The sequence below is a fragment of the Bombina bombina genome, chromosome 2 (assembly GCF_027579735.1).
Source record: "Bombina bombina isolate aBomBom1 chromosome 2, aBomBom1.pri, whole genome shotgun sequence".
Classification (NCBI taxonomy): Eukaryota; Metazoa; Chordata; class Amphibia; order Anura; family Bombinatoridae; genus Bombina; species Bombina bombina.
In genome coordinates, this window is record NC_069500.1 from 1,315,245,979 (window position 1) to 1,315,390,157 (window position 144,179).

A 144,179-nucleotide genomic window follows, 5' to 3' on the forward strand; every position below is an offset into this window, starting at 1 on the left:
TTAGTTACAGCTTGCTTGTAGTTAACCTTCTGAGGATAGAACCCTGGTCCCCAAATTATAAACCTATAGTCTTACTGCTGTGCTACAACAGGAAATTTGTATCCAGTAGTTGCAGCTTGCTTGCGGTTAACCTCAAAGAGAGAGAGACAACCTATAGTGCAACACAGTTTCAAGTGGCCTGGAACTAGGTCAAAGAATTGCGCTCTCTTTATAAATCAATCTGGTAAAACAGGAACTGGCGACCAAATTTACATTTATTCTGCATTTTTTTAAAAGAATAAAAGTCACTCAGGGCGCAAACATTGACACCAAAAGCAACATTTAATACCACAACAGAAATAGGGTTCAAAAGTTTAATAGCTCACAAGAACCGAGTGTAAAGCAGTGAGAGTTTCTCAGAATGTTGCGTGGTCATATGATGTCCCTTCCTGGTGACGTATGCTGAGGTACGTTTCACCTTAATGGCATTTTCAAAGGATACCATGTGTTGTAATTCACTTAACTATATAGGTCCAGTCCCAATCTGATTGGATATTTGAAATATCTGTTATATTAACTATTCAAATACTAGAACATTTAAAACAAACAATTAATTAATTAAACAATATAATACACTTATCTAATAAATTACAGATAAAAGTTAAATGAGCAGATCAAAATGATAAAAAGTAACATTTGCATATATACAATTTTGTAGAAAATTATCCATTTCATATGACAATAAAACCACAATACCAGCCCAAATAACATGATTATGATTCATATTGAAACAAGTGGATTTTTGTACAATTAAAAATGAATGAAAATAAAAAGTTAAATACAAATACATGCAATATGTTGGCATCACAACATGCCCACTGAAAGAGAATACCTTTGTTGAACAAATACATGTTTAACTTCTAATGAAAATTATAAAGTCAAAATTGTCAAAATATTCTTTACCCAAACCTGGTTTTAACAGGTTCCAACTTATGAATTTACAATTGTGCTAAGTCCCTGTTCATTGATCTGAATATGTGTGGTATTTTCTTATAATAATTCAATCTAAATTTAAAGGGATAGTCCAATCAAAATTAAACTTTCATGACTCAGAGCATGCAATTTTAAGCAACTTTCTAATTTACTCCTATTATCATTTTTTCTTCGTTCTATTGGTATTTTTATTTGGAAAGGCTGGAATGTAAGCTTAGCAGCCGGCCCATTTTTGGTTCAGTACCCTGGGTAGCGCTTGCTGATATTGATAGCGAGACTGGATCCACATGTTTCTGTTTACATCACATGACTCAGACACATTTGGGACAGGTGATTGATTTGGACCAATAGGATTTAATTCTTATCTTTAAATAGAGGCTATTTGCAGTAAAACAGTATCCTTGAAAAAGATGTACTAATACAGAAAAACGTACCTTGGATTGTTTCATAGGACTTCACGGCCAGTTTATCATTTGTTGGAGTGGACTTTATGCATTACTGCTATTGTGGCCTTCATTGTGCATAATACAGAGTGTGATTATGTTCAGCCGAAGCGGTCACAGTTGGCTATTATCTATATGTCCATATGATTAGTAGTATGTGCATTTGTCCTTTGTGCTTTTATTAATAAATATTTTAACTCTTATCCAGAGTTCATGCTTCTGTATAGAGTAGCCATGGGGCTTTAAAATCTGCCTGCCTTTTCATTAAGAACTTAGTTATAGCTCTGAGAAGTGTTAGTACCCTTTTAAATTGGAGTGCCATTTTCTGTACCTTAGTCTTTAATATTTTCCTCTCTTTTTTTTTTGGAGGTTTACTACAAGAAACAGAACTTCCTCAACAAGATCAATTGCTTATCTATGGACTATATATCCTTATTGATTGTTTGCACTAACACAATTTTGTTTACTCCAGTGTAATTTTTACAGTTCATATTCCAGAGGTGAGCAATTGAGAAGCAGACTTTCTTTGTCAACCAACCCCTAATGGTCTATTAATCTGGAAGTATTCAGTCAGATTGTAGATCTGTGGGGTCTTCCTGAAGTAAATATGATGGCTTCTCATTTGAACAACACGCTCCACAGATACTTTGCAAAGTACAGGGATACTCAGGTGGAATTTGTATATTCTCTAGTAGCTCCTTGGTTGTTTCAACAGGCTAACATTTGTACACCTATTGTTCTGTTAGGGTAATAGCCAGGTTTAAGCAGGAGTAATTAGTACTCCTGATTGATTTAGCTTGGCCTAGCAGGACTTTGTTTGCATTTCTGGTGCAGATGTCCAGTTGTCATCTGGGGCCTCTTCCTCTGCGTAGCAACCTCCTGTCTCAAGGTCTATTTTTTAATCAGGATCTAAAATCTCTAAACTCGATGGCTTTGAGATTGAACACTTAGTTTTAAGGCAGAGGAGTTTTTCTGATTCTGTCATTGAAACTTTGGTTTAGGGCCATAAACCTGTGACAAGGAGAATTCATCACAAGGTTTGGAAGGCTTTTATTTCCTGGTGTGTGGAACAGGGGTTCAGTTGGCACTCTCTTAGAATTCCTAGAATTATTACATTTTATTAGGATGGTTTAAATAAGGGTTTATCCGCTAGTTCTTTAACGGGCCAGATCTCTGCTCTTTCTGTCTTATTTCACAAGATGATTGCTACATTTCTGGATATTCAGATTGTCTGCTATTGTTGTGAGCCTCCTTATCTTGTTTTTCATCAAGCTAAGGCAATTTTGAGAACTAAGTTTGATTTTTTTGCCTAGGGTAATTTCTTCTGACAATATCAATCTTGAGATTGTTATTCCATCTTTTTGTCCCAATCCAAATAAATCTTAGCGGCTTCTCCATAATTTTGATGCGGTCAGAACTTAGAAGTTATATTTGCAGCCTACTAAGTATTTTACACAATCTTCTAGCTTGTTTGATATTTTTTCTGGTTCCAGAAAGGGTCAGAAAGCTACTGCAGGCGGGTCAGTCTACTTCTAAATGGATTACTGCCCATTCTACTAGATCAGTTGCTACGTCATGGGCTTTTAAGAATGTGGCCTCTGTTGATCAAATTTGCTAGGCAGCTTCTTTGTCATTTTTACATATTTTTTCTAAATTATATAATTTTGATGATTTTTGCTTCTTCTGAAGAAGCTTTTGGTAGGAAAGTCCTTCAGACAGATATTTCTAGGCATTGAATACTATTGTTTACATATTTTTAAGCATAAAAAAACAACTAATCATCCAATCTATTTGGAATAGTATAAGTCTGGTCTAGCCCAAATTATTCATAGACTCCATAGCTTTCACGGTGGTGAAAGTCCAAAAGCCCCCGCATATTATTTTCTATTTTGCTTGTTTTTTTTTCTGCCTGCTGTTTAAGTATTCACCTATTTTTCCCTGCTCCTTTTGTATTATTCTTATTTATTTTTCTACCTTCTTTTTCTGACTTGGCTATACGTCAGACTAGTTGAAGGTGGGAGGGGTTTTAATGGTACTTGAAGTTTTTGGGATCCTAGTGGTCAGGAGTATAATTTCCAGGAGTAATGTACCATAAAATAATTTATCAGGTAAGCATAAATGATATATATTTTTCTTTTCAAGCATTCTTTTATGGATTTGGATCTTTGTTGACTGAAGATTTTTTATCCATAGCACATTTCACTTTAAAATGCCTTGGTATCAAGGGCTCCAGTACAAGAGGCAGGCAATCAGACCCACATCATTATGGATACCTCCCCATATTAAAGGGACACTAAACCCACATTTTTTCTTTCATGATTCAGGTAGAGAATACAATTTTAAACAACATTCCAATATACTTCTATTATCTAATTTGCTTCATTCGTTAGATATCCTTGGTTAAAGAAATAGCAATGCACATGGGTGAGCCAATCACACGAAGCATCTATGTGCAGCCACCAATCAGCAGCTACTGAGCCTATCTAGATATGCTTTTTTTAGCAAAGTATATCAAGAGAATGAAGCAAATTAAATAATAGAAGTAAATTAGAAAGCTGTTTAAAAATGCATCGTCTTTCTAAATCATGAAAGAAAAATTTTGGGTTTCCTGTACCTTTAATTGTACAGGTAGGGTGTTCTTTTTCTTATAACCTTCATTTCAGCTCCGATAAACAAATCACTGCATTGCCAAAGAGCTGTACTTTGTTTAATCTGTCCATAGAACATTTCACCAGAGTGGTTTCACTAGGTAGAGCTTGGCAAGGATCAGTAATGCCTTTTTATGTTTAGCTTTCAACAGTGGTGTCCTCCTTGGTTTAATGTGTGGTGTATGGTTTGAAACCATCACTCCACACTGCACCAGGTCAGCTGTATGGTTATCTTATGTGTTGTTTCTTTTTCAACAGTTTGCTTCACCCTTAAAGACTGATTCATTTTACTCTTTCAACAATGTTCCGGGAAGTTCTTGACAGTTGAAACAGTAATGACAATATCTTTGGAGATTGCCTTGTTCGGGTGACAATAGTGTCTCTGGTGCTCTTTCATCATTGTAAAACAGGAATAGGAAATACAATTGGCCCAATAAGCATTAAAGGGACATGAAACCTATTTTTTTTTCTTTCATGATTCAGATAGAGCATGCAAGTTTAAATAACTTTCCAATCTTTCACTATTATCTAATTTCTTTCACTCTATTTGTATCCTTTTTTGAAAAGTATACCTAGGTAAGATCAGGATCTGCTGTTTAGTGGCTGCACATATATGCCTCTTGTAATTGGCTTTCAGCTAGCTCCCAGTGGTGCATTGCTGCTCCTTGAGTAAAGGATACCAAGAGAATGAAACATATTAGATAATAGATTGTAAATTGGAAAGTTGTTTAAATTATATGAATATCTGAATCATGAACGAGAAAATGTTTGGGTTTCATGTACCTTTAAAGCGATCAGTAATTGGTTCATTCAAGCCATTTGAGCACTGACAACTTATCACAGGTGTGTGTAATATTACAGCAATCATATTCTAGTTCTTTACAAACTGACTTGAATTCTTAAAGAGGGTGCCATTTATGACATGGCAACGTTTCCATGTCATAAATGGCACCCTTTATTTTTTAGTATGGTGCCAGAAGAATCAGAAGTATACCTCAAGTTACAAAAGGCAGATGAGACAAAACTGGAAGAGGACCAGACTGGTGATCGTGACGACAAGAGGAGCAGTTACACTTTAGTTTAATACAACGCTAAAAAACAGAATCTCCTAGTGTGTGTATACTTATGGGGTCGGGCAATTAAAGTCTTTGTTCTGCACATGTGGGGCCTCTTGTCTTTTATTCCTTAGGTCTCGCTGTTTCCAGAAAACATTTAGACAACCAAGTTGGAGAGCCGCACTCGGTTTCCTCTGAGGGACTCGCACCTACTTTTACCTTGCATAGATATCTGATTTTACCTTTTTTTTTTTTTGTGGCTGTAGATTAGGGACCCAAAGAGGAAGAGACCTTGACGTGGTCCTGGGCCTATCACCATTTGGCTAAATGTTGTAACTAACATTTCCATTTTAATGTTAATCTAGCTGTGTGTTTACAGAAGAGAGCTCCAGACTGTCTATGTGTTGAGTGTATATATATATATATATATATACACATACATACAGGTGGCCCTCGGTTTACAACGGTTCAATTTGCACCGTTTCAGAATAACCTTTTTTTTCAGTCATGTGACTGCTATTGAAAAGCATTGAGAAGCAGTGCATTGATTAAAATAGCCAGTAGGTGGAGCTGTCCTCTTGTGTTGCAGCAAAGATATGCAAGCCAAGCAAGCTGAAATTAATCAGCTTAACCAGACCTGAGCTATCGAGCAGCTTGCAAAGGAACAAGATCTTCCTGTCTATAAATCAGTCCAGATTGGAATGCATAGAAAGAGCTGTTTGCAGAAAAATGCAAGTAAAGTCTGTGTTGTGTGATTATTTTATTCGGTTTATAATGCTGTTTAGCAAATGTTTTTGTTCATTTAACTTAGTTTAATTATATATTCTGTGTTGTGTGATTATTTTATTAGGTTTATAATGCTGTTTAGCAACTGTTTTTGTTCATTTAACTTAGTTTAATTATATATTCTGTGTTGTGTGATTATTTTATTAGGTTTATAATGCTGTTTAGCATTTAAAGTCTTCATTTCAAAGCTTTAAAAATAATGTATTAGGTGTTACTTATGTCAATTTTGAGAGGGGCCTGGAACCTAACTCCCTCACTTCCCACTAACTTACATTATTAACTGGGTTTCAATTTACAACGGTTTCAATTTACAACCATTCCTTCTGGAACCTAACCCCGGCGTAAACTGAGCGCTACCTTATATATATATATATATATATATATATATATATATATACACATAAAGGGGTTGAAAAACCTAGCCTTTAATTTCCTTTGGACGACTTTGACACACCATTTTATACATATTAAACTTTATTTCTTTCATGTAATTAGCAAGAGTCCATGAGCTAGTGACGTATGGGATATACATTCCTACCAGGAGGGGCAAAGTTTCCCAAACCTCAAAATGCCTATAAATACACCCCTCACCACACCCACAATTCAGTTTTACAAACTTTGCCTCCCATGGAGGTGGTGAAGTAAGTTTGTGCTAGATTCTACGTTGATATGCGCTTCGCAGCAGGCTGGAGCCCGGTTTTCCTCTCAGAGTGCAGTGAATGTCAGAGGGATGTGAAGAGAGTATTGCCTATTTGAATACAATGGTCTTCCTCTAGGGGATCTATTTCATAGGTTCTCTGTTATCGGTCGTAGAGATTTCTTCTCCTACCTCCCTTTTCAGATCAACGATATACTCTTATATACCATTACCTCTACTGATTCTCGTTTCAGTACTGGTTTGGCTATCTACTATATGTAGATGAGTGTCTTAGGGTAAGTAAGTCTTATTTTATTTATGACACTCTAAGCTATGGTTGGGCACTTTATATGTAAAGTTCTAAATATATGTGTTTAAACTTATATTTGCCATGATTCAGGATAATCAGTATTCCTTCATTCAGACTGTCAGTTTCATTATTTGGGATAATGCATATGAATAAATAATTTTTTCTTACCTTAAAATATTTTCAATTGACTTTTTTCCCTGCGGGCTGTTAGGCTCGCGGGGGCAGAAAATGCTTCAATTTATTGCATCATTCTTGGCGCGAAATTTTTTGCCGCAAAATTTTGTCATTTCTGGCGCTATAGTTGACACCGGAAGTTTGTTCGTGGTTGCGTCATTTTTTGACGTATGTGTGTTACAGACGTTTTTTTGTTCCAAAAAATGTGGGCGTCGTTTTTGACGTCAGAGGATGTTGCGTCATTATTGGCGCCAAAAAATATGGGCGTTGTACTTGGCGCCAATAATGTGAGCGTCATACTTGGCGCCAAAAAATGTGGGCGTCATACTGGTCTCCACCTTTTTTCACATTATTTAAGTCTCACTTTTTTATTGCTTCTGGTTGCTAGAGGCTTGTTTATTTTGCATCTTTTCCCATTCCTGAAACTGTCATTTAAGGAATTTGATAATTTTGCTTTATATGTTGTTTTTTCTATTACATATTGCAAGATGTCACAACCTGACCCTGGATCAGAATCTACTTCTGGAAAGACGCTGCCTGATGCTGGTTCTACTAAATTTAAGTGCATCTGTTGTAAACTTTTGGTAACTGTTCCTCCGGCTGTAGTTTGTGTTAGTTGTCATGATAAGCTTTCTAACGCAGATAGTGTCTCCATTAGTAATAATCCTTTACCTGTTGTTTTTCCTTCAACATCTAATGTTCAGGATGTCCCTGTTAATGTAAAAGAATTTGTTTCTAATTCTATTAGGAAGGCTCTGTCTGTTATTCCTCCTTCCAGTAAACGTAAAAGGTCTTTTAAAACTTCTCATATTTCAGATGAATTTTTAAGTGTCCGCCATCATTCTGACTTATCTGTTTCTGATGAGGATCTATCTGGTTCAGAAGATTCTGCTTCAGATATTGACACTGATAAATCTTCATATTTATTTAAGATGGAGTTTATTCATTCTTTACTTAAAGAAGTGTTGATTGCATTAGATATGGAGGAGTCTAGTCCTCTTGATACTAAATCTACTAAGCGTTTAAATTTGTTTTTTAAACCTCATGTAGTTATTCCAGAAGTTTTTCCAGTTCCTGATGCTATTTCAGAAGTAATTTCTAGGGAATGGAATAGTCTGGGTACTTCATTTACTCCTTCTCCAAGGTTTAAGAAATTGTACCCTGTGCCCTCTGATAGATTAGAATTTTGGGACAAAATCCCTAAAGTTGATGGGGCTATCTCTACTCTTGCTAAACGTACTACTATTCCTACGGCGGATAGTACTTCCTTTAAGGATCCTTTAGATAGGAAGCTTGAGCTTATTTATGTTCAGGTAATCTTCTTAGACCTGCTATTTCTTTGGTTGATGTTGCTGTAGCTTCCACTTTCTGGTTGGAGGCCTTAGCGCAACAAGTGTCAGACCATAATGCTTATAGCATTGTTAAACTTCTTCAACATGCTAATAACTTTATTTGTGATGCCATTTTTGATATCATTAGAATTGATGTCAGGTATATGTCTTTAGCTAGAAGAGCTTTATGGCTTAAATCTTGGAATGCAGATATGACTTCTAAGTCAACTTTGCTTTCTCTTTCTTCCAAGGTAATAAATTATTTGGTTCACAGTTGGATTCTATAATTTCAACTGTTACTGGGGGGAAAGGAACCTTTTTGCCTCAGGACAAAAAATCTAAAGGTAAATATAGGGCTGCTAATCGTTTTCGTTCCTTTCGTCAGAATAAGGAACAAAAGCCTGACCCTTCCCCTAAAGGAACGGTTTCTGTTTGGAAAGCTTCTCCAGTCTGGAATAAATCCAAGCCTTTTAGAAAGTCAAAACCAGCTCCCAAATCCGCATGAAGGTGCGGCCCTCATTCCAGCACAGCTGGTAGGGGGCAGGTTGCGATTTTTCAAAGATATTTGGATCAATTCGATTCACAGTCTTTGGATTCAGAACATTGTTTCACAAGGGTACAGAATAGGTTTCAAGGTAAGGCCGCCTGTGAGAAGATTTTTTCTCTCACGCATTCCAGTAAACCCAGTGAAGGCTCAGGCGTTTCTGAAATGTGTTTCAGACCTAGAGTTGGCTGGGGTAATTGTGCCAGTTCCAGAACGGGGTATGGGGTTTTACTCAAATCTATTCATTGTACCAAAGAAGGAGAATTCCTTCAGACCAGTTCTGGATCTAAAAATATTGAATCGTTATGTAAGGATACCAACATTCAAAATGGTGACTATAAGGACTATTCTGCCTTTTGTTCAGCAAGGGCATTAAATGTCTACAATAGACTTACAGGATGCATATTTTCATATTCCAATTCATCCAGATCACTATCAGTTCCTGAGATTCTCTTTTCTAGACAAGCATTACCAGTTTGTTGCCCTTCCGTTTGGCCTAGCAACAGCTCCAAGGATCTTTTCAAAGGTTCTCGGTGCCCTTCTCTCTGTAATCAGAGAACAGGGTATTGCGGTATTTCCTTATTTGGACGATATCTTGGTACTTGCTCAGTCTTTACATTCTGCAGAATGTCATACAAATCAACTTGTGTTGTTTCTTCAAAGACATGGTTAGAGGATCAATTTACCAAAGAGTTCATTGATTCCTCAGACAAAGGTAACCTTTTTGGGCTTTCAAATAGATTCAGTGTCCATGACTTTGTCTCTAACAGAAAAGAGACGTCTGAAGTTAGTTTCAGCTTGTCGAAACCTTCAGTCTCAATCATTCCCTTCGGTAGCTTTGTGCATGGAAATTCTAGGTCTCATGACTGTTGCATCGGACGCGATCCCCTTTGCTCGCTTTCACATGAGACCTCTCCAGCTTTGTATGCTGAACCAATGGTGCAGGGATTATACAAAAATATCACAATTAATATCCTTAAATCCCAATGTTCGATCTTCTCTGACTTGGTGGTTGAATCACCATTGTCTAATTCAAGGGGCCTCTTTTGTTCGTCCAACCTGGACTGTAATCTCAACAGATGCGAGTCTTTCAGGTTGGGGAGCTGTATGGGGATCTCTGACAGCGCAGGGGGTTAGGGAATTTCAGGAGGCGAAATTACCAATCAACATTTTGGAACTCCGTGCGATTTTCAGAGCTCTTCAGTTCTGGCCTCTTCTGAAGAGAGAATCGTTTATTTGTTTTCAGACAGACAATGTCACAACCGTGGCGTATGTCAATCATCAAGGTGGGACTCACAGTCCTCTGGCTATGAAAGAAGTATCTCGGATACTTGTATGGGCGGAATCCAGCTCCTGTCTAATCTCTGCGGTTAATATCCCAGGTGTAGACAATTGGGAAGCGGATTATCTCAGTCGCCAGACGTTACATCCGGACGAATGGTCTCTTCACCCAGAGGTATTTCTTCAGATTGTTCAAATCTGGGGACTTCCAGAAATAGATCTGATGGCCTCTCATCTAAACAAGAAACTCCCCAGGTATCTGTCCAGATCCAGGGATCTATGCAAAAGTGTAATCTGTTCGACGGCGCTAACTACCAAGACCAAAGCTCCTATAACAATTGGGTCTCTAGATACCCAAAAAAGAGCAGAGAGATGGGGTGTGTTAGGAGCGCCTAATAAAAGGCTAGGTCTAAATGTAGGGTGTGGAATAAAAGTGTCAGTATTGTACACTATGAGGATCCTACAGTGGTATAATAATGGGATCTTTAAATTATACAATTTAACAAGTTTAATATCACATATAATAACAGCAGAAAATCACAGGTTAAAAAAGCATAAAAGTATATGGATCCATGATACTTAATAAAAACAATTACAATAAAAATAATCCAACAATGGCATTAATATTGATGCAAGGACAAATAAAAAAGTAAAAACAGTAAAGCAATACAAATAAAATACAATAATAGGTGGCTGTGTGCGATGTCTAGTAAAAATCAATGAGATATACAGTGGAAATTATGTATAAAAAACATGTATAGAAACATATAGAAAAAAATACAATAGATTGAAAGTCCTGTGGAAAATACAATAAGATATAAAGTCGTGATTCCGGTGAAAAAAGTATATGTGGGAATATCAATAAAAAATATGTGTCAAGCCCGAGAGACAGGCTTATTCCATAAAGAATTTTTACAAGCTGTGATCTTGCCCATCCCTAAACCAGACAAGGACCCCTCGCTATGTACAAGTTACAGACCAATTTCACTAATAAATGGCGATGTAAAGCTATATGCAAAACTATGGGCTAACCGCCTTAATAGCTTACTCCCAAAGGTGATTCACACGGATCAGGTCGGGTTCACGTTTGGTAGGGAAGGCCCGGACAACTCCCGGAAAATGCTGAACATACTTACGGAGGCATCCCGGCTGAGGTTACCCATGCTGGCCCTGTCACTAGACGCAGAGAAAGTGTTTGACAGGGTCAGATGGGAATACTTGTGGCACACGCTCGCCCACTTTGGCATTCCAGATGTAGTAATTACGGCAATACAAGCCCTTTACTCTTGTCCCTCTGCAGTAGTTAAGGGTCTAGGATTCGCTTCTTCGACCATACATATCACTAATGGCACAAGGCAAGGGTGTCCCTTGTCGCCTTTGATTTTCTCTATGGCCATTGAACCTCTAGCTCAGGCTATTAGACAAACACGTACTATACAAGGTGTCCAATTTGGTAGAGAGGCCGTGAAGATAGCTTTATATGCGGATGACGTGACACTATTTCTAACGAACCCAATAGGCTCACTGCCAGCTCTTTTTGATCTTATTGCTGAGTTTGGGGCTCACAGCTACTACAAAGTTAATGTCTCCAAAACGGAGGCTTTACCAGTATGCATTCCAACATTTGAATTGGATGTCTTACACACATCGTACTCATTCCGATGGTCACAAACCACTATTCGGCATTTGGGAGTACAACTTGGTCCAGATCCGAAAATAGTGATCACTGCTAACTATACAGCTCTTATCAGAGAAGTCACTGACCTCACCTCCTCTTGGAGCCTTAAAGAGATCTCCTGGCTGGGCCGCATTGCTGCTTTCAAAATGACGATCCTGCCTAAAATCCTGTACTACTTTCGATGTATCCCGCTCAATGTCCCCAAAGCTTTAATTGACAAACTCCAATCTCTGGGACAACACTATCTGGGGCAAATCTAAGCCTCGGATTGCGGCGAAGATACTCCAAAAAAAATATGAACAAGGAGGGGTTGCAATGCCTAGCGTACGTGGTTACTATGAAGCAGCCAGACTTTCCCACATCACGGCATGGGCAAACAAAGGAGAGCCGCAGGGATGGAAAAGCATAGAGGCACTAGCCCTCCCTCCGGGCTTAAAGCTAGCAGACCTACCCTGGATTCCCGGCCACTACCTTGATAATTTGGGACTAAAAAACGTCATCATCAGAGATAATCTGAAAGTTTGGCATAGCCTTAGAAATCTACGTGATATCGCCCCGCATCCATCCCCCATTCATTCCCTACCAGCCTTATTGGCGGCCCTACCTGACACACATGTCCTGCACTGGAGTGAGTGGGACCTGAATTTGGTTTCCCACCTATACTCCTCAGGCACTCTACTCACTCCCCATAAGATTGGAACAATTATCCCAGAACTCCCCCCTTGGGTCTCCTTTGAATATTCGAGACTTTATGCTTTTATGACATCCTGGGGATTCACCAAGACCCTAAATAGACCCCTGACTAATTGGGAAAAATTGTGGCAGCTCCCTATCAAGACTCCTAGACTCATATCGTTTCACTACGACCTCCTACAGATGTCTACTAACAAAGAGAGACCCTGGCAGCTAAGAGCATGGGAGGGAGACCTCTCCAGACCACTTACAGATAGGGACCTCCGTACCGCTATGACGTTGACCAAAAAGACGGTTCATTGTGCAAATACCTTAGAAGCCTACATGAAACTATTTCTGAAATGGTACTACACCCCCTCGAGACTGTCACAGATGTTTCCTACAACGTCTCCTTTATGCTGGAGAGACTGCATGCAGAGAGGTTCTGATATACATAAATGGTGGGACTGCCCAAAACTTGCACCCATCTGGAGTCAGATAGCGGGCCTCTGTGCCAGTCTCGGGCTCTCTATTCCACTTACTCCTACAATAGCTCTCCTGCACATCTTCCCGAGAAATGTCCCAACCCATGTTTCTAAACTGATCATTTTTGTTCTAGCAGCAACGAAACTGGCAATAGCAAGGGCCTGGAAACAGGTCCTACCCCCAGATATTGCAGCGGTTATATCTATAATGCAGGTATACGCCAAAATGGAACAAAACTTCTTTTTTAACATGGAAAAAGAAGACCTATACTGGCAAATTTGGGAGCCTTGGTTCAATTACCAGGGAAATCATAGCTAAGCAAGGAGTCATAGTTCCTGACCACCCCCGGTAACGTACCTAATTCCTAACTATGTCCATTCTTCCCCTCTCGCTAACCCTTTCCCCCCCCTTTTTCTCTCCCCCCCCCCTCCCCTCCTATAATATGTGACCTACTCTTTGCCCTAGCCTGTATCTCTCCCTATTCTCTAACCCCTTAGAGGAGACCTCCCCCGCCTGGGAATGCACATTACGATTACTAGTAGAAGTGTATTGACAAACATTTCTGAGCTGACTTGTTATAGTCACTAAAAAGTTGAGTCTATGCATGGGACTGGAGTATTACCCTAGTCCCTATACTTAGGTTTGTTCATAATAACAGAAAATGAGGTTTATGTACCTGATATTTTATTTATTTCTGATATGCTCATCTCAGATGCCTTGTGTTACCACTAATGTATATCTTTACTATACAGATGTAACAAAATACTGTTTATATGCAAGTGAAAATACTGAGCATTTGTGATGTAATCTTTGTTATGATGCATAACCCTCAATAAAAATATTTAAATTAAAAAAAAAAAAAAAAATGTGTCAAAAGTCCAAAAAAAACAATATAAACAATCTATATAAGTTGATTAGAATATCCTCGTGATCCAAATGTCAATCCAAAAGCATGTATGTAAATCCAATATTGTGATAATAATAAAAAGTGTTCCAACAGTGAAAAATCCAATAAAAACAAAGCAAAGATGTCGTATATCAGAAAGTCAAAAACAGTGAACGCTGGTTAATAAAAATATATGCAAACAAACTTCATAAAAAATAGGCTTCATAAAAATATATAAAAAACAAAAAAAAACAAAAAACAAATCCTGTGAAAAAATATATAGAAAATCCAATCCCTGTGAAAAAAGAAAAAATACAACATAGAGCAGTATTGTTTAAAATATGCTTGCAATTATAGGAATAAAACTCACCATATATGCCAACGCGTTTCGGCCCACCAATAGGGCCTTTATCAAGACTGATATATGGTTGGTGAGAAAGCTTGTTATATACCTGTTTGAATTAAAAATTGCGCCAAAATTGCCCTAATTGCCCCAAAAAATGACCTTTTGAACCGGAAGTAGAATTCAACCGGATGTGGGGATATTTGGTGTTAATGGGATTAGGTATACCCCTTTACGATATTAAAATAATTTGTTTGGCCCATCTTGCCATATTATAGTAGTGGTCAACTTATAGTGCCATCATATATGAGTATTTCTGTAAGGCTGAATATGTATCTTAATGCCTGTAACATTGCTAGTTACCTTGTTGCGCTGAAAACCGGATATCCGGTTCCGCCGCTAAACCGGAAGTTGATGGAAACCGGATGTTGACGAAACCGGAAGTTGACGAAAACCGGAAGTCGGTATATTTCGTCAAAACAGGAACAGACCTATGAGGGGGTAAACATGTGTCTGGTATAGTAATCAGTGCACATCTGTTATATTGGGAACAAAACGGAATAGGTATATTGTGGCTCTTGCTGCTATTGATTAATTAGTATACTTCATTGGATATTAGTAATTGTGGTACTGAATAAAAACGTTATAAAATAGATATTTAATCCTTCTTATAAAATATGTAACTGTAATCCTCCACCTGGTATTGTAGATAAATCTCTTCCCGTGAGCCTATGATGTAGTATCTGTGTCTTGTGTATAGACCTATTAGAAAATAATAGGACCTAGATATCAATTTTATATAAGGGTTCTATAGGTATAAATCTTATACATAATTTGAAGTGTGGAGAGGTCATACTAATTATGACCTGTCTTGTTAATGTATAACTATTATCTGTTCGTTCGGTATTCACGATAAAGATTTTAGTAAATCCAGACTGCTAGACAGTAATAAAGAGATCAATATAATATAGTTATGAAAACATTAACTCCAAAAATGACAAGAATAGGGGGATTATGCCTCCTGACCATTCATCAGATGGAAATAATTATTCTAAAGGGAGGTCTGTATATACTATAGTATTATATACTAGGAAAATTATTAAGACCTTGGACTGGACTTCTGGTTAGTTTATGAGGATAGGGGGAGTACCCTCTTCATATGGATGTCCGTGCCTATTAAAAAGTGTTTACAGGTGTAGAGTATATAAAGTCATTTATTTCAGATGTAATAGATGGGATAAGTCCTCCTTATTGTTGAGGCCCTTTGGGTAAAGACAGTCAAGTTCGTAGATCCATCTACAAGAAGTCTCCTTTCATAATCACCACCTCTCCAATTCGGTTTTACTCGTTGGATTCCATAATAGCTGAAATCTTTGAGACTGCATTTATGGTGAATGGTGAAATGTTTATACATGGCAGTTTCAGTGTTGCCGTGTTCGACTTGTAAGATGTGTTCTCGAATCCTGTCTTTTAGTAAAATCTTTATCGTGAATACCGAACGAACAGATAATAGTTATACATTAACAAGACAGGTCATAATTAGAATGACCTATCCACACTTCAAATTATGTATAAGATTTATACCTATAGAACCCTTATATAAAATTGATATCTAGGTCCTATTATTTTCTAATAGGACTATACACAAGACACAGATATGAAAGGAGACTTCTTGTAGATGGATCTACGAACTTGACTGTCTTTACCCAAAGGGCCTCAACAATAAGGAGGACTTATCCCATCTATTACATCTGAAATAAATGACTTTATATACTCTACACCTGTAAACACTTTTTAATAGGCACGGACATCCATATGAAGAGGGTACTCCCCCTAGCCTCATAAACTAACCAGAAGTCCAGTCCAAGGTCTTAATAATTTTCCTAGTATATAATACTATAGTATATACAGACCTCCCTTTAGAATAATTATTTCCATCTGATGAATGGTCAGGAGGCATAATCCCCTATTCTTGTCATTTTTGGAGTTAATGTTTTCATAACTATATTATATTGATCTCTTTATTACTGTCTAGCAGTCTGGATTTACTAAAATCTTTATCGTGAATACCGAACGAACAGATAATAGTTATACATTAACAAGACAGGTCATGATTAGAATGACCTATCCACACTTCAAATTATGTATAAGATTTATACCTATAGAACCCTTATATAAAATTGATATCTAGGTCCTATTATTTTCTAATAGGACTATACACAAGACACAGATACTACATCATAGGCTCACGGGAAGAGATTTATCTACAATACCAGGTGGAGGATTACAGTTACATATTTTATAAGAAGGATTAAATATCAATTTTATAACGTTTTTATTCAGTACCACAATTACTAATATCCAATGAAGTATACTAATTAATCAATAGCAGCAAGAGCCATAATATACCTATTCCGTTTTGTTCCCAATATAACAGATGTGCACTGATTACTATACCAGACACATGTTTACCCCCTCATAGGTCTGTTCCGGTTTTGACGAAATATACCGACTTCCGGTTTTCGTCAACTTCCGGTTTCGTCAGCATCCGGTTTCCATCAACTTCCGGGTTTAGCGGCGGAACCGGATATCCGGTTTTCAGCGCAACAAGGTAACTAGCAATGTTACAGGCATTAAGATACATATTCAGCCTTACAGAAATACTCATATATGATGGCACTATAAGTTGACCACTACTATAATATGGCAAGATGGGCCAAACAAATTATTTTAATATCGTAAAGGGGTATACCTAATCCCATTAACACCAAATATCCCCACATCCGGTTGAATTCTACTTCCGGTTCAAAAGGTCATTTTTTGGCGCAATTAGGGCAATTTTGGCGCAATTTTTAATTCAAACAGGTATATAACAAGCTTTCTCACCAACCATATATCAGTCTTGATAAAGGCCCTATTGGTGGGCCGAAACGCGTTGGCATATATGGTGAGTTTTATTCCTATAATTGCAAGCATATTTTAAACAATACTGCTCTATGTTGTATTTTTTCTTTTTTCACAGGGATTGGATTTTCTATATATTTTTTCACAGGATTTGTTTTTTGTTTTTTTATATATTTTTATGAAGCCTATTTTTTATGAAGTTTGTTTGCATATATTTTTATTAACCAGCGTTCACTGTTTTTGACTTTCTGATATACGACATCTTTGCTTTGTTTTTATTGGATTTTTCACTGTTGGAACACTTTTTATTATTATCACAATATTGGATTTACATACATGCTTTTGGATTGACATTTGGATCACGAGGATATTCTAATCAACTTATATAGATTGTTTATATTGTTTTTTTTTGGACTTTTGACACATATTTTTTATTGATATTCCCACATATACTTTTTTCACCGGAATCACGACTTTATATCTTATTGTATTTTCCACAGGACTTTCAATCTATTGTATTTTTTCTATATGTTTCTATACATGTTTTTTATACATAATTTCCACTGTATATCTCATTGATTTTTACTAGACATCGCACACAGCCACCTATTATTGTATTTTATTTGTATTGCTTTACTGTTTTTACTTTTTTATTTGTCCTTGCATCAATATTAATGCCATTGTTGGATTATTTTTATTGTAATTGTTTTTATTAAGTATCATGGATCCATATACTTTTATGCTTTTTTAACCTGTGATTTTCTGCTGTTATTATATGCGATATTAAACTTGTTAAATTGTATAATTTAAAGATCCCATTATTATACCACTGTAGGATCCTCATAGTGTACAATACTGACACTTTTAGTCCACACCCTACATTTAGACCTAGCCTTTTATTAGGCGCTCCTAACACACCCCATCTCCCAGATCCAGGGATCCTCAGGCGGAAGCAGTGGACGCGTTGTCGCTTCCTTGGAATTATCAACCTGCTTATATCTTTCCGCCTCTAGTTCTTCTTCCAAAAGTGATTTCCAAAATTCTAATGGAACGTTCGTTTGTATTGCTGGTGGCTCCAGCATGGCCTCACAGGTTTTGGCATGCGGATCTCGTTCGGATGGCAAGTTGCCAACCTTGGACACTTCCGTTAAGGCCAGACCTTCTATCTCAAGGCCCATTTTTCAATCAGGATCTCAAATCATTAAATTTGAAAGTATGGAGATTGAACGCTTGATTCTTCGTCATAGAGGTTTCTCTGACTCAGTGATTAATACTATGATACAGGCTCGTAAACCTGTGTCTAGAAAGATCTATTACCGAGTCTGGAAGACTTACATTTCTTGGTGTTCTTCTCATAAATTCTCTTGGCATTCTTTTAGAATTCCTAGAATTTTACAGTTTCTTCAGGATGGTTTGGATAAGGGTTTGTCTGCAAGCTCTTTGAAAGGTCAAATTTCTGCTCTTTCTGTTCTTTTTCACAGAAAGATTGCTAATCATCCTGATATTCATTGTTTTGTACAGGCTTTGGTTCGTATCAAGCCTGTCATTATGTCAATCTCTCCTCCTTGGAGTCTTAATTTGGTTCTGAGGGCTTTACAGGCTCCTCCGTTTGAACCTATGCATTCTCTGGATATTAAATTACTTTCTTGGAAAGTGTTATTCCTTTTAGCCATCTCTTCTGCTAGAAGAGTTTCTGAGTTATCTGCTCTTTCTTGTGAATCTCCTTTTCTGATTTTTCATCAGGATAAGGCGGTGTTGCAGACTTCATTTAAATTTTTACCTAAGGTTGTGAATTCTAACAACATTAGTAGAGAAATTGTTGTCCCTTCATTGTGTCCTAATCCTAAGAATTCTCTGGAGAGATCTTTACATTCTTTGGATGTAGTAAGAGCTTTGAAATATTATGTTGAAGCTACTAAAGGTTTTAGAAAGACTTCTAGTCTATTTGTTATCTTTTCTGGTTCCAGGAAAGGTCAGAAGGCTTCTGCCTTTTCTTTGGCATCTTGGTTAAAATCTTTGATTCATTATGCTTATGTAGAGTCGAGTAAGTCCCCGCCTCAAAGGATTACAGCTCATTCTACTAGGTCAGTTTCTACTTCCTGGGCTTTTAAGAATGAAGCTTCTGTTGATCAGATTTGCAAAGCAGCAACTTGGTCTTCTTTGCATACTTTTACTAAATTCTACCATTTTGATGTTTTCTCTTCTTCAGAAGCAGTTTTTGGTAGAAAAGTACTTCAGGCAGCTGTTTCAATTTGATTCTGCTGCTTATTATTTCATTTTTTTGATTTGGGTTGTGGATTATTTTTTCAGCGCAATTGGCTGTCTTTATTTTATCCCTCCCTCTCTAGTGACTTTTGCGTGGAAGTTCCACATCTTAGGTATCTGCTATCCCATACATCACTAGCTCATGGACTCTTGCTAATTACATGAAAGAAAACATAATTTATGTAAGAACTTACCTGATAAATTCATTTCTTTCATATTAGCAAGAGTCCATGAGGCCCACCCTTTTTGTGGTGGTTATGATTTTTTTGTATAAAGCACAATTATTCCAATTCCTTATTTTTTGATGCTTTCGCTCCTTTCTTATCACCACACTTCTTGGCTATTCGTTAAACTGAATTGTGGGTGTGGTGAGGGGTGTATTTATAGGCATTTTGAGGTTTGGGAAACTTTGCCCCTCCTAGTAGGAATGTATATCCCATACGTCACTAGCTCATGGACTCTTGCTAATATGAAAGAAATGAATTTATCAGGTAAGTTCTTACATAAATTATGTTTTTTTACAAGCCTCTTTAACATTTTCCTGCACCCTAGAAGGGTGAAGTCAGAGAGGCCTATTGTGTCGTCATCAGCAGTGACCGGCTGGTGTGAAATAAAAGGTTTAGAGTGCTAAGCGCCGGAGCTGAACGGCTGTGATCCAGTCATGTGAGGGCTTCACCAAACCAGTAAGGATGTCAGAATCTAAATCCTCTGCCTAATCAAGCAGCAACTACCATTCTGGTAATTGACTGCTAACTCCTGTTATACATCTGCAGCTCATTTTACTATCTGTTTTATTTTGATGTTTGTTCTGTTGCGCACATTTGTGCTCTGTGAGGATCTACCTTTTCATCTGCAGCAATGTTAAGATGCTCTCTTGTATAGATTTTAACCTTCTTCACAAACACCTGCATAAAAGTACTGGTTTTGTTTGTGTTATTCATTTGCAAGGGCACTAGATGGCAACACTGTATCCTGCAAGTAGTGTGGGAACTAGCAAATCATCGAGTTAAGATTTTTGTCATGTATAAAAAATGAATTTGTATATTCACTTAAAGGGACACTACTCATTTAAATACGTAAACATTTTGTTGCCTTAATAATATGAAATAAAAATTAATTTAATTGTATATACCAGTATCAGCTGTGCACTTCCTGCTAATGCTCAATGATGTACAGGTACCTCCTACTAAAACGCGTACTAAGCTCAACCAATAAGCAGTAACTAGAGGTACCTGTCAGCCAATGCCAATTAAGTTAAAGAATATAATTGGTACAGCTGTATTATATGCAGTTTAGTCTAAAAAAAAAGATTTTTACTTTCCAATTTTTAATGAAAAAGAAACTGCCTATAAGTATTGCTGATGACTGTTATATGCATAATGTCTTAACCTGTATATTGTGCGGAGTACCTGTACCATACTACCCTGCCTTCTTAGCTTGACCTCTACTGGACTCTGACTTCATTTACCCCTTGCCACTGCTCTATCCATGGGCATTAAACCCTACTTTTGACCTGTCAACTAATTAATATGCTACTTGTCAACAACTTCCAGAAACCCTCTTGCAATACAGCTACATTTATTTTAACTCATTCATGTGACAATAAGAATAGTAATACATTTAATTTATTCCCATTATATATTGTATCCATATGTGCAGTCTTATAGCATAGTATCAAGTTTATACCAAATAATTAAATGGCTAAAATATCAAACTTAAAACAGAAGGAAACTAAACTATAAAAGACTGTAGAAAATAAAATTATTTTTGCATAGCAGATTTAGTCTCCTCTATTTTTTTAATCAACCCTTTAGTGGACAGAGTGAGCTCAGCATGATGCCGCTTTAGATTTTCCAATTTCTGGCTTAGCTCTTCAGTGCTGTCGACTTTCTCCTCATAGTCCCGAAGAAGCAGCTCGGAGCCTAGCAGTCCACATTTTTGTTTGAGTTTTAGATTATCCATCCTTAAGCTATCCCTAGCCTTTTTGGTTTTAGTAAGTATGTCCCTTTTATGGGCCACCTGTGCTTCTACATCCAGTAGCATTTCCCTCAAGCATTGGTTTTCTCCTTGTACGTATTGCAGCTTTTCTTTTAAGTGGGTAAGCAGTTCTACCGTGTTGGTGATCTTCTTTCTGAGTTTAAGAAGCTCCTCATTCCTTTCCTCAATTTTCTCATTATAAGTCTGATTTTCAATCTTAAGCTGCTCAAAGTCAATTAAGTGTAAGCCTTCAGCCAACTCCTCTTTGGCCTTTAAAGTGGACTCAAAATAATGGATTTGATTCTTTAATTTGATGTTCTCCAAGCGTACCTGAATTACCTCCTTCTCTTTGCGTTCTTCTCTAGTCTGAAGCTGCTCCACTGTATTAACCACAGAAGGCAATGCATGCTTACCAGCACCTTGATGACCAACTCCAAACAAAGTAATTTTCTTTTTGTACTCCTGAAAAGTTTTCCAGTCATGATCCACCCGGTTTACTACTTCTTCACAATATGTCTTTAGCTCTTCTGTCTGCTTCTGATGGCAGGCAGCCTCTATTGTACACTGCTTTTTAAGTTCTGTAAGAGTGCACAAATACTTAAGATAACGCTGCTCTAGTTCTGAGACATGCTTCTGAATTTCTGGTCGTGCATCTTCACTCTTCTTACGACGAAAGTACTCAAACAGCTTGTTCTGAAGTTGAAAATTTTGTTGTTGAATTTTGTCTCTTTCTGCAATCAAGATTTGATAATCCTGAATAAGTGCATCCTGAGCTTGTTCATCTTCATTCTCTTCTGTATTACCCCCCTGCTTGATTTCCTCATCATTTTCTTCCCCTGGTTGCTCTTCCTCCTGGGACTCCACGTGCTCATTCTCTTGAGATTCTGTGATAACTTCTTTTACCTTGTGCTCATTTATGCTGGTCTCTAAGTTTTCCTCTATCTGCTCTTTTTTACCAGTATATTGGTCAGAATTGATTGGTTCGGTCAATGTGTCAGCAAGCTGATTATTGTCAATTAACTCAGCATTCTCGTCTGCTTCCAACATCTTTTCACCTTGACCTTCTAGACCAAGCACCTTTTCACCTTGTTCTCCTGATTCCTGCTCTTGGACACTTTGTTCTCCTGGCTCGTGTTTGTTGTCATCGTCTTCTCCCTGTTTCTGCTCTATACCACCTTGCCTCCCTTGATCTTGTTCGTTTTCATCATGTTCAGTGAGTTTACGTTCCACATCAACTTGCTCCTTAGGTTTCACATCAACTTGCTCCTTAGGTTCCAATTCCACATCAGTTTGTTCCCGGAGTTCACTATCTTTGTCACCTTGTTCCTCAAGTTCACGTTCCGTTTTGCCATGCTCCTCAAAATCTACCTCCTGGTTTTCTTCCTCCATAGTTTCCAGGTGAGTTGTGTCTTTTTGCCTTAGAAAAATAAGATTTGTCAGTAAATGAGAACCACTTGGGTAACCTAGTCTATCCTGATATAAATGTCTCAAAATACATTTTCATTAAGCATGTTTTAGTCTTTTAATATTGTAATCGTTACAAGCATTCTGAATTATTTTACTTGTCACTACTAATTTGATTCATGTGCTTGATCTACTCCTAAATATGCTATTATAAGAGAACTAGCATTTAAAAGACTACTAAATACAGTATAACCAAATAATTGATAAATATAAAATGCAATAGCACTTACTTTGAATTTGAAATGAGCAGTAGAATATTTTCTGTTAATTTTCCGAGTTAATCTATTTTTCCCTCTTCCTGTATCATGTGACAGCCAACTTCCTATCACAAAATGCATTATCGTATATACAGTGCACTTTTCCATATGCTCAGCAGGAGCTAAAGCCTCAAAAAGTGTACATATAAAAAGAATGTGCACATTTTGATAAGAGAAGTATATTGGAAAGTTTGTTTTAAATTGCACACTTTATCTGAATCATGAAACTTAATTTTTTACTTTAGTGGCCCTTTAAGCTATTAATTAAAAGGGGCAGTCTATTCAAAAATATAATTTATACTTACCTGATAAATGAATTTCTTTCATGGTGGTGAGAGTTCACAATCCATTACTCATGAGAATTACCCTTCTCTACCATTAGGAGGAGGCAAAGAGTCCCAACCCCCAAAGAGCTCTATAAAACCTCTTCTACCTCACACATACCTTAGTCTAAACATATAGCCAAGCAAGTGAGGTAAGAAAAAGAAATAAGATCAAAAAAGGAACAGGGGAAAAAATGTGTTGAAGAAAAAAACTAACCGCAAAAAAACACAAGGGTGGGGTCTCGTGGACTCTCACCATTATGAGATAAAAAATTTTATCAGGTAAGTATAAAACAGAATTTATGCTTACCTGATAAATTACTTTCTCCAACGGTGTGTCCGGTCCACGGCGTCATCCTTACTTGTGGGATATCTCTTCCCCAACAGGAAATGGAAAAGAGTCCCAGCAAAGCTGGCCATATAGTCCCTCCTAGGCTCCACCCACCCCAGTCATTCGGCCGACGGACAGGAGGAAATATATATAGGAGAAACCATATGGTACCGTGGTGACTGTAGTTAGAGAAAATAATTCATCAGACCTGATTAAAAAACCAGGGCGGGCCGTGGACCGGACACACCGTTGGAGAAAGTAATTTATCAGGTAAGCATAAATTCTGTTTTCTCCAGCATTGGTGTGTCCGGTCCACGGCGTCATCCTTACTTGTGGGAACCAATACCAAAGCTTTAGGACACGGATGAAGGGAGGGAGCAAATCATGTTACCTAAACGGAAGGCACCACAGCTTGCAAAACCTTTCTCCCAAAAATAGCCTCCGAAGAAGCAAAAGTATCAAATTTGTAAAATTTGGCAAAAGTGTGCAGTGAAGACCAAGTCGCTGCCTTACATATCTGGTCAACAGAAGCCTCGTTCTTGAAGGCCCATGTGGAAGCCACAGCCCTAGTGGAGTGAGCTGTGATTCTTTCAGGAGGCTGCCGTCCGGCAGTCTCATAAGCCAATCGGATGATGCTTTTAAGGCAAAAGGAAAGAGAGGTAGAAGTCGCTTTTTGACCTCTCCTTTTACCAGAATAAACAACAAACAAGGAAGAAGTTTGTCTGAAATCTTTTGTAGCCTCTAAATAGAATTTTAGAGCATGGACTACGTCCAAATTGTGTAACAAACGTTCCTTCTTTGAAACTGGATTCGGACATAAAGAAGGAACAACTATCTCCTGGTTAATATTTTTGTTAGAAACAACCTTAGGAAGAAAACCAGGCTTAGTACGCAAAACCACCTTATCTGCATGGAACACCAGATAGGGCAGAGAACACTGCAGAGCAGATAACTCTGAAACTCTTCTAGCAGAAGAAATTGCAACCAAAAACAAAACTTTCCAAGATAGTAACTTAATATCTATGGAATGTAAAGGTTCAAACGGAACCCCTTGAAGAACTGAAAGAACTAGATTTAGACTCCAGGGAGGAGTCAAAGGTCTGTAAACAGGCTTGATCCTAACCAGAGCCTGAACAAATGCTTGAACATCTGGCACAGTTGCCAGTCTTTTGTGTAGTAAGACAGATAAAGCAGATATCTGTCCCTTTAGAGAACTTGCAGATAATCCTTTCTCCAAACCTTCTTGTAGAAAGGAGAGAATCTTAGGAATTTTTATCTTATTCTATGGGAATCCTTTGGATTCACACCAACAGATATATCTTTTCCATATTTTATGGTAAATCTTTCTAGTTACCGGTTTTCTGGCCTGAACCAGAGTATCTATCACAGAATCTGAAAACCCACGCTTCGATAGAATCAAGCGTTCAATCTCCAAGCCGTCAGCTGGAGGGAGACCAGATTTGGATGTTCGAATGGACCCTGAACAAGAAGGTCCTGTCTCAAAGGTAGCTTCCATGGTGGAACCGATGACATATTCACCAGGTCTGCATACCAAGTCCTGCGTGGCCACGCAGGAGCTATCAAGATCACCGAGGCCCTCTCCTGATTGATCTTGGCTACCAGCCTGGGAATGAGAGGAAACGGTGGAAATACATAAGCTAGGTTGAAGGTCCAAGGTGCTACTAGTGCATCTACTAGAGTCGCCTTGGGATCCCTGGATCTGGACCCGTAGCAAGGAACCTTGAAGTTCTGACGAGACGCCATCAGATCCATGTCTGGAATGCCCCATAATTGGGTTATTTGGGCAAAGATCTCCGGGTGGAGTTCCCACTCCCCCGGATGGAATGTCTGACGACTCAGAAAATCCGCCTCCCAGTTTTCCACACCTGGGATGTGGATCGCAGACAGGTGGCAGGAGTGATCCTCCGCCCATTGAATTATTTTGGTCACTTCTTTCATCGCCAGGGAACTCCTTGTTCCCCCCTGATGATTGATATACGCAACGGTCGTCATGTTGTCTGATTGGAACCTTATGAATCTGGCCTTTGCTAGTTGAGGCCAAGCCCTGAGAGCATTGAATATCGCTCTCAGTTCCAGAATGTTTATCGGGAGAAGAGACTCTTCCCGAGACCATAGACCCTGAGCTTTCAGGGATTCCCAGACCGCGCCCCAGCCCACTAGACTGGCGTCGGTCGTGACAATGACCCACTCTGGTCTGCGGAAGCTCATTCCCTGGGACAGATGGTCCAGGGTCAGCCACCAACGGAGTGAATCTCTGGTCTTCTGATCTACTGAATCATTGGAGACAAGTCTGTATAATCCCCATTCCACTGTTTGAGCATGCACAGTTGTAATGGTCTTAGATGAATTCGTGCAAAAGGAACTATGTCCATTGCTGCAACCATCAACCCTACTACTTCCATGCACTGCGCTATGGAAGGACGAGGAACAGAATGAAGAGCTTGACAAGAGCTTAGAAGTTTTGATTTTCTGACCTCTGTCAGAAAAATCCTCATTTCTAAGGAATCTATTATTGTTCCCAAGAAGGGAACTCTTGTCGACGGAGACAGAGAACTTTTTTCTATGTTCACCTTCCATCAGTGTGATCTGAGAAAGGCCAGAACGATGTCTGTATGAGCCTTTGCTTTTGACAGGGACGACGCTTGTATTAGAATGTCGTCCAAGTAAGGTACTACTGCAATGCCCCTCGGTCTTAGAACCGCTAGAAGGGACCCTAGCACCTTTGTGAAAATCCTTGGAGCAGTGGCTAACCCGAATGGGAGGGCCACAAACTGGTAATGCTTGTCCAGAAAAGCGAACCTTAGGAACTGATGATGTTCTTTGTGGATAGGAATATGTAGGTACGCAACCTTTAGATCCACGGTAGTCATAAATTGACTTTCCTGGATAGTGGGTAGAATCGTTCGAATGGTTTCCATCTTGAACGATGGTACCCTGAGAAATTTGTTTAGGATCTTCAAATCCAAAATTGGTCTGAAAGTTCCCTCTTTTTTGGGAACTACGAACAGATTGGAATAAAATCCCATTCCTTGTTCCTTTATTGGAACTGGGTGTATCACTCCCATCTTTAACAGGTCTTCTACACAATGTAAGAATGCCTGTCTCTTTATTTGGTTTGAGGATAAGTGAGACATGTGGAACCTTCCCCTTTGGGGTAGTTCCTTGAATTCCAGGAGATAACCTTGAGAAACTATTTCTAGCGCCCAGGGATCCTGAACATCTCTTGCCCAAGCCTGAGCAAAGAGAGAGAGTCTGCCCCCCACTAGATCCGGTCCCGGATCGGGGGCTACTCCTTCATGCTGCTTTGTTAGCAGCGGCAGGCTTCTTGGCCTGCTTACCCTTGTTCCAGCCTTGCATCGGTTTCCAGGCTGGTTTGGGTTGTGAGGCATTACCCTCTTGCTTAGAGGATGCAGAATTAGAGGCCGGTCCGTTCCTGAAATTGCAAAAGGAACGAAAATTAGACTTATTTTTAGCCTTGAAAGACCTATCTTGTGGAAGAGCGTGGCCCTTTCCCCCAGTGATGTCTGAAATAATCTCTTTCAATTCTGGTCCAAATAGAGTTTTACCTTTGAAAGGGATGTTAAGCAATTTTGTCTTGGATGACACATCCGCTGACCAAGACTTTAGCCAAAGCGCTCTGCGCGCCACGATAGCAAACCCTGAATTTTTTGCCGCTAATCTAGCTAATTGCAAAGCGGCATCTAAAATAAAAGAGTTAGCCAATTTAAGTGCGTGAACTCTGTCCATAACCTCCTCATATGGAGTCTCTCTACTGAGCGACTTTTCTAGTTCCTCGAACCAGAACCACGCTGCTGTAGTGACAGGAACAATGCACGAAATGGGTTGTAGGAGGTAACCTTGCTGTACAAAAATCTTTTTAAGCAAACCTTCCAATTTTTTATCCATAGGATCTTTGAAAGCACAACTATCTTCGATAGGAATAGTAGTGCGTTTGTTTAGAGTAGAAACTGCCCCCTCGACCTTAGGGACTGTCTGCCATAAGTCCTTTCTGGGGTCGACCATAGGAAATAATTTCTTAAATATAGGGGGGGGAACAAAAGGTATGCCGGGCTTTTCCCACTCCTTATTTACTATGTCCGCCACCCGCTTGGGTATAGGAAAAGCGTCGGGGTGCACCGGAACCTCTAGGAACTTGTCCATTTTACATAATTTCTCTGGAATGACCAAGTTGTCACAATCATCCAGAGTAGATAACACCTCCTTAAGCAGTGCGCGGAGATGTTCTAATTTAAATTTAAATGTCACAACATCAGGTTCAGCTTGTTGAGAAATTTTTCCTGAATCTGAAATTTCTCCATCTGACAAAACCTCCCTCATGGCCCCTTCAGATTGGTGTGAGGGTATGACAGAACAATTATCATCAGCGCCCTCCTGCTCTTCAGTGTTTAAAACAGAGCAATCGCGCTTTCTCTGATAAGTAGGCATTTTGGATAAAATATTTGCTATGGAGTTATCCATTACAGCCGTTAATTGTTGCATGGTAATAAGTATTGGCGCACTAGATGTACTAGGGGCCTCCTGCGTGGGCAAAACTGGTGTAGACACAGTAGGAGATGATGTAGTATCATGTTTAGTCCCCTCATCTGAGGAATCATCTTGGGCAATTTCATTATCTGTGGCAGTACTGTCCTTACTTTGTTTGGACGATATGGCACAATTATCACATAAATTTAAATGGGGAGACACATTGGCTTTCATACATATAGAACATAGCTTATCTGAAGGTACAGACATGTTAAACAGGCTTAAACTTGTCAACAAAGCACAAAAAACGTTTAAAACAAAACCATTACTGTCTCTTTAAATTTTAAACAGAAAACACTTTATTACTGAATATGTGAAAAAGTATGAAGGAATTGTTCAAAAATTACCAAAATGTCACCATAGTGTCTTAAAGCATTAATAGTATTGCACACCAAAGCTTTAACCCTTAAAATAACGGAACCGGAGCCGTTTATAAATTTAACCCCTATACAGTCCCAGCTATAGTCTTTGCTGAGACCCAACCAAGCCCAGAGGGGAATACGATACCAATTGACGCCTTCTAGAAGCTTTTCCAGCAATTTTTAGATCCTCACACATGCATCTGCATGCCCTGCTCTCAAAACAACAACAACTGCGCAGTAATGGCGCGAAAATGAGGCTCAGTCTACAACTAGGAAGGCCCCCTGACTGGAAAAGGTGTCTAACATAGTGCCTGCCGTTTAATAAACGTTCCCAAAGTTTATAAATGCAAATTGTCAGCATAAATATGAATAAAATGCCCAAATAAAGCAATCGATTTAGCCCATAAAAATGTCTACCAGTTTTTTTAGCCCATAATAAGCCCTTTATTCTGTTTGTTTGACTAAGAAAATGGCTTACCGGTCCCCATGAGGGGAAATGACAGCCTTCCAGCATTACATCGTCTTGTTAGAAATATGGCTAGTCATACCTTAAGCAGAAAAGTCTGCTAACTGCTTCCCCCAACTGAAGTTACTTCATCTCAACAGTCCTATGTGGAAACAGCAATCAATTTTAGTTACTGTCTGCTAAAATCATCTTCCTCTCACAAACAGAAATCTTCATCCTTTTCTGTTTCAGAGTAAATAGTACATACCAGAACTATTTTAAAATAACAAACACTTGATAGAAGAATAAAAACTACATTTAAACACCAAAAAACTCTTAACCATCTCCGTGGAGATGTTGCCTGTGCAACGGCAAAGAGAATGACTGGGGTGGGCGGAGCCTAGGAGGGACTATATGGCCAGCTTTGCTGGGACTCTTTGCCATTTCCTGTTGGGGAAGAGATATCCCACAAGTAAGGATGACGCCGTGGACCGGACACACCAATGTTGGAGAAATTATGTTTTCTTTCATACAGGTAATGAGAGTCCATGATCCATTACTTATTGGAACTAATACCCAAGATGTGAAGTCAACAAGTAATAACAGAAAGGGAGAGATTTAAAAAGACATATTTTTCACTGAGAAATTAAATACACAACATCAAATAAATATATTCTCTTTCTTATAGGAATATACATACACACACACATATATACACCTAAAAAAATCAAACTGAGACCAAATAGCTGCCTAGCAATTTTTTTCAGCTGAAGCCTCATTTTTGAAAGTCCAAGAAGTTGCAACTGACCTAGTAGAATGAGCAGACATCCTCTGCAGTGGGGCAGACCTACCTCCAAATAAGCTTTGAAAAACAAATGTTTTAACAAAAAGGCTAAAGAAACAGCAGAAGTCTCACCGACCCGTCCTAGAAACAGAGAGAAGAACAAACAAAAGTTTGTCTAAAATCCTTAGTAGCAACAATGAAAAATGATAGCGTCCAAACAATATCCAAGTAATGCAAAGATCTCTCAGAAGCATGCTTAGAATTAGTACACAAAGAAGGAACAACAATCTCTCAGCTAACGTTATCTGAAGAAACCACGTTAGCCAAGAAATCAAAATGAAGTCTGAAAAAACAGCCTTATCCTGATGAAACATCAGATAAGAAGGATCCCAAAAAAGAACAGATAAATGTCCAGTCTATGCATAGGTCCAGAAAGAGGAGTTTGCAATACCCTTAAAGGGACAGTCTACTCCAAAATTGTTATTGTTTAAAAAGATAGATAATCCCTTTATTACCCATTCCCCAGTTTTGCATAACCAACACTGTTATATTAAAGGGATATTAAACCCAACATTTTTCTTTCATAATTCAGACAGAGAATACAATTTTAAACAACATTCCAATTTACTTCTATTATCTAATTTGCTTTATTCTTTAGATATCCTTAGTTAAAGAAATAGCAATACACACAGGTGAGCCAATCACACGAGGCATCTATGTGCAGCCACCAATCAGAAGCTACTGAGCCTATCTAGATATGCTTTTCGGGAAAGAATATCAAGAGAATTAAGCAAGTTAGATAATAGAAGTAAATTAGAAAGTTGTTTAAAATGGTATTCTCTATCTGAATCATGAAAGAAAAAAATTGGGTTTAATGTCCCTTTAATATACATATTACCTCTGTGATTACCTTGTATCTATGACTCTGCAGACTGCCCCCTTATTTCAGTGCTTTTGACAGACAGGCAGTTTAGCCAATCAGTGCAGACTCCTAAATAACTCCACGGGAGTGAGCACAGTGTTATCTATAAGACACACGTGAACTAGTACTGTCTAACTGTGAAAACTTTCAAAATGCTCTGAGCTGAGAGGTGGTTTTCAACGGTTTTAGAAATCAGTTTGAGCCTAGCTAGGTTTAGGTTTTTAAAAATACCACCAAGGGAACAAAGCAAATTTGATGATAAAAGTAAATTGGAAAGTTGTTTTAACCCCTTAACGACTGAGGACGTGCAGGGTACGTCCTCAGAAAAAAGGCAGTTAATGCCTGAGAACGTACCCTGCACGTCCTCAGTGTGGAAAGCAGCTGGAAGCGATCCTGCTCGCTTCCAGCTGCTTTCCGGTTATTGCAGTGATGCCTCGATATGGAGGCATCCTGCAATAACCTTTTTAAGTAATCCGGTGCAGAGAGAGCCACTCTGTGGCCCTCTCTGCACCGGAGATCGGTGGCTACCTGCGTTGGTGGGTGGGAGCCGGACCGGGAGGCGGCCATCGATGGCCATGTGGATGTGAAGGGGGGCGGGATCGTGGGCGGGGGTGGCTGGGGGCGCGCACAGGCGCGCGCGTGCGTGCACGGGAGGGTGGGGGCGGGAGCGCGTGCACGGGGAGGGAGCGGGTGGGAACCGCTACACTGCAGAAAATTTGAAAATAAAAAGATAAAAAATATCGAAAATTTAAATAATCAGCAAGGTGGTGGGGGTTTGTCTGTGGGGGGTGGGGGGGGGGAAGCTACACTACAGAAAAAAAAAACCAAAGACAAAAAAAGCACTTTTTATTGTAAACTGGGTACTGGCAGACAGCTGCCAGTACCCAAGATGGCCCCCAATAAGGCAGAGGGGAGGGTTAGAGAGCGGTTTTGGGGGGGATCAGGGAGGTTGGGGGCTAAGGGGGGGATCCTACACAGTAGCATATGTAAATATGCTAAAAAAAAATTCATTTTTTTTTTTAAACCCTTTTATTTTAGTACTGGCAGACTTTCTGCCAGTACTTAAGATGGCGGGGACAATTGTGGGGTGGGGGAGGGAAGGGAGCTGTTTGGGAGGGATCAGGGGGTGGGATGTGTCAGATGGGAGGCTGATCTCTACACTAAAGCTAAAATTAACCCTGCAAGCTCACTACAAACTCCCTAATTAACCCTTTCACTGCTAGCCATAATACACGTGTGAGGCGCAACAGGATTTAGTGGCCTTCTAATTACCAGAAAGCAACACCAAAGTCATATATGTCTGCTATTTCTGAACAAAGGGGATCCCAGACAAGCATTTACAACCATTTGTGCCATAATTGCACAAGCTGTTTGTAAATGATTTCAGTGAGAAACCTAAAATTGTGAAAAATTTTACGTTTTTTTTAATTTGATCGCATTTGGCGGTGAAATGGTGGCATGAAATATACCAAAATGTGCCTAGATCAATACTTGGGGTTGTCTACTACACTACACTAAAGCTAAAATTAACCCTACAAGCTCCCTAAAAGCTCCCTAATTAACCCCTTAACTGCTGGGCATGATACACTTGTGGTGCGCAGTGGCATTTAGCGGCCTTCTAATTACCAAAAAGCAACGCCAAAGCCATATATGTGTGCTATTTCTGAACAAAGGGGATCCCAGAGAAGAATTTACAACCATTTATGCCATAATTGCACAAGCTGTTTGTAAATGATTTCAGTGAGAAACCTAAAGTTTGTGAAAAAATTTGTGAAAAAGTGAACAATTTTTTGTATTTGATCGCATTTGGCGGTGAAATGGTGGTATGAAATATACCAAAATTGGTCTAGATCAATACTTTGGGATGTCTACTAAAAAAAAAATATATACATGTCAAGGGATATTCAGGGATTCCTGAAAGATATCAGTGTTCTAATGTAACTAGCGCTAATTTTGGAAAAAAATGGTTTGGAAATAGCAAAGTGCTACTTGTATTTATGGCCCTATAACTTGCAAAAAAAGCAAAGAACATGTAAACATTGGGTATTTCTAAACTCAGGACAAAATTTAGAAACTATTTAGCATGGGTGTTTTTTGGTGGTTTTAGATATGTAACAGATTTTGGGGGTCAAAGTTAGAAAAAGTGTGTTTTTTTCAATTTTTCCTCATATTTTATCATTTTTTTTATAGTAAATTATAAGATATGATGAAAATAATGGTATCTTTAGAAAGTCCATTTAATGGCGAGAAAAACGTTATATAATATGTGTGGGTACAGTAAATGAGTAAGAGGAAAATTACAGATAAACACAAACACTGCAGAAATGTAAAAATAGCCTTGGTCCCAAACGGACAGAAAATGGAAAAGTGCTCTGGTCACTAAGGGGTTAAATTGCATGCCCTATCTGAATCATGAAAATTTAATTTTGACTAGACTGTCCCTTTAACACCAGAAAAGGATTCTATGGAGAAGAAATAGGATTGATAACAGATTAATATGAACCAGAGCCTGAACAAAACTATGAACATCAGAAGATTAGCAATCTTTCTGTGGAACAAAACTGAAAAGCTGAACTGGCAGATAGGCCCTCATCTAGACCATCCTGCAAAAAAATAAAACAGCAGAATCATAGGAATTCTGAAAGAATGCCAGGAAAAATCATGATTAAAACACCATGAAATAAAAAGGCCTTCCAGATTTTCTTAAAGGGACACTGAACCCAAATGTTTTCTTTTGTGATTCAGATAGAGCTTAAATTTTAAGCAACTTTTTAATTTACTCCTATTATCACATTTTCTTCATTCTCTTGGTATCTTTATTTGAAATTCAAGAATGTAAGTTTAGATGCCGGTCCATTTTTGGTGAACAACCTGGGTTGTTCTTGCTGATTGGTGGATGAATTCATCCACCAATACAAAAGTGCTGTCCAGAGTTCTGAACCAATAAAAAAAGCTTAGATGCCTTTTTTTCAAATAAAGATAGCAAGAGAATGAAGAAAAATTGATAATAGGAGAAAATTAGAAAGTTGCTTAAAATTGCATGCTCTATCTGAATCTCGAAAGAAAATATTTGGGTTCAGAGTCCCTTTAATTACAGGTTTACAAGCCTGAATCAGGGTTTCAGTCACAGAATCAGAAAAACCCCTATGTCTAAGGACTAAGCAATCAATTTCCATGCCATCAAGATCAGACACAGATCCAGATAGAAAAAACAGACCTTAAGATAAGACGTCTAACTGCAGATGAAGAGGCCAATAAGCCTACAAAAATACAAAGATAAAAAAAAAATGTTCTCCTTTCAAGAGGGACAGTGATTAAAAAGCTTAAAGAACCAATACAAAGTTCTAACAATAATACTGGTAACCTAACCTCAAGAGGACACCAGACTCTACAAGACAAAAAAACGGACACATAAAAAGTAATCTGCTAAACCAATTGCAGATACCCTTTAACCACTGATAGCCCCTAAACAGAAAAAAGGATTGCAAATACAGTGAGCTACTGATGGCAAAGAAGAACGATTCCAGGACAGATACAACTTCTGAAGTTTATTCTGCATTATTCCACCAGCAATAAACACATTAGGATAGAATCTTAATGTCTACTAGAAAAGACACCCTCTATGCTGGGTATGGACACAGTTAAAAGACCATAAGTAAAAAAGCCTTCATAAAAAATAACAACCTGATAAGGGACAATTAAGATCCCCTAAACACTTATTGGCATCAACAATGCTCCTAGAACCTTATCAATAAAAGAAGGATTAAACAGGAAGACGACAACAAACAGTGAGCGTCTAAGAATGCCAACCAGAGCAGACAAAGGTCATCCTAGTGGATAAGGATGTGCAGGTATAGGTCCTAATACAAATTGCTTTCAATTTGAGACCAAGAACACTTATAATACAGTCTAGAAATCTTAAGCCTGAAATAAACAGGAAAAAAACACTTTATTCCTTGGCATAAAGATCTAGTTCAGCCCTGAGACAAAAACAGGGACAACCAATACCATGTCCTTCAGCCCTGGACACAAAAGATAAAAGCAGCTACTTTAACAGGAGTCTCCTTAAAACAAAACAAGGAGCCATAGCGGGATTAAAACTTACAACCTTCATCTTCCACGATTACTTAGATGATTCCTGCATCACAGGACTCTTCCCAAAGAGGTTCAGGTTAGCTGATCAATTAGGACTCAGTATACACAATACACCTGCATATACTATACAAATTCAGTATGAAATTTTGCCTGACTGTTAGACAAGCATTATATAATCGGATATACCACAGATACTGATAAAAACCTGCTCTGAAAAGCAGAGACTGCATTTACTAAAACATTTACAAAGAGAAAACACTTAGTATATTGCTATTTAAAATATACATGGTAAAAAAATCTAGCATCTACAAAGAGATCTCCTCTAAATGATCTCCTTGCTAAACTTATAACTGTAAAAGTCCTGTAAGACTGTGTTAGGAATTGAAACATGCAGCGTAAAATGTATATACCTACATAGACATGGAAAATATTGTGTACACTAAATAATAGTATAGGATAGGGCTGCACGATTAATCGCGGATGCAGAGAGTATGCAATTTAAATTAAAAAAAAAATCCTCAGATGTGGCTGTACTGCATTGATTTGTATGTGATTTCTTGCAAACCAGCTCCATCTAGTGGTTGCTTTTAGCACACATTTGTAAAAACAAAATTTATGCTTACCTGATAAATTTATTTCTCTTGTGGTGTATCCAGTCCACGGGTTCATCCATTACTTGTGGGATATTCTCCTTCCCAACAGGAAGTTGCAAGAGGACACCCACAGCAGAGCTGTCTATATAGCTCCTCCCCTCACTGCCACCCCCAGTCATTCGACCGAAGACAAGCAAGAAAAAAGGAGAAACTATAGGGTGCAGTGGTGACTGTAGTTTAAAAATAAAAAACACCTGCCTTAAAATGACAGGGCAGGCCGTGGACTGGATACACCACAAGAGAAATAAATTTATCAGGTAAGCATAAATTTTGTTTTCTCTTGTAAAGGTGTATCCAGTCCACGGGTTCATCCATTACTTGTGGGATACCAATACCAAAGCTTTAGGACACGGATGAAGGGAGGGACAAGGCAGGAACTTAAACGGAAGGCACCACACTGCCTGTAAGACCTTTCTCCCAAAAATAGCCTCAGAGGAAGCAAAAGTATCGTATTTGTAGAATTTAGAAAAGGTATTAAGCGAAGACCAAGTCGCCGCCTTACAAATCTGTTCAACAGAGGCCTCATGTTTAAAAGCCCATGTGGAAGCTACTGCTCTAGTAGAATGAGCTGTAATTCTTTCAGGAGGCTGCTGGCCAGCAGTCTCATAAGCTAAGCGGATTAAGCTTCTTAGCCAAAAAGAAAGAGAAGTTGCCGAAGCCTTTTGGCCTCTCCTCTGTCCAGAGTAGACAACAAACATACAGATGTTTGACGAAAATCCTTCGTAGCTTGTAAATAAAACTTTAAAGCACGAACCACATCAAGATTGTGTAATAGACGTTCCTTCTTTGAAGAAGGATTAGGACATAATGAAGGAACAACAATCTCCTGATTGATATTCTTAGTAGATACCACCTTAGGAAGAAACCCAGGTTTGGTACGTAAAACTACCTTATCTGCATGGAAAATCAGATAAGGGGAATCACACTGTAAAGCAGATAACTCCGAAACTCTTCGAGCCGAGGAGATAGCTACTAAAAACAGAACTTTCCAAGATAAAAGTTTAATATCTATGGAATGCAAAGGTTCAAAAGGAACCCCTTGAAGAACTTTAAGAACTAAATTTAAACTCCATGGCGGAGCGACAGATTTAAACACAGGCTTGATTCTAACCAAAGCCTGACAAAACGCCTGAACGTCTGGAACCTCAGCCAGACGTTTGTGCAAAAGAATAGACAGAGCAGAAATCTGTCCCTTTAAGGAACTAGCTGACAAACCCTTCTCCAATACTTCTTGGAGAAAGGATAATATCCTAGGAATCCTGACCTTACTCCATGAGTAACCCTTGGATTCACACCAATGAAGATATTTACACCATATCTTATGATAGATTTTCCTGGTGACAGGCTTTCGGGCCTGAATTAAGGTATCAATGACCGACTCGGAAAAACCACGCTTTGATAAAATCAAGTGTTCAATCTCCAAGCAGTCAAACGCAGAGAAATTAGATTTGGATGTTTGAAGGGACCTTGAAGTAGAAGGTCCTGCCTCAGCGGCAGAGTCCATGGTGGAAAGGATGACATGTCCACCAGATCTGCATACCAAGTCCTGCGTGGCCACGCAGGAGCTATCAAAATCACTGAAGCTCTCTCCTGCTTGATCTTGGCAATCAGACGAGGGAGCAGAGGAAATGGCAGAAACACATAAGCCAGGCTGAAGGACCAGGGCGCTGCTAGAGCATCTATCAGCGCTGCCTAGGGATCCCTTGACCTGGACCCGTAACAAGGAAGCTTGGCGTTCTGACGAGACGCCATGAGATCCAGTTCTGGTTTACCCCATAGTTGAATCAGCTGGGCAAATACCTCCGGATGGAGCTCCCAATCCCCCGGATGAAAAGACTGCCGACTTAGAAAATCCGCCTCCCCGTTCTCTACTCCTGGGATATGGATAGCTAAGAGATGGCAAGAGTGAACCTCTGCCCATAGAATTATCTTTGAAACCTCCAAAATTGCCAGGGGGCTCCTTGTTCCCCCCTGATGGTTGATATAAGCTACAGTCGTGATGTTGTCCGACTGAAATCTGATGAACCTGCCCGCAGCTAGCTGAGGCCAAGCCTGAAGAGCATTTGTAGCAGAGAGGCAGTATGATCTGTAATATATTTTGGGTAGGCAGACACAAGCAAGTAACCACCCTTGGTAATTGTAGCAGAGAGGCAGTAGGATCTGTAATATCTTTTTGGTAAGCAGAGACAAGCAAATAACTACTCTTGGTAATTGTAGCAGAGAGGTAGTAGGTTCTGTAATATCTTTTGGGTAAGCAGAGACAAGCAAGTAACTACTCTTGGTAATTGTAATAATAACCCCTTTCCACCAAGAACTAGACGACACATAGCTTGGGAGTCAACAACAACTTTTTCTTCAACTGAAAAAACAAACACTTTTTAAAAACAGTCTCCCCTACAAGGGGTTTCCCAACTGAAACAGCAGGGAGTTTAAACAGTAACATACAGTTTAACATACATTTTAACCATTAGCCAAAATAACAATTCCTGCATAGTTCATAAGTGGCGAGGTTTGCCACAATGCTCCCCCAGAACCAAACCGGCTTACCCAGTCTGATCCCAACGAATTGGCTTGGGGAGGTCTGGAGGAGTGTTCACAGATCAAGGTTCAAGTTCAGTTTGTCTGGACAACCCGTCGGCGTTGCCGTTTTGCTTCCCAGGTCGGTAATGGATTGTTAAGTCAAACGGCTGCAGCGCCAAACTCCAGCGCAACAGCCGGGCATTGTCTCCGGATACCCTGTTCAGCCACACCAACGGGTTGTGATCTGTGAGCAGGGAAAATTGTTGTCCATATAGATATGGCTGAAGTTTCTTGAGGGCCCACACCACGGCCAGGCATTCCTTTTCGATGGCGGCATAGCTAACTTCTCGGGGTAAGTTTCCTGCTTAGATAGGCCATAGGATGCTCGCTGCCATCAGCCCCGACTTGGCTCAGCACGGCTCCCAATCCAAACATAGAAGCGTCTGTATGGACGAGAAAGCGTTTAGTTGGATCCGGGGCAGCAAGGATAGGGGCATTTACGAGAGCGTTTTTCAGTTCTTGGAATGCTTGTTCACACTCTGGGCTCCAGGTAACAATCTTAGGAAGGTTTTTACGGGTGAGGTTGGTGAGGGGTTTGGCTAAGGTACTAAAATTAGGTACAAACTTCCTATAATAGCCTGCGGTACCTAGAAAGGCTAGCACTTGGGTCTTGGTACGGGGAGTGGGACACTTGGCTACGGCCTCTACCTTGGCCGGTTCGGGCTTCTGCTGCCCGCTACCTACTCGGTGCCCTAGGTACTGGACCTATATGACATTTGCTAGGCTTAAGGGTTAATCCTGCCTCCCTAATGCGATCTAGGATCGCCCCTATATGGTTCAAATGCTCGTCCCAGGAGCTGCTAAATATAGCTATGTCGTCTAAATAGACGCATGCGTACTCTTGGGACCCATCCAGTAGCCGATCTACCATTCGCTGGAAAGTAGCCGGAGCGTTCTTCATCCCGAATGGCATGACCTTGAATTGGTACAGGCCAAATGGGGTGACGAACGCTGATTTGGGGATGGCATCCTCGGCTAGTGGGATCTGCCAGTACCCCTTACACAGATCTATGGTGGTGAGGTACTGGCTTCGAGCCATTTTATCTAGGAGCTCATCTATCCGGGGCATAGGGTAGGCATCAGAGACGGTTTTATCATTAAGTTTCCGGTAGTCTACGCAGAAGTGGGTCGTGCCGTCCCGCTTCGGCAGTAGAACTACCGGCGAGGCCCAGGGGCTGTCGGAGTGCTCAATCACTCCTAACTGTAGCATCTCGTCAATCTCCTTCCGCATATGTTCTCTCACCGATTCTGGTATGCGGTAAGTAGGTTGCCGCATGGGGAGGTGACCTGGGGTTTCTACCCTATGGGTGGCCAGTCGGGTATATCCAGGCACGTTGGAGAACGTGTCTCTCTTTTCCTGCAGTAGCTCTGCTATTTGAGCTTGTTCCCGAGGACTTAACCGCTCACCCAATTGTACCTCTCCCAGACCTTCGTTCCGGTTCTTCATTCCTAGGAGGTCGGGAAGAGGTAAACTGTCTGCGTCGTCCGCGGCAGGGGTGCAAATAGCATTCACCTCCTCTGCGCGTTCATGGTACGGCTTCAACATATTTACATGGAGCATGCGTCTACCGCCTGCTCCAGTACATGTGCCGATCACATAGGTGGTGTCACAGATTTGTTCCACTACCTTGTATGGGCCCTGCCAGGAGGCCTGCAGTTTATCATTTTTAACCGGTTTTAAGATTAGCACCTTCTGCCCAATCTGAAAACTGCGGTCCCTGGCGCCCCTATCATACCAACGGCGCTGACGGGTTTGAGCCGCCTGAAGGTTGGAGCGGACGGTCCGAGTAAGGGCCTCCAGGCGCTCCCTAAACTCCAGCATGTATGGTAAGATAGGAGTACCGCCACTAGTGACTTCCCCCTCCCAATGCTCTCGGATTAAGTCTAGGGGACCCCGTACCCTCCTTCCGAATAATAATTCAAAGGGAGAGAACCCCGTGGACTCCTGAGGTACCTCCCGGTAGGGGAAAAGCAAATGGGGTAGAAACCGCTCCCAGTTCTTCTGGGTATCCATGAACGTGCGGAGCATCTGTTTCAGTGTTCCATTAAACCGTTCACAGAGCCCATTAGACTGGGGGTGATAAGCGGAATTTACAATGGGTTTCACCCCACATGCTCTCCACAACTGGTGGGTAATCTCGGCCGTAAACTGGCTGCCCCGGTCCGAAATAATCTCCCGGGGAAATCCCATGCGGGAGAAGATTCTGATGAGGGCATCCGCCACGGTCTCGGCATGAATATTAGCCAGAGCCACTGCCTCGGGATATCGGGTGGCATAATCCACGACCGTGAGTATATACCTCTTCCCCGAGGGGCTAGGCTTGGCTAGGGGGCCAATGAGGTCCACCGCCACTCTACTAAAAGGCTCCTCTATTATGGGGAGGGAGTGTAGCTTCGCCTTATATCGGTCTCCTCTTTTCCCTACTCGTTGGCAGGTGTCACACGTCTGGCAATACTGCCTAATATCTTTGGTGATCCCTGGCCAAAAGAAATTCTGAGTTAGGCGGTGCTTCGTCCGACTAACTCCTAGGTGGCCTGACAGCGGAATATCGTGGGCAACCCGTAGCAGTTCTCGTCTATATCTCTGAGGTACTATTAACTGCTGAACAGACAGGGGAATAGATCCAGCCACTATCTTCTCTGCATACCTGTACAGTAACCCCTTGTCCCAACCGTACCTCTCTCCTTCCAACCCCGCCTGATTCTGGTCTACCTTATCCCTATATACTTGCAACGAGGGGTCAGTGGCCACTTCGCTACCAAACTCTAGTGGAGGGGCCCAAGAGACATTAGGGGGGTGATTGCTTACCTGAGCCTCAGAGTGATCAGCCAGTGCGTTGGTGCAGGCCTGTTGTCGGGTAACCACGGGCAGTGCTGCTTGTGGGGAGGTTCAGGGTGCAAACGCTGAAGTCAGCTCCCCTAAGTCGTTGCCCAAAATAACGTCTGCGGGCAAATTTTGCATAAGGCCCACTTCTACGTTCCCCGACCCTGCTCCCCAATCCAAGTGTACTTTGGCCGTGGGAATCTTGTAAATGGTTCCCCCGGCCACCCGGACAGCTACACAGTCTCCGGTGAGTTGATTGGTGGAAACTAAATGTTGCCGGAGCAAGGTTATGGTGGCCCCAGAGTCACGCAGCCCTTGGACACGTCGGCCCTCTATATAGACCACCTGGCGGTGGCTTTGTAGGTTGTCCAAAGCGGCCTGTACTGGGTTTACCTCGTGTAAGATGCCCAAGGGTTCCTCGTGGTAGACTGCGGGTTGGGTCTGTAGTCGGGGCTCGTTCTGGTAGCAGTGTACAGCTGCCCGGTTGTTTGACAAAAAAGTTGTTCTGGTTGTTCCAGGTGGATCGGTTCTTGTTCCTGGGACAGTCTCTCTGAATGTGCCCTTGTTGGCTACAAAGATGGCAACGGATAGCTGATTGAGTCTGGTATCGGGGAGGAGGTGAGTAGATTCCCCCTCCAGGATGGGGTAGCAGAGGTGTGGGATCTGCAGTGGGAGTTGGGGTGACCCCAATACTGGAGCGTTGCTGTGTTCGTTGAGCTCTCTGAGCGTCTTGGTATTCATCGGCCAAGGTTGCTGCGGTATGTACCGTGCGTTTCGATCTCTCAGCCAGTTTTGCAATTCAGTGGGCACCCCTTGGAAGAATTGCTCCATCAACAGGAGTTGTAAAAGGTCTTCCAACTGGGTGACTTGGGCTGCCTGCAACCAGCCTTTAGCGGCCCTGGTTAGCCGATGCGCCCACTCAGTGTGGGTATCTTTCTCCAACTTCTTCAGGTCTTGGAACCGCTGTCGGTATGCCTCCGGGGTAATAGCATACCTAGTCAGGATGGCCTGTTTTACCTTCTGGTAGTCCCTGCTGTCCTCATCTGGTATGGTGCGGTAGGCTTCAGCGGCCCGCCCGGATAACTTGCCAGCCAGTAGGGGAACTTGGTCAGCGGTACTAATATTATGCAGTTGGCATAATCGCTCAAAGTCCTGTAGGTACCCATCGATATCCTCTGTGTCGGTATGATCCTTGAATGCGTGGTAGGGAATCTTAGCTTTCCCTGTACCAGCACTGGAGTGTACTGGTAGCCCTTCTCCGGGTCTCATGGTGGTTTGTCGGGTCACCATCAAGTACTCCTGTACGTCTGCTGATGTCCATGTCAGGAGCTCCTCCGAATGGGGTAGCGGAAAAAAGCCAACCGGGTCCGCATCTCTTTTTGGAATTCAGTTTCGTTGTTCGCCATGGGTACGGCCGTACCTGCTACCCGGTCTCCCTCCATGAGCTCTGCAATCAGCCTTGCTTTGGTTTTATTGCTGGCAATAATTCCTCTCGCCTCCAGTAATTCCTTCAATGCAGTTCTCTTTAGTCTGGTATAATCTGTCCCCATTCCCTGTCTGTTCATATACATCACATGTCCTATGACTTGCTGTGCGGTTTGAATCCCGTCGCTTGCCACCAATTGTAGCAGAGAGGCAGTAGGATCTGTAATATATTTTGGGTAGGCAGAGACAAGCAAGTAACCACTCTTGGTAATTGTAGCAGAGAGGCAGTAGGATCTGTAATATCTTTTTGGTAAGCAGAGACAAGCAAATAACTACTCTTGGTAATTGTAGCAGAGAGGTAGTAGGTTCTGTAATATCTTTTGGGTAAGCAGAGACAAGCAAGTAACTACTCTTGGTAATTGTAATAATAACCCCTTTCCACCAAGAACTAGACGACACATAGCTTGGGAGTCAACAACAACTTTTTCTTCAACTGAAAAAACAAACACTTTTTAAAAACAGTCTCCCCTACAAGGGGTTTCCCAACTGAAACAGCAGGGAGTTTAAACCGTAACATACAGTTTAACATACATTTTAACCATTAGCCTAAATAACAATTCCTGCATAGTTCATAAGTGGCAAGGTTTGCCACAGCATTGAATATCGCTCTTAGTTCCGGAAGGAGGGCTTCCTCCTGAGTCCACGAACCCTGAGCCTTCAGGGACTTCCAGACTGCACCCCAGCCCAGAAGGCTGGCATCTGTCGTCACTATAGTCCATTCTGGCCTGCGGAAACTCAATCCCCTGGACAGATGGACCCGAGATAGCCACCAGAGAATCCCTGGTCTCTTGATCCAGATTTATCCGAGGAGACAAATCTGTGTAGTCCCCATTCCACTGATTGAGCATGCAAAGTTGCAATGGTCTGAGATGTAGGCGGGCAAACTGGACTATGTCCATTGCCGCTACAATTAGGCCGATTACTTCCATACACTGAGCCACTGACGGCCGAGAAGTGGAATGAAGAGCACGGCAGGAAGTTAGAAGTTTTGACAACCTGACCTCTGTCAGAAAAATTTTCATTTCTACTGAATCTATCAGAGTTCCTAGGAAGGAAACTCTTGTGAGAGGGGAGAGAGAACTCTTTTCTTCGTTCACCTTCCACCCGTGAGACCTCAGGAATGCCAGAACAATGTCCGTATGGGACTTGGCGATTTGAAAAGTCGACGCCTGTATCAGAATGTCGTCTAGGTAAGGAGCCACCGCTATGCCTTGTGGCCTTAGAACCGCCAGTAGGGACCCTAGAACCTTCGTAAAGATTATTGGTGCCGTGGCTAACCCAAAGGGAAGAGCCACAAACTGGTAACGCCTGTCTAGGAAGGCGAATCTGAGGAACTGATGATGATCTCTGTGTATCGGAATGTGGAGATAAGCATCCTTTAAATCCACGGTAGTCATATATTGACCCTCCTGGATCATAGGTAGGATGGTTCGAATAGTCTCCATCTTGAAGGATGGGACCCTGAGAAATTTGTTTAGGATCTTGAGATCCAAGATTGGTCTGAAAGTTCCCTCTTTTTGGGAACTATAAACAGATTTGAATAGAAGCCCTGCCCCTGTTCCTCCCTTGGAACTGGGTGGATCACTCCCATAACCAGTAGGTCTTGAACGCAATGTAAGAATGCCTCTCTCTTTATCTGGTTTGCAGATAATTGTGAGAGATGAAATCTCCCCTTGGGAGATGAAGCTTTGAAGTCCAGAAGATATCCCTGGGAAACAATCTCCAGAGCCCAGGGATCCTGGACGTCTCTTGCCCAAGCCTGGGCAAAGAGAGAAAGTCTGCCCCCAACTAGATCCGGTCCCGGATCGGGGGCTACTCCTTCATGCTGTCTTAGAGGCAGCAGCAGGTTTTTTGGCCTGCTTCCCCTTGTTCCAAGCCTGGTTAAGTCTGCAGACTGGTTTGGACTGGGCAAAATTTCCCTCTTGTTTTGCATTAGAGGAAGTTGAAGCTGCGCCACTCTTGAAGTTTCGAAAGGAACGAAAATTAGTCTGTTTGGTCCTTAATTTGTTGGACCTATCCTGAGGAAGGGCGTGACCTTTTCCTCCAGTTATATCAGAAATGATCTCCTTCAATCCAGGCCCGAATAGGGTCTGCCCTTTGAAGGGGATGTTGAGAAGCTTAGACTTTCAAGTAACGTCAGCTGACCAGGATTTAAGCAATAGCGCCCTACGCGCCTGAATGGCAAAACCTGAATTCTTAGCCATTAGCTTGGTTAAATGAAAAACGGCATCAGAAATAAAGGAATTAGCTAATTTAAGAGCTTTAATCCTGTCTAGAATATCATCTAACGGGGTCTTCACCTGTAGAGCCTCCTCAAGAGACTTGAACCAGAAAGCCGCTGCAGCAGTGACTGGGGCAATGCATGCAAGAGGCTGGAGAATAAAACCTTGTTGTATAAAGATTTTCTTAAGGAAACCCTCTAATTTTTTTCCCATTGGATCTAGGAAAGCACAACTGTCCTCGACAGGGATAGTTGTACACTTAGCTAGGGTAGAGACTGCTCCCTCCACCTTAGGGACCGTCTGCCACGAGTCCCGTGTTGCGGCATCTATGGGAAACATCTTTTTAAAAGCAGGAGGGGGAGAGAACGGCACACCTGGTCTATCCCATTCCTTAGTAATAATTTCTGAAAACCTCTTAGGGACTGGAAAAATGTCAGTGTAAACAGGCACTGCAAAGTATTTGTCCATTTTACACAATTTCTCTGGGACTACAATGGGGTCACAGTCATCCAGAGTCGCTAAAACCTCCCTGAGCAACAAGCGGAGGTGTTCAAGCTTAAATTTAAACGCTGTCATTTCAGAGTCAGACTGAAGTAACGCCTTCCCTGAATCAGAAATGTCACCCACAGATAGAAGCTCTCCTGCTTCGGCTTCTGCATATTGTGAGGGTATATCGGACATAGCTACTAAAGCGTCAGAAAGCTCTGTATTTGTTCTAGACCCAGAGCTGTCTCGCTTTCCTTGTAACCCTGGCAGTTTGGACAATACCTCTGTGAGGGTATGATTCATAACTGCCGCCATGTCTTGTAAGGTAAACGCATTGGACGCGCCAGATGTACTTGGCGTAACTTGAGCGGGAGATATAGGTTCTGACACATGGGGAGAGCTAGGTGGCTTAACCTTCCTTTTGTCAGTCTGAGAAACCTCTGGTGATAAATCTTTAAAAGCCATAATATGGTCTTTATAACTTATAGAAATATCAGTATATTTGGTACACATTCTAAGAGGAGGTTCCACAATGGCTTCTAAACATAATGAACAAGGAGTTTCCTCTATGTCAGACATGTTTAACAGACTAGTAATGAGACTAGCAAGCTTGGAAAACACTTTAATAAATGTGAAAGAGCAATTAAACAAAAACGGTACTGTGCCTTTAAGAGAAAAAAACTACCACATAAACTGCAAAACAGTGTTAAAAAGTAGTAAACTCTACGAAATGTTTACAGTGTGTATAAGGGACTAAAGCAGCATTGCACCCACTTGCAAATGGATGATTAACCCCTTAGGCCCCAAACCGGATTTGAAAAACGTTAAAACCGTTAATAAACAGTCAAACACACTGCCACAGCTCTGCTGTGGCTCCTACCTGCCCTTTTTGGGGGAAAAAACCCCTCTATAGTGGTCCTAGATGCCAGAGGGAAGCTGGATGTCTCATTCTGAATATCAACTGCGCATTTAGAGTGCGAAAATAGGCCCCTCCCACATGCACTCGATGTCAGAGGGCCTTAAAAAAGTACTCCTAGGAGTAATCTGACTAGTCATGTGGAAAACTAGGCCCCAAATAAAGATTTATCACCCTCAGAGAAAAAACATTTTTTCTATAAGCCATGCAAACATTTTGACACTAAGTAATATGAGTATTAACATGAATATTACCCTTTTATGTAAGCATGATCCCAGTCATTGTTAAATCACTGCATCAGGCTTACCTCAAATATACAAGGCTCTGTCAGCATTTTCTAGACCTTATCATCTCTCTAGAAATAAATATACTGAACATACCTCAAAGCAGGTAATCTGCAGACCGTCCCCCCAACTGAAGTTTCCTTTCCATACTCTTCAGTTATGTGTGAGAACAGCAATGGACCTTAGTTACAAACCGCTAAGATCATCAACCTCCAGGCAGAATTCTTCTTCTAATTTCTGCCTGAGAGTAAAACAGTACAACGCCGGTACCATTTAAAAATAACAAACTCTTGATTGAAGGTAAAACTACACTAAGTCACCACATATCTCTTGATACTTCCTTTCTTGTCGAGAGTTGCAAGAGAATGACTGGGGGTGGCAGTTAGGGGAGGAGCTATATAGACAGCTCTGCTGTGGGTGTCCTCTTGCAACTTCCTGTTGGGAAGGAGAATATCCCACAAGTAATGGATGAACCCGTGGACTGGATACACCTTTACAAGAGAAATGTCTGTTTTACTTTCACATTCTGTTTGTGATCTCAGTAGCAGCCGATCAATCTATAGAAGTCTAAAAGCAGAGCCCATGCAGGAGACTGAAGAGGAGGGAAAGCCACTTACTTATATTTCCACCTAGGGACATCTGCAGTCTGAAACTTAGGGTATGTAATCATTATGGAACCTCCCACACAATCTCCTGCTCTCTGAGAAACGGCTCAAATACATAGCAGATGCAGTTAACCCCACGGCTGTAACTGCATCTACAATGTATTTGATATCAGCAAGGCACAGCATTTCTGAAAGGAGCAGTCCCCCACCCCTACTGCTATATGCCTGTATTGGATCCCTGGACAGGAGCGGGGCTCATTTTCAGTCAAGATAAAATGTTTAACAAAAGAATAAAATATATATATATATATATATATATATATATATATATATACACACACATACATATACATACACACACATATATATGTGTGTATAACTGTGTATCTGATTGTATGTTTATGTATGTATGTATATATATATATATATAAACACATATGTGGTTTGTATTTTTAGGTTCCCAGAGTGTATTGGACATTGAGAAACATGTACATTAAGATTCTGTAGTGTTAAATAAACTTTTTATAAAATTTAAGGTGTTATAGTAATTTTTAAGAAAATTGTGATTAAATCGCAATAAAATCGCAATGTTTTATTTTCCCCTTATCGCCCAGCCCTAGTATAGGACATAAAATATCTACAATGTTACCAAGAAATAAAGGTTTACATATAAAGAAACGATATGTGAACTTATATACATGCAGTAGACATATAGAACCTAATAAAAATTGTATATAAGACTATATTTTCCTGTACACACATATAAACAGATATCCAATGAGAAATTATTTGTAGGAAGACATATATATATACACACACACACACATATATTTATATACACACATAAGTATATATCATAAAACATTATGGCTCGATTACAAGCTGTGTGGTATGAGGCTGTAATGCTATTTCCATAGCGACGCCATTACAAGTCACCATAAAACTTTATTTTCTCATGCGGTACGGTGCGGTAAACCTCATACCGCACAAAATCCAAGCTTCGACTAGAGATCAATGGAGAAAAAATATAGGAAAAAAAAACTAACACCTGCGATTGGGAAATCGCTACTGCATTTTCACATTCCCCCTATTGGCTAAAAAATTTAAATCAGCCAATGGGATGAGAGCTGCTTACATCCTATATGCCTTTTCGGGCATTGGGTAGATTCAGGGTTTTTTTTAGTTCGGTTTTTTTTTATTTTGGGGGGTGGGGGGTTGTAATGTTAGGGGGTAATTGGTTTATTTTATTTGCAAAAGAGCTGTTAACTTTAGGGGAATGCCCTTTTAAGGGCTATTAGTAGTTTATTTAGAGATTAGGGGGAGGGGTTTTACAGGGAGTATTAGAAAAAAAATTACTTTGGATAATTTTGTTTGTTATTTTCTGTAATGTTAGCTTTTTTATTTTGTGTAATTTTAGATTTATTTTTTTGTAATGTTAGATTGTATTATTTTTTGTAATGTTAGGTTTTTTACTTTGGTATTTTTTACTGAGTAATGATAGTTTTTTTGTAGTTTAAGCTTAGGTTTTATTTTTTTTGACAGGTAAGTTTTTATTTATTTTTAGGTAGTTAGTATATTCTAAGCTTAATTTAAATTTAGGGGGGTTTAGGTGTTAATAGTTTAATTTAGGTAGTCGCAATGTTGGGTGGTGGTGGTTTATGGGTTAATAGTTTTATTTAGAGTTGGCGATGTGGGGGGATGGCGGTTTAGGGGTTAATAGGTTTATTTAGTAGTTACGATGTGGGGGTGGCGGTTTAGGGACTAATAGTATAGTTTATGGGTGTTAGTATACTTTGTAACATATTTTTTATGTTTTGTGAAATTTTTCTGTTTCGCAAAAAACATAACTACAGGTCTTTGAGTGTGTAATGGATCGTCGAGGCATAGGCCATACTGCACAACTTGTAATCCGGCCCTATGTGCACGAAGCACAAATAAGAAACATATATTGTTCTTTTATATTATATATATATATATATATATATATATATATATATATATATATATATATATATATATATATATATAATAAAACATACATGAATGCACATGAAAAAATATATGTATTTGTTTTCTATAAAAAACATATACAGATTCTCATTTTAGTAAATACCAAAAATGAGTATATGACTAAACATTATTGCAAATGCATAATATGAACTGCAAAATATAATAATTTCTCTGCATATCCATACTGTAAGTGAAAACAATATAATGCTATAACTCTATAGTTAATAATCATTTCCTTAATGACTTAAAAATAAACAGTATATTAAATAATTATATATAATCTTCTTAATTGCAGATAGGTATAAATGTAATAAATACATATAGATTGTAACATAAGGCAATCATCAGAGAACCTACAACAGGAAAAAAGCAAGCACCAGACTGGCTCAATCCACGCTATTTTATTAGTTAAAAGGGCTTACACTTACGTGGGCCAAGTATACCCAAAAAAGAAGTTTAAAAACAAAGAAAAGACTAAACAATGCACATTCAACACATATGACGCGTTTCGGGTTAGCCCTGTATTCACAACTGAATGGGGATTTGTGCATACAAGCTTTTTATGCAAATCACAAGGCTCCTCCTCACAGTTTAACAAGTTACACCTGCATTTCTCAATATTTTAGAACCATACTACAGAAATTAGCCAGTACCTCTTCTTAAGCCTAGATTAGAAAGCTATACCTATACATACTATTTACAATATACAGATAATTCATAAATATGTACTGCTTTTAAATATAAGATGGAAATTAATGAATGATGGTATAATATATGTAGAATATCATATAAGGAATATATGGAGTATATATGTGCTCAACTTCAGGCAGACCAAAGAGTAAATTATGCATGCAGACAAACAGTGCCACATAGTTGACCTAAAATTTTTAATTTTAATTTAAATAATGTGATGTAATCATAAACACCTATGTTGAGAGTGAAGAACATATTATACCAAAGCATAGCATAAAAAGCTCAATCTAAGCTTAGAGCTAAAGCTGGGAGTATCTTTTTACAAGACCAATTTTAAATCAATTTTAGATCTAAAGGTTTAAATTTAAATCATATTCTGATACATAGCTTGAATATCCAGAAGGTTTCTCTTCTATTTAGTTCTTTTAATCTATCACCTCCCCTCTTGGGACATCTCACCAATTCAATGGCTTGCCTTTTAAATGTATCAACTGATGTGTGATGTACATGTATGAAATGTTTGGCTAAAGCTGAGCATTCTTTTTTACAGTTGATATTGCTAAGATGTTCTTGTATCCTTGACCTTACTTATCTGGTGGTGAGCCCAACGTACTGAAGTCTACATGTTACACTGGAGATAAGATAAACCACATAGCACATGCTACAGTTGATACATTAGGAGGTTTCATACCTCTTGCCCGTAACATAGGACTCAAAATGGGTATTCACTTGAAAGTAGTCACAAGCTTTACACCTTGTGCTCCCACATCTAAAGGTTCCCTTGTGAGTTAGAAAAAAGAAAATACCCAGGAGCGCTAACACAAAGCTAAAGTGTAACTGTATTGGATAATATATAAAAAACAAGACCACATAAGACTCTAAAATATAATAAAATTTATTACAAAGAGAATGGAAGCTGACAACTACCGTGCAGCAATAGAATATAAGTTTTTTAAATAAAATATTATTTATTAATATCAGGTGGAGAAAACTGAAAAAAATGTAATTGCGGACAAACGCAGAAGATTAACCACAGATGTCTATTATAACAGTACAAATTTAATCAATAACCTCAACAATAAAAAGCTACCAAACTATTAAAATAAATGTAAGATCACAAAAAAGAAACACAATTAAGGTCGACCTTAAGAAAAATCAAAAAGAACACAATTCATAAAAATCGATTCAAACAAAATATTTCATTAAAAGCAATTCCATAGAAGACACCGCTTCATAAGCTTAGCGGTGCAAACAGAATGACAAAAGGTTGACAAATTAATAGCAAGCAAATTAATATGTATAGAAAAAAACAAACAAACAAATAATGGATAATAATGCTGATAACAGATACGCAGGGACAAGCGTTCCAAAGTCAGTTTGAGTCCAGTGTTCGTAAACAGAAGCGTAATCCTCAGCACTGTGTGTGAATAGTAGTATTCGTTGAAATTTCTAAGTTGTATGTAGGTTCCTCCTAGTAGAAGAGAGAATCCTCTTAGTGCAATATACAAGCCGTATGAAATAACGAACAATCTGTACTCACAGTATTAGACTGCTTCGGTCTGCATAGCGGTTCTGCACATTAGAAAACAGCTGATGTTCCCTATATGTCCGTCCGTGAATGCAAGATTTAGACTGAATGTCCAAATAAACGAGGTGCAAGAAACACCTTGCTAACAAGTCTTTAAGAGTGCAGAAAAGTACCACAAATTAAAAGAAGCAAGTGTCTCTATTACGCTAGCTAACTGAATACACAATGCTCAATCCGGCTGATATACAACCAGCCAAAAAAAGTCAGAGGTGCCGTAGCTAAATCCAGTAGCAGCCAAACTTTGAGAATACTATGCTTAGTACTAAAACAGGTGTGCTCCGTTAAGGAGACCACATGAGCAACGCGTTTCAAAAATAATATTTTTCAAGCTCTTACCGGCGCACTCTATTCCATGGACATTTAAACCTATACCACAGCCCTAATTGGTTGGTATAAAAATCCAACAGACCAATGGTAGCTGTGTGGGTGCAGCCGCAAATCCATTCTCAGAGTAATAAACATTTGTTTTGTTAACCCTTAAAGCCCATCTCGTCAGATTATCTGACATGCGATCCGGACCTTCCTTTTTAGCGTAGGGCTCCAAGTTACAGGCTACATTGACTACAAACACGGAAATTATACACTTTCTTTAGCCACGGGTATAAAGTGAAAATGTCCGCAAAAAACACTAAATAATGTTTATATCCAAAATGTCATAATCCTTGCTTTCAAGCTATAATATCAATGTCAGTGTCCACAGTAGTGAACGCTGGACTCTAATATAATATGCCTTTCAACATGTATATTTTATAAAGACCAAAAAATGCCCTCAAATAAATAACATTTAAACTTCATATCTTATACCATATATTTCTACAGAAAATGCCGTAAAAAATGTCATAAAAAAATATACCATAAAAATGCCATAGAAGACATTTCAGTAACAGATGCATAACCAATAAACAATGAAAAATCGAAAGGAATCCATTAAAGTATATTAAAACATTTTAAATATAATTTAATTATCTTAAAACTAATCACATATTAAAATCATATTAACATTTAAAAAGAAGTTTCTTTTTATATATATTTGTATCTATTTCCTTAAAAATTTTTTAAAATATTCCAAAAACTTTAAAGGTACCATAAAAAGTGGAATGAGTTCCTTCCATACTCCTACAATTTAATGATATATAAAATATTATTATTAGTCCATGTTATTTCATGATCATTTCATATGTAGGTATTTCATATCAAATTCAACTGTGAAAGAATAGTAATTATGCTGAAAACTTTTACTTATAGAAAAAACTTTTTAAAATTCCCTTAAAGTCACAGGAAACAACCTAAATCGAACTCAAGGTTAAGACCACTTGGAGTTAGTGTTTTGAGTTCAAAAATCCACTTAGCTTCTAATTTTAGGAGTTCATTTTGTACATTACTTCCTCTCCAATTTGGTTTCACTTGATCTATTACAGTATATGTTAGATTTTTTGTGTTCTTATTATTACATTTTTTTAAATGTCTAGGGACAGGAAGATCTTTATTTCTCTCGAGGTTCATATTCTCTATTGAATTGATATGTTCTCTAATCAATATATTAATATGTTAATCTAACCAATATACTGAATACCACAAGAACACTCCAAGAGGTAAACAATATTAGAATCAGTGCACCTATATAGATTTTTAATCTTATACACCTTTTTTGTAGCTGTTGATTTAAACTCTCTGGTTTTTTTCGAATGCTTACAAGCCTTGCAGCTGAGGCAAGGAAAAAAACCCGTAATGTTGTTAACCATTAAATTTCTATCTTTAGGAGTATTCTTTCTCTTAAGGTCAGTTGGCACTAGATAGTTTCTCAAATTCTTACACTTCCTATATACCACATTCGGATTAGATGGCAGAAGGGGACCTAAAATTTCATTGGATTTCAAGACACACCAATGTTTTTTTTAAATTTTTTCAAGTTTCTTATTATCATCATTATATTGGGTAACAAATGGTAATTTTAATTCACCATCCGAATATGTATCGACACCATTCTTACGTCCCCTATTTTGCTTAGCAACTAGTAAAGATTCACTATTTATTCTAGATACTTCATCCCTCACATTATTAATTATGTCTGTTTTATATCCTTTATTAATAAATTTGTTAACTAAAATCTCTGATTGTTGGTTATAGTTTGAATCGTCCATACAGTTTTTTCTGATTCGCATAAATTGCAGTGTGTTGTATCTTATCAAATGCCCATGTGGCCAAATTTATATTGGCGAGACCTGTAGAGAGGTAAGGGAGAGGATAACTGAACACAAGTCTAATATAAGATGTAAAAATAAAGAAGCTCCAGTTTCCTCTTACTTCCTCTCTATGGGTCATAACATCAGCCAGCTTAGGTTTCAAATTTTAGAACAGGTAGATAGGCCCAGAAGAGGTGGAGATAGGGAACGATTATTAAAAACCAGGGAAATGTTTTGGATATATAAATTGGAAGCAATGAGGCCAAAAGGGATGAATAAGGATTTTGATTGGAGTCTTTTTTTCTAAAAAAATCTTTTCATATAAATTTCTTCTTTAGTATATTAGATTTCTAAGATAATATGGAAAACATTACAGAGTTGATCAAATTGTTTTTGTAAAGGTTGTGCACAATACCTCTTTTTAATATATATGTACATGGGTTTTATGGGGTTTTTTTAAATAATATGTTCTGTATACACATTTATTCTCTTCCTGTGATAACTTTGTGATACATTGATCTTTGTATCCACAAGATGGCACTGCTGTGCAATTAGTTTAACACAGGATGATGAATAACAGGTGAGGGTATATAAAGGCATTTACCTGTGTATGTCCAATTATACATGACTAAGAGCCTGTTTAGGCTTGAAACGTTGTATGTTTGTTGCTGAGGACCCTATGTGGAAATAAAGTTTCTTTTAAAGAATTTTGGAGGCTGGAATATACTTTGTCCTTAGTTCAGTATGCTACCTACTGAGATGAAAAGAAAGAAACAAGAACTACATAGTCCCTTGGTGAACTCAATCCAAATGTTTAATGGATCTGACCCTTGAAATACAGAGAGGTGCTCCCTGCTATCTGACGCGTTTCGCACAAGCGCTTTATCAGAGATAGGTTCCTAAGCTACAATGGGACCTTAAGTACAGTGCAAGAGCCAATGGTTATGGTGTATACCCTAATTGGAAAATTACTTTCATAGCTTATTATTGTAAGATTTTTCTATTATTGCCTTGATATAGTGAATCAAACATGGTAAGTGCTTGCAATATATTTATGGTCCATAATACTAATCTACTATATAGTCAGTCTTCTACTGACTACAATAGTATTTATTAAAGGAACTACAGATGGGAAGAAAATAAATAAATAAAACACTGAAATATACATGAAAATGAAATAAATCAGAATAAACTTACATAAGTGTGTGTTAGTATATGAAAGAAAAGATTGTAGAGTAAAATGAAACATTGAACTTAAAAGTTAAGAAATAAGATGCATAATCAACTTTAAAATAAGCTAACGTGAAAAAATATTCATAATTAAAAAAACAATATTATACATAATACTCTAACAACTGCTTATACATTTTCTTCCTAGCAGAGAGGTGGATAATTTAGTAATTTGTACTTTAATAATTAGTCTCTCCTAACTCTGGTTGATGTTATTCTTTTAGTAAGCACTAGTTACTTGTTTTTTATATCTGTATATATTTATTATTTATTTATTTTGTATATATACTTATGTTTGTTTGTTTGTATTAATTTATATATACTCTGATTCTCATTATGTGTTTAGTTCTAGTGCCTGGGGACCTTAGCTCTCTAGTAATCACACAAATCTATATTATTTAAGACATAGTTTAACTGCACTTCTTTGACTATGTCATCTAGCTTTCTAAACGTTAGTCTATAAAAAGATTCACATCATACCTACGATTAATGCCTTTGGGGGTTCTAGTTTCCAATGTGAAAATCCAATACACTTCTCTTTTTAGTAATTTCCTTTATCTGTCACCTCCCAGTGGTGGGTCTCTCTCGATTTGTTCTATACCCATAAATGAGAAGTTAGTGGTACCCTGCCCAAGTGAATGAAAGTGTTTGGCAACCATATGTTCTCTGATTCTTTCTTTCTTTTACAGGGCGGGTGGAGATACCTACAGTACATATTGTTGGAAACATTGTTTACATGTAATTAGATATATTATGTATGTTGAAGTACAATTTATTCTAATCTTTGTTATATGTTTTATTAGTCTGAGTTGAAGTAAACATTCGGCTCTTATGGTTATATGAGCAAGTTCTGCATGGGACTCGGCCACAGTTGTAGTTGCCTTTAATAGATGACAACCAGTTGGTGATGGCATCCTCCTTTTTATGAAACTTTTAGTGATCGTGTCCACTATGGTGGGTGCTTTTTTGGCTACACATTTTATGCCCTTGTCAAATTTGTTTCTCAACATATTGTCCCAATTTAAGACTAGTAAGTATTTATTTATTATATTTGAAATCTCATAAAATTGGTTGCTATATTTAGTTATAAAGTATATGTCCTCAAAGTCAGTGTTGTTGATATTTTTATTTTTATTATTATTTCTGGTTCTAATTTTCGTGGTATCCTTTTTCAAGTTCTTAGTATTATGATTCAAGAGGGTTGGTTTATTTAGTTTTGCTACTTGTTCTTTGATGGCATTCAGAAAATTTTTATTGTAGCCTGTTACAGAAGCATTAGTTATTTTGTTGTGAAGAGCTTATTTCCCAGCAGCAATGCCTGAACCAGCAAGCCAGCGCCTAAGAAGGGCTCCAAGAAAACCGTAACAAGTATCATTTCATAAAGAGTTAACTCTTTTTTTTCAGCTTTTAGAAACTATTGTCTAAGTACACGTTTGCTGGCCTCAGCTCTAAGTTTAGTGATAACAAATCCCATTGTCTAATCACCTCTGGAGCCAGACTGCTAATTGATAAGATGAACTTGTAAACTTGTTATCTTAAGTACTGTAATCCTATTGTGGCCTGTCAAAGGACAGTGCTCTCTATCTAAATGTGTGATGGGGGATTTTGTGCTTCCCCCCCTCTCCCCCTGGGAGTGCCCTGTGTGCATGTAACCTTAATAAAAAGCAGGCTGGGCATCCCAGTCCTGAGTTCTTGTTTGACCCTCAATCGCAGCGTTGACTCGTTTTTGTGGGCAGAAGGGTATCCTAGCTGTACTGCAGCTAAGGGAGATTATTCTATATTTGCGAGACTCATATAGAATACTATGGAAAGCAGCTTCTCCCCTCTTTAGCAATAGGGATCCAGGCTACTAAGCGGTCCATCTCTCAGCGAGACTAAGGGTAACCGTAACATAGCCTCTTGCTATTAATCTGGATGTCAATTCCTCAACTTGTTTCCTATACATTACCAAAGAGGTGCTACCTACTGAGCTAGTCAGAACCATACACACACTAGATTTATATTCAGGGAACACAACATTTGAAGCCACCAGTGTCATACACAGAAAAAAATCCTTATAAATAAAAATCCTTATAATTGCATGCAAAATTAGAGATACATAGCTTTGACAAAGTTGAAATAAGCTAGTACTGGAACAAATTTGTACAGTACGAACAACAGTGGGGACAGTTTTTATTCCATAATACAGTGTAAAAACAGTATACAGATAATGAAAAAACAAGTAGCGAGCTCTCTACAAATACTCTAACACTCTAAGCATAGTGTTAATACACTAAAAAAAATGCTAAATAAACCCCCCTGCCAGTCCTTTGCATGAGTACTCACCCCTTTCTAGCAACTAAATCCATTATTAGATGCATCAAATTGGATAAATTACAGACCTAGAACACTGACTTCTTATCTATACTGTAGTAGGCCTTAGGAAATTTGAACAAGACCGGGAAGTTGTGGGGGAAGGCAGGGCTAATGGCCAGAGTGAGGGCAAAAAAAGAAAACTAAACATTTTCTGTACTGAGCAAAATAAGCATTAAAAACCCATAAAAAAAACACACACCCTACAAAACTAGAGAGTGCACAACTAAACAGTTAACTGCACAAAAATGGCAGCAGATATCTTAAAGGGCCAAACACCTATAACAGAAAGGTTCTAAAAAAAAGTATCCACAGAGCTGCCAGAGAGTTAATAAAGCCATTCAGTATAGTCTGTAATGCTTTAAAAAACAGTATAAAGTATGCAGGAACCTGCAAAATAAGCAAAAACGTTTGTCAAGAGGAGAACAAAGTATGTCCCCTGGCTATGTTGTACCTGACTGAGTATCTACAAATAGCCTCTGGGCAGTGTGTGTGCTCAGGTAAAGCACTTACCTGCAAAAACACCCCTCCACCGTATTACAAGGCATGCAGTTGCAGCAGTATCCAGAAGAGAGTCCATCCAGTGCATATATGGGTATCACAGAAGAAATATTGTGGGAAATACCAGAATCCCACGGTAGAAAGCTGCAGGACATGTCCCTGTGACATCTGAGGGCAGCCATGGTAGAAATCCCATAGGAAATAACTTTACTGCTTGTTTCAAAGTTAGAGAGCAGCCAAACGCTTCAAAAACTGCAGCCTTGAGAGCACTACTACAGCTGTATTCAATAGACACTCGTCCATTAACAAACAAGCAGCAAACCAGTACTGAAACATATCAGAAGAAGTCATGAAAATAGGAGTATATTGTGGATCCATAAAGGGAGGCAAAAGACAAGTCCCTGCAACCGATTATAGAGGGTTTATGAAAAAATTCCCATGAGGTGAAACAAAGAATCATAAACCATACCCCAAATACATCCCTCTGACAAGCACTGTACTCTGAGGGGAAACCGGGCCTCAATATAGACTGAAAACCCCTTTCTCTGAAGAATCAAACGCACATTCATTCTTCAACCACCTCCAGCGGAGGCAAAGTAAAGACTACAGTATGTGGGAGGGGTTTCATAGAGCTCTTGGGGTTTGGGACTCTTTGCCTCCTCCTAGTGGTAGAGAAGGGTAATTCCCATCAGTAATTGATCGTGGACTTTCACCATCTGTATGAAAGAAATTAAAAACGTTCATGATTCCGAGAGGGCATGCAATTTTAAACAACTTTCCAATTTACTTTTATCAGCAAATTTGCTTTGTTCTCTTGGTATTCCTTGTTGAAAGCTAAACGTAGGTAGGCTCATATGCTAATTTCTAAGCCCTTGAAGACCACTTCTTATCTCAGTGGATTTTGATAGTTTTTCACAGCTAGACAGTGCTAGTTCATATGTGCCATATTAGATAAATTACTCCACAGGAGTGAGCACAATGTTATGAGTCAGCACTGATTGGCTAAAATGCAAGTCTGACAAAAGAACTGAAATAAGGACGCAGTCTGCAGAGGCTTAGATACAAGGTAATCAAAGAGGTAAAAAGTGTATAAATAAAACCGTGTTGGTTATGCAAATCTAGGTAAAGGGTAATAAAGGGATTATCTATCTTTTTAACCATTTGAGTGCTAAGCACTTTCCCACCTGGGTGCTAAGGTTTTCTTAAAGGGGTTTTTATTTAATATTTTTAAAAATATTTTTTTTTATTTTATTTATTTCAGATCCCCAAGACTTACACCGTTGGAAAGGTTAGGCGATTACCTTTCCAACGGTGGGTCTTGGGGGTCTGTAGCTGCTTAGATGCCTGAGATACAGGCTTCTAAGCAGCATGCCCCCTGCTCCTATATTTAACATTGTTAATGTTAAATAAAGTTGCGCGGTGACATCATCACGTTTATTGCGCGTGACGTCACCACGCAAAACGGAAGCCCCGGCGATGCTTTTCATTATGCAGCACCGATCGCTGTGATAGGAGCGGGTGGGAGCCCCCAGATCTCCCTCAGGTTGGGAGAGTGTTAGTGACGGCTCTGAGCCGTCATTAGCACCAGAGTGGGAAACTCTGTGACGACTCAGAGCCGTCATTAGCACTCAAGGGGTTAAACAATAAACATTCTGCAGTAGACTGACCTTTAACATAATAAGAAAGATTCTAGCACTGCTAGTCATATTACTTGCAGTAGCCCAAATCTAATTTTCAAATGTGAAAATAGACACATATTCGGCCTCTTATGAACATGAATATTTCAAAGGGCATTACAGGTTTAATACTGTATCCATCAAATATTTTTATCAAGAAAAAAAAATAAAACATTGCATTTTATTTAACATGATTTTGCTGTAAAATAGTTCTAAACATTGTGTTTGTTCCACTCGCTCCACGGAGGCTGACATACCACCGTCTCACTGGCTGGTGTAGATTACGAGTAGAGCGCTATTTATCCCTCCTTCTTTAACTCTGCTAGAAGTAAGCTTTGTGCGTGCGTCAGGTAGCGCGCGTTAAAACATATTCAATCTTAGACTTCAATGGATGAGGAAAATTGGGGGGGAGAAACTAATAACAAGTCGTGCAAACCAGATCACATTTTCTTAAGTGTGCTAACCAAACATGAAATATTAATATTTCACATTCCCATGTTCTTCACATAGCAGAATATGTTCTATTTATTTATAAATACATATATATATATATATATATATATATATATATATTTTAGGGTTGCACCGATACCGATACTAGTATCGGTATCGGTACCGATACCAAGTATTTGCATGAGTACTTGTACTCGTGTAAATGCACCGATACTTAAACCGATACCTCCACTTCCTACCATATGCTATCTTGTGACGTTTTTTCAAAATGCATGTTCTCATTTCATTTTAAGCTGGAGTGGAGACTAAACTAAAAATTGTTTACTATTGTTCTGCCAATACAAATTGTTGTTATTTGTATTATTCTAGGAGAGATCACTGTACCTCGTTCAGACAAACCCCGGAATATCTTTCTGCCCCATGCAGTAGTGTGGAAAGTGAATGACTGTTCAACCTAGAGTAGCTGAACATGCAGAGATGCTTCTGTTCTGTTCTGTTCCTTAAAAAGAACTTGCCACTAACTTTTGAAAAATTATTCTTATTGCTTGATTGCCTTTTTTACTGCTAGTTCTCATCTTGCACAATTATGTTCAAAACATACTGTACTCTGAGGAACATCCATATCCTTAGATTATATAATTGCAGGAAGAGTACTCATAGGACAAATTAAGTTAATTCCAATGAACACTCATCCTGCAATTATAGGACTAGATTTAGATTACATTTGATTGGTAAGCTTTACAAATGCTCTGTTCACATTTCCAATTCCATAGACTTTAATGGAGTAGGACATGTAATGAGAGCATTGGTAAAGCTTACCAGTCAAATGTAATCTAGCCCATAGTGTTGTTCCCCATGATTAAACAGTGCACTGTTCTATTTTTTACTGTATTTCACTTTTGGTTGGTTGTAATTTTATTATTATTATTAAAGAAGGAATCTTAAATAGTTAGTCTGTATTGTGCTTGGTAAACTGTCACATGACAGTAAAAAAAAGTATCGGTAATTGGTATCGGCGAGTATTTGAAAACAAGTATCGGTACTCAGTCTTAAAAAAATGGTATCGGTGCAACCCTAATATATATATATATATATATATATATATATATATATATATATATATATATATATGTTTTTTGGGGAAAATATATATATCGTTGCTGGCAGACTGCTTCTCTTTCTATTTTGCATATGTAAATATGACCCTGGGGATAGTCTCTCTAAGGGTGATGGGAGAAACCAGACGTGGACTCCTTGCCCAATGTGCTTAGAGGGATATGGCTGCACCTCACTGACGAGGCCAAAACGATTGTCTGGGGTTGTCATGTTCCTTGTTCAGAGGAGAATTGCCTGGTATTTCAGGGCTGGACTGACCATGTCGGTGGGATCAGACTGATATACTACAGGAAAGTTTTCCTCTGTGAAAAGCACAATTGGGCAGAAAGAAGCTACGCCCAGGTGGCAACCGGGCCATAGAACAAGCTATTGATGCTGCTGTTCGTTCCTGGCAGACTGCTTCTCTTTCTGTTTTGCATATGTAAATATGACCCTGGGCATAGTCTCTCTAAGGTTGATGGGGGAAACCAGACGTGGACTCCTTGCCCAATGTGCTTAGAGGGATATGGCTGCACCTCACTGACGAGGCCCAAAGGAGGACGAAACGATCGTCTGGGGTTGTCATGTTCCTTGTTCAGAGTAGAATTGCCTGGTATTTCGGGGCTGGACTGACCATGTTGGCAGGATCAGACTGATATACTGCAGGAAAGTTTTCCTCTGTGAAAAGCACAATTGGGCAGAAAGAAGCTACTCCCAGGTGGCAACCGGGCCATAGAACAAGCTATTTATGCTGCTGTTCATTCCTGGCAGACTGCTTCTCTTTATATTATGCAAAATATATATATATATATATATACACACTTATATAAGATTATATATAGGTATAGATATATACAGATATATGAATATATATATATATATATATATATATATATATATATATATATATATATATATATATATATATATATATATATATATATATATATAGGGAGTGCAGAATTATTAGGCAAGTTGTATTTTTGAGGATTAATTTTATTATTGAACAACAACCATGTTCTCAATGAACCCAAAAAACTCATTTATTATCAAAGCTGAATATTTTTGGAAGTAGTTTTTAGTTTGTTTTTAGTTTTAGCTATTTTAGGGGGATATCTGTGTGTGCAGGTGACTATTACTGTGCATAATTATTAGGCAACTTAACAAAAAACAAATATATACCCATTTCAATTATTTATTTTTACCAGTGAAACCAATATAACATCTCAACATTCACAAATATACATTTCTGACATTCAAAAACAAAACAAAAACAAATCAGTGACCAATATAGCCACCTTTCTTTGCAATGACACTCAAAAGCCTGCCATCCATGGATTCTGTCAGTGTTTTGATCTGTTCACCATCAACATTGCGTGCAGCAGCAACCACAGCCTCCCAGATACTGTTAAGAGAGGTGTACTGTTTTCCCTCCTTGTAAATCTCACATTTGATGATGGACCACAGGTTCTCAATGGGGTTCAAATCAGGTGAACAAGGAGGCCATGTCATTAGATTTTCTTCTTTTATACCCTTTCTTGCCAGCCACGCTGTGGAGTACTTGGACACGTGTGATGGAGCATTGTCCTGCATGAAAATCATGTTTTTCTTGAAGGATGCAGACTTCTTCCTGTACCACTGCTTGAAGAAGGTGTCTTCCAGAAACTGGCAGTAGGACTGGGAGTTGAGCTTGACTCCATCCTCAACCCAAAAAGGCCCCACAAGCTCATCTTTGATGATACCAGCCCAAACCAGTACTCCACCTCCACCTTGCTGGCGTCTGAGTCGGACTGGAGCTCTCTGCCCTTTACCAATCAAGCCACGGGCCCATCAAGACTCACTCTCATTTCATCAGTCCATAAAACCTTAGAAAAATCAGTCTTGAGATATTTCTTGGCCCAGTCTTGACGTTTCAGCTTGTGTGTCTTGTTCAGTGGTGATCGTCTTTCAGCCTTTCTTACCTTGGCCATGTCTCTGAGTATTGCACACCTTGTGCTTTTGGGCACTCCAGTGATGTTGCAGCTCTGAAATATGGCCAAACTGGTGGCAAGTGGCATCTTGGCAGCTGCACGCTTGACTTTTCTCAGTTCATGGGCAGTTATTTTGCGCCTTGGTTTTTCCACACGCTTCTTGCGACCCTGTTGACTATTTTGAATGAAATGCTTGATTGTTCGATGATCACGCTTCAGAAGCTTTGCAATTTTAAGAGTGCTGCATCCCTCTGCAAGATATCTCACTATTTTTGACTTTTCTGAGCCTGTCAAGTCCTTCTTTTGACCCATTTTGCCAAAGGAAAGGAAGTTGCCTAATAATTATGCACACCTGATATAGGGTGTTGATGTCATTAGACCACACCCCTTCTCATTACAGAGATGCACATCACCTAATATGCTTAATTGGTAGTAGGCTTTCGAGCCTATACAGCTTGGAGTAAGACAACATGCATAAAGAGGATGATGTGGTCAAAATACTCATTTGCCTAATAATTCTGCACTCCCTGTATACTGTATATGTGCGAAGAACATTGGAATGCCTATATATGTATACATATGTATTTATATGTATTTATGGGTTTACATATGTATATTTGTCTGTAAATACATATGTATATACACACACACATATAATATATATACTCACACAGTGCTTATTTAAATGAGAATGCAGTTATTCTATTGGTTAACAGACAGTCAACTGAATTTTTAAAGCTACATATACCAGTATTGCTTATTTGAGCCTCTTTATACATTACTTTAATAAGACATCCATATTACCATATTTACGTCTATCTTTCCTAATACACATCATCACCTCTGTTCCATCATATCAACGGTATTAACTAAATATTATGTTAACCCTTTCACCTAACAATAAATATGAGATATATGGTAATTCAAAGCAGAAAAACGTGTTTTTGCAAGATAAACCGTATTATAATATCTATAACAAATCGTAATGTAGTGAAAACCATGTGAGTATTACTTGATCAATTTTTTTTTTTTTTTTAATTCTGTTCTTTCGAACGTTATCAATACAGGATCAAGGTGTAAAAGACATCTAGCAAACAAAATATATATACACATTACAGCTGTCATTAGTTTTAATATATATTTGCTCGATTGCATACATTAGCTTAAAGGTCATTATTGTCTATAAACAATTATTTTGAGGTGTTCATAAGGATCGTAACTGTTGTGTATTTACACCATATACAACACTCTTAGTTGGATTATATTTTGTAAAATATTTAGAATTTCTCTTATTGACAATATATCCTCAGTGTTGTATGGATCAGTTTAAGGGATCCTACTATTTTATTAAACTCTTATGACTCAAAATTGGTGATTTACTCCCAGTAATAGTAGGATCCCTTAAACTGATCCATACAACACTATTCAAAAATAATCATTCATGCAAAGAGCAGCATTCATACTATCAGAACATATATTTTTTTTTAAAACAATGTTAAGCAGAAGCGGTTTCCAATTGAATTGAAACTAATACTACAGTGTTGTTTTTGTAATTCCAAGTAAAACAAATACATTTATTTTGAAAGCCCCTTTTTAAGATGAAAGATTGACAATGTGCCTGGAAGTATGGCAAATTGATACTTGCCCTGCAAGATTCTACATTGTGATTTTAGATCAGAACAGGAGCTCATTTACATCTGTCCCAAATTAGCCACAGAAAAGAGACCAGAAACATGAATTTCACCAGGAAGTCAAGGGCTGTATCACTAATCTGCTCGACTTAATAACTGTGATAACAAAATGAGAGTGGAAATACGCTGGAAACATTTAGGGCTAAAGTGAATCACTAATTTATCGCTTGCCTGTAAAAGGTCAAATTTGCCCGTTTACGGCCGCACAATAAATGACCAGCCATTACAAGTGGTTGGTTATTGCTACCGTGAGCTCACGGTAGCAATTAGCGCTCAAACAATTATCCAATTGTCCCCCAAAATAATTTGTGTAGTGGCCATAATAAATTAAAAAAATATTAGCATCTTTTTTTTTTTTTTTTTTTTTTTAAACTGCACTAAGCAGTTTTTAGAGGTTAAAGTTGGCGGCAGTGGGGTGTTAGAAAAAAAACGGCACTGAAAAGTACATTACGGTCTATGGGAACGGTGTGTTCCCTGTAACTATATATATGTAAATGCTTATATACATATATATTTATGTGTTTATCTGTGTAGCCAATTTTCTGAAAAATCAAAAATGGTGAGGCAATCTCCATTGTTATCATTTTAATGTTGCACGCAGCCATTGTTTGCACACTTTATCTGCACATATTTCTCCTCAGCAGAACAGATTAGATAAATCTAGTTTCTATAAAGTAATGGGCATCATCATGTTAAAACTTAAAATACTTCTAGAAAACTGTACACTTATTTCTTTAATATTTAATCCTTTCGCTACCGTGAATTTCAGAGAAGCACTTGCCCAAAGTATCAGATAATCTTTAGCATTGTTGCTATCACTTTGTTTAAACAGAAATCGAGTTTTTGATTTACCTATGAAAACTATATATATTTTTAAAGTAGACAGCCCAAGGTATTGATCTAGGCCCATTTTGGTACATTTGATGCCACTATTTGGCTGCTAGATACGATCATATAAAAAAATTGTAAACTTTTTATCAAACTTTGGGTTTCTCACTTAAATTTGCACACAACTACTGCAGTCATATGACAAATGGTTATAAAAACTTCTCTGATATCCCCTTTGTTTAGAAATAACAGACATGCAAGGTTGTTTTTTGGCAATTAAAAGGCCGCTAATTGCAGCTGAGTACCACACTTCTGAAATTCCTGGCAGCGAAGGGATTAATCAGTTAGCTTGCATGGTTTTGCATTGCTTTTTGGCAAGGGGTTAATCAGCGAAAGATTAATCAGTAGCTTGCATGGCTTTGCCATTGCTTTTTGGCAAGGAGTTACTCAGCGAAAGGGTTAATCAGTAGCTTGCATGGCTTTATCATTGCTTTTTGGTAATTAGAATGCCACTAATTGCAGCTACGCACCTTACTTGAAATTCCTGACACCACACTTCTGAAATACCTGGCTTAATCAATTAGCTTGTAAGGTTAAATTTTGATGCAGAGTAGAGATTACCCTCCCACCTGACACCTCCCACGTCCTGATCCCTCCCAAACACCTCTCTTCCCTGTCTCCCCTCCCACTGTTCACCACCATCATAAGTACTGGCAGAAGGTCTGCCAGTGTGCAGTTTAAGGCTTTTTTTATTATTATTATTTTCCTTTCAGTGTAGTGATCCTTCCTCAACCCTCCCACCTCTTTGATCCCCCCCAAACAGCTATTTAACCATCCCCACCCTATTACTAGTGGTTGCAAACTTAGGTACTGGCAGCCATCTGCCTGTACCCAGTTTATGTTTTTTAATATTTTTTTTTATTTATTTCATAATTTATTTATTTTTCTGTAGTGCAGTGTTGCCCCCTACCTCCATCCGATTATCCCCTTTTGTCGTAGCTTCCAAGCCCTCCCTCTCCCTTAAAACAAAAACTGTCTTTAGCTTAGGGCCCCTCCCACACCCTCCCCTCCTGTGCCGACCACCTGCCTCCCCTCCCTCACCTCCAGCTGGCACAAGAAGTTGATTGTTACAGACAGTGACACACACAGTTTCACTGTCTGTAAAGATCTGGCATCTGCCTTCATATGGTAACGGAGCACCGATCATGCTCAGTTACTATATGAAGACAGATGCCTGAAGCTGAGGAACAGCAGCTCTCAGCTGTCACTTTAGAGCCGAGGCTGCTGTAACTTCCTGAAGCTGTGACATATTTATATATGTTAGGAGGTGCGATGAGCAATGTACTGCATGACATATTTGTATCATATTGGGTCATGGGGGTAAACAGCTGACATTATTTTTAAAGAATCTACTTATGTTTAGGCTAATATTTGGTTTTAAATACAGCATTATATCTAGCATTTATTTACAGTTAATGATCATTTAACTAGTTCACTTTTATGTTTCCTTTATTTACTACAGGTTATACCAGACTTAAACCAGAAGACTGTCTAAGTTACTTGTAATTATAAGATTGTTCAATCTAACAATAAATTTAAATTCTATGATATGGTGAAATTATCTAAGTGTTGCCACTTGTCAGCATCAGAACTGCAAGGCCCCTCAATTAAATTTGGCAAATTGTTGCTTGAGAGCTGTTTATCTATCCATGCTGGGTTCTGGGTTTAAATGGGAGACACATGCATTGCAATATAATGATTAAAGTGAAGGTAAATTTTGATGCTAAAGTGTCCGGTTTTTAAATTTTTTGTTAAAAACAGGGGCACTTTAATTCAAAATTTAAATTTCACTCTTGTTGTGAAAAAAAAACTTACCTTTTAAACTTGACAACCGCTCCAGCTTCCTCCGCCTGTCGCAAAGCCTCTTCCTGGGTCTAAAATGAGGAATCCGGCTTCCTCCAGTCACAGCATTGAATCAGACACTGATTCCCCTGGGGGGAAAGCCGTGAATGGAGGATGACCGATCCATCATTTCTAACGTCAGAAATGGCTTGCGACGACCGGGGGAAGCTGGAGTGGCTGTCAAGTTTAAAAGGTAAGTAAGTGCCCCTGTTTTTAATCAAAGTTTTTAAAAAACGGGCACTTTAGCATCAAAATTTACATTCACTTTAAAAAAAGCCCCCCAAAGAATTAACAATATGCTGGCGAGTCTATGGACATCTGGCCCTAGGTGACATTTTTGAATGAAATAACACCTTGCAGTTGTTTTTAAATAGCCAAACTTTACCTACCACTTCCCTTACTTGGAGGAACCAATCCAGACTAATTACTAGAACAGACAAGCCTTTCTACTGTAATTTTGTTATCAAAATTACCATTGTTTAGTAGTTTCTTATCTTATCATCTCTGCTGAGGGCAGTTATAGACAGATATGTATTAGCCTGTACATTACAGAAAAGAATAGCAAAATAAATAATAAAAGTAAAATTGTACAGTTGTTTTATTAAGCATAATTAAACATTTTATATTACAACCTCAAAATGTCCCATTCCCATTTTATATACACAATAAAATGTGTTCAAAGTTGACAGGCCTAGAGGAACTGTAGCTTTCAAATCTTCTGAGATTTTTAGGGTGTTCAGCAAACAAGCATGATTTCAGCAGGATACATTTTGTCATGGTCTAGTGGGAATGGAAGATGTGTTGTGGGTAATGCATATTAGCATTAATAAGACTGATCAGCAAAAAGACTACACACTTGGGGAACATATCTGGCAACGATATTTAATGTGCATTTATTTGCATTTCTGGTGATGTCAGAAACAAATCTACCATAATATACAGACTGGTTCCTCCTTTTTATTATAGTTGAGTTGTAATAGAAGATTTACATAATATTCCTCTAACCTATTGCTCAATGTTTTGAGAATGAAATCTAAGAGTATTTTAAGTGTAAATATTTTTTATTTGATTAACATTATTTTAAAAAATGTAGTTCATTTCACTTTTTCACAACTACAATCTATTTTGCATTTTCAAATTATTTGATTTTATAAAATATGGTAATTTTTCTAAGCCTTGGGAATCGCACGAAAAGATTTATGTACTCTATTATTTAATTTCATCATTACATTTTTCTGATACAAAATGGCAATGTATGAAGCTAACTAAACTAACACATGTTTAATAAGACTGCCCTCTTGACAACTATATAAGTGTGTTATACCTTGTTGGCTCTGAGGTTTCTGGCTCCCTCGCTATTCTGTCCCCGTCAGAAACCGGTGATAGGATCATTTCCTCAGCGGCTGCAGGTGTCTCCATTGCTCAGCTTCACTTGGATGCTGTATTATTGTTTAGTTGGATACCATGGATACGACGTCAGGTTCCGTATAAAGCTATGTAGCCTTAGAGAACATCTAGCTGTCCTGATTGGCTGATTAACTAAGACTGTCGCCCAATCTTTTCCTTGCCCTGTTTTGCTTGGCGCCCCGTCCTGTGAGCCAATGAAAAGCAGCTTGACGCATGCGTAGTAACAGCAAACTACGTTGTAGGAGGCGCTTAACGATCCCTCTCCTGTCCTTACTGGTTGAACACCATTAAACTATTACCCAATCCCTGCGTTTCTGTGCTGTGTTTCATACAGCGTAGAAGGAGCCAGACTGTAAGCAAATTGGCGCATTCGCTGTAGTAGTTGTGGGCGAGGCCTGGCAGTGGAGTTCAACAACGCCAATATGGCGGACCTGGGTAAGAAGTACTGCGTCTACTGCCTGGCCGATGTAACCAGCCTGCGCCTCCGTTGCACCGAGTGCCAGGACATCGAGCTGTGCGCAGACTGCTTTTCGGCTGGTGCTGAGATTGGCAATCACCGGCGGTGGCATGGGTACCAGCTGGTGGACGGTGGCCGCTTCACTCTTTGGGGGCCCGAGGCCGAAGGAGGCTGGAGCAGCAGGGAAGAGCAGCTGCTGCTCGATGCCATCGAACAGTTCGGATTCGGGAACTGGGTGAGTAGGTCAGACTCCTTTGAGATAGGCTATTAACCCTTTTACTGAAACTGAAGACTTCCAGTCAATCGGTTTACAAGAGTCTGTTGCAATACTGACAGGGTTTGGTGTTGAAAAAGCTTATCACTACTTGTATCATAATACATTATATATATATGTATATGTGTGTGTGTGTGTCAGCTGTAGCCTTGGGTACAATTTAGGTGACCTTTTACTTCTCCAAAGCAATAGGTGTCAGAAGCATAGAATACTTTTGCAGTGCTCCAATCATATCAATATCTGTATTCCTTACAAAGTAGCAAATGCCTACTAAACGATACATAATAAAATGTCCCTGATTTGTCTTTCTTCTATATTTATTCATTAACGCAGGTACATTATTGCAGCATGTTGTCATTGGCACTTGTGCAAGCAGTGATCTCCAACTTCCTAGAACATTCAGTGTTTTAGAAGCCTTACAGTGATGGTAAACTTTCCATGTTTTAAAATCAGGTGCGGAATCTAAGCAATATTTTAGATGGACTTTAATTGATCACTTCTAATGAAGAGCTAACTTACTGTCCTCAGTGGTGATATACACGGGTATAAATTAAACAACCATAATATTATTTAGATATTGCATATACATGGTAGAAGATGTAGGTCATTTACTTCTAACAAAAGTTTTTTTTTTTTGGCATTACTTCTACAATACAATATAATTTTATAGAAAGGTCTTAATAATTAGCAGCAAGATCTAGAATTTTTGGAGCCTTGTCATGCCCTGGACTAAACATATGTGTAGCAAATATAGTGTATTGCTGACCTTCACAGTGTGACACTAAAACATAATTTTAGTAGCCTGGTGGTGTGTGTATGTATGTATGTATGTATATATATATATATATATATATATATATATATATATATATATATATATATATATATATATATATATATATATATAATATTCCTGAACAAGGCATTTTGATACTCGGTCCTCTTTTCTCAGTTGTGTTCATACATAACATTTATTTTGGTGTATACTTTCAAAACTATTTTTTTTCTGGTTGCAGGAGGATATGGCAGCACATGTGGGAGCCTCTCGGACTCCCCAGGAAGTGATGGAACACTACGTCAGTATGTATATACATGGAAACCTTGGGAAGGCCTGTATTCCAGATAGTATTCCCAACAGAGTGACAGATCATACTTGTCCCACAGGAGGGCCACTGTCTCCTAGTTTGACAACACCACTACCTCCTTTGGATATAACTGTTGCAGAACAGCAGCAGTTGGGTTATATGCCTCTCCGAGATGATTACGAGATTGAATATGATCAGGATGCAGAAACTCTAATCAGTGGTTTGTCTGTAAATTATGACGATGATGATGTTGAAGTGGAACTAAAAGAATCTTATGTAGATATGTATGTAAGGAAGCTCAAAGAGCGGCAACGACGGAAGAACATAGCAAGGGATTACAATTTGGTTCCTTCCTTTTTAGGGAAGGATAAGAAAGATAAAGAGAAGCCAGTAAAACGGAAAATATCTAAAGAGGAGAAGGAACTTAGATTAAAACTGAGGCCGCTCTACCAGTTTATGTCCAATAAGGAAATTGAAGACTTTTTTGAGAATATGCACAAAGAGAGGATGCTCCGAACTAAGATTCGGGAATTACAGCGATACCGCAGAAATGGTATTACAAAAATGGAAGAATCTGCAGAATATGAAGCAGCCAGACACAAAAGAGAGAAGAGAAAGGAGAATAAAAATACAGCTAGCTCTAAAAGAGGGAGGGAAGATGGCAAGGATGGAGAATTTGCAGCTATTGAGAATCTCTCTGGTTTTGAACTCTTATCTGACCGAGAGAAGGTTCTGTGCAGCTCCCTGAACTTAAGTCCAACTCGCTACTTGACTGTGAAAACAATTATTATAAAAGACCACCTTCAAAAAAGACAGGGGATTCCGTCTAAAAGTCGTCTCCCCAGTTATTTGGATAAGGTTCTAAAGAAAAGGATTTTAAACTTTCTAACAGAAAGTGGCTGGATATCTAGGGATGCATCTTGACCACTTTTTTATAATTTATGACTTCAAAAAAGACCTGTTGTAATTTAAATCGCCCCTTTATAAATAATCCTTTTTCCAGGAAAACACCTGCAGATTTTTTTTTTTATAAATGTTATTTTAATACTAATGTAATATATATTATATATTGTCATGTCTCATCAAAGCAGTTTCTTTACAATTTTTTTTTTATTCCCCCTTGGCTCGATCTTTAGCGTCTTTCACCATGTACTGCTCCTTGGGTATCCGTATGATGTTTAATGTTGAGTCATCTAAATTTGTTGACCTATCATTTATAAAGACACTAGTTAAAGGGATACTGAACACAATTTTTTTTCTTTCATGATTCAGATAGAGCTTGCAACTTTGGTTCAGCACCTGGGTAGCTACATTTAGCCATCAATCAGCAAGTGCTACCCAGGGTGCTGATCTAAAAATGGGCCAGCTCCTAAGCTTACATTCCTCCTTTTTCAAATAAAGATACCAAGAGAACGGAGAAAAATTGATAATAGGAGTAAATTAGAAAGTTGCTTAAAATTGCATGCTCTATCTAAATCATGAAATAAAAAATTTGGGTTTAGTATCCCTTTAAGCTGAAAGTTTGATTCCTGTGTAAAATATTGGTGATTGCAAACGGTAAAAATATGTAAATATGTTAAAGGGGCAGTAAACTTACAAACTAATGTTATATAATTCTGCACATGGTGCAGAATTATATAACATTAGCTTACCGGCACATTTATACTTTAAAGGATTGCAGAGAAATTGTAACTAAAATCTCCTTTTACCAGAACCTCACTCTACTGAGCGGGTCTGGTTTTTACACAGCGCATCTCGGCAACACTGTGCCCGGTCGCGCCATTAAAATTAATGTAGCTCGCTCCCGCTACTAGACCAGAGCGGGAGTGAGCTACATTCATTTTAATGGCGCGACCGGGCACACAATTTTGCAGATGCGCTGTGTAAAAACCAGACCCGCTCAGTAGAGCAAGGAGCGGCGTTCTGGTAAAAGGAGGTTTTAGTTACAATTTCTCTGCAATCCTTTAAAGTATAAATGTGCAGAATTATATAACATTAGTTTGTAAGTTTACTGCCCCTTTAAAAACATTCTAGTTTCTCAAACATCTTGGTAGCCAAATTTTTAAATTAAGTCAAGCTCCTTTTATTTATTAAAAAAAAAAAAAGTGACCCCCTTCCTGTCATTTTAAATCAGATTTCAAAAGTAACTACCCAAGGTTTGCTCTAATTCTGCACAATTAAATATCTTAAACATTCAATTGCTTGAATTGTAAGTAAGTGCAGTTTTTGTGAAAATAATTTTTGCCAGACTTCAAATGTAGAAATGACGGGGGGGAATGGGCATCTATCCTTTTTAAAACCATTTGAAAAGTCAAATAGATCACCCTTCAAATTACCAATGTCATTATAAGCCTTATAAATATGACATTTTCAGAAACATTACAGTGCTTACTGTGCCTGTTAGCTGTACAGGGAAAAGTATGTGACCTTGAGTTATTCAACTGAAGTATCTTTTAAATCCTTAGTGATGAGCAAAAAAAACACCCATATACTAATGTATAAGCAGCAATTATAGTTATGACAGTCTCTTGCCCTTGAATAGTTGGAATGGGCCTGATGTTACCAAGATATTTTTAAGGGACAATGGCAGCTGTAATGCAGAGAAGTGCATTTTAAATATGTTTAGAACATGATTTGACAGTCCTGGAGAGAAAAAGTACCACAGATCTTAGAACATTGTGTGGCGGCTAACTTTTTATTTATTTTTTTCCCTGTAAATGGTCTATTCTGTAATACACACACACACACACCTTTGACTTGTACAAAATAGTGACAGGGTCCTTATCTTTATATAGAATTGTAAATTCATAATTAAAACATCATGGTTCAGATAAAATATGCAATTTTAAGCAACTTTTCAAATTTGCTTCCATGATCTAATTTGTTCTTTTTGTTACCCTTTATTGAAAAGCATATTTAGGCAGGGGCAGCAGTGAGAGCTGGGGACTGGGAGCTAGCTGCTGACTTGGTTGCTGCATATGTCTAGTCATTGGCTCACCTGATGTGTTCAGTTAGCTAGAAGTAGATTGGAAAGTTGTTTAAAACGTAATGCTTTATCTGAAAAATGGAAAAAAAAAAGGGTTTCCTGTCCCTTTAATTTCCACACATACCTTGCATTGACTTTGTGTAAAATCCAAAGAGGAAAGTGTCTAATTCTCCTCTTAGCTGACCCTTAACTGTACTCTTTCCCAAGGATAAGACATGCAGGACAGCCAATCAGATGCTGTACTTGCTAAGACTGATCTATAAAGCAGAGCTTGCTGCCCTGTATTAGTCTGACTTAATTACAGATTGTGCAGCCCGTCGCTAAGACAAGTAAACATACCTTCTATATTTTTAACATTCACTGTCCCTTTAACTTGTCATTGCTAGGATCAGAGGATTCACTCAACCTATTGATACAACCAGCGTTTTGTCTCTTGCAAATGCTGATGGTGACATTTCACCTGATGTTGCTGGGAGTCGTGCACTTATAACATAACTTCTCTGTAGCAGGTATTGTTCTAGTGCTTAACAGAAGCATTTCTGCAATCTAATATTTGAAATGCACTGATCTACATGTCAAATACCATTCACAATGCAGCACAGTGAGACTGTTTGTTTTACTTTAGTATTTAGTTCCTGGGGGACTTTTGATCTCATTTGAAATCGCTGGCTTAAAGAAGCCACTTAAAAGGGCAGAACACTGTAAATATTGTGTTTTCCTTAATGTGTTTCCAAAGACTTATTACACCAACAGCAGAGTATAAAATGTATGAGAAATTGCTTCTTTTGGTTTAATGTTGTATATGAAGTAGCTGTTTTTTGTTCTTTGACACCACAATCAAATGGGTTAAGCTTGCAGGAAAATCAGATCGTATGTTATCACTTTACTGTCCCTTTAAGAAAACATTTGTGTGTACAGAAAGTCATAATTAGGCATTCATGATTCAGATAGAGCATACAAATTTAAATTTACTTCTATTTAATTTTCTTCTCTTGTTATCCTTTGTTTAAGGGTCTATCTAGGTAAGCTCAGGAGCAGCAAAGTCCCATACATATACTGGGATGTTTTGGTATGTTTTTTTTTTCCAGTTATATATACAGTAGTTGCCCAGTTTTTTTGCTCTGCGTGGAAAATAATCTTTTTATTATAAAGGATTGTTAATAGATTTTCCTTATGTAGGACACTATGGTTCTCACTTATATCCTCAGGAAGAATCGAATGACCAGTGTAGGAGTATAGTGCTCTGTGGCTTATGGTTAATATTCAGGTAGAGCGATTGTAAAATGCTGTTTCATGACGTATTTGATGTGACGTACACTTGAGGGGAAAAAAAGCATGCTAATTGTGCTGAAATATACATTGTACCAAACTTGTATCAGCCAAGCTGACTAATGTTCAGCTACTTCTTTCTTCCCCCGTGTTTTTACTTATTCTGGTGCTGTCACCTCTAAGCCCAGACCAGAACATGTGAGTTCTGTTTTTAGTTCACACATGGCAATTGGTTGGCACTGATGGTTTGCAGCCCTTTACTTTGTAATTGAACAAAATTACCCACATCAGTTATTTTTGTAAGACATTTAATATACAGTCCGATTACTTTGGAGACTAATTTAAAAAAAAATCCTGCTTAATGTGGAACAACTGACAGTTACTACCTTTCAGTTTTTATATCTAATATTGAATAGCTATGACTTTTCAGTATGCATGGGTTGACAAATCTGTTACATATTATGAGCCAGGCATACTGTTAGTAGCCATATAGTGGTATTTGTGTATAGATTAAGGAGAAAAACTCAAAAAGTTAGGAGCCGGGGTAATATTTCTGGAACCACTTTCTCCCTGGGTTTGTCTAGCCCTGCAGTTTGGCATCATTTAAATCCCCTTTAAATTTTTGCGTGCCATTACACCTTGCCCACTGGCCTGTCCCTGCTCTTTGATGGAAAATGTGCAGCCTTCAGGTGCCCGCATCACTTAATTTAGATACATATATTACCGGTCTCTTCCCTACTTTCTTTGCAAGGCAAACAAACCAAAATGTACTCCTAGTATATTCATTCTACTAAATATTTTCACTTCTGACTTAACCTTTGAATATTTTTTGACATAACACAAATGTGATATCATACTTCTGATGGCCAAAATAATTGTCTAAGATGAAACTTGAACATTCCCTTGGGATGCAAGGACACAACTAAAATAAATGTGACATTTTTTACTCCTGCACTTGGTAATGCTTATTTCTGCACTTGTTTTGCTGTAACTTTTTAAAGCTGATTCACAATATGTACAGACGATTTTCAATTGTGTTTTATCCTCATGAGACTAAGATAAGGACCAGGCTATTCAGAGGCTTGTTCCCACTATCAGTCCGTAATTGTCTAAGGACTTTTCATTTAGCATTTTTAAATCTTCAAACAAACATTTACTACACAGTGACACCTTTTTGTTAACTTGAGTCCCACTGTACCATATTGTGTGTTTTTGTTTTCTACCTACTTTGAAAAGTCTGCATTATTTTACGTTGTTGGCAATATCCTGATGTTATTTGTTTGCACGTATGACTTATTGTAATCGGTTTCTTTATGCAGTGTAATGACTCCAGGTTTTATATTTTGTGTGAGGCTCAGGTAACCTTTCTTGGTATTCAAGACATTTAAGGATGAGGATTATCAAAGCTTTCTACAGACTAGTTTAAATCATCATTATAATGCAAACTATCACTAGAATTGAGATCTAGTGGGTCTTTTGGTAACCCGTCTCTTCTCACTGAGCCTCTAGTTGTTATATACCTATTGGGCACACAAAGCCATGAAACGTGTGTGTTTTTGTTTTTTATATATATAATTTATTGTTTTGCAATTGATATGAATACTATATATCTATATGCATTATTTCAATTTGGTATGATGCAATAAACAAGTTTCTGTGAAACTGAAAAAGTCTCGTTTGTGGTGGTGTTTTTTTTGTTTTTGTTTTTTTAAATGTAAATATTTTTTTTATGGCGGCGCAGTGTGAAGATGCAGAGCTTCACTAATACTTTAAAGCAGTTAAATAAGAGAATGACTTTAAAGACAGCTGCAGGCACAGGCGGAAAAACAAGAGCATGGTGAGTCGTTACTATAGTTGTGCTCAGCAGTTAAATGTCCTTTTCTTTCATATAGGTGGCGAAAGTCCACAAGCTGTTACGTATGGGATATATACATTCCTACCAGGAGGAGGAAAAGTTTCCCAAACCTCAAAAGCCTATAACCCTCACCTCAATCATACCTCGGTTTTAAACTTTGCTTCTGTTGGAGGTGGTTGAAGTATGATGTGCTTGGTTGCTTCAGAGCATATTGAAGCCCGGTTCCCCTCAGAGTACAGTGCTTGTCAGAGGGATGTGAAGCGGAAATCTTTTCGTAGGCTCTAAAATTCGATCAAAGGGATTAAATTTTCTGCCTCCCTTTTCAGATTGACGTTCTACTCCTATTCCATTAACTCTGCTGATTTGTTTCAGTACTGGTTTGGCTGTTTGCTATTAGTGGACAAGTGTCTATAGGTAAGTATATTTGTATTTTTATCTAGACACTCGGCTATGGGTTGGGCACTTTTAACTTAATAGTTTAACTATGTATATCTATATGTATGTATGGTCCAGGGCCTGATTTTTACGATTACCCTTGCTTGCTATAATTTTTGCGCCCTGAAATTCACATGCGCATGCAAGTGCACGTTTTCTGACACGTGTATGCGTATGATTTGTGCTCCAATTTGTTTTGCACCCTTTTTTATTTTTTCATGCTTTTAGGTGCACATCTTAGTATTGTATTTTCGCTCCACAAAATGTGCAAACTGTCATTTAAACTATGCATCTCTATTGGTGCATCTAATAGCGCAGGCCATGATGCATCATAGATGCAATTTTTTTTGGTGCTTTTTCCCCCTATATAAATTGCATTTGAAATCTTGCGCAAACTGACATTAACTGCTTTCCTAGGCTTCATTGCTTAGCGTTTTAACATCCTTGCAACGCTATATAAAGGGGGCATATTTTTCCTTTTCATCAAAAATTGAACCATAGAATTGTTATTGTTTTAAAAGAAAGATAATCCCTTTATTTCTGGGATTACCTTGTATCTAGGAACCTTCTTCCAGCCCCCTGATCACATGACTGTGACTGTTTATTATCTATTGTCTTAAATTTAGCATTGTTTTGTGCTAAATCTTAAATAACCCCCTGTGCCTGAACACAGTGTTATCTATATGACCCACGTGTACTTTCTGTCTCTTTGTGTTGAAAAGAGATTTAAGAGGCAGCCCTCGAAGGCTTGGAAATTAGCATATGAACCTACCTAGGTTTAGTTTAAACTAAGAATACCAAGAGAAAAAAGCAAATTTAATGATAAAAGTAAATTGGAAAGTTGATTAAAATTAAAAGTCCTATCTGAATAATGAAAGTTTAATTTATACTAGACTGTCCCTTTAAGGGGGGTAATAATAGTAATTATTGCATCTTATTTATACTAAAAAAAAAAAATTGCCATAATGGGGCAGCACCAATCCGTCACTTAAGTTACCATAGGAACTGAGTCTGTTGAACACCTTTCTTCAGCTCATTTATGTGGCTCATGCTTAGATTTTTTTTTTTATTGCATACCGATCAATCTGTTTCTGTGTGTACTAATGCACCTACTGTGTCTTCCTTACAGATGGATGCAGGTGGCGTACCTCCAGCAATGAAAAAGTTTATTGCTACTGTCATCACGAAGGCCGTAGCTGCACTACCGCCTTCAAATAAGCGAAAAAGGTAAATTCAAATGTTACCTTCTACTAGTAATATAAGTACTGACCTACATAATACTGAAGTATCTTCAAATGAATTCCTCATTTTTACTTAAAATTGAACATATTTGTTTTCTTTTGAAGGAAGTATTTGTCACTTTAGGGATTGAAGAAGCTAAACCTTCTGATAAACCTTGTAATTGTTTAAATTCTTTATATAAAACAGTTGTTGAGATTTTCCCTATACCTGATGCTGTCTCTGATATGATTGCTAAACCGGGTGTCTCTTTAACCCTTCTTCAAGGTTTAAAAAAACTATATCCTTTACCTGCTGCTAATTTAGAGTTATGGGAAACGATTCCCAAAGTTGATGGGGCCATTTCCATTTCTAGCTAAGCGTATTACTATTCCTTTAGAAGACTTACTGTCTTTTAAAGACCCTTTAGATTGAAAACTTGAATCTTATTTATGAAGGGCATATTTACATACTGGCTATATTCTTAGACAAGCTATATCGCTGATGTAGCTGCTGCTTCTACTTTCTGGTTATCCAATCTAGCTCAGCAGTTGTCTTCTGACCTTGAATTTACAAATAATTTTATTTGCAATGCAGTATTTGATATCCTGAAAATTAACATAGTCTTTAGCTATTCTTACCAGAAGAGCTTTATGGCTTCAATCATTGAATGCTGATATGGTATCAAAAACTAGATTGCTATCTCTTTCCAAGGAAATAAATGATTTAGGTCTCAACTGGATACTATTATTTCTACTATTACTGGAGATAAGGGAGTTTTCCTTCCCCAGGGCAAATAGTTTAAAGGGAAATTTAATGCTCTCAATCATTTTATTTCCTTTGGTCAGAACTTAAAACAGACTCCTCCCCTAAACCATCTGGCTCAGTCTGGAGAACATCTTTAAAAATTGGAATACATCGAAGCAGAATAAGAAACTTGATCCAGCCTCTGAGACCTCATAAATGTACGGCCTCCAACCCAGTACTACTGGTAGGGAGCAGATTAATTAAAAAAAAAAAAAAAAAAAAAATCTTGTTTAGAATCTGTCTAAAATCCCTGGTCTGATCTTGAAAATATGGGAATAATTGTTCCAGTTCCTTCACAGAAACAGGGTATGGGATTTTATTTAAATCTCTTCATAGTACCAAAGAAGGAAAATCCTTTTAGACCAATTCTGGATCTGAAAACTAAACAAATTTGTAATAATTCCAACTTTTAAGATGGAAACTATAAGGGCTATTCTGCCTTTTGTTCAACAAGGTCACTTTATGTCCACAATAGATTTACAGGATTCTTACCTTCACATCCAAATACACCCAGAACATTGCCAGTTCTTTATGTTCTCTTTTCTGGAAAAGCATCATCAGTTTGCTGCTCTTCCATTTGGTCTAGCTACAGCTCCAAGAATATTTACAAAGGTTCTCAGTACCCTTTTTATCTGTAATCAGAATGCAGGGTATTGCAGTATTTACTTACCTAGATCATCTACTAGCTCAGGCTTTCTCTTTAGAAGAATCAAACATGAATCAACTGTTGTTGTTGTTGTTTCTTCAAAGACATGGTTGGAGGATCTTTTTACCAAAGAGTTCCTTGATTCCTCAGACAAAGGTCACCTTTATAGGTTTCCAAGTAGATTCAGTGTCCATGACTCCTTCCCTAACTAAAGGTTCAGACAAGCTGAAATCAATTTTATTTGTCTGTCTTCTGTGTCTCTCATTCCCTTCAGTGGCTCTGTATATGTAAGTACTAGGCCTCATTTAACAGAAACAAATGTCCACAGCACTATGGATTCTTATTATCTTTATTACAAAAACATAGAAAAAGCGACGTTTCGAGTCTGCTGACTCGTATTCATGCTATTTACACAGTATTAAACTACACACTTTTAAAACAATATTTTCACACCAACCACCAAACATTGTGGCTCTGCTGCCAACTATTGGTAGATGAAAACACTACAGTTTCAAAATTACATTAATAAAATACATTGGTAAAATACATTTGCCTACACTGAATTGTTGCATAACTTTTATAGATACATTCTTGTAACTATTGTGATATTACTAAGTTATTATATCCTTTTCCTTTCATTTAATTTGTAAAACACTTCTATTGTGATATGTAACTATATCTACATCTATGAAATGTCTATAAGAATACTGACCAGTCATATTCCCTATTTAAGCCCTTAGGTGCCATACTTTCTAATTCATGTACCCAAAACATTTCTCTCTGTTTAAGTAGTTTCTCTCTATTTATTCCACTTCTTTGTTGTTTTACATTATCTATTATTTGCCATCTCAGCTACAATAATCCTTGATAGAAACTACTATATTAGGGAAATAAAGAGCCAGTTAGGGGATAAAGAGACCTATAGAAAGCTAAACTATAACCCTGTGGATGACATTCAGAAAGAGACTGATAATGTATTTAGTAAGGCATACAAGAATACATTAATTGATAAAAAAAAAAAGAAAGAATATTCAATAAAGAACCCAGAAACCCTATTTTCTATACTGTGCATAAAGATGCAACTAGACCCCCAGGGAGACCCATAGTCTCTAGTGTAAATTCTACTTTGACTAATATTTCTGTTTTTCTTGATAAGATATTGCAACCAGAAGTGATACAGATGTCTTCATACCTTAAAGATACGGGGGATTTCTTAAATAAGGCTAGAGATTTATGTTTTGAGTCTAATAAATTCCTGTTATATACAATGGACGTGAAAAAATTATATACAGCTATTAAACCGAAACAGGTATTGGAGTCATTAAGAAAATCCTCAAGGTTAACAGTAAATGTTCAGATTTGCAAGTAGAATTTATTGAAAACTTAAGACTTATTCTATATTGGAACCATTTTATCTTTCAGGATGATTGGTATATTCAGATTAAAGGAACGGCTATGGGGACCAACGTTGCCCCATCATATGCCAACCTATTCATGAATGAGATAGAAGAAAGAGTCATCTATGAAAATGAGAAGTTTATTACTTATGGAGCCACTTGGTGGCGCTATATAGATGACGTGTTTGGCATATGGTGGGGCAGCGTTGAGTCCCTACATGAGTTTAATGAGATAAATACAGCCGTGAGGGGACTAGAATTTTCTGTGGTCTATAGTGAGGAGTCTGTTTCTTTCCTGGATACTAGGGTTAGTAAGGAGGGAAATAAACTTATGTTTGATTTATATGTAAAAGAAACGGATAGAAACACATTGAGATATGATAGCTTCCATCCTAAGAACTTAATAAATTCCCTACCAAAAAGCCAGCTACTAAGGGTGGATAGAATAGTAAGTAATAGCAATATCAAAGAAAGGCGGATGAAGGAAATGCAACAAAAATTGTAAATAGGGGATATCCACAGACATTGGTTAGGGAACAACTCAGTAGTTTAAATAGGGATAAGGAAGTGAAGAATAAGGACACTAAAACAAATAGATTGGTTCTAGTGACAACATAATTCCAATAGTGAGCAAGTATCGCGTATAATAAAGACACTGGCACATTATAAAAGAATGTAATAAGGACATGGAGATATTTAGAAATCCTCCCCTGATAACATACAGGAGGGTGAAAAACCTTAGGGATCAATTGACCAGTACAGATGTAGGGTCTAGAAAGGATACACAGACCTTTCTTAATAAAAAACAATTAGGATGTTACCCATGCCTAGGGTGTATACGCTGCAATTCAACGATTAAGGGGAAATATTTGTTTCACCAAAGAAAAGGTAAAATATATGAAATAAAGGAATTCTTTACATGTGAATCTACTTATATTATATACCTTATTAAGTGCCCCTGTTCCCTAATTTTTATAGGGGACACGACCCGTAAGGCCCGTGATCGGTTATGCCAACATATCTAATATAAGGTGTGAAAACTATGAAGCACCTGTATCCAACCACTTCTTAAAATGTGGCCATCATATCAGCCAGCTGAGATGGCAAATAGATAATGTAAAGCAACAAAGAAGTGGAATAAATAGAGAGAAACTACTTAAACAGAGAGAAATGTTTTGGGTACATGAATTAGAAAGTATGGTACCCAAGGGCCTTAATAGGGAATATGACTGGTCAGTATTCTTATAGACATTTCATAGATGTAGATATAGTTGCATATCACAATAGAAGTGTTTTACAAATTAAATGAAAGGAAAAGGATATAATACTTAGTAATATCACAATAGTTACAAGAATGTATCTATAAAGTTATGTTACAATTCAGTGTAGGCAAATGTATTTTACCAATGTATTTTATTAAAGGGCCATAATACCCAAATGTTTAAACACTTGAAAGTGATGCAGCATGGCTGTAAAAAGCTGACTAGAAAATATCACCTGAACATCTCTATGTAAAAAAGAAAGATATTTTACCTCAAAAGTTCCTCCCATTGTAAAGACACCTCCCATTGTAAAGGATTTCTAAGCAGCATATTAGTGTGTCTGTCCTGGGACAGCTGAAAGGATGAGCCTCGTGAAATCTCATATTATTTCACCAATCAGGTAAAGGAAGTTTACAATGAAATCTCATGAGAGTTAAGTCAAATCTCATGAGATCACAGTAAGAGTTCATGACCTCAGCACTGATGCTGATTGGCTGCTGTTCATTTCTTCCTTTTTTTTTTTTTTTTTTTTTTTTTTTTTTTTTTTTACCTGCAGCTGGGAGCAGCTGAGTATAACTTTTTACACAGAACTTACTCTGCTGAGCTGAGGAAATTGTGAGATAAAATATCTTCCTTTTTTACATAGAGATGCTCAGGTGATATTTTCCTGTCAGCTTTTTACAGTTATAATGCATTAGTTTCAAGTGATTTAGCATATGAGTATTATGTCCCTTTAATGTAATTATGAAACTGTAGTGTTTTCATCTACCAATAGATGGCAGCAGAGCCACAATTTTGGTGGTTGGCGCAAAAATATTGTTTTAAAAGTGTGTAGTTGAATACTGTGTAAATAGCATGAATAAGAGTCAGCAGACTCGAAACGTCGCTTTTTCTATGTTTTTGTAATAAAGATAATAAGACTCCATAGTGCTGTGGACATTTGTTGCTGTTAAATGTGGATTGGGGGAACAGGCAGATTCCCAGTTTTCACGGGCACTAACTCCAGAAGTTGCTGTTTCCAGTGTGTATTGGATAAGTACTAGGCCTTTAAATGTAAAATTTCTGAAAGAGTGTATAACAGAATGTTATAAACAGTGGTAGTCTCTACCTATTACTAGTTCTACCTCTTTTCAAACAGTTTGTGGTTTTGTTTTGCTTAATTATAAAAATGTGTTCTGCTGCTTAAAAAATTGGACCAACAGTTGTGTTAATGTTAAGTTTCAGTCTGAAGTTTATATTTATAACACTTGGTATATGGATTTTATTTCAAATATAGGAAAAAATTATTTATTTACTTTTTATCCGATTAGTCGATTAATCGAAAAAATCGGCCGATTAATCGATTATGAAAATTAATCATTAGTTGCAGCCCTAGTTAAAACACATAGACCTTGTTAATTACACAAACAATCTAAACACACTGGCAATAGTTAAAATGACACTAGTAAAAATTGATATAAAGTGGTAGAAAATGAACAAACTCATATATTCATCAGTTGAAATGTAACCTTACTCAGTAAAGGTATTATCATATAGACTTTCCTAACCATGAAAGAGGTATTGCAAATGCTTTCTTGGGCAGAAACCAATTCTTGCCTCATCACTGAGATTCACATCCCAGGTGTAGACAACTGTCGGATTGTTCAACTATGGGGCAGCTTCTCGGCTACCTGGCAAGGTCCAGGGATAGGCAGAGGTGTTGAATGCTCTAGCAGTTCTCTGGTCTTTCCAGTCTGCTTACATATCCCCCCCCCCCCTCTGGTCCTGCTTCCCAGAGTGATTTCAAATATCAAAATGGAATAGTAGTTTGTATTCCTGATAGCCCCAGCGTGGCCTGAGCTTGTCAGAATGTCCATTTGCCTACTGTGGCCTCTTCCTCTAAGGCCAGACCTTTTTTCCATCCCGATCTAAAGTCTCTAAACTTAATGGCATGGAAATTGAATTCTTAGTTCTCAGTCATAGAAGATTCTCTGACTCTGATTAACGCTATCAGGCCCATTTATCAAGCTCCGTAAGGAGCTTGAAGGGCCGTGTTTCTGGCGAGTCTTCAGACTCGCCAGAAACACAACTTATGAAGCAGCGGTCTAAAGAATCGCCGGAAATCAACCCGATCGAATATGATCGGGTTGAATGTCACCTCCCTCAGCAGGGGGCGGATCAGGTCTGCAAGACCTTTGATAAATTGGGGCCCATGATTCAGGCCAGCGAGTCTGTTTCTAGAAAGATCTATCACAAAGTTTGGAAACCTTATTTAATGGTGTTCTTCCCATCAATATTCCTGGCATTCTTTTAGAATTCATAGGATTCTTCAATTTCTACAGAATGGTTTAGATAAAGGTTTATCTGCCAGTTCTTTGAAAGGCCAAATCTCTGCCTTTTCTGTATTTTATAGGAAAATTGCTAATCTTCCTGATGATCATTGTGGTGTTCAGCCTTTAATCCGAATTAAACATATTAGGCCTATATCTCTTCCTTGGAGTCCACACCTAGTATTAAGTTTTACTCGCTCCTCCTTTTTAAGCCTATGCTTAAATTGGACATTATTATTTTGAGTGTCGGGGGAGAGAGCTGTTTGGGAGGATACCTACACTAGAGTAAATATTAACCATACAAGATTACTCATTTAACCCCTTCGCTGCCAGGAATTTCAGAAGTGTAGTCCGCAGAAATTCAAATTGCCAAAAAACAACCTTGCATGTCTGCTATATCTGAACAAAGGGCACCCCAGATAAGATTTTACAACCATTTGTCTTATGACTGCAATAGTTGTGTGTAATAATTTCAGGGAGAATCTCCAAATGAGGCAATTGTCAAAGTTCTGCACGTAAACAATTAGTGCTGACAGTATGTCACATGATTGCCTCTATTTCTGTTTAACCCCTTCAGGACGAAGGCAGTTTTCAAAGTTCTGCATGTAAAGAATCAGTGCTGACAGTGTCACGATTGCCGGTGCGATTACATGACTCTAGCGGCACTGATGGCTCCTGGGGGAATGTTTGCGTTGCTAGGCAAGTCCCTTAGTTGAAACTAGAGTATTTTTTTTTTAATTTTTTTTTTTAAAGGAGGAGTGGAGCACGATGCTGCAAAAGTTAGGGCGTTCCATGCCGTGGGTGGTAGCAAAAATGATACTGGTACTTTGGGCAAGTTTGTCTCTAAAATTCCCAGTAGAGAAGGGGTTAAAGGAACACAAAGGACAACATTAAAACTTTCATGACTCAGAGCACACAGTTTTAACCTCTTCATGCTGGGGTTCAAGTGCTTAGATCAGAAACGAAGTTCTGTTATAAATACTTGTAAAAATGAAATTACATGATTTCAAGGCCAGGGTCATGTGGTACAGTCTATGCTGCTAGGCACGACCCCCAGTCCGATTCTTGCTTGCATCAAAGGGGGAGGCTGCAGGGTGACATAGAAGTTAGGTTTGTTGTATGCCGTCCTAACGGCGTTAAAGCACAGCACTGTTAGAACGGTATGAAACAGTCTAATGGTGTGAAGGGGTTAAACAACTTTCTGATTTACTTGCATTATCAAAACATGCACACAGGGCTGCATTTTGAGTGAAAGGCTATATGGCAATGCTACAGGAACAAACAAGGCTGTAACTGGTAATTGTCATGTTTCTTGCGAAGGCTGAATTACCATGTCTAATGGTCCATTAAAGGCCAGGAGCGTGTACCCTAATTTTGTCTCCCCTTTAAGAGGTTTGAAACCTAAAAATGTTCTTTTGTGATTCAGAAAGGGCGAACAATATTAAAAAAAAAACCTTTCCAATTTACTTCTATTATCGAATTTGCTTTGTTCCCATGATATTCTCTTTCGAAGAGATACCTAGGTAGGTATGTGGCACACTACATGGCAGGAAATAGTGCTCTTGCAAAACTGCTGCCATATAGTGCTCCTGAGTTTACATCCATGCTTTTTAACAAAGGATACCAAGAGAATGAATAAAAAATGATAATAGAAGTAAATTAGAAAGTTGTTTAAAATTGCATCCTCTATCTGAATCGGGAAAGAACATTTTTGTGTTTCATATCTGTGTAACTTGTTCCCAATTATCTATTTTTACCTGCTGGAGTGTATTAAATTGTTTACAAATAGCAAATTTACCTTTTATTTCAGATTGCCGAATTTGTTTGTAGTATCCTTACTTAAATGGACAGTCTACTTCAGAAGTTATATTATTTAAAAAGGTAGATAATCCCTTTTATTACCCATTCACTAGTTTTGCATAAACAGTTATATAAATACACTGTTTACCCCTGTAATTACCTTATATCTATGCCTCTGCAAACTGCCCCCTTATTTCAGTTATTTTGACTGACTAGCATTTTAGCCAATCAATGCTGACTCATAGGTAACTCCACTGCCATGAGCACAATGGTATCTATATGGCACATGAAAAAAATAAATCAAAATGCATTCAGATAAGAGGTGGCCTTTAAGGGCTTAGCAATTAGCATATGATCCTACCTAGGTTTAGCTTTCAACTAAGAATACCAAGAGAACAAAGCAAAATTGATGATAAAAGTAAATTGAAAAGTTGTTTAAAATGACATGCCCTATCTGAATCATGACGGTTTACTTTTGATTAGACTGTCCCTTTAATGGGTTGTGGTTTCAAAGAACAAAACCATCTATTTCTTACACAAAAATAAACCAAGACACAATTTTTCATATATTTTATACTCTTCAGCTGGTCACACATTAAGGGGACAACAGTTTTCACAGCACACTATCCCGTAAATTAAGCATTATTCACCTGCTTTTAATTATAAGGACACTATACTTTCTTCTTCTTTTTGGTTTCCAAAAAACTTGTTTCACCAGCATAGCATTAAATATACTGGAAATTGTTACTTTAGGCTTATTCTTTTTATGGTTAGAGCTGGTTTTGCTCATTGAAACTTCCACCCATAATGAAAATGTCAGTACCAAAGTTTTGACCATTGTGTATAGAGTGAGATAAGATACACTGGTATGTGCTTCTTGTAGGCTCAGTACATTTGAATGTGTTCTTAAAGGGAGAGTAAACACCGTGTAATTACAAGACATTTTTTGTATTGCTAAGTTCAAACGTCTTTAAAACAAATTAACTATTTTTACTGCAATTATTTTTCTATACCCAAACTCCACCCACAATTTGGCTTATTTGAAGGAGCTAATCTTGGCTTTAGTGCACAGACAACAAGGCTAGCCACTGCCATAATGTCAGTATAAAATGCATTGTTTTACAGTTATCTGAAAAAGCCAACTAAAGACAGATATGTAGCAGTTAGCCTTGATAAATATGCAGGGAGCATATCTGAGAATTGAATTAGATATTGCTGTTTTCATAGCTAAATGACCATTACAAAGCAGGCAAAATAATGAAAACGTATTACATTTCTATTTTATAGAAAAATCTCAAGGCGTTAAATGTCCCTTTAAGTACAATGGGTGGTAATTTTAAATAAGAAAAAAGTTATTTCAAATATAAAAACATAGATTAGTTTCAGTACAATTCATATCCAGTGTACCCTAAGACAGTGTTTCTCAGCTGCAGTACTCAAGTACCCCCAACGGGTCAGGTTTTCATTACAGCTGAACCAGAGTACAGGTTAAAGGGACACTAAACCCAAATTTTTTCTTTTATAATTCAGATAGCGCATGACATTTTAAGCAACTTTCTAATTTACTCCTGTTATCGATTTTTCTTTGTTCTCTTGCTATCTTCATTTGAAAAAGGCATCTAAGCTAAGGAGGCAGCCAATCTTTGGTTCAGAACGATGGACAGCACTTGTTAAATAGTAGCTGACAATTTAGCCTCCAATCAGCAAGAACAATCCAGGTTGTGAACCAAAAATGGGCCGGCTTCTAAACTTACATTCTTGCTTTTCAAATAAAGATAGCAAGAGCATGAAGAAAAATTGATAATAGGAGTAAATTAAAAATTTGCATAAAATTACATGCTCTATCTGAATCATGAAAGAAAAAAATTGGATTTAGTGTCCCTTTAAATAATCAGCTGATGGATGAAAGCAGGTTAGTAACTATGGTTGCTGATTATTTCACCTGTGCACTGGTTCAGCTATAATAAAAACCTGGTCTGTTGGGGGTGATTGAGAAACAATGCCCTAAGAGACTAGCTGGCCATGAACAGCAGACCTAATGTGAATTGAAGAGATCGGTACTCTCGGGCCGCTCTGGTATCTAACTAGAGACTCAAAGGACTGAGAACAACAATTAAAGACTGTAATGTCACTTTTGTATTGTTTATTAAAACCCATCAAGTGCTTCATTCATTCTAGGCTTGTTTGCAGTAAAAAAATGCAGTACATTTTCTGTCAAGTACTCATGGGTTAAGGAAATTACAGAATTTTCAGTGCCTAAGACAACGCAAACATTAAATACAGTCCTGCATGAAATCACTAGTGAGTTTCTTTCCTCCCTTGATTGTAACAAATTAGTTAACAAGTTATAAATGAATTTCTTCATTGCTGTTAGCAATCACTATGTGATATGAAGCAGGATCAGACAATTTGCATAATATTGTAACATACTTTGGCTATGGAATCTGAGCTTCAGTCTCTTTAAAATGGCAAACACATGTTTCAGAGGTATTATAGAGTGAAAGCAAACAAAATAAACAAGGGTACAAATTACAACATTGTTTTATTGCCATTGATTTATGGGGGATGAAACAGCAACCGAACTCTTTCTGACATTTCACATGGTACCAGTCAAGGTTCCCCCCTCTCCCTGGTGCTGTTTATAAATATATCAAGACTAAAAGTTAATATGTTGCAGATGATTTTTCTTTCTTTATAGTTTTATTGAGATATCAATAATAAAAATACAGAGTATCTTATTGATTACATGTACACACATTCAATTATCAAAGAAAAAGTGTAAACCCGTCACCTAATCTTAAATACAAAATAAGAATGATGTCATGTTTATTTATTTATTTATATATATATATATATATATATAAACCTTGGAATTGAGATAGGAACGGCTATCAAGATAAAACATTTATAGGGTGAAACCGTAACCATGAGCTCTATGGAACTGCATTTTTAATTTTGAGCATATAGTGAAACCCTCTATATAAACAACTACTCTTGGGCCTTTTGTGATTATGTTTTGTTAGTGATCACTGTATAATTGTTTTATTGAAGATAAAGTTTAACTTTAATATATTAGAAAAAGAAAATAAAGCCCACATCTGGATGTTTGGTATTTACTTGCTAGTAAAGGAGATAAAAGTAAACCAGCATCATAATGAACAGACTTCTGTTTAGACTCGATGAAGGAAAAGTATAAAATCTGTTTGTTCACTTAAAAGCAACAGTGAGAGTTAGTCTCAGTTGTGTTTGTGGTTATTGACTATTTAGATAGTTAAAAAGGGACTGTCAAGTCCAAAATAAACTTTCATGATTCAAATAGGGCATGTCATTTTAAACTAATTTCCAATTTACTTTTATCACCAATTTGGCTTTGTTTTCTTGGTATTCTTAGTTGCAAGCTAAACCTAGGTAGGCTCATATGCTAATTTCTTAGACCTTGAAGGCCGCTTCTAATCTGAATGCATTTTGACAGTTTTTCACCAATAGAGAGCATTAGTTCATGTGTGTCATATAGATAACATTGAGCTCACACACGTGAAGTTACCTATGAGTCAGCACTGATTAGCTAAAATGCAAGTCTGTGAAAAGAACTGAAATAAGGGGGAAGTTTGCAGAGGCATAGATACAAGGTAATTGCAGAGGTAAAATGTATATTATTATAACTGTGTTGGTTATGCAAAACTGGGGAATGGGTAATAAAGGAATTATCTGTCTTTTAAAAAAAATAAAAACTCTGGTGTAGACTGTTCCTTTAACAATAGCATTAGGTACAATACTTCTGCATACAGAGGGCGTTGCAAGGAATGTACCCACATCTCTTGTAAACTATATGCATACTATTGAACCGTATTAATTGAGCTACAAATATGATAAAGGTTAATGTTTTATCCCTTAAAGAATATACATACAGTTATAATATAAATTACTAGATGCCCTACTCTAGGAGTATGCTTTTCTCTCAACCTATTCCCCTTCCTTTGCTTTACTTATTCCTCATATTATAACCCACGAGGCAGAACTTTTTTCACTTTCTGCAATAAGATTTTTTTTTTGTGAAATATTTTCTGCTGGTCATTTTGAAATGGAATTTTAAATGAGGCAGTTACACTAAAGCACCAGCTCAATTGCAATGTGTTGATTAACTGGAAAATAAAGCAATTTTTAAAGATTTATATTATATTGCAGCTGCTGAAAATTGCATTGCAAAGAAAAAAAATAATTTTAAGTTTTTAAAATGTCTCTTAAATAAATGTTTCCTTTACCCTTGGTTTGACATCACATAATTATAAGGTAAACCTGTAGTAATAAAAAAAAAAAAGGTGCATTACTCACAAAACCATCTGATATTCAGGAGTCACAAATTGCAGTCTGGGAAAGGCTGAAAAAATTGAGTCAGTCCTTACACAGTGCAGCCAGAGCACAGAGCGGTTTAAAGAGAAAAGCTCTAACAGTTCCTGCATGTGTGCTATTCTTTCTGCAGACATGCTGCATTTTCTGCAATGACATCTCAGATCACAGCATATTCTGCCTTGGGGCCAGTAAGCATGGTTTCCTACTCCCCTACTATCTTGTTTTAAACTTTTTCCAAACACTCGGTTTCTCCAAGTAAACTAGTAATAACCATGTTTTGCACAGGCATATTATCTTCTAGTGCAAAATACATCTTAGCCACTCCCCACATTTCTAAAACTTAAAGGTATATGAAACTGAATTTTTTTTTCTTTATTCAGATAGAGCATGCAATTTTAAGCAACTTTCTAATTTACTCCTATTATCAATTTTTCTTTGTATCTTTATTTGAAAAGCAGGAATGTAAGCTTAGGAGCCAGGCTAATTTTTGGTTTAGCACCTGGGTAGCGCTTGCTGATTGGTGTCCTGCTCCTAACCTTACATTCCTGCTTGTTAAAATTAAGATACCAAGAGAACGTAGAAAATGTGATAATAGGAGTAAATTAGAAAGTTGCCTAAAATTGCATGCTCTATCTGAATCATGAAAGAAAAAGATTGAGTTTCATATCCTTTTAAAAACTTATGCTGGACAGGTTGTGTATAATACTGCAATATATACATTTTAAATAACAGATGACAAGCGATTGTATGAACAAGCTTTTAAAGGATATAAATGTTTTTTACTTAGTTTCATTGATTTGTATTATGACCCTAGGATGCCCACTATGATCCATGTCAGCAGGTAAAACGCTTTAACCCATTTTGGAGCCACAATCTTTGATAAAGCACAATTATGGGCTCTACTAACTGATTTTCACATAAGAAAGCTGCTCTGCTTGCTAACAGACCGCCTCAATCTATCACTGGGAAACTAAACATTTTATGTCATTACATTATTTACAGAGGATGGCAGAAGTCTACATACCTGTATTGAAATTGCTGATTTTGTTGGTGTAATGGCTGAAATTAATACACAAGCATGTCAAAAAGCTGGTTTCTTAAAAATAAAAAATTGAACACCTCATTTTAAGTGGACAATATTTTGCATTGATTACATTTGTTTGCAGAAGAATTTTTAATCCCAATCAAAATTGTTCTTTAAATAAAAAAGTAGGCTCAAGTTGAGGGCTTTTGGTGTGTGCTTAGGAGTGTTGAGTTTCTGGCAAGGGTAAACAGATCCATATAGAAAGATATTTTGCCACAAAGTATATTACTATTCCTTCTATCAAGACAAGAGATGCTCTACCTGTTGAAAATAAGCAGCACCATGCTATAATCAGTATTACATTTATGTTGCAAATATGACCATGACATTCTACATTGATCTTATCAGATCATAAAACATTTTCTTACATGATTCTGGGAGACTAAACAGACTTGAATGAGTTTTGTGTGTGTTCTTCGTCACCCTATTCAATAGCTTAGACTTATGGGGAATACACAGAGTAGTTTAATATTCTACAGTTAGGGCTGCTGGTGCCCTCTCTAATGAACGTTCGCCTTGCAAATTGATCAGTTTTGGAGCAGTCATGATTCTGCGCCATATTTATTTCCATTTCATAATGTTATTGGTTTTCTTGGTGGTCCTTGAAAGCATACAGTTTTTTGATGCCATGATATATGTAATTCCTTAAGTTATTTTTAATATCAGAGTGCTAATTTGTGTACTGCAGATATATTTATGCTCTACACGGAAGAAATAAAAGGTCTAAAGAATAATATTAAAAAGTACAACCAAAAACACCTACAAGCCAATCCCTACAGGAACATGATTTTATTTCACTTCTAATATTACACAAAAGGCAAATAATTTTTGTACATTATATGAAATGTGATAATTAAATCTGAACCGTTACACCACAGTTTGCATGATGTGCATAGTTATGCAACCAAGGTATTGATATTTTTTTAATATTTTTCAAATAAATATTTCACTTTTTTCATGATTTAGCTAGAGAATACTATTTAAAGAAAAATGCAATTTGCTTTTATTACCAAACTGACTGTCTTTGTGTATCCTTTGGTCAAGAGCATACCTAGGAAGGCTCCACAGCTTGCACAGGTTTGGAACACTATATGGCAGAAGCTTTGCAAGAATGATTTAACAAATGTTATTCTTTGTGCTTAAAAGTGTATAAGTATTCTTTCAAAACTATATAGTGCTTTAGATACATACATGTTCCCTGATACCAAGAGAAGAAAATCAATTTAATAATAGAAGTAAATTGGAATTTCATATTTTTTTTTATATTGTACAAAAAAATAAAATATATATATATATATATATATATATATACACACACATACACTGACCTTGGGATCATTTGATAAAGGTGCCAGTACAGCACTGAAACATCATGCAATCTCCCTTTTGTTTTTTAACATGTACAATTAAAACTTTTTTTTTTACCTAACCGGAACTATATATATATATAAAAAAAATTGTGTGTGTCCCTAAATATTACTGATTAAGATCTTATTAAAGTGACAGTCATTTTAAAAATTTACATCAGCAAAATCAGGGTGTAAAAAAAAAAAAAAAGGGTGTATAGGCTTTGGACATCTGTATTTTTCAAATTTCCACACTAAAAGCATCTTGTAATGACTTAATGTGAAATTTATACAGTGTAATATTGAATAGTTATTCAATAATTCTAATTCATATAATTAATCTGCAGGGCTAAATATAAACCAGATGTAACAGCAATACTAACATTACTACTAATAGAATAATCTGGCATGCAGCATGTTTAATGTTTTTCTTTCATGAATTGGCGATTTGTCTTGTTACATTTCAAATGCAAAATGTATTTAGTAACGAGGCAACTAGAGCAGCATTTCCTATATTACATAATAAGTTTATTATTGGAATGAATGTCGAAAAAAGGCCATTTAATAACTGTACAGTCATTTATTTAAAATAAAAAAGACAAAAACAAACGCACTATTATGTTCCCTTAACAACACCAACCAACGCCGGCCTCAGCGTGCGTTCATGCAGCTTGTAGCCCACTTTTGTCACCAGCGCTACAGTCCCTGGCTCCTTCCCTTCGATAGGTGTATGAAATAAGGCTTCGTGCTCATACGGATTAAACTTGGTACCAACTGGATTTAATTTAACCACACCGTGCTTCTTGAAAACCTTCTGCATCTGTACTTCAGTCATAATTAACCCTTCATAGAGATTCTTTAGATGGGGATTTTCATTCTTGAGCTCATCTTTTGGGACACTTTCTGTTGCTTTTTCCAAAATATCAGCAACTTCAAGCAGATCCTTGCAAAAGCCCTGAATACCTGTAAACGAGGAATAGGCATATTAATTTACATCTGGGCAAAACTAGATACAAGTAAACTCCCCTAAGCAAACATAGAAATCCTTATAATCTTACATTAAAAGATATAGTAAACACCAAAACTGTTATTGTTTAAAAAGATAGATAATCCCTATATTTACCATTCCCCAGTTTTCCATAACCAACACTTATAGAAATATACATTTTACCAATGTGATTACCTTATATCTAAGCTTCTGCTGTCTGCCTCCTTATCGCAGATCTTTTGACAGACTTGCATTTCAGGCAATTAGTACGGACTTTTAAATAACTTTGCACACATGAGCACAGTTATCTATATGAAACACATGAACTAAAGCCCTCTAGCTGTGAAAAACTGTCAAATGCATTCAAATTAGAGGCAGCCTTCAAGGAAAATTAGCATATGAGCATAGCTAGTATTAGCCTTCAACTAAGAATGACAAGGGAACAAAGCAAATTAGATGATGAAAGTAAATTAGAAAGTTGTTAAAAATGACATGCCCTATCTGAATCATGAAAGTTTAATTTGGACTTTACTGTCCCTTTAACCATATCATATGTGAAAACCCATACTGATGCCCTCAGGGATGTATATAAAAAAAAAAATCAGAAAAAAGGGGGGCACACTTTAAAAATGAAATATTGAAGTCAATACAAATCAGAGTAACCTGTTTTTATTGTATAGTATCTTACAATTGCCGTATGCATGTGTTTTTCTATTAGGATATTAAGTGCTTTGTGTATTTTGACACAATCACACAGATTGCAAGATAAAACTCATTTTACAAAAAAATGAAAAAAAATATGCTTTAAGTTTTACATTTAAGTACAAATTTCACATCAGTTTTTGCACCTGCAGCATAGTTTTATTACAATCTCTACTGTGTGGATAAATAGTTATTGTTCCTGCCTAATTTCAACACAGACATCCAACACCTGACATTTCTCTGACAGTTGGAGACCCTATTCTCAACACCACACCCAAAGCTCACATTCAACCCACATATACAAGCGCTTACCAAATCCTGCCGTTCACACCTACGCAACATTTCCAGAATTCGTCCCTTCCTTACTCAAAAAAACGACAAAAATACTTATTCGTTCCCTCATTTTGTCATGCATTGATTACTCAACCTTCCTACTCAACCTTCCAAAACACTCCTCCCTCCAATCTATTATTAATGCTTCAGCTAGACTCATCCACCTAAGTCGCTGATCTACATCACCGACTCTGCTCTGCCAGTCTCTACACTGGCTCCCCATACACTCCAGAATACAGTTAAAAGTATTAACCCTAACTTACAAAGCACTAAACAGTCTAATTCCCAACTATATTTCCACTCTTATCGTGAAATATTCCCCACCCTGTCCTCTTCGATCAACCTCTGACCTACGTCTCTCCACTCCTGTTATCTCTACTTCCCACTCCCGCCGCCAAGACTTTGCACATGCTGCTCCTGTCCTCTGGAACTCTCTACCCTGCTCCATAAGACTGTTTCCAACCTTGTATAGCTTCAGTCACTCCTTGAAAATCCACCTATTCAGAGAGGCGTACCATATCTCCTCCATCCCTCATCGGAACCAAACTAATACATGAACTGCCTGACTCACTACTGTACTACAACTTATGTAACAAGCTACCCCAACCTTATGTCTCTGCACCCTAAACCTGTAGACTGTGAGCTCTCCGGAGCAGGGCCCTCTACCTCCTGTACCAGATTTGTTTAGTTTTATGTTTTGTATTTTTATCAAAAATGTTGTCATTGTATACCCCTATCATTGTACCCAGTGCTACAGAATTTGGCGGCGCTATACAAATAAATTATAATAATAATTCCATAAAATTTATGATTTTTGCACAATAATTTTGTTATCTTTTTAAATGGGATTTAACAATACAATTTTTACTGCATCTTTTTGTTTTAATATGTGATTTGTTTCATAAGATTTTTACATTACAATAATTTGTTAGCCTTATGCATTTCCTTCACATATCTATAAGAAACACCACTACACGAGACACTGTTCTCAAGGTAACAAGTGCCTTTGGAGAATTCCAACAAGGGCTTCATAGTATTGGCAAGATTGTTGCAGAATCTTACAAGCCCAGAGCCCTTAATAACAAGGCACTACATTTTGTTAATGATTAATTATTTTGTCTAGTTTGTGCACTAACAAAATTAAAGCGGATCCGCAATCGGAGAAGTCCTTTATTGTAGAAACAAGTGTAAAAAACATACAAGCTCAGGAAATACGTCCTATGTGTTTCATGCCTATAGGGACTCGGTTTTCATGATTTTATAACTCCACATGTGGAACCTACATGGAGTAGTTTGGAGCACTCCTGTGATTCACATAGTGTCGCCTTATGGATTCTCCAAACAATGTGACCGTTCAGAGTAAATCGCCTTACTACGTCTTCTGTTGGCATCTTCTGCATATTTGGTGGAGCTCAGATCTGCCATTATTTTACTAAGACAAGTCATAGCCGCATAGAGTTCCTACACTTTAAGTAGATATATACACACACACACTGTAGGGACCTGGTAGTGTATGCAAACCAAATGTATGCTGTGAAGGACCCACTACTACGGGTATACAAGAGATGGTCTCCACAAGCTACTGCTGTCAGGACCCAGGAGATAAAAAAATAATAACAAAAAAAAAATGTATTAGTAACTACAGTGCTGGAACTCTATAGCTTTTAACTGAATGTATGAACGTGACCACATGGCTCAGTGTCCATGAATTCTGAAAATTGAATTTTCCCAGTAGTTCAATGAGCCATTACTATTAGGCCGTTTGCTACAACGCTATAAAAGAGTCATACAGGTGGTGGGCCTGATAGGGGAACAAGGACTGCAAAACTTAGGTGCACGGCCCAATTTTTAGAGCATCCGGGAAAATAGAGGACTGATTTCTTGTTTAATTTTCTGTTAAAGCCAGATCTTCTTTCTAGCTTATCACTCCGTCATTATTATATAGGAAACAGGGTAATATATGTGCATTACTACAGTGTTGCATAACCTGTTAACACCTTATACTGTATACAACAACAATAATATTGATAATGTGATCTCACCATACAGTTTTGCTTCTTCAACCAGCTTTTGGCTCCTCTGCCTTAAATTTTCTGTATCCGCAAGAGCACGCTTATATTTATCCTTGAAGTCATAAAGAGAGAAGGGAAAAAAAAACAAAACATAACTTGCACTAGATACAAAAAATGGTTTTAGGTTTGCTTAGTTTGAAAAAAAAAAATATATATATATAAAATATTGAGCATCAAAAGGCTCAATATAAAATAATGATAGTATTTAGTGCACTACATAATTATACATTGTCAATTGAAGACTTCAATAAAGTTGCCAAAAACAAACTAACAACACATATACATATATAGAAAATAATGAGGAGTGCACTCACCAGGATTTTTCAGAAGTTTAATTCCAATATGTGAACATTGGAATTCAAATTCTGAAAAGTCCTGGCGAGTGCACTCCTCATTATTTACTTATCTGTTGCACCCTGGGCATTGGAACTGGATTTCTGGAGTGCTTGTCTACCCTGAAATAAATATATATATATATATATATATATATATATATATATATATATATATATATATATATATATATATATATATATTTTATCATCTATATAAATGTTATTAGTTTGCTTTTGGCAACTTTATTTTTAAGTCTTCAATTGACAATGTATAATTATATAGTGTACTAAATACTATCATTATTTTATATTGAGCCTTTCACCTTTTGATGCCTTTCATTTGGGTAAGAAATGCCTACATATTGTTTTATTAAAAAAAAGTTATATAAGTAAGCTAATACTTAACCAAGTTATTTAATTGATTTCATGTTCGTTTAAGCATAGTAAAACAAAAGAGCCATCCATATTATTTTTCAGCTTTCGCTGCAAATAGCGTTTTTTGCATTCCTCTCAGCGAGGCTGGATAGCATTATGAATACTTTAATATGCTGCAGTTTCTCTTGGCTTACTACATGCTTCACAGTGACTGCTTGAGCATATGACTTGATGGGAGACCAGATAAATTAAGACAATTTTCAAGGTGTGCACTCCCTGGTTGCTGTGGATTTTTTGTCCCTTATTTATCAGTTTAGGGAAATGTAACTGAAGCTTCTAATTATTTATTTATTTGGTAATCAATTCTGCAAGGATATTTGAATAAGCAAGAACATGTCACAGACACATATTTAAATGGGAGGATTTGCACAATAAACTTAAATAGGGACAAATCACTTCAATCCTTGCAAATAAAATTCATATATGCATGCGGATCCAATAAACGTGCTCAACCCAACAAAAAATGTACACTGGGTTATGCTTAGCCAGCAGTGATGGTGACCAGTAACAATCAGATGGGCACACATGTGGCTCCCAAGTCCTTAGAAAGACTGCAGTGTGTTTTTAACCTATATTTTAGACCCACATCGGAATACAAATTGTGAGGTAATACTGAAGATTTTGGAAGTAAAATCAGGATGAAGCCACATGTCTAACACCGGTTTACAGGCTATAACTGTGCAAAACACAGATGAAAATAATACTTCCCAAACAAGCAACACTTCAGCAAGTGTCTACATCGGAACACCTGCACGATCGCGAGATTTCAATTATTGGATCGCATCTGGGGGGCGTCCCTACAACCCTAGGAACGCCCTCCAGACCGCGATCAAGTCCTTGAAGCGCAGAAGGCTTCAGGACAGCCGTTTGATATGACGTTCTATTCCGTCATAATGGCTTTAAAGCCCAGTGTAAATATGACGGAATAGAACGGCATAACGGCGTTAAAAGGTTAATATACGTCACAGCTATATGCTTTCAGGGGAGGGAAGCAGCCCAGCTTCCATGGTGAGATCAGATATAGTTATGATATTATTTATATGCAACAGTGGTATTCCTTCCCCACTGAACACTTTTCCTTTTCACTCACTGTAATGTCCTTGAGCTGATCTTCTAGTTTGGCCTTCTCTGCTGAAAGCTGGTCAGGGACCTCTTGATTCTGGCTTTCAACTTTATCCTCATCGCTATTTTGGCCAGTAGATTTTTGCTGCTGGGATGCTGTACAAAGCATTTGCGGACATGACCTAAGGGAACAAATGAATAAATCAATCATTAAACAAACTATTAAGCAACCTTGTTGAATGAGCTGAAAAAACATCTAAAAGGCCTTCAAAATGTAACACTGATAAAGAGTAACTTTATATTAAACACATACAGCAAGGGTATTAAATTACTGTTCTGTGTGTTCTGGAAATAAAGAGTGTGAAAGTGTTGCTGAGCATGTTATGCGGTACTAAGAGGTCAATGATTTAATTCCATGATTGTCCATGTTTTTCTTACAACCATATGTTACTATGTTAAAGGGACACTCAAGTAAACAAAAAAAATCAGATAGAGCATGCAGTTTTAAGACACTTTCCAATTTACTTCCATTATCAAATATTGCACAGTCTTTCTATATTCACACTTTCTATGGATGTGCACAAGCTCACATGGTATACGTATACTAGTCTGCAATTGGCTGATGTCGGTCACATGATAAAGGGGGCCGGAAAATGGGAGAAAAAAAATCTGCTTGTTTGAAATTCAGGGTAGGTGTTATTGCATTGTCTTTTTTATTATGCACTTCTACTGCATTGAGTGGTCCTTTAAAACTAAAAAGATTAAAAAACTTCTGAGTTTCCATAACAACTACAGACACACTTACACAGGAGTTTGCTTTATCTGAAGCGGACAAAATACCCACAACATGAATTTTAAAATCCTCTGTGAGCTTTTATGAGTTTCACAGATGTAGTATGAGAAACCATAATGCATCCTGCATGTGTGTGTGTGTGTGTGTGTGTGTTATACACACACACACACATCATAAAAATGAAAACAACTTGTTTTCTGAATTTATGTCTGAGCTCCCAGATTTTCATATATCTGCCCAGCACTAAATACATTTTTTGTTAAAAAATAAATAAAAATGCATTCTCCAGCTTTGCAAATCACAAGGTTGAATTTCACTTTGACCCACCATTTGAAAAGCATGTACACATCTGTATCAGAGGTTGATGCAACACTGTGTAACCATTCCATAGTTATGTGGTTTACTTTATTTCTGTTACTGACTGACTTTACTGGTTATTATTACATTTTTATTTATGCATTCATTTTGGGCTTGATTTTGAGTAAGGATTTTGCATCTTTTTCCTTGGTATAAACATCTTATTGATAAGGGCTGTAAGGTACACATATTACTTACCCAAGGATTACTCACCAAATCAAGCTTAAATAGAACATAAGGTTTTACTAGTTCCTTGCCCTTAGAATTACAGTCAGTTATATCTAACCTGGTAGCTTAATAATCAATTGAGCCTAGGTTTCTTTATGTCATTTAGGAACCAGGGTGTATTGTTTTAACTCGAGGTCATCCCATTTCTTTTTGGGATATGTTGGAAATACATTTTAAAAAATTTCCCCCCCCCCCCCCCCCCCCCCCTTCTCGATAGCATTATATATTTATTTAATTTTGTAGTACACTGCCCCTTTAAGTGAGCAGTACCAGAATTTGCCCTCTTTATACTAATATATAGGTTTTTGAACTAGCTTCATTTTTTGGTTTATAGTTGTTTACACCTTTAACTATGAGTGCCGCCATTGATGAGACTGCCCCTTTAATCAAATGAGTGCAGTATGGGGCTACTCTCTACAGTATATTCCCGGGTTGACAATTGCCCTCCACTCTGTAGCTTACTTCGAGTTTGACATGTATATTTTTTCTGCTAATGAATGTTTGAGTCTTTTTGGTAACCTGATTTGGTGGCTTTAATAATTATAAATTATACATATAGTGTTTGACAATTAATCACTCTGCATCTTCTATACGTTGTATCTCTACTTACGGATAGGTCACGTAGGGACATTCAATGCATATCAACAGGTGTGTTAAGGTTTAGACTGAGGGCGTGTTTTTATTGCTAGCGAATCACATTTGTTTGAATCTGTTTTAAACAGGTGTGGGGCACAGCACTGTAGGCTATGACTACGGATCATTTCCGAAACATGTAAGCCGTTCAGTGCTGCGCCCTCAGCACCTTCCACTGTTTTGCTGTGTATCACCATTTTTATCAAGAAATTAATAAAGGAACGTGTTTTTTTATGCAGCTGGGTTTGTTCTCTTTGAAAATTTTCTACCTTCCAGTTTACCGGCTGCATCTATGCTGTTTGTGGGTCTTTTGGAGCATGTGTGAGGACCGTCTGTGTATATTTGCAACTTGCGGCTAGCGGCTAGCTGAAGCACTCTCAAGTCTCACAGTGCTACTGAGCGGAGCGGAGGGGAGGAGTAATTCCTAGACGAAGGAGGCCATTGGCTGGGATAAGTTGAGGCGGTTGGGAAGTTCACCGCTTCGTCCTGGCGTTCTTTTCGGAGCCCCTTCAGAGGTATAGGCATTGAGACTGCCGGAAGATCCCCCACTCCAGGATACACTGGTGAGTGAAGTTAATGGATAATTCATGAGTGCACGAAAAGCTGTTTAGCACATTGACTTTCCTATAGTTGTCTGCTGTGTGCAGCTCTGTGTGACTGTCTCCCAAATACCGATTACATATTATTCCTTTACTTCGCATTGCTTGTACATTTTGACGGCCTCTCACATACTGGACTGTATTTTACTTGACTTCATTTCATATATAGGATTGCCGTTACAATATTAAGGGTTTCTCTTTGACTTTCTGCTGTTACTGACCAGACCATAAGGATTTAAAATACTTTAGATATTCAGCAGGAACAATACAGTAGGACTGCCTCAAGTAATGTTTTGCAATAGCATTGGCAGCAAAACCAAAAAACTCAATTTTAAAGTTCTACATAATCTGGTCAATGAAAAAAATATAATTTTACTAAATAAGGGGATATGTAAAGAACATTAATATTGTTGTTAGCATTTATAACCTAATAGAGCAATATCTTGGGTTTAAAGGTTTTGTCCCCTAACTGGAACTGGCTATGCACAACCTTACTCTACTGGTGAAATGTGTTTAACAGTTAAGGTTAATACATTAATATTTATTTTTGTTGACATTGAGATTTTTAGCAACACCTCCCCATATGTCATTGTAAACCAAGAAAATATGATCAAGAAATAAATTAGAATGTTAAAATAAGGTTTTGCTTAAAGGTACAGTAAATTCAAAATTTTACTTTCATGATTCGGAGAGAGCATGCAATTTAAAACAACTTTCCAATTTACTTCTGTTATCAAATTTGCTTTTGTTCTCTTGGTATATTTTATTTAAGAGTAAAACTAAGTAGACTAGTAAGAGCTCAGGAGTGTGCATGTGTCTTTAGCAATCTATGGCAGCAGTGTTTTGTAACACTATTTGTAGCTTTGTTATACAATGTTGCAAAACACTGCTGCCATAGAGTTTTGGAAGAATGACAATAATTTAGTACATTGCGACCAGTACATTAGGACCAATCTACTGGAGAATATACATCTGCTCTTTGAGTGCCAGAGGGGGCTCTAAACATTGCCAAGCAGCTCTCCACCATCTAGGTTTGTTAGCTCATGTCAGGTCATGTGAATATTACTTACTCCACGCGAACCTGTCTTCAGCTTTAACATAATGGACTTGAGATCAGAAACGACGGCTAACAGCTTTTTAAACTATCCTGTTCCATACCTCACCGGTGTCCTCGCCGACCTCAACAAGCTGCCAAAGCTCTGCCCGAGTAACCGTAGCCCCGTTGACGCCATACCTGCTTCTGTCTACTCACACACGCACTACACTCAGAGGACACGGAGGAATTCAACCTAACTTCCGGCTCTACAACCAATCACAGACATCGCAGAACTGGTGTTGCAGTTCTGCGCAGGCGTATTGCGTTCATTTTCCAGACAGAATTGCTGCCAACCTAGTCATGTTAGGTTGAGAGGAGGGTTGAAATGTCATGGGGGTGACAGCCTTGAGCAAGAATAGTTTGGGTTCTTTTTTTTTATTCTTTCAATAATCTTTATTACTACTGATTTCGATGATTAATACTGTCATTTTAGTGAATAACGATTATGACATTTTAATGTAAATGGAAATATTTGTACATTATTGGACATTACTATTAACAACATATTTATTAGCAATATATTTTAGTACAAATAAATAGACATAAAGCTCATTTATAAATGTAAGCTTGTATGTTAATTATGCACTACATTGCAAGAGATCAGCATATATGGTTATAGTTTAAATGAACATGAAACCCCCCAAAAAATATTTCATTATTCAGATGGAGAATAGCATTTTTAAAAAAGTTTCCAATTTACTTATATGATAAAATGTTATTCTCTTGTTATTCTTTGTTGAAGAGATATTTAAATAGGTGTGCAGATATCTACATGACAGGAAATAGTGCTGCCATCTAGTGCTTTTGCTAATGTATAACATTGTAGCAAAATTGCAGGCATAAAGTTCTGCAGACGTGCACACTCCTGAGCTTACATCCATGCTTTTCAACAAAGGAAAACAAGAAAGCAAATAAAATTAGATAATAGAAGACAATTGAAAAGTTGTTTAAAAATGAATGTTCTATTAGAATCATAAAATACTTTTTGGGGTTTTATGTCCCTTTAAAGTGAAGGTAAAGTTAACTTTATTTCACAGTCTAATATCACTTGTTGACCCAAATTAATATGAGTTTAAGTCATCATTTTTTTCAATTTGAAATAATAAAGTCTTTTTTTCCTGTTTATACTCACATATTTTACTTTGCCGATGTCAACCTGTAAATTATTATTATTATTTTTTTTTGTCGCATTTTCTTTTCATCCAGCTGAAATTCTGGCCGTTAAGCGGCCGTCAATCTACGTCATCCGCCTCCCGGATGATCTGCGCATGCATTTCTGTTTTTTTGTCGGACTTGCAATACAAGCGCTCTCCCGTTTCGCGCATGACTATTCATATTGTTATTGAATTTCCCAAGATACGTAAGAGGCGTTCTTTAGACGGCAACAATCAAGATGGCTGAAATCCGGACTGCTACAAATATTTACACAGCGTAATAAACAGTGCAATTACTGTTTTAAAACAATAACGGTGTAATCGCATATAATACATATTAGTATGAGAATTGGCATATCAATTATTGCTTATGTATACTGTTTAATAATTTATTTAAGTGTATAGATAATCTGTTATTAAAAATAAAATGATCTAATAAGAAATCAGAGTGGACTACGCTATGCGCATGCGCAGTTTGTTGCATTCCTCGTGAACGCGCGTTGGAGACCTCTCTGTACGTCAGTCTCTAAAATTAGGAAATGGCTGTGGGGAGGAGTTAGGAAGGTAATGATAGTGAAAAATAAAAGTTATTTTTTACATAAATATATAATTGATTTGAGACAAAAACTTAGCGACTTATGCCTAGTTTCCATTGATGTGATAAATTGTTGAAACAGGTGATAAAAACATTTATCTCCATTAAACTCTATGGAGATAAATGTTTTTATCATCAGTTTCCAAACTTTACCACCTCAATGGAAACAAGCCCTAAGTAAATGAAGATATGACTAATTGATTGGTGTATAGAGATCGGTAAATCTTTACCTTCACTTTAATTTAAGATGTGGTTTTGTTAGGAAAGTAAAATGAAGATGTGAGTGGGCAGGGACATCCCCAATATTGTGGAGAACTTCCACAATATTCAGAATGGTTGGGAGCTAAGTTCGCCAGCTTTCCTCCACAAAAATACTGGACAATCCTGTTGGGAGCTCTGCAGGCATGGTACTACAAGACAGAAAGGTGATAGGGTTGCCAGGTGTCCAGTAAAATACTGGACAGTTAAATGTCCAGAAAGTCAAGGGGGTGAAATCAATTATTTCTATTTATATGTTACTGGCCGCCAAGGGGTAAAGCTACTGCTCAGTTGAGAAAAATATACATCATGGGATCAATAGGTGGGATCTAATGTACACATTGTGTGACTCCCACCTAACAAAGTACCCAGTCAACCAACAGTTTATTTAGTATTTTTCTAGAAGGCAGCTGGCAACACTAAAAGATGATATGATGCCACCATTTAAAAATAGAATCAACTTATATGGGAAGCTATAAACCAGTGGTGGGACAGATAGACTGGAATATAAGGCATTACATTAAGTTTTACATGAGTACATATCTCAACATTTCCCAAATCCAATCTGGGACTGAGAGTCTTAGGCTGAGATGGAGGGCCTGTGAGGGGAATCACAGTTGGTTGGTGGGCGAGGTAAAGTATCTTATAGGCAGGGATGGCTATGCCAATGGCGGAGACAGAAAAACCAATGCATGGTTTTAAGAGAAATAGAGCATTTCAAACATCTAATTCGTTTCTAGGAGTAAGCAGGATACGAGATAACATTGGTGTGATATATTTAGATATTGCAACAACTTTTAATATATGATTAGTGAGCAGCATCATTTAAATAATTATTACTATTTAAAACTAAATACCTGTAAAATAAACCATAAGCTAGCTACAATATAACTGTTACATTGTAGCTAGCTTAGGGTTTATTTTTATTTTACAGGCAAGTTTGTATTTATTTTAACTAGGTAGAATAGTTACTAAATAGTTATTAACTATTTACTAACTACCTAGTTAAAATAAATACAAATTTACCTGTAAAATAAAACCTAACCTGTCTTACACTAACACCTAACATTACACTACAATTAAATAAATTAAATTAATTAAATACAATTACCTACATTACAAAAACAAACAAACACTAAATTACACTAAATAAAAAAGGAAATTATCAGATATTTAAACTAATTACACCTAATCTAATAGCCCTATCAAAATAAAAAAGTCTTCCCCCCAAAATAAAAATCCCCCTAGCTTAAATTAAACTAGCAATATCCCTTAAAAGGGCCTTTTGCAGGGCATTGCCCCAAAGAAATCAGCTCTTTTACCTGTAAAAAAATACAAACAACTCCCCAACAGTAAAACCCACCACCCACACAAACAACCCCCCAAATTAAATCCTAACTAAAAAAACCTAAGCTCCCCATTGCCCTGAAAAGGGCATTTGTATGGGCATTGCCCTTAAAGGGGCATTTAGCTTTTTTTCAGCCCAAAAGCCCTAATCTAAAAATAAAACCCACCCAAAAAACCCTTAAAAACCTAACACTAACCCCTGAAGATCCACTTACAGTTTTGAAGACTGGACATCCATCCTCAACGAAGCCAGTAGAAGTCTTCATCCAAGCGGCATGAAGTCCTCAACGAAGCCGGGAGAAGTCGTCATCCAAGCCGGCAGAAGTGGTCCTCCAGACGGGCAGCAATCTTCATCCAGACGGCATCTTCTATCTTCATCCATTCGGCGTGGAGCGGCTCCATCTTCAAGACATCCGGCGCGGAGCATCCTCTTCTTCCGACGACTAACGACGAATAAAGGTTCCTTTAAATTACATCATCCAAGATGGCGTCCCTTGAATTCCGATTGGCTGATAGAATTCTATCAGCCAATCGGAATTAAAGGTGAAAAAATCCTATTGGCTGATGCAATCAGCCAATAGGATTGAGCTTCAATCCTATTAGCTCATCCAATCAGCCAATAGGATTACGCTTGCATTCTATTTGCTGATTGGAATAGCCAATAGAATGCAAGCTTAATCCTATTGGCTGATTGGATCAGCCAATAGGATTTTTTCACCTTTAATTCTGATTGGCTGATAGAATTCTATCAGCCAATCGGAATTCAAGAGACGCCATCTTGGATGACATCATTTAAAGGGACAGTAAACCTAAAAAATAATGTTATATAATTCTGCACATAGTGCAGAATTAAATAACATTATTTTAGTGCTATTGTTATAAAACCTTTTTTTTCCCTTAGAATTTTTTAAAAATATGCCGGTTTTACAGACCCGCTCTCTTCTGAGTGGGTCTGTTTTTTTTACTCAGTGCATCGGGCCAGCTGTATAGTCACAGCCTGGCCCGACCGCGCCATAACATTAAGTGCAGCTCGCTCCTGCTCTGTCTGACAGCAGGAGCGAGCTGCACTTAACGTTATGGCGCGGTTAGGCCGGGCTGTGACTATACAGCTGGCCCGATGCGCTGAGTAAAAAAAACAGACCCGCTCAGCAGAGAGCGGGTCTGTAAAACCGGCATATTTTTAAAAAATTCTAAGGGAAAAAAAGGTTTTATAACAATAGTACTAAAATAATGTTATATAATTCTGCACTATGTGCAGAATTATATAACATTATTTTTTAGGTTTACTGACACTTTAAAGGAACCTTCATTCTTCAGTCGCCGTCATAAGAAGAGGATGCTCCATGCCGGATGTCTTGAAGATGGACCCGCTCCGTGCTGGATGGATGAAGATAGAAGATGCCGTCTGGATGAAGATTGCTGCCCGTCTGGAGGACCACTTCTGCCGGCTTGGATGAAGACTTCTCCCGGCTTCGTTGAGGACTTCTTGCCGCTTGGATGAAGACTTCTCCCGGCTTCGTTGAGGATGGATGTTCGGTCTTCAAAACTGTAAGTGGATCTTCGGGGGTTAGTGTTAGGTTTTTTTAAGTTTTTTTTTGGGTGGGTTTTATTTTTAGATTAGGGCTTTTGGGCTGAAAAATAACTAAATGCCCTTTTAAGGGCAATGCCCATACAAATGCCCTTTTCAGGGTAATGGGGAGCTTAGGTTTTTTTAGTTAGGATTTTATTTGGGGGGTTGGTTGTGTGGGTGGTGGGTTTTACTGTTGGGGGGTTGTTTGTATTTTTTTTTTTACAGGTAAAAGAGCTGATTAATTTGGGGCAATGCCCCGCAAAAGGCCCTTTTAAGGGCTAATGGTAGTTTAGTTTAGGCTACGTTTTTTTTTTATTTTGGGGGAGGCTATTAGATTAGGTGTAATTAGTTTAAATATCTGATAATTTCTTTTTTTATTTTGTGTAATTTAGTGGGGGGGTTTGTTTGTAATTTAGGTAATTGTATTTAATTAATTTAATTAATTGTAGTGTAATGTTAGGTGTTAGTGTAAGACAGGTTAGGTTTTATTTTACAGGTAAATTTGTATTTATTTTAACTAGGTAGTTAGTAAATAGTTAATAACTATTTAGTAACTATTTTACTTAGTTAAAATAAATACAAAGTTGCCTGTAAAATAAAAATAAACCCTAAGCTAGCTACAATGTAACTATTATTTATATTATAGCTAGCTTACGGCTAGATTTAGAGTTTTGTCGGTAAGGACCCGCGTAGCTAACGCCGGCTTTTTTCTGGCCGCACCATAAAAATAACTCTGGTATTGAGAGTCCACATAAAGGCTGCGTTAGGCTCCAAAAAAGGAGCGTAGAGCATATTTAACGCAGCTTCAACTCTCGATACCAGAGTTGCTTACGGACGCGGCCAGCCTCAAAAACGTGCTCGTGCACGATTCCCCCATAGGAAACAATGGGGCTGTTTGAGCTGAAAAAAAACCTAACACCTGCAAAAAAGCCGCGTTCAGCTCCTAACGCAGCCCCATTGTTTGCTATGGGGAAACACTTCCTACGTCTGCACCTAACACCCTAACATGTACCCCGAGTCTAAACACCCCTAGCCTTACACTTATTAACCCCTATCGCTGACCCCTGCATATTATTTTTAACCCCTAATCTGCCGCTCCGTAAACCGCCGCTACTTACATTATCCTTATGTACCCCTAATCTGCTGCCCCTAACACCGCCGACCCCTATATTATATTTATTAACCCCTAATCTGCCCCCCACAACGTCGCCTCCACCTGCCTACACTTATTAACCCCTAATCTGCCCTCCCTAACATCGCCCACACCTAACTTCAATTATTAACCCCTAATCTGCCGACTGGAGCTCACCGCTATTCTAATAAATGTATTAACCCCTAAAGCTAAGTCTAACCCTAACACTAACACCCCCCTAAGTGAAATATAATTTTAATCTAACGAAATTAATTAACTCTTATTAAATAAATTATTCCTATTTAAAGATAAATACTTATCTGTAAAATAAATCCTAATATAGCTACAATATAAATTACAATTATATTATAGCTATTTTAGGATTAATATTTATTTTACAGGTAACTTTGTATTTATTTTAACCAGGTACAATAGCTATTAAATAGTTAAGAACTATTTAATAGCTAAAATAGTTAAAATAATTACAAAATTACCTGTAAAATAAATCCTAACCTAAGTTACAATTAAACCTAACACTACACTATCAATAAATTAAATAAAATACCTATAATTATCTACAATTAAACCTAACACTACACTATCAATAAATAAATTAAATACAATACCTACAAATAACTACAATGAAATAAACTATCTAAAGTACAAAAAATAAAAAAGAACTAAGTTACAAAAAATAAAAAAATATTTACAAACATAAGAAAAATATTACAACAATTTTAAACTAATTACACCTACTCTAAGCCCCCTAATAAAATAACAAAGCCCCCCAAAATAAAAAAAATGCCCTACCCTATTCTAAATTACTAAAGTTCAAAGCTCTTTTAACTTACCAGCCCTGAACAGGGCCCTTTGCGGGGCATGCCCCAAGAAGTTCAGCTCTTTTGCCTGTAAAAAAAAACATACAATACCCCCCCCAACATTACAACCCACCACCCACATACCCCTAATCTAACCCAAACCCCCCTTAAATAAACCTAACACTAAGCCCCTGAAGATCTTCCTACCTTATCTTCACCATACCAGGTTCACCGATCGATCCAGAAGAGCTCCTCCGATGTCCTGATCCAAGCCCAAGCGGGGGGCTGAAGAGGTCCATGATCCAGCTGAAGTCATCATCCAAGTGGGAGCTGAAGAGGTCCATGATCTGGCTGAAGTCTTCATCCAAGCGGGAGCTGAAGAGGTCCATGATCCGGATGAAGTCTTCCATCAACGGCATCTTCAATCTTCTTTCTTCGGGAGCCATCATCTTCCATCCGACGCGGAACATCCTCTTCTCCCGACGCCTACTGGCCGAATGACGGTTCCTTTAAATGACGTCATCCAAGATGGCGTCCCTCGAATTCCGATTGGCTGATAGGATTCTATCAGCCAATCGGAATTAAGGTAGGAATATTCTGATTGGCTGATGGAATCAGCCAATCAGAATCAAGTTCAATCCGATTGGCTGATCCAATCAGCCAATCGGAATTCGAGGGACACCATCTTGGATGACGTGATTTAAAGGAACCATCATTCGTCGTTCAGTCGTCGGCCAGGATGGATGTTCCGCGTCGGAGGTCTTCAGGATCCTGCCGCTCCGCTCCGGATGGATGACGATAGAAGATCCCGCTTGGATGAAGACTTCAATCGGATGGAAGACCTCTTCTGCCCCGCTTGGATGAAGACTTCTACCGGATGGAGGACCTCTTCTTGCTCCGCTTGGATGAAGAATTTGGCTCGGCTGGGTGAAGACGACTCAAGGTAGGGAGATCTTCAGGGGCTTAGTGTTAGGTTTATTTAAGGGGGGTTTGGGTTAGATTAGGGGTATGTGGGTGGTGGGTTGTAAATGTTGGGGGGGGTATTGTATGTTTTTTTTTACAGGCAAAAGAGCTGAACTTCTTGGTGCATGCCCCGCAAAGGGCCCTGTTCAGGGCTGGTAAGGTAAAAGAGCTTTGAACTTTAGTAATCTAGAATAGGGTAGGGCATTTTTTTATTTTGGGGGGCTTTGTTATTTTATTAGGGGGCTTAGAGTAGGTGTAATTAGTTTAAAATTGTTGTAATATTTTTCTTATGTTTGTAAATATTTTTTTATTTTTTGTAACTTAGTTCTTTTTTATTTTTTGTACTTTAGTTAGTTTATTTCATTGTAGTTATTTGTAGGTATTGTATTTAATTAATTTATTGATAGTGTAGTGTTAGGTTTAATTGTAGGTAATTGTAGGTATTTTATTTAATTAATTTATTGATAGTGTAGAGTTAGGTTTAATTGTAACTTAGGTTAGGATTTATTTTACAGGTAAATTTGTAATTATTTTAACTATTTTAGCTATTAAATAGTTCTTAACTATTTAATAGCTATTGTACCTGGTTAAAATAAATACAAAGTTACCTGTAAAATAAATATTAATCCTAAAATAGCTATAATATAATTATAATTTATATTGTAGCTATATTAGGATTTATTTTACAGGTACGTATTTAGCTTTAAATAGGAATAATTTATTTAATAAGAGTTAATTAATTTCGTTAGATTAAAATTATATTTAATTTAGGGGGTGTTAGTGTTAGGGTTAGACTTAGCTTTAGGGGTTAATACATTTATTAGAATAGCGGTGAGCTCCAGTCGGCAGATTAGGGGTTAATGTTTGAAGTTAGGTGTCGGCGATGTTAGGGAGGGCAGAATAGGGTTTAATACTATTTATTATAGGGTTAGTGAGGCGGATTAGGGGTTAATAACTTTATAATAATAGCGGTGCGGTCCGCTCGGCAGATTAGGGGTTAATAAGTGTAGGCAGGTGGAGGCGACGTTGAGGGGGGCAGATTAGGGGTTAATAAATATAATAAAGGGGTCGGCGGTGTTAGGGGCAGCAGATTAGGGGTACATAAGTATAACGTAGGTGGCGGCGCTTTGCGGTCGGCAGATTAGGGGTTAATTATTGTAGGTAGCTGGCTGCGACGTTGTGGGGGGCAGGTTAGGGGTTAATAAATATAATATAGGGGTCGGCAGTGCTAGGGGCAGCAGATTAGGGGTACATAAGTATAACGTAGGTGGCGGTCGGCAGATTAGGGGTTAAAAAAATTTAATCGAGTGGCGGCGATGTGGGGGTACATAGGTAGTTTATGGGTGTTAGTGTACTTTAGAGTACAGTAGTTAAGAGCTTTATAAACCGGCGTTAGCCCAGAAAGCTCTTAACTAATGACTTTTTTCTGCGGCTGGAGTTTTGTCGTTAGATTTCTAACGCTCACTTCAGACACGACTCTAAATACCGGAGTTAGAAAAATCCCATTGAAAAGATAGGATACGCAATTTACGTAAGGGGATCTGCGGTATGGAAAAGTCGCGGCTGAAAAGTGAGCGTTAGACCCTTTTTTTAATGACTTCAAATACCGGAGGTAGCCTAAAACCAGCGTTAGGAGCCTCTAACGCTGGTTTTCACGGCTACCGCCCAACTCTAAATCTAGGCCTTAGTGTTTATTTTACAGGTAAGTATTTAGTTTTAAATAGGAATTATTTAGGTAATGATAGTAGGTTTTATTTAGATTTATTTTAATTATATTAAAGTTAGGGGGTGTTAGGGTTATGCTTAGACTTAGGTTTAGGGGTTAATAAATTTAGTATAGTGGCGGCGACGTTGGGGGAGGCAGATTAGGGGTTAATAAATGTAGGTAGGTGGCGGCGATGTTAGGGGCGGCAGATTAGGGGTTAATAATATTTAACTAGTGTTTGCGAGGCGGGAGTGCAGCGGTTTAGGGGTTAATATGTTTATTATTGTGGCGGCGATGTCCAGAGCGGCAGATTAGGGGTTAATAAGTATAATGTAGGTGTCGGCAATGTCAGGGCGGCAGATTAGGGGTTAATAAATGTAAGATTAGGGGTGTTTAGACTCAGGGTTCATGTTAGGGTGTTAGGTGTAAACATAAAATTTGTTTCCCCATGGGAATCAATGGGGCTGCGCTACGGAGCTTTACGCTGCTTTTTTGCAGGTGTTAGACTTTTTTTCAGCTGGCTCTCCCCATTGATGTCCATGGGGAAATCGTGCACAAGCATGTAAAACCAGCTCACCACAGCTTTCAGCAGCGCTGGTATTGGAGTGCGGTATGGAGCTCAATTTTGCTCTACGCTCACTTCTTGCCTGTTAATGCTGGGTTTATGAAAACCTGTAATAACAGCGCTGTAGGCAAGTGAGCGGTGACAGTAACATGCAAGTTATTACCGCACCCCTCATACCACAAAACTCGTAATCTAGCCATCTGTTTGTTAATTGCTGGCATGATACAATCCCCACTGGTGCTATTCTTCACATGCATGTGCAGAGAAAAAAATTAACACTAAAACAGTGATAACGTTTACTAGAAGCATATTTGCTAATACATGTATATTGTAAATATGTTTCTATTCAAAGATGTAATTCATCTATGTGCAGTTCAGTTTTGACTGGAATGTCCTTTTAAGTAAGTTCTATGAAATCCCATGAGATCACAAAGCAATACCTCAGCACTGCTAAAGCTGATTGGCTGAAGTATAACTGTTTACAAAGCACTTACTCTGGTGAACTGAAGACATTGTGAGGTAAAATATCTTCCTTTTTTACATAGAGATGCTCAGGTGATATTTTCTTCTCAGCTTTTTACAGTTATACTGCATCTCTTTCAAGTGATTTAGCTAGGGATGCACCAAAATGAAAATTCTGGACCGAAACCGATACCGAAAATTCATGATGCCCCTGGTCGAAAACCGAAACGAAACCGAAATTGTTTTTTTCTTTTTAAACTACAGTTTGTGTGTGTGTAGCTGAGAGAGCTTGTACCGTAGGGCGGGATCTGCAGTGAAACTGGAGCTCTATAAGGGAGAGCGTGGTTATAGCCAGCCAACAATATGAAGTGGACATGTGTTTTGTTTTTGGGTGTAGTAATCCTTGCGATGGGCGTGGCTGCACCTGATCGTTAATCATCGCATCTCCGCCTAGTTCCTGGTTCGGGTCTCACACTGACCCGTCAGATTATATGTCCAGAGCCCCAAATGGAGTCTCCCTGTCACCTATCACCAGTACCACCGGACTTGGCTACAACCTTACGTGCAAGGTGGTTATAGAAAGTTAATGTGCTTTTTTGTATACACTGTCTGGTGGGTGCTAATTTGTACCAACTGTGTGCGACCTTGGGGCTTATGCATATATAGTGTGCACGCATATTTGCCTCAGGCGAATAGAATATCTATGCACAAGAGGCTGATGTATGAGCACTGTATATAAGGCGTATAGATATTCACTGTGTGTGTTTAGGGCTGTGTCTGATGATATCAAGTGTTTATAAACATGTTACGTATCCTCCTTTGATTACTGTATTCACTATTCAGAACTTTGTTTTCCTTCTAAAAAAAAAAAGAGGGCTCTGCTGGTTTCAAATATCATCATGTCATAATACTTATGTGTGTGCTCTGTGTACCATGCCAGTGCTGTGCTGCTCACCTTATGCTAAGGATAGACATGTAACTCAATATAACATGGGAGGGCTGTACATTTTTAGCCATTTTGGTCCTCTTTGTGCTGAAATTGGAATTGCACATTTTCGGCGGCCCAAATTTTGGTGCATCGCTAGTATTATTCTTTATTTAGTTCTATGTAACAGAATCAGATTTAACCATTTTTGTTTTGTTACCAATTATCAATATAAAGTATAGTCCTAGAAAACTATTATTATGTGCAAAACTGTAAGTCAAGTAATGAACTCAAACAGCAGCTCTAGGCTGGCATCAAATTTGAAATATGCTACACAATAATTTTACCGAAAATAAAAGGCAAAAAAAACAAAAAAACGAAATAACAAAAAATGCCATTTTCGGCCGAAACTTTCTGCGGGCGAAATTTCGGTGCATCCCTAGATTTAGCATATGAGTATTATGTCCCTTTAAGCATGAAGTGCAGTTTTTATTTGGGGGGGGGGGGTGCAGTTATTAAAAGTAAATTGCAGAACTAGAGAAGGTTTAGAAAAGGGCTACAAAATTAATAATTGGATTGGAAGATTTAAGCTATGAGGATAAAGTCTACTCCAACATTTTTATTGTTTAAAAGATATTCCCCAGTGTTGCACAGCCAATATGGTTATATTAATACACTTTTTACCTCTGTGATTACCTTATTTCTAAGCCTCTGCAGACAGCCCCCTTATCTCAGGACTATTTATTTATTATCTATTGACTTACATTTTAGCCAATTAGTGCTGTGTCCTGCACAACTCCAAGTGAGTGAACACAATGTGATGTATATGGCACACATGAATTAACAGTGTCTTGTTTTGAAAAGCTAATAAAAATGCATGTAATAAGAGGATGTCTGTAGTGGCTTAGAAACAGGACAAAATTTAGAGGTTTAAAGGTTATAAAGTATATTAATATAACAATGTTGGTTGAGCAAAGCCGGGGAATGGGTAATAAAGGTGTTCTCTATCTTTTTAAATAATAACAATTTTGGTGTAGACTGTCCCTTTAACTATGGCTGCTGAATTGTTCCTTTTAAAAATTTGTGCACACATTCAAGGGACAGTGAAGTTAAAATTAAACTTTTATGATTCAGATAGAGCACACACTTTTAAACAACTTTCCAATTTACCTCTATTGTCTAATTTGCTTCATTCTCTTATTATACTTTGTTGAAAAGCATACTTAGGTATGCTCAGAGCAGCAAAGCACTACTGGGAGCTAGCTGCTGCCTGGTGGCTGCACATATATGCCTCTTGTCATTGGCTCACCAGATGTGCTCAACAAGTTCCCAGTAGTGCCTTGCTGCTCCCTCAATAAAGGATACCAAGAGCATGAAGCACATTTGCTAAAAAAAGTAATATTCATCTACATATATATTTAAATTCTGCTGCCCATCGCTGTGCGACTTATCCTGTTCGCTGCGCTAGGTTCTCTGTTGTGTCTCACAGCATGAGAACTAGGCTCCCATTGGAGTCTATGGACATGCGCTCTCGTGAGCGCAAAGCTTCCCTGCAATGCTAATGCAAGGTCAGGTTCGCATTGCGCTCAACTTGTAATACCAGTGCACACAAATTTATTATAAGTGGAGCTCAAATATAGCGTTTTCGTGAAATGTAATCTGGCCCATAGTCAGATATTGTCTGCCAAAAAATATTTTGCATCTACAGTGATTGTTTCTTAGCCATGTGTCTACTACATGTTACTGTATACTGTTCTATATATTTAATATCTCAATAAAGAATAAAAGTAAAACAATAGCAAAGCTGGAAATAGGTTATAGAGGATGGTTCATCCAACTGTATCTCCTGAAATCTTTAGATAATAAGTCTGTGATCAGCTTTATTCACTCCAAAATGTTATGCTCTAGAAACACCCCGTGGCACAAGCTCTTCAAAATCAGCTAGTATAAATAATACATTAGATGATTAGATGAATGGCATCATACAGAGCATACATGCACCATTACCTATATAGGTCTAGATTACAAGTGGAGCACAACAATTTTTGCATGATTGATCGATAATAATGCTCAAGGTAAATCGATAGATTTTTTGTTATTTTAAATCTTTCTTATCTATCATCTATCTATTTATCTATCTGTCTGTCTATCTATCTATTACGGCTGTATGAGATTTTGCAGCCATGTTTTTTTTTTTAATGAAAATTATGTATTTATATCAGTTTGGGGGTGATGTGTTTCTGAGGATCTTTGATAAATGACAGAATATTGTCCACATTAGAAGAGTCTTCATTAGAAGATTAGCACAAAGTCATTTGCGTCTTTTTTAAAGACGTTTTTCATATTTGTGGCCTTCCAGTCCATCAGAAAATAAAACAATTTTCTCAAGGTTTTCGAAAATGTTATTTTAAATTTGCAGTTGCACCATATTAATTGAGTTATACACCCTAATAAACTTTTGTAGAATATTGAAGAAGTGAAGGATGTGAAATAGGTCTATATATCTATCTATCTATCTATCTATCTATCTATCTATCTATCTCTCCCTCTCTCTCTCTCTCTCTCTCCCTCTCTCTTTCGCTCTCTCCCTCCCTCACTCCCTCTCTCTCTCTCTCTCTCTCTCTCTCTCTCTCTCTCTCTCTCTCTCTCTCTCTCTCTCTCTCTCTCTCTCTCTCTCTCTCTCTCTCTCTCTCTCTCTCTCTCTCTCTCTCTCTCTCTCTCTCTCTCTCTCTTTTGTCTCTATCTAACTGCCAATCAGTGTGTCTATCTATCTAAATCCTTAGACATGATAATGGACTTGTGTATATTTGACTCCTTATCAAGTAACATTTAATGGCTATCACAAAGTTGTCTTTAATATGACAAAAATATATGAACTTGTATTATTTTGTTAGATTGTTTTGTAGACTAAAGGGGAGTCAGTTAGGTAGTTGCTGTGTAACTAATTTGCTTGCCATTCAACTAAAAAATACAAGATGGCAGCGTTATTCTCTTTATGAAATACTAAGGCAAATGTAGCCATAATATTTTCATCTCTGTCTATCTTTCTCTGGAGTATGAGGATTTCTTAAATCGTAAATTTTGTTTTGGCAATTCGTTGGTGAGACCGCTATATATTCTGTCATTGTTTTGTAGTTAATACTTTATATGATGCATTTCAGCAGGGAAATCCTTAGGAGACAAATAAAAACTGTTACATAAATAAATTACAGGTTCTTGGACACACTAAAAATAATGAAAAAATAGAATTCCATGATAAAATGTCTATAAAAGGTAAAGTGAGGAGAAATTAAAAGTAGCATGGAGGCAAAACCAAAATATATATCACATTGGCAGAAAACTTCCCAAGGGCTGTTACAGTTCTGACAGTAATATTAGGTGGTATTATAGCTATGTTCTATATAACCACAAAATCACATAGACCTCTGGCACAGGTACTTCCCAAATACAATCGGCTAGATTACGAGTTTTGTGTTAGGGTTAAAAAGCAGCGTTGAGAGGTCCCAACGCTGCTTTTTTCCTAACGCTGGTATTACGAGTCTTGCAGGTACAGGTGTACCGCTCACTTTTTTTCCGCGACTCGAACATACCGCAAATCCACTTACGTAAATTGCGTATCCCATATTTTCAATAGGACTTGCATAACGCCGGTATTACGAGTCTTGGAAAAAGTGAGCGGTAGACCCTCTCCTGTCAAGACTTGTACCGCATTTAAAAGTCAGTAGTTAAGAGTTTTATGGGCTAACGCCATAACATAAAACTCTTAACTAAAGTGCTAAAAAGTACACTAACACCCATAAACTACCTATTAACCCCTAAACTGAGCCCCCCCACATCGCAAACACTTAAATAAATTTTATTAACCCCTAATCTGCCGTCCCTAATATTGCCGACACCTACGTACATTTATTAAACCTAAGTTACAATTACACCTAACACCAGTTAAATACAATTAAATACAATTATCTAATTACGAAAAAAACAAACACTAAATTACAGAAAATAATAAAATAATTACAATTTTTAAAACTAATTACACCTAATCTAATCCCCCTAATAAAATAAAAAATCCCCCCAAAATAATAAAAATCCCTACCCTATACTAAATTACAAATAGCCCTTAAAAGGGCCTTGTGCAGGGCATTGCCCCAAAGTAATCAGCTCTTTTACCTGTAAAAAAAATAATACAATACCCCCCCAACATTAAAACCCACCACCCACACAGCCAATAGGATTGAGCTTGCATTCTACTGGCTGTTCCAATCAGCCAATATAATGCGAGCTCAATCCTATTGGCTAATTGGATCAATTCTATTCAATCCTATCCTATTCAATCCTATTGGCTGATTGCATCAGCCAATAGGATTTTTTCTACCTTAATTCCGATTGGCTGATAGAATTCTATCAGCCAATCGGAATTGAAGGGACGCCATCTTGGATGACATCACTTAAAGGTACCATCATTTAGTGTTAGTCGTCGGAAGGAAGAGGATGCTCTGCGTTGGATGTCTTGAAGATGGACCCGCTCCGCTCCGGATGGATGAAGATAGAAGATGCCGTCTGGGTGAAGACTTCTGCCCGTCTGGAGGACCACTTCTGCCCGGTTGGGTGAAGACATCTCCCGGTAAGGTGATCTTCAAGGGGTTTTATTAAGGGGGGATTGGGTGGGTTTTAGAGTAGGGTTGGGTGTGTAGGTGGTGGGTTTTAATATTGGGGGGGTATTGTATTTTTTTTTACAGGTAAAAGAGTTGATTACTTTGGGGCAATGCCCCGCAAAAGGCCCTTTTAAGGGCTATTTGTAATTTAGTATAGGGTAGGGATTTTTATTATTTTGGGGGGGATTAGATAAGGTGTAATTAGTTTAAAAAAGTTGTAATTATTTTATTATTTTCTGTAATTTAGTGGGTTTTTTTTCATAATTTAGATAATTGTATTTAATTGTAGTTAGTTTAGGGAATTAATTTAATTATAGTGTAGTGTTAGGTGTAATTGTAATTAGGTTTATTTTTATTTTACAGGTAAATTTGTTTTTATTTTAGCTAGGTAGCTATTAAATAGTTAATAACTATTTAATAACTATTGTACCTAGTTAAAATAAATACAAAGTTGCCTGTAAAATAAAAATAAACCCTAAGCTAGCTACAATCTAACTATTAGTTATATTGTAGCTAGCTTAGGGTTTATTTTATAGGTAAGTATTTAGTTTTAAATAGGAATAATTTAGTTAATTAAAGTTATTTTATTTAGATTATTTTAAATGATATTTTAGTTAGGGGGGGTATTAGGGTTAGGGTTAGACTTAGGTTTAGGGGTTAATATATTTATTATAGCGACGGCTGCGGCAGATTAGGGGTTAATAATTTAAAGCAGGTATCGGCAATGTCAGGGGCGGCAGATTAGGGGTTAATAAGTATAAGATTAGGGGTGTTTCGACTAGGGGTTCATGTTAGGGTGTTAGGTGTAGACATAACAAGTATTTCCCCATAGGAATCAATGGGGCTGCGTTAGGAGCTGAACGCTGCTTTTTCTCAGCCGAATCTGCCCCATTGATTCCTATGGGGAAATTGCTCATGAGCACGTTTAGCCAGCTCACCGCTACCGTAAGCAGTGCTGGTATTGAGGTGAGATGTGGAGCAAAATTTTGCTGTTCGCTCACTTTTCTGCGGCTAACGCCTGTTTGTAAAAACCCGTAATACCAGCATTATCTGTAGGTGAGCTGACACTGCTTGTTAGCCCCGCAAGCCTTACCGACAAAAACTAGTAATCTAGCCGAATGGCAGTTACCAAGAAAGATACAAAATATGTTTAAGGCTCTATTCAATATATTAAAAAATGTAATGCCCATATAGTTTAATTGGAAAACTGATTTTAAAACAAAATCTTGTGAAATAGAATATTAGTTCTCCAACTACAGTTTATCTTCTAAAATTGGATTAAGTAGGACTATAGATGTGCTCTGTGGAATGAAAAGAGTGAATTATTCAATGGAATGCTACTAGAATTTAACTGGTGAGAAAATTATAGAAAAACATTTTTTTGGGATCTTGTACAGAACCCTCCAAGTAATGGCAGATTACATTTATTATACCATGGACCAGCACATAATTTCATGCTGATTATTGTGCCATTCAGCCTTGTAAATTTATAGAACACAGCTATAATCTGACTTAATCTCACTCTTATAAACTGCCAGTGTAATTGAGGTGTACACAAGCCCTACATTTTAAATTTAAATGGAATTTCCCACGGTCATGCTTGCAAGTCACTTTTTATTCCTGCCATTAAAATCTATTAATTTTTATACAGTCATTCACCCTTGTCATTCTTTCAAACACAACTGTACCACTTAATCTTACTGTTAGAACCTGCTACTAGGTTAGTTTGTTCTGTATATAAATCTTCTACACTAATGTGGGGCAGACTAAATTTTATATTTTAATATCTATATTTATTGAGATGGGGTATATATGTATATCTGAAGTAAAGTTTCTCTCTTTTTGATAGTTTGAAGAGTGTTATGGGTAGAATCACTGTACTAACTGGCCAAGGGACAGGAGCAGAAGTGTAAAAATGGATTTTCATAAAGGGTGAGTGCAAATATATTCCTTTCTGGCTACCCCTTTGATGGTCCAAAAAGTGAAATGGGTTAAAGTGAAGGTAAACTTACCTTCTATTCCATCGAGTATTTGATTTTTTGGCCCCAATCAATAGGAGTTTAATTCATAATTTTTTTCCAGTCTTACAGTAAACCAAGATATTGTGGCTTTACAAATTCGACCAGCTTTTTTTTTTTTTTTTTTAGTCTTGAAGACGTTTTTAGCTTGGCCAATTGAAAATCGGGCCGTCCAAGGAGGCGGATGATGGCTGCCTAACGGCCAGATTTTCAATTGGAGAAAATAAAAGGTTTAGAAAAGGGCTACAAAATTAATAATTGGATTGGAAGATTTAAGCTATGAGGATAAAGTCTACTCCAACATTTTATTGTTTAAAAAGATATTCCCCAGTGTTGCACAGCTAATATGGTTATATTAATACACTTTTTACCTCTGTGATTACCTTATTTCTAAGCCTCTGCAGACAGCCCCCTTATCTCAGGGCTATTTATTTATTATCTATTGGCTTGCATTTTAGCCAATTAGTGCTGCGTCCTGCACAACTCCTAGTGAGTGAACACAATGTGATGTATATGGCACACATGAATTAGCAGTTTCTTGTTTTGAAAAAATGCATGTAATAAGAGGATGTCTGTAGTGGCTTAGAAACAGGACGAAATTTAGAGGTTTAAAGGTTATAAAGTATATTTATATAACAATGTTGGTTGTGCAAAGCTAGGGAATGGGTAATAAAGGTGTTATCTATCTTTTTAAACAATAACAATTTTGGTGTAGACTGTCCCTTTAACTATGGCTGCTGAATTGTTCCTTTTAAAAATTTGTGCACACATTCAAGGGACAGTGAAGTTAAAATTAAACTTTTATGATTCAGATAGAGCATGCACTTTTAAACAACTTTCCAATTTACCTCTATTGTCTAATTTGCTTCATTCTCTTATTATACTTTGTTGAAAAGCATACTTAGGTATGCTCAGGAGCACCAAAGCACTACTGGGAGCTAGCTGCTGCCTGGTGGCTGCACATATATGCCTCTTGTCATTGGCTCACCAGATGTGCTCAACAAGTTCCCAGTAGTGCATTGCTGCTCCCTCAATAAAGGATACCAAGAGAATGAAGCACATTTGATAATAAAAGTATATTTATATACATATATATTCAAATATATCGCTGTGCGACTTACCCCATTCGCTGCGCTAGGTTCTCTGTTGTGTCTCACAGCATGAGAACTAGGCTCCCATTGGAGTCTATAGACATGCGCTCTCGTGAGCGCAAAGCTTCCCTGCAATGCTAATGCAAGGTCAGGTTCGCATTGCGCTCAACTTGTAATACCAGCGCACAGAAATTTATTATAAGTGGAGCTCAAATATAGCGTTTTCGTGAAATGTAATCTGGCCTATAGTCAGATATTGTCTGCCAAAAAATATTTTGCATCTACAGTGATTGTTTCTTAGCCATGTGTCTACTACATGTTACTGTATACTGTTCTATATATTAAATATCTCAATAAAGAATAAAAGTAAAACAATAGCAAAGCTGGAAATAGGTTATAGAGGATGGTTCCTCCAACTGTATCTCCTGAAATCTTGAGATAATAACTCCATGATCAGCTTTATTCACTCCAAAATGTTATGCTCTAGAAACACCCCGTGGCACAAGCTCTTCAAAATCAGCTAGTATAAATAATACATTAGATGATTAGATGAATGGCATCATACAGAGCATACATGTACCATTACCTATATAGGTCTAGATTACAAGTGGAGCACAACAATTTTTGCACGATTGAGCGATAATAATGCTCAAGGTAAATCGATAGATTTTTTTTTCATTTTAAATCTTTCTTATCTATCATCTATCTATCTGTCTGTCTGTCTGTCTATCTATCTATCTATTACGGCTGTATGAGATTTTGCAGCCATGTTTTTTTTTAAATGAAAATTATGTATTTATATCAGTTTGGGGGTGATGTGTTTCTGAGGATCTTTGATAAATGACAGAATATTGTCTACATTAGAAGAGTCTACAATAGAAGATTAGCACAAAGTCATTTGCGTCTTTTTTAAGGACGTTTTTCATATTTGTGGCCTTCCAGTCCATCAGAAAATAAAACAATTTTCTCAAGGTTTTTGAAAATTTTATTTTAAATTTGCAGTTGCACCATATTAACTGAGTTATACACCCTAATAAACTTTTGTAGAATATTGAAGAAGTGAAGGATGTGAAATAGGTATATCTATCTATCTATCTATCTATCTATCTCTCCCTCTCTCTCTCTCTCTCTCTCCCTCTCTCTTTCGCTCTCTCCCTCCCTCACTCCCTCTCTCTTTCTTTCTTTCTTTCTTTCTTTCTTTCTTTCTTTCTTTCTTTCTTTCTTTCTTTCTTTCTTTCTTTCTTTCTTTCTTTCTTTCTTTCTTTCTTTCTTTCTTTCTTTCTTTCTTTCTTTCTTTCTTTCTTTCTTTCTTTCTTTCTTTCTTTCTTTCTTTCTTTCTTTCTTTCTTTCTTTCTTTCTTTCTCTCTCTCTCTTGTCTCTATCTGTCAATCAGTGTGTCTATCTATCTAAATCCTTAGACATGATAATGGACTTGTGTATATTTGACTCCTTATCAAGTAACATTTAATGGCTATCACAAAGTTGTCTTTAATATGACAAAAATATATGAACTTGTATTATTTTGTTAGATTGTTTTGTAGACTAAAGGGGAGTCAGTTAGGTAGTTGCTGTGTAACTAATTTGCTTGCTATTCAGCTAAAAAATACAAGATGGCAGCGTTATTCTCTTTATGAAATACTAAGGCAAATGTAGCCATAATATTTTCATCTCTGTCCATCTTTCTCTGGAGTATGAGGATTTCTTAAATCGTAAATTTTGTTTTGGCAATTCGTTGGTGAGACCGCTATATATTCTGTCATTGTTTTTTAGTTAATACTTTATATGATGCATTTCAGCAGGGAAATCCTTAGGAGACAAATAAAAACTGTTACAAAAATAAATTACAGGTTTTTGGACACACTAAAAATAATGAAAAAATAGAATTTCAGGATAGAATGTCTATAAAAGTTAAAGTGAGGAGAAATTAAAAGTAGCATGGAGGCAAAACCAAAATATATATCACATTGGCAGAAAACTTCCCAAGGGCTGTTACAGTTCTGACAGTAATATTAGGTGGTATTATAGCTATGTTCTATATAACCACAAAATCACATAGACCTCTGGCACAGGTACTTCCCAAATACAATGGCAGTTACCAAGAAAGATCCAAAATATGTTTAAGGCTCTATTCAATATGTTAAAACATGTAATGCCCATATATTTTAATTGGAACACTGATTTTAAAACAAAATCTTGTGAAATAGAATATTAGTTCTCCAACTACAGTTTATGTTCTAAAAATTGGATTAAGTAGGACTATAGTTGTGCTCTGTGGAATGAAAAGAGTGAATTATACAATGGAATGCTACTAGAATTTAACTGATGAGAAAATTATAGAAAATCATTTTTTGGGATCTTGTACAGAACCCTCCAAGTAATGGCAGATTACATTTATTATACCATGGACCAGCACATAATTTTGTGCTGATTATTGTGCCATTCAGCCTTGTAAATTTATAGAGCAATAATCTGACTTAATCTCACTCTTCTAAACTGCCAGTGTAATAGAGGTGTACACAAGCCCTACATTTTACATTTAAGTGGAATTTCCCACGGTTATGCTTGCAAGTAACTTTTTATTCCTGCCATTAAAATCTATTAATTTTTATACAGTCATTCACCCTTGTCATTCTTTCAAACACAACTGTACCACTTAATCTCACTGTTAGAACCTGCTACTAGGTTAGTTTATACTGTATATAAATCCTCTACACTAATGTGGGGCAGACTAAATTTTATATTTTGATATCTATATTTATTGAGATGGGGTGTATATGTATATCTGAAGTAAAGTTTACTCTCTTTCTGATAGTTTGAAGAGTGTTAATGGTAGAATCACTGTACTAACTGGCCAAGGGACAGGAGCAGAAGTGGAAAAATGGATTTTCATAGGGTGAGTGCAAATATATTCCTTTCTGGCTACCCCTTTGATGGACCTTTCATCAGAGTCCAAAAAGTGAAATGGGTTAAAGTGAAGGTAAACTTACCTTCTATTCCATCGAGTATTAGATTTTTTTGGCCCCAATCAAGAGGAGTTTCATTCATAATTTTTTACAGTCTTATAGTAAACGAAGATATCGCGACTTTACAAATTCAACCAGCTTTTTTTTTTTTTAGTCTTGAAGACGTTTTTAGCTTGGCCAATTGAAAATCGGGCCGTCCAAGGAGGCGGATGATGGCTGCCTAACGGCCAGATTTTCAATTGGAGAAAATAAAAACGTGATCAAGAATAAAAAAAACAAAAAAAAAACGGGTCGAATTTATAAAGCGCCGATAACTATTTATAAAGGCAATGGGGCCTAGTTATCAAGCCGTCAACCTCAAATACGCTGGAATTCCGCAGCGTATTTGTGGCGAGGCTGATTCGCCTTAGTTATCAAAGGCTAGATCCCGGCAAAAGTAGAATTTTGTGACGTAAACTTCGATCCACCGGACTCAGTCCGACACAGATCGATTCTTACGTCACTCCAGATGTTCCGCACACAAGTGCGGCACAATCTGACTACTTTTGCTACTTATCAAAAAACTAGCAGGTACGCTCGGCACTTTTACGGCCCAGCGTACCTGGTTTTCAAACCGCCACCCTGGAGGCGGCGGATCCCATAGGAATCAATGGGAGTCTGACCATAGCGAAAGTACAAGTTCGCTGCTGCCAGACATCCCATTGATTCCTATGGGAGCTGTCTACACCTAACACCCTAACATGTACCCCGAGTCTAAACACCTCTAATCTGTCCCCCTACACCGCCGCAAATAATAAAGTTTTAACCCCTAAACCGCCGCTCCGGAGCCCACCGCAAGCTACTCTATACATATTAACCCCTAAACCGCCGCTCCCGGAGCCCACCGCAACTATAATAAATGTCTTAACCCCTAAACCGCCGCTCCCGGAGCCCACCGCCACCTACATTATACCTAGTAACCCCTATCCTGCCCCCCCTATACCGCCGCCCTCTATAATAAAGTTATTAACCCCTATCCTGCTGATCCCGCACCTCGCCACAAATAAATAAATAGTTTAACCCCTAAACCGCCGCTCACTGAACCCGCTGCAACCTATATTAAATTTATTAACCCCTATCCTGCCCCCCCTACACGGTCGCCACCTATAATAAATTTATTAACCCCTATCCTGCCCCCCCTACACGGTCGCCACCTATAATAAATTTATTAACCCCTATCCTGCCCCCCACTACACCGCCGCCACTGTAATAAAATTATTAACCCCTAAACCTAAGTCTAACACTAACCCTAACACCCCCCTAACTTAAATATTAATTAAATAAATCTAAATAATATTTCTATTATTAACTAATTTAATCCTATTTAAAACTAAATACTTACCTGTAAAATAAACCCTAATATAGCTACAATATAAATAATATTTATATTGTAGCTATCTTAGGATTTATTTTTATTTTACAGGTAACTTTCAATTTATTTTAACTAGATACAATAGCTATTAAATAGTTATTAACTATTTAATAGCTTACCTAGCTAAAATAAAGAGAAATGTACCTGTAAACTAAAAACTAACCTAAGTTACAATTACACCTAACACTACACTATACTTTAATAAATTATTCCTATTTAAAATTAAATACTTACCTGTAAAATAAACCCTAAGCTAGCTACAATATAATTAATAATTACATTGTAGCTATCTTAGGATTTATATTTATTTTACAGGTAACTTTGTATTTATTTTAGCTAGTTAGAATAGTTATTAAATAGTTATTAACTATTTAATAACTACCTAGCTAAAAGAAATCCAAAATTACCTGTAAAATAAATCCTAACCTAAGTTACAATTAAACCTAACACTACACTATCATTAAATTAATTAAATAAATTAACTACAAATAACTACAATTAAATACAATTACATAAACTAACTAAAGTACAAAAAATAAAAAAAGCTAAGTTACAGAAAATAAAAAAAATAAGTTACAAACATTTTAAAAATATTACAACAATTTTAAGCTACTTACACCCAATCTAATCTGTTCCGATCAGCCAATAGAATGCGAGCTCAATCTGATTGGCTGATTGGATCAGCCAATCGGATTGAACTTGAATCTGATTGGCTGATTCAATCAGCCAATCAGATTTTTCCTACCTTAATTCCGATTGGCTGATAGAATCCTATCAGCCAATCGGAATTGAAGGGACGCCATCTTGGATGACGTCCCTTAAAGGAGCCTTCATTCGTCGGTAGTCCGTCGGTAAAGAAGGATGTTCTGCGTCGGAGGGATGAAGATTGAAGACCCGGCTTGGAAGATGACATCGCCCGGATCGAAGACTTCTTCAGCGCCGCTTGGAGGATCACTTCATCGGATGGAAGATTTCTTCAGCGCCGCTTGGAGGATAACTTCTTCCGCCTTGGATGTCCACTTCGGTTCCATCGCTGCTTGGCTGAGTGAAGACGACTCAAGGTAGGATGATCTTCAGGGGATTAGTGTTAGGTTATTTTAAGGGGGGTTTGGGTTAGATTAGGGGTATGTGGGTGGTGGGTTTTAATGTTGGGGGGGGTTGTATTTTTCTTTTACAGGCAAAAGAGCTGAATTCTTTGGGGCATGCCCCACAAAATGTCCTTTTAAGGGCTGGTAAGGTAAAAGAGCTTTGGACTTTTTTAATGTAGAATAGGGTAGGGCATTTTTTTTATTTTGGGGGGGTTTGTTATTTTATTAGGGGGCTTAGATTAGGTGTAAGTAGCTTAAAATTGTTGTAATATTTGTAAAATGTTTGCAACTTATTTTTTTTATTTTTTGTAACTTAGCTTTTTTATTTTTTGTACTTTAGTTAGTTTATGTAATTGTATTTAATTGTAGTTATTTGTAGTTAATTTATTTAATTAATTTAATGATAGTGTAGTGTTAGGTTTAATTGTAACTTAGGTTAGGATTTATTTTGCAGGTAATTTTGTATTTTTTTTAGCTAGGTACTTATTAAATAGTTAATAACTATTTAATAACTATTCTAACTAGCTAAAATAAATACAAAGTTACTTGTAAAATAAATATAAATCCTAAGATAGCTACAATGTAATTATTAATTATATTGTAGCTATCTTAGGGTTTATTTTACAGGTAAGTATTTAGTTTTAAATAGGAATAATTTATTAAAGTATAGTGTAGTGTTAGGTGTAATTGTAACTTAGGTTAGTTTTTAGTTTACAGGTACATTTCTCTTTATTTTAGCTAGGTAAGCTATTAAATAGTTAATAACTATTTAATAGCTATTGTACCTAGTTAAAATAAATTGAAAGTTACCTGTAAAATAAAAATAAATCCTAAGATAGCTACAATATAATTATTATTTATATTGTAGCTATATTAGGGTTTATTTTACAGGTAAGTATTTAGTTTTAAATAGGATTAACTTAGTTAATAATAGAAATATTATTTAGATTTATTTAATCAATATTTAAGTTAGGGGGGTGTTAAGGTTAGTGTTAGACTTAGGTTTAGGGGTTAATAATTTTATTGCAGTGGCGGCGGTGTAGTGGGGGGCAGGATAGGGGTTAATAAATGTATTATAGGTGGCAGCGGTGTAGTGGGGGCAGGATAGGGGTTAATAAATTTATTATAGGTGGCGACGGTGTAGGGGGGGCAGGATAGGGGTTAATAAATTTAATATAGGTTGCGGCGGGTTCAGGGAGCGGCGGTTTAGGGGTTAAACTATTTATTTATTTGCGTTGAGGTGCGGGATCAGCAGGATAGGGGTTAATAACTTTATTATAGAGGGCGACGGTATAGGGGGGGCAGGATAGGGGTCACTAGGTATAATGTAGGTGGCAGCGGTGTCCGGGAGCGGCGGTTTAGGGGTTAATACATTTATAAGAGTTCCGGCAGGGTCTAGGAGCGGCGGTTTAGGGGTTAATAACTTTATTGAGTTGCGGGGGGCTCCGGGGGCGCCGGTATAGGGGGTAGAACAGTGTAGTTTAGTGTGAGTGCTTAGTGACAGGCTAGCAATAAAGCTGTCAAAAAGCCGAAGAGCAGCGAGATCGGATGAGTGACAACTCTCACAGTCCGCTGCTCATTGCCCCGTACTTCGTGCACGGCTTTTTGACAGCTTTTTTGATAACTTAGGCAAATTTTGGCATGTCCGCGGCGGCAATGTGAGGCGAGCTTAGGCGGGCGTATTGGGCCGGCGAAGGCAGGAAAAGTAGACACGTTGATAATGAGGCCCCAATAACTTTGCTTATAATAAAATTGAAAGAAATTGATTAATTAAACTCCTATTGATTGTGGACAAAAAACAAAATACTCAATCAAATAGAAGGTAAGTTTACCATAACTTTAACCGATGACTGTAATCTATAGCTGATGTATGGTTAAAAGGTTAATTTATTTTCATATTTCAAAATGTTTTACCTTTCTTTTTCCCCAGCTTCTTTCTGTTTGTAATAAATTTCTCTTCTACAACAACAAACTGAAATCTCTAATAGCATTAGAGAAGTTATGCCTATTGAAAGACAGGCCAAAATGAGCAATCTCCAAATTATACTTTAGCCTTAATTCCCAAAACATTAAGAGACAAATAATATACTTTAATACTTAAAGGGACATGAAACCCAAAGTTTTTCTTTCATGATTCAGATAGAGAATACAATTATTTTTTTTTATCCTTTATTTTGAATCCATTTTCATTTAACAGCAATATATGAAAAAAACAAACAAAGAGAAAACGAAATAATATCATGCATTTCATATTCTTAATACTAAACTTTGCTAGTAAATTTTGAATCCATTTTCGTTTAACAACAATATATACAAAAAAAAAATCAGACAAGGAGAAAACGAAATGATATCATGCATTTCATGTCATTAATACCAGGCTTTGCTAATATATTGTGAAAAAAGTTTTTTTCAGTTCATGCATAATCTTAGAAGAAAAATTATACCATTTGACAATATATCATAATTGCAATCTATCTTTTTATGCCATGTCCCCTCTATAGCCAACCTGAGAATGAATTCATATTTTCCCCCTTTTTCCCCTCCCCTTCCCATACTCAACTCATTGACCTATCCAATCGAACCAAAAACAACAGAGCAATCTCAAGAAAGAAAAAAAAAAAAGAAAAAAAAAAAAGGAGGAATATCTCTCTTCTCTACTCCCTCCCCCCCATCAGGCTGAGGCCAGGTCAAAGGCAGATTACCACATCCCCAGCAACACTAGGTCTGAGTTCCTGAATGGATATATCATATGATCTATCTCATTTGATGATAGTGTTTTAATAAACACTGACCATTTTTTAAAGAACCCTTCAATATCCTTTTCTTCTTCCATACTAGTATCCTTCTGTTCTAACATACATTGTTTCTTTAAACAGTTTTTGAGCTTGTTTATGCTGGGGCTTGTACGCTCTTTCCATTTTTAAAAAATTAAGTATCTTGCAGCTAAAATGATCATATTAACTATTTTATTATGCCTGGGGAGATCTTTTGTTACTTCCCATAGGAAAATTATACAGACCACATCCAGTCTCAGGGGGGAGATTTTTAACACATGTTTAATCCAGTATTCTATTTTGAGCCAGAAGTTTTTAATCCTAGGGCAATCCCATATCATATGAATGAGGTCTGCCGAGGGAAATGAACATTTTGGGCATTTACAAAAATTAATGTTCCCAAATCTTAGCCCCTTCTTCGGGGTATAATAGGTCCTGTATAGTAGCTTAATGTGGGACTCTCTCCATGTGGCGGATAGAGTAACTTGTGATACTTTTAAAATCGAAACATAAATTTTGTTTACATTTATGGAATATTGAGGTATAATTAAATTCCATGTGGATGCTAGGTTTTCTACATTCTCCTCCCCATTGTTAGAGACCAACATTTGATAGCATGGTGAGATTGACATAAACCCGTTTCTTACTAGGACAAGCCATTTCTCTAATTTCCCCAAGGACCAGTTCCAGCCATATTTGTTTACCATCTTAGTAATAAAGTGTCTTATTTGTAGGTATGCAAAGAATTCTCTATTACAAAGATTGAATTCTTTTCTCAAACTCTCAAATGTTTTAATACAATGTGTGTTCCAATCTATCATCTGACAAATATTATTCAGGCCTAAAATATGCCATTTCTGAAAAGGTGCTGATTGTAATCCCGCCTGAAATTTAGAATTTCCTTTGATTGGCATATAATTAGAAACATTGCATTCAATAGATAATATCTTACAAATCTTCCACCATGCCTGCAAAGGGCACATTAATGTTTTACATTTTTTAATTTCTTAGGGAACTGACTTAGGATTGCAGTGTATTAAAGCTGTGGGAAGAAAGGGTAAGCTTACATTTTTTTCAAGTTCGTTATTTGTTACATAATCTTTATTTAGTATCCAGTCAACTACTTTTCGAGCAAGAAAAACCAGATTTGGTAATGCAAGTCCCCCATATTTCTTAGGTAATGAAAGTTTTATTAGTGAACTTCTGGGTTTTTTATTCTGCCATATAAAACTTCTCATCATACTATTAATTTTTCCAATGTCCTTTCTTTAAGAATTATTGAAGTGTTCTGTAAAATATATAATAATTTCGGGAGAAGAATCATTTTAAATGAAGCAATGCGGCCCGAAACTGAAAGTGGGAGCTTTTGCCATAATTTCATACTAGTCCCAATCTCTCTCAATATTGGTGCTACATTAAGATCATAAAAATTATCTGAATCCGCCGTGATCTCTGTCCCCAAATATCTAAGAGATTCTGAAACTTCAGAAGGTATATCTGCTAAAGAGTCAGGATTCTTTCTAATCCATAGTAATTTCCGATTTTGACGCATTGATCCTGTATCCGGAAAAGGATCCAAATTATTCTATAATTGAGATAATTATAGGTATATTGTTTCATAAATTAGAAACTTATAGCAGGATATCGTCCGCATAGAGCGCGATCTTAAGCTCTTTCCTTCCTATCCTGATACCTTCTATTTGCTTTCTAATTGCTATCGCCAGGGGTTCAATTGAGATATTAAAGAGGAGAGGAGAGAGGGGGAAGCCCTGCTGTGTTCCTCTTTCCAATAATATCTCCGGAGACAGTATATTGTTAACAATTATTCTTGTAAATGCTTTTTTATATAAGTTCTCCACAAATTTAAGTAGATTCCATCTAAAACCGAATTTATAAAGTGAGAGGAGTAGATGATTGTGGTGAATTGAATCGAACGCTTTCTCTGCATCAATTGAGACTATTGCTAGATCTGGGAGGTCCCCCTCTCTCCTCTGCCCCATCAGCTCAATAGATTTAAAGTAGTCTATTGTTATTAAAACTTCCCTAATTTTTGCTGAGGAGTTACGCTTCTGTATGAACCCTGCTTGGTCTTTATGGATTATTTCAGAAAGTACTATTTGTAATCTCTTAGCTATAATAGAGGTCAACATCTTATAATCGGCATTTAGTAATATAGGCCTATAGGATTCTTTTTTCATCAGATCCTTCCCGGGTTTAAGAATCAAAGTGGTATATGATGCACAAAATTGAGGGGGAATTACATTCCCATCGACATATATATAGTTAAAAAGCTTAGTCAAAGGTGAGGCAACAAGTGGTGTGAGAATTTTATAAAATTCACTAGGAAGCGCATCCGGACCTGATGCTTTATTTAATGGAAGATCCTGAATAACCTTTAGAATCTCTTCTTCAGAAATTGGAGCATTCAGAGCTGACATTTTTTCATTACTGAGTATAGGATAAGTAATTTTACTCCAAAATTTATCAGATTTGACCTTACCTGAATTTCTTGAAGAATAGATTTCTGTGAAATAATCTGCAAAGATATTATCAATATCTTCTGTATCTATGTGAGTTTTCTGCTTATGATAAAGTTTATCAATTAGTGGAGATCTTTTTTCCCTTTTCATCAGATTGGCCAATAACTTTCCTGCTTTATTACCATAGCGGTAAAGTCTTGACTGGAACTTAAGATCCTTCTGCGTTTCTCTATAAATTAAAAACGTATCCCTTTCATTTTTTGCTCCAGTGTATTTAGCCCAATTTTCCGCAGAGTTATCAAGTATATAGGAATTATATGAGTTAGTTACAGATTTTGTCACTTCTATTTCTCTTGTTTTTAATGTTTTAATTCTATTAGCACTATATGAGATTATTTCTCCCCTGAGAACTGCATTTGCAGCCTCCCAGAAAACATCTGGGCAATTAACATAAGTTTTATTAAACTCGGCATATTCTTCATATTTACTTTTCAACCAATTTTTAAATTTTAGGTTATTCATCAGCCACGTGGGGAAGAAAAAGCGAGAGGATCTTGATCTAGGCTCATGATAGTGTATTTCTATTGTAATAGGACTATGATCTGATATGGAGATAGGCAAAATATTTGCTTTAATTCGCATTTTACATAATCTTTCATCGACAAGAAATAAATCTATCCTAGATAGAGTTTTATGAGCTCTAGATAAACAAGTAAAATCTCTTGCATCTGGACTCTGTAATCTCCAAATATCCCTGACCAACAGATTTTGAATTATTTTCTTGAACATCTTAGTTTCTAAACTATCTCGCTTACTCTTCCCCAACATAGGCTTCTGTCTGAGCCTATCCAGGGGATAGTGTGGAGCCATGTTATAATCCCCCCTAAGATTAAATATCCTACTGATTCAGTAAGAATTCTGGACTGCAAAGTATCCCAGAAAATTGGGTCAAACACGTTCGGGGCATAAAGATTACAAAGTGTGTATAAGATTCCTTCTATTTTTAATTTTAAAATTACATATCTCCCTTCTGGATCTGAGATATGATGCAAAATTTCATAATTATTTCTTTTTCCTAACAGGATTGACACCCCTCTCTTCCTCTCTATACATGTAGAGGCAAACATCTCCTTAACCCATGAGGACTTTAACTTTAATACTTCTTCTAAGTTTAAATTAGTTTCTTGGAGAAGAGCTATATCGGTGTCAATTTTTCATAAGTGGGCTAGGATTAGTTTTTGTTTAATGGGAGAGGTGAGACCTCCAATATTCCAGGAAGATATTTTACATTTATCTACTTTGCTCATCCCTCAGCCAGCCAGTAAGAACACAGGAGGAGGGCAAGAAGGAGGGGGAGAGAGAGAGAGCGAGAGAAAGAATTAAAAAAAAAAAAAAGGGGAGGGAAGGGAAAAAACCCCATAATAACCAGACAAAAATCCCCCTCCCCAGCCGCTCTGACGCGGGGAGGGTTCCTAAAACTAAGTACCACCCCAGTGCAGGAGAACCCCCTGGGGCCCCGCATAGCCCCTTGATAGCCCTTATACCTTGTATCATAAGTGAAACGGTGGTTTCTAAAGTTAAAAGTAAAAAAGAGACAAGAAGAAGAAACTAAATCTTCTATCACCTATTATCATGTTTCTCCAGTTCTTCTGTAAATTTTTCTGCTTCTTTGGCAGATTAAAAAAAAGGACTTCATTGTCAACTGTGACCTTTAATTTGGCCGGGTAAATTATAGTGGCACGATATCCCCCTTTGATAAGCTTTGTACAAATAGGGGATAGTTCTTTCCTTTTCCCCGCTGTTTCAGCGGAGAAATCTTGAAATAAGATTATATTGGCAGCCCCCAAGGAGATAGGTTGTTTTTTCTGATAGTACTGAAATATAGCGATTTTATCCTGAAAATTTAACAGTTTTGCTATGATTGGTCTTGCTCTAGCCTTTCCTCTACCCTCTTCTACTTGATGCCCTATCCTGTGGGCCCTTTCAACCAATATTGAAGGATAGGAAGGAGGTAGTCCTAGTAATTGCACTAAGGTTTCAGATATAAATTTTCCTACGTCCTCATACTGTTTCCCCTCAGGGACCCCTATTATTCTTATATTATTCCGCCTAGAGCGGTTCTCTAGGTCTTCAATTTTAGCTTGCATTTTAGACAATATTCTATCTGTGGCTTCTAGTTTGTTTTTATGAATTGTACTGATATCCTCCAAGTCTGACACTCTTTGTTCCGCTTCTTCGAGCCTATTTGAAAATTGTCGGATTTCATTAGTGAGAGAAAGAATGTCTTGTTTAATCTCGAGTTTCAGGGAGTCAAATCTTGGGGCGAGTGCTTCTGTTATACTAGTTACTAGCATTTGGGTATCTTGTGCTTCTTTGATGTATAGGGGATTAATGGAAGCTGAATGAATGTCCACTTTAGTTTCTATAGTATTTTTTATTTTTCCTATCTCTGTGCCTAGCCGCCATGGCTGATGAGGGAGTCTTGGTGTGCGCGTGTAAAAATGTATCCATGAATTAATTGTGTTCTATACGAGGTGGGGGACAATTCCCCCTACCTAAAAAGTGCCAAATGTGAGAAGAGGGAAAAAAAAAGAAAAAGAAAAAGGGGGAGGGAGGTGAAAGTGAATGCGAAGGTGTTAATTGAGGGTGTGTAAAAAAAAAAAAAAAAAAAAGGTTGCCTCAGTTTGTATTAGTTTTGTGACTTTAGATAGGAATTACTTCAATACCTCTAACATTTGCGGACCTTAAAAAAAATGATCAAGTCCAATCTGTCCTAAGTACAATTTGAAGAAACTTATCTAATAGCTTAGTGTTAATTTTATTTAATCACAGCAAGCCTCTCAATCCTAAGTATCCTCAGAAAAGAAAAAAAGGGGCAAGACCTGTGTCTACATTCATCAAAACAAATAACACCTGGGTATCCACTACCACTTAATAGATTTAGACAGTGTTCCATGTGTTATATGTGCTAACTCTACCTATATCCAATCTATTTATACTTTAAACCAGACTACCTTTTATGTATAGTCATAGCTTAACTTGTCAAATATTACCAATAATAAATCCCAATTTGCATCCCATATGATCTGATTCTTATATTTTAGAATATAATCAAGGAGTCAGGGAATGTACTTTACTTTTAAATACCATATGGTTATACCTTGATAGAACCGAATCTCCCTATCCTCCTGGATTCTTACATATATAAAACAAGAAGTGTAAAAAAGACAAAACTTTTTTAGCACATGCGACTAGCAAAGAGTTATGTATATAACATGTGCATATATCAGAAAACCTTTCTCCTTCTTTCCCTTCCCGGCAAGAATAGAAAATAAATATGCACTTCCCTAGACACAAAGTAATTGTCAGTATCTTAGTAGGTTATTTTCTTTCATCAAAAACAGATAACACCTATGTGCCTACTACTGCTTAAAAAATTTGAACAGCATTTCATGTGTTATATGCATTAGTTCTGCCTGTATCCAGCCTGTTTATACTTTAGACCAGGCTGCCTTTTGTGTATAGTCATAAATTAGCTTACCAAAAAAATAGAAAATCCCAGTTCACATTACATGCAATCTAATTTTTATATTTTAAAGTACTTCTATTAAATTAGCTAAGTTGATACCTTATATGTTACCAAGTAATTAACAAAATTTAAATCAGCTATGAATTATATTAGTCAGGGTGTTGGGGATTATACTTTACTTTTATATACAATGTGCTTGTATCTCAGTAAAAACCCAATCTCGCTAACCTTCTAGCTTTTTGCACACCTAAGACAGCAAATGTAAAGAGAACAAAGCCCTTTTTTTCTTCCCCCTTTTTCCTTTTCCTTAGTATGTGTGATATATAGGATATGCGTATAACCAGCAACATTTCCCCATCTCCCCCTCCCAGCAAAATAGAGAGGAGAAGTAAATGTGCACTCCTTTGCAAACCAATTGCTTAACCCTTATGTATTTAAATAAAGGTAAATACTTCACACTTCTTTCCAATTACTAAGAAAAAATCTAATTGCTTGTATTCTGATACTAACTGTGCTGTCTTTTACACATTGATACTTTATGTGCAAGGCCACATTATTCAATTGTTTAGCCTGTTTTAACTTAGATTACTGTATGTTTAGGTGAAATTGGTTACAAATTATAAACATAACACAATGGGGCATATGTATCAAGGTCTGTCGGACCTGATCCGACACTGCAACGCCACCCCCTGCAGACTCACGGCCAATGGGCCCCAGCAGGGGGGTGTCAATCAACCCGATCGTACTCGATCGGGTTGTATTGTGGCGATGTCTGTCCGCCTGCTCAGAGCAGGCGGACAGGTTATGAAGCAGCGGTCTTTGTGACCCCTGCTTCATAACTGCTGTTTCTGGTGAGTCTGCAGGCTCCCCAGAAACACGGGGCATACATATGCCCCAATGTTTCTTATTCACCATAACATTACAATACAATGTATATTGTTTCCCCTAGGACCATTTAGCCTTATACTTTAAATAGAATTTTTACATAAAGGGCCATCATAAAACAATTTACCACTGTTTTCTGTTTCACACCAGTTGAATTATCATTTAACAATACTTTATACATTAAATTCCCTAAGACCAATTAGACTTATACTTATATAACTTTACATAGCAGGTAGCCCGTGGTTAGTTTGCAGCTTTAGTGAACTTAAAGAATATTTTTATAATTTCCTTTCTTTCCTCCTTGCATCAGAAAGATTGAAAAGATGTAAAAAAAAAATCAAAGATAAACAGAGGAGCAAGCAGGCAGTCAATAGCGTTGAAAGAGATTGTTAGCACAAGCAGTTAATATAGCACATGCAGTTCTCTTTTTTTTTTTTTTACCCCTGCTACCTTTTCCTTGAAAGACAATTAGCCTCAGAGTGTCTCTTTCCTTTAGGAGTAACCTGTATGTTCTTCACTTTTATGTTATACGAATGTTATTTTGTGCAAAATTTTGGGCTTATTTCCTCTGATTGAGTGGTTATATTTAAAGAATCTTTCTCTACAAGGGACTTTTTCCAATATTCTGAGCCATTGCTTAAATTAAAATGTACCTTTAACCATGCAGCTCTGTGCAATAGTTATGTCCGAAATTCAGGCTCCGCACTCCTGCTTAGCCTGGCCCGTTTTTTTATTTTTGTATTTTCTTGCGCAGTCTGCCTAGAATATACACGGCAATTCCAGTTGCAGCCTTGGTGTAAACAAATTTAAAATGAGCGAGCTGCTTCTTTCCCAGGTCTGTGGTCTGTCTACCTCTAGGGCCGGCATCCTAGAGTGTCGTATCCTCTACTCCCTCACGCAACACCGGTGGGAGGGGTGAGGGCCAGCAACCAGGCTCACGCTATGCTGTCCCGGCTGGGGAAGCCAGATGATTTCACTAGGGGACAGATAATCCCCGAAATTACACTTGACCTGCTGCGGAGTGTGGCAGCCAAACCACAACAACTATGCCTCAGTCCCAGCGCTCATCCCAGCCCAGAAGGGTCCGTCTCCGATGTCAGTGTCCCCTCTACCACCTCACGCAGCACCGGTGGGAGGGGTAGGGGTCAAGCCGCACACCTTTGCTTCTCCTCAGCGTCAGCGCCAGAGGGTATCGTCTCCTCTGCCCCCTCACGCAGCACCAGTGGGAGGGGTGAGGATCCGTAGCCAGGCTCCAGCGGCCCTGTCTCAGCCAGGGAAACCAGGTACATCCTTTAGGGATCAGGCAATCCCAGTAATTGTGGTTGTCTTGGTGCGGAGCCTGGTAGCTATATCCAGGTAGTTATGCGCTGTACTTCAGCGCTCATCACAAAAAAAGAAAGCAGCCTCCAATGTTAACGTTCCTTCTACCACCTCCACAGCATCGGTGGAAGGGGTAGGGGTCAAGCCTCCAAACTTTTGTTTCCCCTTAGGAGGGAGAAAGGAAATAAGCCCAGAAATAAGCCCAATTTCAGGGGGAGCAAAGAGAGATGAAAGAGGTATAAGGGTGAAAGCAATATGGTGCGATTTATTTGCACCGCTGTGGAGCCGGTATACTGTACTTCTTCAGATAGATGGTCACCCAGGACAAGGGTTTTTCGGCGCAAGTTACCACCAATGACTCAAACGAGAGTTAACAGAGAGAGCTTGCTCAGAGCCTATCCTGCATTCAGTCTCCTCCCCCGGCCGCTACAGCTCCAGAGCATGCAATTTTAAGCAACTTTCTAATTTACTCAGAGAATACAATTTTTTTTTTTTTTTAATCTTAATTTCTTTCATGTAATTAACAAGAGTCCATGAGCTAGTGACGTATGGGATATACATTCCTACCAGGAGGGGCAAAGTTTCCCAAACCTCAAAATGCCTATAAATACACCCCTCACCACACCCACAAATCAGTTTTACAAACTTTGCCTCCAAGGGAGGTGGTGAAGTAAGTTTGTGCTAGATTCTACGTTGATATGCGCTCCGCAGCAAGTTGGAGCCCGGTTTTCCTCTCAGCGTGCAGTGAATGTCAGAGGGATGTGAGGAGAGTATTGCCTATTGAATGCAGTGATCTCCTTCTACGGGGTCTATTTCATAAGGTTCTCTGTTATCGGTCGTAGAGATTCATCTCTTACCTCCCTTTTCAGATCGACGATATACTCTTATATTTACCATTTCCTCTACTGATTCTCGTTTCAGTACTGGTTTGGCTTTCTACAAACATGTAGATGAGTGTCCTGGGGTAAGTAAGTCTTATTTTCTGTGACACTCTAAGCTATGGTTGGGCACTTTATTTATAAAGTTCTAAATATATGTATTCAAACATTTATTTGCCTTGACTCAGAATGTTCAACTTTCCTTATTTCCAGACAGTCAGTTTCATATTTGGGATTATGCTTTAATTATCATATTTTTCTTACCTCAAAAATTTGACTTTTTTCCCTGTGGGCTGTTAGGCTCGCGGGGGCTGAAAATGCTTTATTTTATTGCGTCATTCTTGGCGCGGACTTTTTTGGCGCAAAAATTCATTTCCGTTTCCGGCGTCATACGTGTCGCCGGAAGTTGCGTCATTTTTTGACGTTATTTTGCGCCAAAAATGTCGGCGTTCCGGATGTGGCGTCATTTTTGGCGCCAAAAGCATTTAGGCGCCAAATAATGTGGGCGTCTTATTTGGCGCCAAAAAATATGGGCGTCGCTTTTGTCTCCACATTATTTCAGTCTCATTTTTCATTTGCTTCTGGTTGCTAGAAGCTTGATGTTTGGCATTTTTTTCCCATTCCTGAAACTGTCTTATAAGGAATTTGATCTATTTTGCTTTATATGTTGTTTTTTCTCTTACATATTGCAAGATGTCTCACGTTGCATCTGAGCCAGAAGATACTACAGGAAAACCTCTGCCTGCTGGATCTACCAAAGCTAAGTGTATCTGCTGTAAACTTTTGGTAGCTATTCCTCCAGCTGTTGTTTGTATTAAATGTCATGACAAACTTGTTAATGCAGATAATATTTCCTTTAGTGATGTACCATTGCCTGTTGCAGTTCCCTCAACATCTAAGGTGCAGAATGTTCCTGATAACATAAGAGATTTTGTTTCTGAATCCATAAAGAAGGCTTTGTCTGTTATTTCTCCTTCTAGTAAACGTAAAAAGTCTTTTAAATCTTCTCTCTCTACAGATGAATTTTTAAATGAACACCATCATTCTGATTCTTTGGACTCTTCTGGTTCAGAGGATTCTGTGTCAGAGATTGATGCTGATAAATCTTCATATTTATTTAAGATGGAATTTATTCGCTCTTTACTTAAAGAAGTACTAATTGCTTTAGAAATAGAGGATTCTAGTCCTCTTGATACTAATTCTATACGTTTGGATAAGGTTTTTAAAGCTCCTGCGGTTATTCCAGAAGTCTTTCCTGTTCCTAATGCTATTTCTGCAGTAATTGCTAAGGAATGGGATAGATTGGGTAATTCATTTACTCCTTCTAAACGTTTTAAGCAATTATATCCTGTTCCGCCTGACAGATTAGAATTTTGGGACAAAATCCCTAAAGTTGATGGGGCTATTTCTACCCTTGCTAAACGTACTACCATTCCTACATCAGATGGTACCTCGTTTAAGGATCCTTTAGATAGAAAAATTGAATCTTTTCTAAGAAAAGCTTATCTATGTTCAGGTAATCTTCTTAGACCTGCTATATCATTGGCTGATGTTGCTGCAGCTTCAACTTTTTGGTTGGAAACTCTAGCGCAACAAGTAACAAATCGTGATTCTCATGATATTATTATTCTTCTCCAGCATGCTAATAATTTCATCTGTGATGCCATTTTTGATATTATTAGAGTTGATGTTAGATTTATGTCTCTGGCTATCTTAGCCAGAAGAGCTTTATGGCTTAAGACTTGGAATGCTGATATGGCTTCTAAATCAACTCTACTTTCCATTTCTTTCCAGGGAAATAAATTATTTGGTTCTCAGTTGGATTCTATTATTTCAACTGTTACTGGTGGGAAAGGAACTTTTTTACCACAGGATAAAAAGTCTAAAGGTAAAAACAGGGCTAACAATCGTTTTCGTTCCTTTCGTTTCAACAAAGAACAAAAGCCTGATCCTTCGTCCTCAGGAGCAGTTTCAGTTTGGAAACCATCTCCAGTCTGGAATAAATCCAAGCCTGCTAGAAAGGCAAAGCCTGCTTCTAAGTTCACATGAAGGTACGGCCCTCATTCCAGTTCAGCTGGTAGGGGGCAGGTTACGTTTTTTCAAAGAAATTTGGATCAGTTCTGTTCACAATCTTTGGATTCAGAACATTGTTTCAGAAGGGTACAGAATTGGTTTCAAGATGAGACCTCCTGCAAAGAGATTTTTTCTTTCCCATGTCCCAGTAAATCCAGTGAAAGCTCAAGCATTTCTGAATTGTGTTTCAGATCTAGAGTTGGCTGGAGTAATTATGCCAGTTCCAGTTCCGGAACAGGGGATGGGGTTTTATTCAAATCTCTTCATTGTACCAAAGAAGGAGAATTCCTTCAGACCAGTTCTGGATCTAAAATTATTGAATCGTTATGTAAGGATACCAACGTTCAAGATGGTAACTGTAAGGACTATATTGCCTTTTGTTCAGCAAGGGAATTATATGTCCACAATAGATTTACAGGATGCATATCTGCATATTCCGATTCATCCAGATCATTATCAGTTCCTGAGATTCTCTTTTCTAGACAAGCATTACCAATTTGTGGCTCTACCGTTTGGCCTTGCTACAGCTCCAAGAATTTTCACAAAGATTCTCGGTGCCCTTCTGTCTGTAATCAGAGAACAGGGTATTGTGGTATTTCCTTATTTGGACGATATCTTGGTACTTGCTCCGTCTTTACATTTAGCAGAGTCTCATACGAATCGACTTGTGTTGTTTCTTCAAGATCATGGTTGGAGGATCAATTTACCAAAAAGTTCTTTGATTCCTCAAACAAGGGTAACCTTTCTGGGTTTCCAGATAGATTCAGTGTCCATGACTTTGTCTTTAACAGACAAGAGACGTCTAAAATTGATTACAGCCTGTCGAAACCTTCAGTCTCAATCATTCCCTTCGGTAGCCTTATGCATGGAAATTCTAGGTCTTATGACTGCTGCATCGGACGCGATCCCCTTTGCTCGTTTTCACATGCGACCTCTTCAGCTCTGTATGCTGAACCAATGGTGCAGGGATTACACGAAGATATATCAATTAATATCTTTAAAACCGATTGTTCGGCACTCTCTAACGTGGTGGACAGATCACCATCGTTTAATTCAGGGGGCTTCTTTTGTTCTTCCGACCTGGACTGTAATTTCAACAGATGCAAGTCTCACAGGTTGGGGAGCTGTGTGGGGATCTCTGACGGCACAAGGAGTTTGGGAATCTCAGGAGGTGAGATTACCGATCAATATCTTGGAACTCCGTGCAGTTTTCAGAGCTCTTCAGTTTTGGCCTCTTCTGAAGAGAGAATCGTTCATTTGTTTTCAGACAGACAATGTCACAACTGTGGCATACATCAATCATCAAGGAGGGACTCACAGTCCTCTGGCTATGAAAGAAGTATCTCGAATTTTGGTTTGGGCGGAATCCAGCTCCTGTCTAATCTCTGCGGTTCATATCCCAGGTGTAGACAATTGGGAAGCGGATTATCTCAGTCGCCAAACGTTGCATCCGGGCGAATGGTCTCTTCACCCAGAGGTATTTCTTCAGATTGTTCAAATGTGGGGGCTCCCAGAGATAGATCTGATGGCCTCTCATCTAAACAAGAAACTTCCCAGGTATCTGTCCAGATCCCGGGATCCTCAGGCGGAGGCAGTGGATGCATTATCACTTCCTTGGAAGTATCATCCTGCCTATATCTTTCCGCCTCTAGTTCTTCTTCTAAGAGTAATCTCCAAGATTCTGAGGGAATGCTCGTTTGTTCTGCTAATAGCTCCGGCATGGCCTCACAGGTTTTGGTATGCGGATCTTGTCCGGATGGCATCTTGCCAACCATGGACTCTTCCGTTAAGACCAGACCTTCTGTCTCAAGGTCCTTTTTTCCATCCGGATCTGAAATCCTTAAATTTAAAGGTATGGAGATTGAACGCTTGATTCTTGGTCATAGAGGTTTCTCTGACTCCGTGATTAATACTATGTTACAGGCTCGTAAATCTGTATCTCGAGAGATATATTATAGAGTCTGGAAGACTTATATTTCTTGGTGTCTTTCTCATCATTTTTCTTGGCATTCTTTTAGAATACCGAGAATTTTACAGTTTCTTCAGGATGGTTTAGATAAGGGTTTGTCCGCGAGTTCTTTGAAAGGACAAATCTCCGCTCTTTCTGTTCTTTTTCACAGAAAGATTGCTATTCTTCCTGATATTCATTGTTTTGTACAAGCTTTGGTTCGTATAAAACCTGTCATTAAGTCAATTTCTCCTCCATGGAGTTTGAATTTGGTTTTGGGAGCTCTTCAAGCTCCTCCGTTTGAACCTATGCATTCATTGGACATTAAATTACTTTCTTGGAAAGTTTTGTTCCTTTTGGCCATCTCTTCTGCTAGAAGAGTTTCTGAATTATCTGCTCTTTCGTGTGAGTCTCCTTTTCTGATTTTTCATCAGGATAAGGCGGTGTTGCGAACTTCTTTTGAATTTTTACCTAAAGTTGTGAATTCCAACAACATTAGTAGAGAAATTGTGGTTCCTTCATTATGTCCTAATCCTAAGAATTCTAAGGAGAAATCATTGCATTCTTTGGATGTTGTTAGAGCTTTGAAATATTATGTTGAAGCTACGAAATCTTTCCGTAAGACTTCTAGTTTATTTGTTATCTTTTCCGGTTCTAGGAAAGGCCAGAAAGCTTCTGCCATTTCTTTGGCATCTTGGTTGAAATCTTTAATTCATCTTGCCTATGTTGAGTCGGGTAAAATTCCGCCTCAAAGAATTACAGCTCATTCTACTAGGTCAGTTTC

The 144,179-nt window shown here is 37.7% G+C and overlaps 3 protein-coding genes across 3 annotated transcripts; 1 reads left to right on the forward strand and 2 right to left on the reverse strand.

Moving 5' to 3' along the window:
• Positions 1–21,024: 21,024 nt before the first annotated feature.
• CCDC96 (coiled-coil domain containing 96) lies at positions 21,025–68,950 on the reverse strand. The gene is made up of 2 exons (XM_053704161.1): positions 68,493–68,950; positions 21,025–22,809 (listed from the first exon to the last, which is right to left on the reverse strand). Exons 1-2 carry the CDS (start codon positions 68,585–68,587, stop codon positions 21,177–21,179), a joined length of 1,728 nt encoding a protein of 575 aa, XP_053560136.1. The 5' UTR covers positions 68,588–68,950; the 3' UTR covers positions 21,025–21,176.
• A 47-nt stretch (positions 68,951–68,997) lies between these two features.
• Positions 68,998–71,478, forward strand: TADA2B (transcriptional adaptor 2B). Its single transcript, XM_053704163.1, has 2 exons — positions 68,998–69,267; positions 70,323–71,478. Exons 1-2 carry the CDS (start codon positions 68,998–69,000, stop codon positions 71,313–71,315), a joined length of 1,263 nt encoding a protein of 420 aa, XP_053560138.1. The 3' UTR covers positions 71,316–71,478.
• A 22,183-nt stretch (positions 71,479–93,661) lies between these two features.
• GRPEL1 (GrpE like 1, mitochondrial) lies at positions 93,662–102,986 on the reverse strand. Its single transcript, XM_053704164.1, has 4 exons — positions 102,851–102,986; positions 99,111–99,264; positions 97,221–97,302; positions 93,662–94,118 (listed from the first exon to the last, which is right to left on the reverse strand). The coding sequence occupies exons 1-4, from the start codon at positions 102,922–102,924 to the stop codon at positions 93,772–93,774; spliced, it is 657 nt and encodes a 218-aa protein (XP_053560139.1). The 5' UTR covers positions 102,925–102,986; the 3' UTR covers positions 93,662–93,771.
• Between the last annotated feature and the right edge of the window lie 41,193 nt (positions 102,987–144,179).

Bases quoted from the DNA above. Each gene is read 5' to 3' on its own strand.
- CCDC96 (XM_053704161.1), bottom strand. From the start codon at position 68,587: ATGGAGACACCTGCAGCCGCTGAGGAAATGATCCTATCACCGGTTTCT. The intron at 22,810-68,492 runs GTATAACACACT...TATTTTTCTAAG, and splicing joins GAAACCTCAGAGCCAACAAG to GCAAAAAGACACAACTCACC.
- TADA2B (XM_053704163.1), top strand. From the start codon at position 68,998: ATGGCGGACCTGGGTAAGAAGTACTGCGTCTACTGCCTGGCCGATGTA. The intron at 69,268-70,322 runs GTGAGTAGGTCA...TTCTGGTTGCAG, and splicing joins AGTTCGGATTCGGGAACTGG to GAGGATATGGCAGCACATGT.
- GRPEL1 (XM_053704164.1), bottom strand. From the start codon at position 102,924: ATGGCGTCAACGGGGCTACGGTTACTCGGGCAGAGCTTTGGCAGCTTG. The intron at 99,265-102,850 runs GTATGGAACAGG...TTGTTCCCTTAG, and splicing joins TCGGCGAGGACACCGGTGAG to GTCATGTCCGCAAATGCTTT. The intron at 97,303-99,110 runs GTGAGTGAAAAG...TATGACTTCAAG, and splicing joins ATCAGCTCAAGGACATTACA to GATAAATATAAGCGTGCTCT.